Source organism: Dermacentor silvarum, chromosome 2, assembly GCF_013339745.2.
Source record: "Dermacentor silvarum isolate Dsil-2018 chromosome 2, BIME_Dsil_1.4, whole genome shotgun sequence".
Lineage (NCBI taxonomy): Eukaryota > Metazoa > Arthropoda > Arachnida > Ixodida > Ixodidae > Dermacentor > Dermacentor silvarum.
Genome location: NC_051155.1, coordinates 136,874,356 through 137,018,534, shown reverse-complemented (window position 1 = coordinate 137,018,534; position 144,179 = coordinate 136,874,356). Strand labels below are relative to the sequence as shown.

Sequence of the window (144,179 nt, the reverse complement as noted above, 5' to 3'; positions counted from 1 at the left end):
TCAGCAGTCCTCTCATAGTTTACTTAAATTTTGTAAGCAGTTTATTCAACGAAGGGCGCGATCGAAGATCTTTGTTCATTTTGCGTTCTGTTCAGTTGCTGCAATGTCACAAAGTGGCAGTATGCAAAATTTGTGACAACGGGAAGGATAGAGCAGCCAATCATGCAAGCGGTGAACTGCCCGGACGACAGATGTCCCGAAAGTTCGTCGTTTTTGGTGATGTCAAAATGACTACACGCTCCTGTCAATCATTTTCATTACGAGCATGTCGTCTGCTAGGAGCAGAACGCAACGAGAGATGTCAAGTTCTAGCGGTCATCCGCTCGCTTCGAGACCGGCTTCGCATGGCACATCTGGTGCATTGGATTGAATCCAAATGGCAGCTGCGGCTACGGAATGGTTCACCGCTTGCCAATTGGCTGCTCTTCTCTCCCGTTTTCAATAAATTTTGCATACTGGCACTTCGTGACGTCGCTGCAATTGAACAGAGCGCGTTTCTAACAAATATCTCCAATCGCACCCCAACTGTGCTTGAATCTTAGACAAAAAAATATGCAGATCCCATGCACTGTGGGAATCGATGTAAACAAAGCTTTCTGTGCCGTTTGCATTCATTGACGGTATTTGGCGGTGATGTTGACAGCATACGCCAGTTGTGATGTTGAATGTTAGCTTGCCTGCAGCACTTTTGTTTGTCCATGTAGTATACACACTCAACAAAGAGAGACGCGTCATTAATTCACTCGTTCATTTACTGTAGAAAGCCCAAATGAGCAATGCTTTCCGACAATGAATTTTCTTTCTCCCGTGTCATGTTAGGTGAACTGCCACGAGTGCAGAGGGGCAAGGTTAATCACCTGTTCCCTAGCTACGTCAGTACGGGATCCGGTTGTACCCATTCCAGCTTCCTCTCTCTTACTTCTCCTTACCTCCTCCCTGGGCTGTCGGTGTTGCACATCAGCACGGAGGCTAGCGCGGCAGCTCCTGCAATGCTTTTGCGGGGGTCACCCCTAATTATGGCGTCCAGAGGGCATTGTGGCCTCTCTCTACTGAAACTTTGTTGACGTCGCCTATCTCTGCCATGAGCTCTTAACCACCCCCCAACACAGCGTGCAAGGCAGCAGCAGCAGTGGAAAAGTCGAAGGAAGATGCAAAGAAAGCTTCGCTTTAAAAATGACAGCTATTTAGCAATGCCTTTATGCAGTTAAAGGGTCCCTAAACCATCTATGATAATACAAGAAACAATCACATGCTCCTCTCCATCCTTTCCTAGTCTTTTTCTTTGCACATTGTGATGTGATGCATGCGACATCACCAGAATAAAAGCTGTCAGTTGGTCTATCTATGAGGGACATCAGGGACATCAGGCGCAAATGCTAGCGCCCCTTTGCCATGCAGTTTGTGGGGACGCTGGACTCTCTTGCACCCCCTTATGTTGTTTTCCCCGCATGGCTCTTGCATCTCCTGTATTCTGGCTTCCCCACATAGCCATACACTGCTAATGCAACCTAACAGCGGGATTACACAGGCACAAAAGGGAGTAAGTAGCCTCTTTCACTTTTGCTTGAAGTCAGCAGAGTGCGCAGATGTTTCACGCACGCGCGCCGGCAAATTTCGCGGGACAGTCCTGCAAGAGGATTCGGAGCAGGGCACCGAGCCACGATAAGCATGGAGTGCCGATAAGTGGAAGTTACATGTTTCCAAACAAGAGCGCCAATGTGACACTGACGTCTTGTCCATGTGTCTTCTAGAAAGGTAGATGGCGAGAAGAAGAAAGCGCCCATGGAGATGTTAGCGAAAGGTGATAAAGAGCACTCGCTTGCCTTCAAGCTGAGAGTGGTTTAGGGGCTATTTATAGAATCCCAACCTTTGACATGGTGGCATACCAAATAATGCACATTGCCCACCCACAGCATAGAAGTTTCTTTAAAGGCTGTGACAGCAGTACGATGACAGAGCAGAAGGCAACAATGAGGTAATCAGTCAAGTCTAGTTCCTCTGCAAAGCTATATTAATCTTGTGCAATCGAAGTGTCAAATAAGTATGAAAAGGTCAGTTAACACAATGACAATAACATAGGCAGCGGTAGGTGGTACCATGTGCACTCAAACATTATATATGCACTGTTATCACAAACGGTGTCTTTGGTGCTAGCGATCAGTGAGCATATCTAGAAAAATATGCCACTATTGAGGGAGTAAGAACATCAGTCTTGAGAAAATCATGCAGCTCAGAGAAAAAACTGTTACACAATCCTAGATTTTTTTTCCCCGAAAACTACAAACATCTTGTCTTGTCGGAACATTTTATTATGAGAAGCAACTACCGGGTGACTGTCACTGCACCGAATTATGACATGCCGGTAGATAAACTAATGAGTTCCTTGATCAACAATGTTAGAAAGCATGTCCTTCAGATTTACCTGTGTAACTACTTTGTGTACGCCTTCATCCTATTGTTAATCATAACACTGAGCGTACTTTACTATTGTGGGTGTACATTGGTCACAATGTAATACCTACGGGGAAAGGGCAGGTGAGTAATAAGAGATATTGTGCAACTGCACTTGCAATAGCTGATGGGTGTCATTATCCAACAGTTACGACCATGGCAGTAATATACATAACATGAAGCCACAGGGAGTCCCAACAAGGCTTCATCCTTAGATTTGCCCATTCTACTTAGTGTATCCTTCAAACAGCAGTCAACCGAACAACCACCAAAATAAGTTGGCAGAAATGCACCTTAGGATCTTGTTTCATGTGCACGCGTTTGGAGGGACAAACTAACGCCAGAGGCGTAATGAAGACACTGACCAGTTGTCGTCCGAGGATTCTGTCTCCTGGTACCCAACGGCAGCCATCTTGCGGGGGCTGTGGCTAGTCTTTCTTTTGCGACTTGCTTTTGAGAACTCGGGAAGATCACACTCAGTATCAGAGTCTTCAGAACTTAGTTCCTTGTTGCCAGGGGGTTGGGAATCTGCTGTCACAGTGTCTTGAAAGGGCATGTCACAATGCTTGTACACTGTCACAGTCTGGAGACGCTCAAGTTCAACGATTGGAACTCCTCTGCTCCGGACACCGAGGAGCACAGCCAGGCTGAAAAACAAATATATAGCTTCATTATTCTATGGCTTTCAGGAGATTTTGCTGGGCTAGCTTGTACATAGTCACTGGAATGAAAGAAGCACAAACAAGCTAGAAAAGAAACTGAGAAAGACTTGATGGCTCCCTTCTCGGGCTCAGTTAAACACTAGGCACAATAGTGCAACAACACTTATGCCTGTATCATTTCTTTCCTCAAGCATTTTTTCTAGGTGAACAGTGCAGCTGCTCTACTATAATTACTCTGAATGTTCTCTTCCTCCAACAACTTATAAATCGAACACTTCTTCATTGTTTGTAAACATCCAGCCATTTAGACCGAAATGTGCAATGAAAACGTGGATGGCCTGGATGGCGTGGTTATAGCTAGCTGCTCAAGTTATGAGAATGCTATATACATAAATTACTGCAAATATCTTAAGCAAATAAAAGAAATGACAGTTGAGAGCATACAGTACAGTGATCCTGCGTATCACAGCCCTAAGGAAACGCAATGGTAATAACAGTCCACCAAAGTTCTGTTCGAAGAAATGAATTCAAACTGATGTAAAAAATATACTGGAATCGCTAAGAGCGGCTGGTTTTGTTGCTTTTAGAGCACCTTAAGCTGGAGCATAAATAAATGTGGAAGACCATATGGTTCCCGACTAAATTGCAGACTGACAAACAAGCTAATAGTGCTAGTAGAGAACTAGCACTCTGTCCTGTGCCCTCTCCTTTTCCACTAACAAATTTTTCGCGCAAGACACTAGTAGCAGTAAAAGCAACAGCACCAACTAGCTCAACTCTCTTCTTTAGTTTTAAGCTGACGTTTCTCCTTACTTGGCACTTTTAACCGACGAGATCGCCGATTGGACTGATGACTGAGCTTCGTCTTCCCATAAAGACTTGTGCGAGTAGTACTGGCTAGTGCCGCTGAAGGAAGAGAAAAGTTACAGCAACTAAGTAAACAGAGTACCTAAAAAAAAGGAAGAAGGCTTTAAGAGAATTCACACAGAAATGTACCGGTTTATAGCTTCGGAAGATGATGCACTAATCAAATGCGAAGAAATATAAGCTTTGCATCAATACCACATGTACAGGTTGTCCAGAAAGTCTATACCTCTTATGTTTTTTGTACCTTCAAAGATTCTGTATATGCTGGAGTAAAACTTCACTATGAACAAAAGCACCTGAAAACTGTGATATACTGATGACAGACGACAACCCGGGGCAACAATATTATTTTAGGCAGACAGCAGACATCTGAAATAGTGCAACAGTTTGCCGAATGAAAAGGGATGGGGGCTGGCTTCCGAGCACAAAGTGCTGATCTGTGGCACCATGCCATTTTGAAAAAAGAACTTGTTGGACTATCTGGTTGAAGCTTGGGGAAGTCATTGTAGTGCAAACAAGAAAGAAAGAAAAAACAGGAGACGAAACAACATAGGACCTGAAATGCCTAGGACCACAGCACCTGTAATGTCCAGTCCACTATTCTCGGTCTTATATGCACTACTACCCCATGTCACTTTCTCTTGTGGGGCTGCATCAAGGAATAAGTATGTCAAAATAGGCAGCAGTCTCTAATAAATGAAGGCAATTTTACATGGATATTGTTGGGATAATTTGCAAGTGCTCGAGCACTAAACAGTGGGCCTTAGAATGTTTCAATCACTTTGACTGCAACCTAGAAATGAAGTCCCAAGTGACATCCTCGTACAGCCCCAAGGCAGATCAACTTGTTGCTTTTATTTCAGTCTCTTAAGTACAAGGATGCTTAGCGTATTAAGCACAGTTAGAAGTATGATTGAAACCTAGTGAGTCTCCCGAGAAGGGCTAAGCAGGGAAAGGTTTCACTCAGCCCATAAAAGCTTGGTCAACAGCAGTTGGGAGGTCAGGAGACATATTCGTAGAGACTTGACCTTGGGCATAACTTTCTTGCTTGAGGCTGCCTGTGAAACACCCAAAGACTAGGGGTGTGCGAATATTCGAAACTTTCGAATAACGAATCCCCTATTCGATTTGCCCCTCGAATCGAATAGCCGCTATTCGAAAACCCGAGTATTTTTCGAATAGTTGCAGAATATTTCACGCCGACTGAGCATGATTAAACATCAAATTGAATCAAAAATACAATAACTTTTATCCCCTGCATAGCGGAGATACTATACCAGAGCACGCTGTCGCTCAGGGAGCACGGGCTTTACCGGTAAAACGACGAAGAATCAAAAATAAAATTTTGTTTAGACATGACATTAGGCAGTGGGTATTGTTTGGATACTACATATAGGTGCAGCACGTGTGTCGCCCTGTCGTATTAAATATGAAAGCATTTCATTGCAACATATTTGATACAATAGTGGTACTATTGCCGAGATCATTTGAAATAGACAAAAAGGACTTTTTTTTTTTTTTTGCTCACTCTGCCATTGACACGACCCACATTTCTGGTTTGGGCGCAAAGGCATACATAAATCTTATTCGGGCCACATGGCTGCGTTTCTCGGCTTAATGTGATAATGCATGACCGCGTATGCTCAGAAGAGCGCCGAGTTGGAAAACAAACTTTTGAGTTATTCTTAAGGCTCCCTTTGTGCTTTTAAAATAGAGCATGCTTTTTAACATGCAGTGTAATTACAAATTTTCTAGTGTCACCAAAACCACGACATGAAAAGAAAATTGTATTATATTGCTGGTGAGAAGGCTGCATATTATTCGCAAGCTATTAGAAAAATATTCGATGTTCGCGTCGATTCGCTTCTGGTACTATTCAATTCATATTCAATTCAGTTTCAAGAACTACTATTCTCACACCCCTATCAATGCAGACGAAGTTAATCGTGTATGTATTTTATGCTTACAGTGTAAATGGATGCAAATACAGTACATCAATGTAAGGAACAAAGCGACTGCGAGTCTGCCGGTTGCGATTTGTTGAGCCAACTGGTCAAGATGGCGCTAGCGCAAGCCTTCCCCTCACGCGTTCTCTCCCCTTCGTCGTCTTCAGTTTTCATCACGCTCCCGCGGCCGCGTTGCACGTGTGCGCCTCCAGGAGGTAAAGCTACTGTATAGGACGTCGCACTTGCTGGCCGTTCAATAGTAGTATCAGGAAGGACTGCGCAATACCGTCTCTTCCTTGAAACGCCTTGACGACGCAGTCTATCTTCCATGCCATAGGCGGAGTGTTTATTCCCTCGACGAAGACAAGATAGTCGGGCTTTAAGTTCGATGGCGGCACAGGCTTGCTGTGGTGAGCAGCGCACACGAAAAGGTATTCCTTCTTCCACTGCTTCCAAAGCCTTCGAAGCAGCTGTTCCCGATGCCCAGCTCGTCGTCGAAAGTCAGGCACATCAGCCTTAAGAGCAGGGTTTTCTTGTTCTGTTGGCAAAATGACGAGACGCTTGCCGACAAAGTGTGAGGGCGTCCAAACTTCTGTGGATGTGACATTATCCTCCAAGTAGGTGAGCGGACGGCAGTTAACTGCCGCCTGAACTTCAGCAAGCACGGTGAGTAGCTCCTTGTAGCTCAAACTGCTCCGTCTCAGGCAACGCCTTAGTGCATCCTTAATTGTGCGGATTACAGAGTCCCAGAAGCCTCCCCACCACGGTGCCCATTCAAAAATAAAGTGCCATTGGATTCGGTGAGAGCTGGCTTAGTCTTTAACATTGTCTTCGAAAAGGGGGCACAAATGTTTGGCGCTGCAGCGGAATGTTTTCGCGTTGTCAGAGTGCACCATAGCAGGAATTCCACGATGTGCTGCAAAGCGTCTGAAGGCTAGCAAAAATGCTTGCGCTGTCAAATCTGGTCAGCTCCAGGTGTACTGCCCTCGTCACAGCACAAGAAGAAACAACGATGTTCACTTTGACAGTGGATGGTAATTCAGCACGACAATAGAGTGGCCCACAGAAGTCAATTCCCACCACTTCACACAGTGTTGCTTCACTAATTCTTTCCCTTGGCAAGGGTGCTACAGGGGCAGCTTCGGGAAGTAGGCGGCGGCGGCATGCTAAGCACGCTTTCAGAAAGCGCTTCACTGTGCAACGCCCTTTGAGGATACAAAAGCGATGACATCATTCATCATCAATGACATGACATACATTCTGTTCTTCTGCGGCTGGCACAAAGGTTCGGTAACTTTAAGCCTGGTACAGGAAAATAGTCTTGCAATTTCAGCGATTTGGTAGCCGCTTTCTTGCTCGGCAGCATGTCCGCAAAGAAATCGCGAGTGTACTCTTCCAAGACTTCTTTATTTGTATCCCACCAAGTGATTGAGTAACACCTATGCTCACTCTTCTAGTGCCCAGCGACGTTCATAAATACTACAGTTAAACCTGCTTATAACGAACCTCCATATAACGAATTCCTGGATATAACGAAGTTTTTCTATTCCCCGCTGTTACTCCATAGAAGCACATGTATTTGAGACCTCTACGTAACGAAGTGGCAGCGGGAGACCCCCTCGAAATAACGAATTTTCCCCGCCAACAACCTACAGATTTCGCCCCAAATTTTGTCATTTTTGCGCGAGCAGCAACCGGAAGCACCTTCTCCGCCGTGACGGAATGCGAAGCGAGCGCACGTGTGCGTGCGTGCAAGCGTGTGCAAGGCGGGCCTGCATCCCTCGACCCGGCGATCTTGCCGCTGCGGGCATGGCCTTTCCCCCTCCCTTCATTCAAACCTGATCCTGCCGCTTGCTGCAGCTGGCCTAGCCCGCCAAGTCGGCACTCTCCTTTTCCAGTTGATGTTGCCGACGCCCTGGCAGACGCTGTGACACATGACACTCAATGAGCGCGGACACGCGCTGTCAAACGCTGGCGGCGTGTGGAAGCGCGCTGGAGAAGCGAGCGAAGTGACCTTCGTGCTGTTGTCTATCGCTTCAACGCAAACTGAGCGCCGAGAACACACAGTACGCACAAAGCTACGAGCCGCCGACGCACCTACACTGCCTAGACTCTGCCCCAACGCAGATCGCTTTCAAGATACGACCCACGCGACCGCGCGCCGCAGCGCAGTACGCAGTTGATGCCAGAGTACAGTACGTACAACGCCGCCCTCGATCCCTCGCCGGTGCCTCGAGTGCAACGGAAGAAGGTGCGCTTCCTCCCTGCTTTTCTTTATTGCGCGCACGTGATTTAGGCGCAGTCGTCGGCTCCCCTCGCATGTTTTCACTCGTACATACAGCATACGGCGCGCGGCAACTACGTTATCGCCCTTGGACTTTATACGGAATATCTATGAGCCAAAACCAATTTTAGGGCCACAACGCGTCATAGACGCCATCTTTAGATAGCAAATACGGGTCTCAAGGGCCATACTTTTGCTGGCGGAAACCGAAAATACGTCATAGTTGTCGCCCCCGGCACGTTGGGCAGCCAATGCCACTGTCAAGCCACCAAACCAAGTGACATGAAAAGTAAAATGGCCGCTCGGGCCAGCGCGGGGTATGCAGTTCGGCAACGTATGATGCGGGAACGGTCCCACAGTTGCGACGCAACAGCGGGGTTATCAATGCATTGGGTTCTGTGGGAGCTGTGCCGGGACTGGCCGAAAACGACGTAACAGCGGGGTTCTACTGTTAACACTATACGATGCTACAACGCCATCAGGATGCTCGCTCTTCGTTTCCGATGCCTCGCGCTTGTGCGAAACGACACGCGTCCACGCATCCAGTACCTGGTGTGACATTCCAAGGATGAGTGCTTCGACGAAAACGGAAAACTGGGTGCGCGTTACAATCGAGGGCGCGTTAGAATTGAGTAAATACGGTAAGCATTTCTTTTTCGAATTTTCGTCCCGAACCTGCATATAACGAAATCTCTTTATAACGAAGTTTTTCGGGAATTTGTCAATTTCGTTATATCCAGGTTTAACTGTATAATAAAGTGGGGGCTGCCCATTGGATATGGAGCTGCCATCAATGAAACTGTGAAATCTACTGAATGTATCACAAGGTCAATGGCACTGCTATAACATGATGCCTGAAGAAGATTGGTTTTCTGTCATTTGCCACACACAGGTTCTCTGCATCCATTGTCTAAACAAGCTGCTTTCCCCGAGCTTCGACAATCTTGCCACCTCACAGTGAATGGCAGGAACTAAAAATTGCCGCAACAGACCTGAGAAGAGGGGCAGCGATTGCAGAAATTAAAAAAGGAAGAAGAATCTAATGTACAGTCGCTAGCAAAAATTTGGAGCTCTGCGGCCTTGAATTGGCTTAATATGTTGTATTGGTCAAACACGTGCACCTAGGCGTGGGCTCTTGATTTCAGCCAGAATGCCCAGGCTGCGAAGAAAAAAAAATAAAATCGTGGCACATTTGGTCCACAAGCTTTTGCTTGCGACACATTGACATCACATTAGGCCTCCTCCTGCTTGGTCGCACTTCCACAGTGACCCCTTCCACAGCAGGGGCAGCAAAGATACTGAACCAGCAGAAGAATATGTGGAATTTTATGCCAAATTGAAAGCACTAGAAAAAAACGGAATCCTCGGGTTTTTGTGACCAACGTAACCCGGGATAGAATAATTGTTCTGCAGACCGGCCTCGGAAAGGGTGGGAATGGGCACAGGGGTGCGGCGCAGGCAAACTCGACAGACAAAGATGAAGGCCGGCATACTTCTACAGAAAAAAAAGGTGTGCCAACCAACGACTTCACATTTAGAAATATGTTTGATCCAGCTACATGGCTTTTCTTACTAAGGTATATCCAAAATGATCAAGCACACTGTGAAGTGATATATTCTGCACATCAAAAAGCTTTCAAAAGCCATGTGTAGGGTTCAGAGTTTTCTGTTTAAAGAGAAAGAAAAAAAAAGACCTAAAAAGGTATGCAAAATTTATTTCTTTTTTTAAATTAGTTTTTAACAGAAAACAGTTAGTGAAAGCAAATTTACCAGAGAGCTAAGACATTGATCGACACAGAGCTGCAAGTACATGTACTTCGAATGTACTTCGATGAAAGGAGCCTAGCAAGGTCATGGTCATGCTCGATCCTGTAGCCCAAGCAATCAATCCTTTCTTTTTCTTTCAGTTTGCCTAATACTGAGACTGAAACGAGAAGCGGGAATCAGGAGGGAGTGGAGGTACACAAGAAGTTGGAGGAGCCCTGGCCCTGGCCCAGGTCCTTGCTGTCTTCACGCTGCAGCCACTGTAGCGGATAACTGGGCAAGTTCACTAATGGTAACGGAGTTGTATGTACCTCATAATTTTTTTTCTGTACTATTCGTTGGAGCTTGGTATACCCACACAAAATTACAAATAAAGTTTCATTTTATTCGTACTCAAACATCACATGCATTCTCTTAATGCTTGACCATGCTTGAAAGGAGCCTATTCTTTATCAAAGCTTTTGAAAAGGTTCCTCACGGTAAGGTAACACTAAAGCTTAGAAAAATTGGAATTTTTTAACTATTACTGTTTTGAATTGCAGTATACCTAGCTGCGAGCAATTTGTGGATGCAGGCGAGCAATGCTCGGACTGTCTTCTAGTGACATCTGGTGTTCCATATAGAATGTTTTAGGCTCTTCGCTGTTTTTATTATATGTTAATGATATTGTTAATGTAATCAAAACATTTGTTCAAGTAAGGTTGTTCGCCAATGATTGTGCCTTATTCATCAGATAACTTGTAGCGACCAGGATGACCTCAATACAAGTCGTAAGATTTTTTACTTTGGCAAACAATAGTGTCACGGAGCGGCATAGTTTCGAGTTTTTGAGTGCTTTTGACGCTGATTAGCGACACGCCGAATTACGGGCATCAAAAACGTGGGGTCCTCACTGTGCAGCGTATAATTTCGAGACATCGACACGCCGAACTACGGGCGTCAAAAGCGTCGTGGCCTCACGGGGTGGCATCTCGATTCGAGACGCGACACGCCGATTACGGACCCAGAAGTGTGCGTGTACGTTCAAGTGGTAGTGTCGGGCTCGACCTTGGCCCTTGACCTTGGCAGAGAGGGGAATCTACCGGCCCTCGTCCATGGTGAAAGGGGCGCGGCCAAGACCTTTGGGAGGAGTCGTGAATTAATTAGGTGAACTCTGCATACCGACAGTTCCCCTACATAGGGAACTAGGGAAAGAAGAGGCTATTTAAGCGCAGGTTTTGGGCTCTGCTGATTAGTCTAGAAGCTGAACCTATGCGCTGCTGAGAAGCCGTCGGGGAGCTAGTGCCGTCCAGTATTGCCTGGGCCGCCTGGCCACGTCGGAACTCCGAGGAACTAGTTGACGTACGAGATGACAAACCAACGTCTGCAACGAAGCTCACGGTAGTTCGCCTCAAGTTAGCTCAACCTGCTTGAGAGAAGACGTCAAATCTAGACTCCCGGGAAACCCAGCCCAGCAATTCGCATCCACCTCGACAAGATCGGACCACCAGCATTCTTCGGGAAAGCTTTATGCACCGACTTCACGGTTTATGGACTTGCTGCGGCTGCCCGGCCATGCGTATGACACCATTTGTTTTCTTTTGAACTTTGTTTTAGTGAAATAATGTTAAGTGTATTCTTGTGTATTTGATCCTCACACTGTTTCATTTTTATATCTACTGTTAATTGCTCGTATTTGCTTCATCATTGTGTTACACTAAGTTCAGGTGTGTTAGTCTGTCGTGTTTTTTTTATTTTATTTTATTAATTTGTGTGTATTTATCAGCCGATAAATATCTTGTTTTTTTTTTGTTTACTCCCGACTCTTCTCTGTGCTCGCTTGAGTACGGAACGACCAACCAGCTTGTCTACCCCGTCGACCGACTTCGCGCCGCCGACGAATCGAGGACAGCTGTGACAAATAGGCAATGAACATTGTGAAAAGAAAAAGTATATGCCTCCCTATTATCTCAGAAAAAGGGTGCACTTTCAAATAGTTCTAAATAAGTTGCACCTTGAATTTCTCCTACTACTAATTAACAAGAAACTACCCCCTCGACTCTTTCGTTAGCATAGCTGCGTATTTTGCCAAAGCTGACACATTCAAATCATACTCTTTTATTCCACGCACCACTAATGGTTGGAATTGCTTAGACTATGCATTATAGCATGTGAATGTGCTTTGGTTTCATTTCTTACAGGTTGCTGATAACTTTCTGTTAATGTGCCTTTTTTTGGGGGGGGATAAGTCCCCCACTTACACATGGAGTCTGCTGTATGTAACAAATGAAAATAAAGAAATGAGTCCTGTATAGTTGGATTGACGTGTTGCATTTGGCATTGTGCACTTGCTATACAATGCTTGTTGAAAACTATTACTCTATGCATTGAATGCAACTACAGTGTTGAACAGTGGGATGCACAGCCATGCAGCACATTTCAGCATTAACAAAATTGGTGAACCAGATTTTCAATGGGGCAAAATAAAAACATGCCAATGAAAGTTCATCCAGAAAAATATATTCACTGGAAAGAAAATGGGCATCAAAAAAACTATGCATAAGGAAAACAAAAAATGAATGCGCTGAGCCCTAGTCATGTGGTGCCAATTTCATGTGACTTTCCAGAATGTGGACAATTTTTATGCACTTAATAAAGGTCAACAGGAAGTAAACAAAATGTTGCTCTGCACACACAGCTGTGCTGCTCCCATGATGTGGAAAGTGCCTGTGAACAGCTACATAGAGCTAGACTTGTGTAATTTTGACTCAACATTAATGCCTTATGCAGAGCTTTACACTAATATATTGCCAGTCCAAATAGTCTTTTTTTTTTTTTATCAATGAGATCCAGTCAAAAAATCAGTTCCCCAATATAACATGAGCACCAGGGAGCTAAACGTCATAGGCTGATACATGTCGATTTGCTAAGGAGCAGGAAAATTATGCTATAACCACGGAGTAAGACAGGAGCACCGACTCCACTGCCCCTCAACACATTCGCTTGGGACAAACCATGAAACGCAAACGCCAGGCGTCTAGTTCACTTCACTGCTCTCTTTCTTCCCACCCCTTCCTAGCGTTTGCACATGCTTTCTTCTCTCCTTCCAAACCCGGCGGACTACTCTCCTTGTCTAGCGCTGTCTGCTAAGGTGCGTGGAAACCACTCAACAGCTTGCATCCATGTGTGCACACCCTAGTGGCGGAGACCGGCACCGGCAGTGTGGCGCGCGTAGAATGTGTCGTCCGCTGGAAACTCGAGCCCTCGGCACCTCGATTTGACAGCAATAAAACAAAATTATATGTGCACAAATAAAAAAGAAAGGCAAATGAACACATGCCCCTGCTTTTTCTGCACGTAAACAAAGAATTTGTGCACAGTTTCTAGAGAAAGCAGACAAAAAATTAAGCTGTACAAAAAAACACAACAGCAGTACATGTTTTTCTCGTTCGAATGTCAGTGCAGATGTGAAGTTTACGTGCTACATACTTTTCGTGTTCAGCGCTTTGTTTACTATGCGTGCATTATGTTTAATCATGCCCGACAGAACAAGGGGTTGGTACTCATGCTTGAAGAGGCGGAACAACAGAAAAGGAACTGATAAAGTGTTCTTGCCTAGCTTTAAATCTAGGTATAGCAAAGGACAGAAGTTTTCTCTCTTCGCAGCACCATTTGATCCACAATTGCTGCAGCAGTGGCGACAGAAAATTCCTGAAATAAGCAACCGCTTAAAGCAAAAGACAAAATAGGCGAGCGACATTTCGAGAAGCACCTGATTTTTCATAAGTACTGCTTATGAATGTCCTGCTAGATGAAAATTCCTCGATTTAGAAAGAGCCGTTCCTAAGATTTTCGAGGGAAGCCAGGCGCAATCCACCAACGCTGAATGCCAGGAACAAGCACAAGACACCGATGCGGAAAGGCGGAAGGAGAACAATTTGTCTACAACTGTGCACACTGTAGGTGGGTTCCTTTATCCAGGCATGTGGCATAATGGGAATTCTTAGCCTTGCAGCCTGGTGGCTACAGATTTCTGTTTAGAGAAGAGAATGGTTAGACTATTCCTTTCAACGAAGGGGGCCTTTGCTGAAGAAAGTGGCGCAAGCAGCTCCACAGCACGAAATGAAAACAGCAGAAACTCTACGAGCACAAGTCAAAATTCACTTTTGCAAAAGAGATTTCTGCTTCCGGAAAGAGTTGAGGTTCCGCCTTCATGGGGCCAGCACAAGGTACAGAGAAAGCTGGGCGATACGAAAAGTGTTGCAAGAAAAGAAGCAAGCGAACCACCTGTATATTTGAATGACGCTCAGATAAAAACGGTAATAAAAGGCACCTTCGCACTAAAAGCTTGTTTTCACTGTCTTCTGACAAAGCGCGAGACTGCATGGCATGCCATTGTGTCCTTCCTCACCAATGTTCTATTTTTTAAATTTTTGTTGTTGTCTTGCGTAGTCTGTTTTATTTTCTGCGTGTTTTTCATTCACAATTTCATGTAACCTCCCTTAATAAAGTGCCTGCATGGGGCCTGTGAGGTATATTATGAGTAAATGAAGTAAAATGAAATTAAATGTTTTGTCTGCTAACGTCTCTCTGCAAACAGCAAGAATTATATACGCTTCTGGCATCAGGGCATGCGCCGAGCAGACGACACAACGAATGTGCAAGCAGGCGTGGGAGCATGGCCAAGCATGGCTAGCATGGCCAAGCACGGCTATGCGCAGCCAGAGCGACCTGAGCTTGGTTCACTTAGCCCCCCCACCTCTATACATTTTTGTCCGATGTGTGGTGCCGTCTGGTGAATATGCTGTGAACCAGCAAACCGTGTTTCACGATCTTTTCCAGACAAGCGGAGTTGGTGCTCCTGTCTATCTTACTCAGTGGCTATAACGGAAAAAGAAGCGCTGGTGGTAGTGATGCCCTCAAAGAGAAAGAGGAAAAGCAGGTAGGTTAACCAGAAAGCAGTCCGGTTTGCTACCCTGAATGGAGAAGGGGAAATGAGGATGTAAAGGGAGAGGAAGAGAGATAAAGAGGAACATAAATCATACACGCAAATCATACGCAGCACACATCACACTATCTTGCGGGCCTGTCAAGCACAGAAACGAACTAGCACACCTGCAGCCTTTAGTGCAGACATTCGTTTCACTATCCTAGCATATCTTGTTCTGACAGATTAAAAAAAACTGAGGATGTTGGAAACTAGGTGAGGCGAAGCTTTAGTGAAACAATCCTACCGTGGCCACATGTGTGCTGTCATGCATATGTGCTACACAACGTGACACACGCACCAAACATCTGGGAAGGCTACTGGCACGTTGCCACACGAAACATACTATGTATGCATACAATTGTGGGCTAATGGTTCAAACACTCAGCTGTAATGCTGGAAGGCCAGTGTTCGATCCCACCATTGGACATGAAATTTTTTATTTTTCTGTGTGTGCATTATGGCAATACAGCAGAAGTACCCAAGGTCTGCAATATACAGGAGCATTCGCTTTAAAAAAAACTTCAGGCAGTGTACCCTAAACTCCATAGAGACAGTATCTTGCCACATGGCTGCTCTTAAGACTGAAATAATGGACATGTACAATTTTAGTACTATATTTACTGCCCCACAAGCTCACACTTTCTGAAGCATAGATGCAAATAACTGACCACAGGTATTGCTTAGAAAAAAAGATTTGACCATCAAAGGGTTTAAAAGAAGGTCAAATTGATCAATGCTGAATTAACAAAAGCCTAATCAGAAACGACATAATGACAACTGAGTAGAATAGAGGTTCATCTAGCACTTGGAAGTTCTCGCACCCCTGATTACATTTAGCTCAAAGAACAAAACCAATAAAGGCACGAGGCCTCCAATATTGTTTTTTACAGCTTAAACGGTGCTTCATCTGATTAGTTGTTGACTCCTCGTACAGACTATTTGGAACATGAAGACCGTATGACAAATTATGCAGATCGAATGCACATGCTGGAATATATGTGAAGCAAAGCCTTTCCAATTTAAAACGCACAGATCCAAGGCAATGTTGGAATCTAAATGATGTGAAGCTTGTTTGAGTGTGTGAGCTAGTAGGAGTCACAGATGACACAAGCACAGCCTTTCAAAACGGCACCCGGCCGGTTCCGATCACCTGCCACTTCGAAACTATGAGCGCATCTGCCACCATTTTTTTTTTCAAGAACTTGTCATATATTTTACTATCAGCAGGACATGACATGTGCATTCTGCATACGATATCATTCTAGTTGGCTGGAAGCGGAAATTACTGCAGCATGCTGGCATTTGGCAAGGGTCTTGCCATTACGGCTGTAGCATTGGCCACATGCGCTTTGAGAGCTGCGAAGTTACGTTTTCTACGAAGCTTCGGCTGAAAAAGTAAGCAGTTCGAAAGGTAGAATGCCATCATGAACCATTATCAACAACGACATAACCGAAGCATCAACGAACTGTAACCACCGACTCTTTGCAACTTGGCAGGACAGCGGCGTGTCACGACGCATTCACGACGTTCTCATTAACTCAGGTGAATATCAATGGCAATGCTTGGGCGGCCATCGTTCCAGATTACAGTGCACTAGAATATTGGGTAGTGTGCTCTCTGCCCTATGCAGGCGCATGCTTCCGGCTGAAGCTGCGCATGTCGCCGGAGCCGGAGGCCGCTAGGGGGGGCGCTGGAGCTAGTTCCACCTGAAGACCCGTGTCAGCGCGTGCGTTCCCGTCACTGCCATTCGCTTGCTGCAGCCTGCACACGAGGACGCCAATCGACTTGATTTTGATTGTTTTTGTGAAGTGCAACGTTCGTTTACTTGTCTCTGCAACGTCCTCGGATATCCTTCGTGCTCGTTCTACGGTGTGCCAAGCAACTATGCCTAGTCGCCGGCGCAATTACTGTTTTGCACCAGGGTGCCGGACAGACTCGCCGAAGGAGTCTCTTTTCAGCGTCCCACAAGACGAAGAAAGGAGACAACCACCGTGAAGACAAGAAGCTTGACCAAACATGTGTCGTGTGCGAATTGCACTTTGAGTCGCGTTACATAAGCAGGGACTTCGTTCACGTCGTTAACGGCAAAGAGTTTTTTTTTTTTTTTTCCGCCGTATTAGGCATGCTCTTAAAGTGCTTTGTATCTAGTGTGTGCTCTGTGAGAAAAAAAAAGGTTTGTTTTATTTTGTAAACATTGTTATTTTTGTAAAATGAAATATTTCCTGCATGCACTAACAGTGAAATTTGTAATATTTTTGGAATCTGTGCAGTTCTTTGAGTATTCTTCGGTTGGGCTGATTTTGCTTATTTTTTACTGCTGCAACAATATTGTAAATCGTTTTTGTTTCAATGCTGTTCCTAATAAAATGTACGAACTTGCAAAGTGCATTCGAAAATAAAAGCAATTTTATGCGCTCAAAAAACAATGCCGCCTGGCTCGCTGAAATCATTGCTCGAATTATTGTATACAATTAGAAATAAGCTTGTTCAATATGTTAAGGAAAATAATTTTTCATTAATATAGGCGCCGTATTTTTCTTTCCTGCATGTGTACCCACATGTCGTGTATATGCATTTACGACGCAAGAAAACTGTCCACAACTTGACCAAGTGTGGTCAGCTTGGGCAATGGTCCACTGCTAATGAGAGCGGCGCAAGCTCGACGCTGGCCTTAGTGGACCGCAGTGGACGATTGCACGGTGAGATCTGGTACTCGATGTATATAAAACAAATCATCGCGCTCACATTATCGTCACAGTAACTGCTACAAACTGCCGCAAGCTGCCCACTTCGGTGGCGAACCAGTGCCCAAATTCATGCACTCGCGAGGTCATCGATAACGCCTCCCGAGCCGTCGCCGTCACAATGGTAAAGTTTGTATATATATATATATATATATATATATATATATATATAGCACAAATTGCGAATTGACGCCTTTCCGGTAATACAGATAGCAAGAACTTCTTTAGATTTACGCTATGCAGTGAAATAACCCGCATAGCGTAGGCGCAAGACTGCAAAACGTTTCAGGTGAAAATGTTAGTAGCGCCATCTCTCGGAGGCGACTTCAAGGGCCTCAAGCGGAGCCCTTATCTGAGCCCACTACCCCTATTCTAGTACACTATAGTCCAGATCTACCAAACAGCAGCATACATAGCCTAGTGCACATGATGCTACATGAAGAACTGCGCGAAAATGAGTGCCACCGCCGTAGCATTCACGATTGCACGTGGTGCCACCAAGGTGCCACATGGAAAATTGCAGCCCTTGAGATCAGAACCCACAGCCGCCATTCGTTGTACTGCTTTGCTCTGAAGTATACTAGAGACATTCCTTGAAAGCATGGTTACCCTAGCATGGTTGAAAGTGAGCGACTTTCTACGTGGCCGCTAGCTCTTCTTATTTCTCTTATTATTTCGTCATCGTTTAGTTCGGCACACAACACCGCGCTGTCGACGTCTGCAAAGTCTTCAAATGTAATGGCGGTAGGAATCTGCACATCGCAGCCTAGCAGGTCATCAATGATGTCCGCATGTGAGCTCACTATGGTAGGCGGCAGTTCAGGCTCTTCAGTTGCGGAGTCGGGGTCATTTGGATTGCAACTCAAGACTCATTCAGAGTCAGACTGCGAGGGGATTCATGGTGCCATTTGACGCGGCTTGTCGATAACTTCAAGAGAAAGACTTCTTCGAGCCAACAGAGCACTGTCTGGAATGCCAACTAAACAAACAAAATGTCGAGAGCGGGCCATGCGCTGGGATGCCAAAATAGAATGCAATGATCGTGATGCTGATGCGACCTCACAATTCCAACAAAGCCTCCAAAATCAGCATTTGTAATTTAATCTGAGGCGTAGTGCTGCGACCAAGACAAGGCCTCAGGGATTACCGTTTTATGTTTGATCTATGAGGCCATGGGCTTCGATTTTCCACTTGTGGCTACCCGCGGGCTGCCAGAGCCAGCCAGTGCCCCTTCGTTTTTTCTCGGGTTGCTCCGCCGACCGTGTGATGCACTTCCGCCGCACGTTCGTTTTACTCGGGCTGGACGCTTCTGGCTACCCGCGGGCTGCCAGAACCTGCCAGAACGATTTTGTTCTGGCTGCTCTCTGGAAGTTCACTGGCTAGCAGACGACAAAAAGAGGCGATGCGCGCTCGCCGCCATCTTTGTGGGGACTTGACGGATTGCAGCGCGGGCACTTGAGGACTTTTACCTCGCTCAGCCAACTGGCTTGCGGCGACGCTAGCGCGCCGCCCCGGCTGTTGTGGTTTTGGACTTCGTCTCGCGTACTCGTCGGCGCGGTGCGTGGATCGCTGATTGCATTGCTTCTAGCGTTATCTTCTAAGGTTCTAACGCACCGTTCCGCCTTGCAAGGCGGTGCCATACGAACGGCGGCGAACCATTTGAAGCTTCCTTTTGTGTGTGTGTGTGTGTATGCCGTGAATGCTTCTTCCTCGCCGTATACAGCGCGTGCGGCGTCACCGTGGGCGCTGTCGATTATGCTTGCATGGTATTTTTATCGTGTTCTGCGCAAGTTGTTTGCCAAGTTGTAGACGCTCAATTCCCCACATCGCGGTGCCTTTTCGGTCCATCTTTCTCTAGTGGTATTCCTTTTCACATCACTCGCGTATATGCGGCGATATCTTTTTTCTGCAGTTATATAGCGAAGGCGTCGTAGCTAGCCGTGTTCGCTCCGTCTCTCCGTCGTATGCTTGGGTGGCAGCTCGAAACCGCCGTTGATGTTAAAGGAATGCACTGGTTGAGATGAATAGTGGCCACACGGTTAATTATTGCTCTCGACCAATACTAACATCTACCAATACTATTTTTCGTGTAAAGCTTTTCGCTGGTCACAGGTGATGTGCATTTTCATGCGACAGCCGCAGCGCCAGCTCCTTCAGCACAGGAGCAGAATTGAAAGGAGCACTATCAACCGAAACAAATTTTCTCAAATCGAATTCAAGCATTTCGATCGGCACGAAATTTTATGTGTGGTGACGTGCCCGCTTTTTCGTGTCTTGTCAAATGACTTCAAATGTCGCCGGTGGCCGACCTCCTCGAGCGATCGCTTTTTCGCGATTACAGTCGCCGACCGATAATTCGGACTTCGCGGGGATCGCGAAACAGTCCGAACTATCGAATGTCCGAAAAAACGAATTCGGCAAGAAAACACTATTTATTTACTAGTTACAGCACCTGAGGCTGAAAAAACTGTTCAATGCTTTGTTGAACAATATTCCGCTTGCGCAGAACCAAATCTGCTTGAATTTGGCCAAGCGTCACGTCCTCGCTGAAGCACGACGAAAGCACCGCGAGGGCTTGCGCAAGGTCTCCATTCGTTGGCCCCGCAGCACACGCTGCGTTTTCCTCAGAGTCGGAGTCTTCTTCCACGGGCGCGAGCACTTCATTAACGATTTCCTCGTCAGTGAGCTAGGCACAGGACACTGTGGCACTGTCTACATTAGCGAAGTTTCCGAAGTTCACTGTGGCCGGAATGGGCACGCCACTGCTTCGCAGGTCTTCTATCAACTCGTCTCCGCTCACGTCCGGCACAGTAGCCGGCAGTTCAGGTGCAGGGTCCTGCGTTGCAGCGTCCGATTCAACGCCGGCAACAAATCCTGCGTGGCGGAAACAGCGGTGGATTGTGCCTGCTGTCAGTGCCTTCCAGGCATCGGCAACAATGTGAACAGCTGACAACAAATCCACGCTGTAAATTTTGCCACTGTCGATGCACAGCACCATGCGACGTAGCAGGCGTGACCGGTAAAACACCTTTAGGTTCTTGATGCCCTGATCCATGGGTTGGAGGACGCTCGTGGTATTTGGTGGCAAAAATTCGATTTGAATTGCCTTCAAATTATTGATCAGGCCATGGGCACCGCAGTTATCAACAAAAAGCAGCACGTTGCGCTTTTGTGCCTCAAATTTTCTATCGAGCCTGCGCACGTAGCCTTCAAATAACTGCTGCGTAATCCAGGCTTTCGTGTTGGCTTCATACAACACGGGCAAACTTCTAATGCCTTTAAAGCATCTCGGGTTTTTAGACTTTCCGATAACCAAAAGCGGTAGCTTTTCACTTCCGGACATGTTTGCGCCTAAAAGAACAGTAACCCGTTCCTTACTGTGCTTCCCACCATGGCAAGGATCTCCGGAAACAGCAAGCGTCTTCTCTGGCAGAAGCTTATAAAATAGTCCGGTCTCGTCACAGTTAAAGACATCGTCCTGCGAGTATCGGCTGAGCAAGGTCTGCAGCTTGTCAGTGCGGTAATTCGCGACCAACGTGTTGTCCACAGCACCACTTTCGCCGCACATTTTCTTAAAGACGAGGTCGTATCGCTTCTTGAAGTTGCGGAGCCAGCCGTCGCTGAACTTGCAGCCTACGATTCCCATCCGTAGCGCAAGGGTGTCGGCCTTTTGTTTCAGTAGGTCACCAGATATGGGAATGCGCTGCGCAACCATGGTGCCTAACCAGATATTTAGAGCCTCTTCAAGTTTGGGGTATGTGCCTTGACGGAGGTTTTTCTTCTCGGCCGTAGCACATTTCTCGGTCGCTCCAAGAATCTTGGCTTTATTCTTGACGTAGCCCGAGATAGTTTGCTTCGAAATGCCGAATTCCCGGGCTACCTCAACCTGTGACCGGCCGTTCTGTATGAGCTGTACGACAGCAGCTTTCTGCGCCATTGTCATTGTCTTGTACTTGCAGCGCTTCGTCACCGGCGCTAGCTGCGAAAGTGGAGTTGGTGCCACGCTCCGCTTCTTGTAGATGAACGATACTACCTACTGTTGAAGTACTGCAGGGACAACCTCGTGGTCAAAACGTAGTTATCACGGGCGTTACTACGCAGCACGCTCAACGAACACGGAATGGCGACTGAGGCAACGTTCAACACAACAAAGCACAAAAAAAAAAAAAAACAGCAACGGAACCGGAAAACGATGGTGATGGCGATGCGAATGACCTACTAGCCTCAGAGATTTTGGGCCTGTATGAGAATCTCTGAGGTTCTACTTCACTTCACAGTTTGGTGGCAGTGCTGGCGTCAGTTGGCAACAGCGACAATAACAAAGTTTTTCGTGGACCGCGCGGACGGAGTCCTAAATATCGAACGGAGAGCCCTAGTTTGTCCGAAATTTCGGTCGTTGTTATGCATGGCGTCTATCGCGGGAACGGCGGTGCCGCAAAAAAGTACGAATTACCAAGCAGGTCCGAATTTTCGGTGTCCGAATTTTCGGTCGTTGACTGTATTTACGTGCGGTTTTCCGTCTTGGCATCGGACGCGTCGCAGGCCGTTTGTTACGCGGTGCCAGTCATGCAAAATCTCGCAAAAGTGATCGTTTTCCCGAATACAGCTGATTATTTTCAAGGTGGCAACGCAGAAATGGGACGACTACGCGCCGCGCGCGCCGCCCACGCCGGTCGCTGCCATGCTGGTAGCATGTTTACATTTATCCCGCGGCCAGCACTGTCCCGGCGTTCGATTTTGCAAACTTCGGGCCAGCTCCGGGTTATCTTGGGATCCCAGCCCACGTGACTTCCTATCAGAACCGGAACTAGCAGGCTGCCGTCTGGCTGCCAGAACTCCGAAAATCGAAGAAGCCCCATACTTCATGTCTCGCATCTCTGAGGCCATACTGCATGTCTCATCGGGGTTGCCAGAGGAGATAATGGCGGGAGAATTCGCGTACGCTACAATCACGGACAGAGACCGGATAATCGAATGTAGAGCTGGCGGCTGTTCGAAATATCGGTCGTCTTTACACATTAAGTCTACGGGGCCATTGGCGGTGCCACGAAGCTGTTTGAATTACCAAGCATGTCCGGCTTATTGGTGTCCGATTTATCGGTCAGCGACTGTATATCCACAAATGTATCCGGTGAGAAAACGTTAACGAATGCCGAACCCCGGAGAAGACACAATAAAAGCTTCGCTTTAACCGAGCATTACCGAGCATGTCCGGATTATTGGTGTCCGATTTATCGGTCGGCGACTGTATATCCACAAATGTATCCGGTGAGAAAACGTTAACGAATGCCGAACCCCGGAGAAGACACTATAAAAGCTTCGATTTAAAGCAAACAAGTCTCGGCGTTGTTTGAAAATAGTCGTAACTCACTTTTCCTTGGCCGATCCCGTTTTCTGTGTTGCATTGCTCTTAGGTCCTGTCCACAACCTCATGTGTGGGTATTTCCGAGAGCCTTTATCACTGAAACAGACACGTTTGCTCGGTGTGTCGGGGCAGGGTCGCCTAAAAGATAATTGTAGAACAAGTTGAATCCTTAACCAGAAACGAAATTATGCAGTTAGAGAAAATAAAAAAGGTTAGCATGATTAGCAGGACCAGAGGCTTGGCAAGTAAGAAACAATGCAAAACTTTATGTGATGCCATACTGAAATTTCCATGAGAGCTTACTATGATATAATGTATTTTGACAGTGCCTATTTGTGACTGGCTGAATGTTTTCCAGAAAAGAAAGATTACAGACTTCCATAACTTTTTCTTATTTCCCTTGTTATTTTGACCAAGATGACAGGTAGACCATGTTTAAGGGTCTTCCTGTGGCACTTTTCAAACATGGTAGCTAAAACCACCTATCTGCTAGAAAATGATGTCACGAACACCTGAACGAAATACAGTAACCTGCATATTTATTGCGGTCTAAAAATGCACATACTGCTGCTTCATAAGCCCTCAAGTTTCACTACAGGATAGCACTTTTTCGTCTATATCATTCAATATAACACTTGAAATCAGTGCCTGCTTGGTTAGTTCAAAAAAAAATTGGGGCTATAATGTATATCTAAGTACACAAGTATTTTCCCATTTCGCCCCTATCGAAATGCAGCCAGGACCAAACCCGTGACCTCGAGCTCAGCAGCACAACATCATAACTAAGGTTCCGTGTTTTCGGTATATGTATCTATAAACACCGAAAATTAATCCCCAAGGCGGTTTCCTCTGAATTGGTGAAAATTGAAAATCCCTGAATTTCCTTCAAATTCCATGCCCCATTTTCTTCTTTTATCTTTACCAGCGTGACAATTTCCAAGTATTAAGGCCACGCATAAATTTTCTGGAACAATAAAAAAAAAGAGGTCATGGGAGTACCCAGGACAAGCTCCCCCCCACAGAGCCCTCTACTCTTTCCGCTTGAGCAGAGCGACCGGAGAAGAGGAGGCAAGTTCCTCCTCGCCCTTCAACATTTTCCAAGCCCCAATAAACAAATTTCTGTCCGGCATTGGTGTTAACTAACAGAGTTAATTAAGGCACTTGGACCCACAACCTTTGGTGGGAGTCGAACCGTTGACCTTAGACGGTTCGCAATGCTTTCGCATTCATCAACGTATAAATAACTAAGTGGCCCTTAAATTTTTTTTTATACAACTACTCCACCATTTTGAAAGATATATCCAACAATTTAGCATTTTTAACATAAACTAAAGAAGTGCAAGCCAGCAACGCAGCCTACCGCGATTGGCAAATGTCGCCGAAATAAATGTGCAGCTTGCCACAGTAAAAATGCATGAAATGCTTGCCAGCAATTCAAACTTGCCCGCCAATAGAAGCACTTCCTGTGTGGAAATGGCAGCAGGAAGGAATCAAGACAAATATGGCGCAGCAGCTATCTGAAGATCTGATCTTTCATCTTTACAGTGGCTTTAAGATGGCATCACTGCCTCAGTGAAAAGCCATGCTACGGTGGCTAGTAGCTGTGCAATCCAAGGTACGATGGTACCTCTCAAGGCCGATCTTTTACTCAATTTTTGTTATGAGCACACTAGAAAAGTGAAATTTTCTCGACTTCTACTTCCACATTTCTTTTTAATATTTCCCTACATGTCGGAGGAACCCCTGGGGATAGCAGGAAAAAAAAAGTATAAAACTTTTGGCCGAATCGGCTGTTCTAATGAAGAGTCCCTCCTCAAAGCAGTAGGCAGTCAACTGGAGCTGTAGGCCGCCCACCATGGGAGGGAAGCCTGGCATGATTTCTCTAGATGTCATGTGTAAGTGTTGCCTCTGGCATGGTGAAAACATATCGATGAGCACACACCTTGAAGGACCAGGTGACAGCTTTCTTTTGGGAATTTTTCGTGCTGGCTGCCCACTTGGGTTATCCCCACTTTGTCGCAGTCCGTATGTAACAGCGACAGGCAGCTTTTCGACGAGGACTATTGGCCTCCTGCATATATAAAAAATGTCACGAGAATAAAAGCCTGTTTCCAGGAAACTGCACAGAGTATCCAGCAGTAGTTTGTAAATAGCTAACACAGATGAAAAATATCGCAACAACCAATGTTATGCTAATTTAAACACACTCTTACTGTTAGACGTAAACTATCTAGCATGACTCCCCCCCCCCCCTTTTTTTTGCTATGATCACTTACACAACAAAGGTCAACTGCAATTTTCAGGCCAACAAAAAGAGGTTCAAAAAATTACACCGAAACTCATCTCAACAATAACTGTCGACAGCAATGCAAATCGCAATTGAGCAATGTAGCGACAGACCACATTTCTGAAGTCCCATTTATATGACACGTTAGTCGTAATTCTGAGACTTTTGTTGCTTCGGCTATATGCTACATACTCCGATATCATCCCCCTTTGCTACAGCAATTGCTAACGTCGCCCATAAGCATGGATGGGTTGACGACGACTGTATTGCGCCGACACAGTGATGATGGAATGACGAAGAAGGAATGACATCGTTCCAATTACATAGGCGTATAATGACGATAGCATGATGACAATGAGATCTCGATTCTTAAATTATGATGATGGTATAACGACGACTATGACAACGATGGTGTGATGACGATGCTATGATGACAACCGGATGAAAAAGCAGGAATCGCGATGATGGCACGACCAAGAGGGCCTGACGACAGCAGTATTACAATGGCTGCACGGTAGCATCTGTTTCACAATTAAATGATGACAGCATGATTATGATAGAATAACATCGTTGGATCTACAAAGGTTGTAAGACAATGAGGCGTGACAAGAATGGGATGATGATGGTGGCATAACGACAACGGTATGATGAGGGTCGGATGTCGAAGTTACAATGATGACAACATAACAACCACGACAGCATCCTGATGACGGTATGACAACCAATGCATGACGACGACTGTATGACAACTATGCAGCGACAACAATAGTATGACAACGGCCTGAGGACAATGGGATGAAGACGACTGTATGATGACAATGGCATGATGAGAGTTGGATGACAAAGCTTGAGTGACGATGATGGCATGACTAAGACCGCATTATGACAATGGACTGACAATGGAGGCATGATAGAGGTCTGGAGACAATGGAGGTCTGACAACGGAATGACAAGGGCGGCATAATCATTATAGAATGACGACAGTATGATTACAAAGCAATGACAAAGAAAGATTGACGTTAGAATGACGACAGTATGATTACAAAGCAATGACAAAGAAAGATTGACGTCGATGAAACTATGGCATGACGACGAGATAACGCTACTGAAGTTATTAGAATGATAAAGCAAGAGCGCGATGATGACAACATGACGACGACTATGTGATGGCAACGGTCTAACAATGGAGGCGTGATAGAGATCTGGAGATAATGGAGGTCTGACGATCACGGAATGACAAGGGCACGACGATGATAACATGACGCCGACTGTGATGGCATGATAATGGAATGATGAGAGTCTGGTGACAAATGTGGAATGACAACGATGCAACAATCACGATGGCATCACGACTCTGAACACATGCCTAGTGGCCCAAGCTATTAGATAACTTGGACCCTGGGTCGGAGTAGAACGCGTGATGGTGACAGCATGACGAGAGTTAGATCAGGAAGCTGGAATGACAACAACTGAACAACCGCGATGGCATTACTATGGTGGTGTGAGAACTAATGCACGACTATATGATGGCGATGCAATGACCCCAACGGCATCACTACTATGAGTCCATACCTACTGGCCTACGCTATAAGACAGCTTGGGTCACTGGGTTGAGGGAGAAAGCGTGATGACGACATGACAAGAGTGATACCACGAAGCTGGAATGATGACAATGGAACAACCATGATGGCATCCTGACCAGGTAGACCACTTGGGCGACTGGGTCGGCGTAAGAGGCTAAATCATGGGTACTCAAAGTGGCAGAACCCCGCCGCGGGGTTCTGCGAGCCACTGATAAATTTTCCCTGGTTCCGCGCTCGCGAAGTCGCTAAGATCAGTCACAAGATGACGAGAATAGCACTAAAGCAGCTTCCGCACTGCTTTTGTGCAAAATAGAAACAGGATTCACCGATTCAGTAAATAAAAGCGTGTTGATGTAGTATTTGTTTATTGTTTTCTTGATACCCTCGATAATTCGACATTCAGCTAATTCGGAGATTTTTTTTTCAGTCCCATGAAATCTGAATTAATGAGGTTTTACTGTACTCAAAGTAGAGCTGGCACTAATTCTAAGGCCTCTTATGATGAAATCTTTATAAGTGTCCCCGTGCGATACGCACTGAAAACTCATTCTTTCTCGGCAAGCCTGGGCCGCTATTTTTTAGCGATGCCTTTAAAGTAATGTCTTCTCGCGCTTATCACGCTTTGTCAGTGGTCAGAGCGACGGTCCGCTCACGATATCAACGTTGATAACGCGAGCGGACCGTCGCTCTGACCACTGACAAAGCGCGATAAGCGCGAAAAGGCATTATTACTTTAAAGGCATCGCTACACAATACCGGCCCTGGGTAGCGATGCTGTCTTGTCTTGGCTCATGAGCCCAGCACCCAGTTTGCACCACGTGAGTTGCATGTCGCCATCAAAATAGCTTGTCTGCTACCACTGTTGGCCCCAAACGTGTTGTGCACTAAGCCTAGCCTCAGTACTAGGGGGAGGGGGGTTCCTTGGCACTTCATGGAGTAGCAAGGTTACCTGTGACCAACATGCTCAAGAACCTCTGGGCTAGATAGATAGAGAGATAGGCTCAAAACGACTGAAGTAGGCAAAGAATGCTATTCGCATTAAAACAAGCTATTTTGCCAAGTGAGAGGGAGGAATAATCCAAAAGTTCCAGGAAACAGGCTGCCCAGCCCTAAACACCGAGTGCTACATCGTACCACCGCTAGACAGCGCCTCTTGCCAGTAATGAGCTATTTGTGAAGCTTTTGCAGCTCAGAATAATAGCGATCATTCAAATTGCACACTTTTGTAATGGTATGTTGATGCTATTTTGCATTGGCCGTAGTGCATGGCTTGAACCAACAAACAATACGTGTAGGAAAGTCAGTAGTGGAGGCACACCAGTACTAAAATGAGCAATGGTAGACGAAGCCATGAGCCATAGCCAAAATTAGGAATGCGTGTAGCTGAAGTGCCACGGTCATGAGCACTGAAGCCAGCTCACCTTGGAGTATGCACTAAAGAAGAGCACAAGGTTCTTAAAATAAAAGGTTTCATTTCCAAGCCATACGCACTCCACAACTGGTAACTGCAGACTCCTAGATCTGCCATCATCCACTGTTCGAATTAATGTGTAATAGAAGAAAGAGGTGAAGTAATGCCTGACACCAGCAGGACCAAACCCTCGCTACCAATACTAAAGGTGTCCACAGGTACCTTCGGTTACTACATTCCACGAGACTTGGCAGCAATAGCAGACACCGTTGTAATGGTGGCACACCTGGCAGTGTGACACAGCAATGAAGCACTTGCGCTATCAAAGTTAGCCGAGATTTCGAGGGTAGCTCGACACCTTCGTGTTGCTGGTTAGCAACAAAAAAATTGAAAGGCTGCCGAAAGCCTCCTTTTTCGATAATGGGCAAGAGACACTGAAGACAGATTTGCGGGAGTAAGGCAAAGAACTTGAAGAAAGGCATAGTGCATACTGTGTCTTGCGCGCAGGCAGAGAGTGCTGCATGTGTAAAGCTCACTAGGAGCATATATGCTCTAGTTAGGCGGTCTGCTTTTAACATTTCTGCTCCTTTGTAGATCAGGATAGCAGCTCATCTAACGCAATAATCCCTGCCCCTTAGCTCACCCTTTCTTTTAAAAAGTGTATGTGAATTAGGTAGGAATGGCATCCATAATAAAGCATTACCTCTAAGTGAACAGTAGTGAACAATGTTATTTTTCAGTTGGGTCTTGTGAGAACTGCTCAGAATGTTGGTGCTGTGTTATGCCAGACCGCTAGCCTAGGGCAAGTCTAGAACACACACAACCATCTTACGTTATTCACACCGCATAGCCCACCCACCATGCACACAACTTGCGTACCTGAAAACTAAAAGGTGTTTGTCGCATGTTACCCTTACCTCCACAAAGATTTATAAACATACACTATTAAATGCTTCGGTTCTTACTGGAAAATTTGTATCAATATGTTAGGAACAGACTACCTTCTCTCACTGAGTATGTAGTAGCTTTCCTGGTGTATTTGCGTTTTTTGCGATTGCTCTACCCATAGGTTGACAAACTCTCTCATGAGTCAACTCACTCAGATTCGGACTGACACGCAAGCCCGAGTAAGCTCAAGCAGGTGCTAGGGGTGCGAGTTTGAGCGAGCACGGCAGAGTAGAATTTTGGTGAGTCTAAGTCCAACTGTGCCCTAAGATAAATATGTAATGTGTTAGTGAGCCTGAGTGAGTTCCATTTATTTTGCAAACCTATTCCACACCCAGAAACACCTAACATTACCCAATTTATTCAATGCACTCACCAAAATGTACAGCATATCCCTACGAAGGTTGAACTGGATATGCTTAGCAGTTCGCAAACAGCAAATATTTCATTACGACAGCAAGCACCAAGACCATCAATTGGCACAAAATTTATATTTTCTTGCAGTGGCTGCAAAGCACCTACAACACTGAAATTCCTCCGCCTTGTTTCACCAAAGACGCACAATATTCACACCAAATTTCAACTTCATTTACCTTATATAGTTTTGAAACGACACAATGTTAAGAACTACATATGCTACAAAGATCTTGGTACATATGCTACAAGTATTTCAGCAAATTCACAAGACGTGCCCAATTACCCCACACACTTCTACTTTTCCACACAAATCACACTTGACACACCCAAACCAATATTTCCTATATTTCATTCTGGAAGATTTTTTTATAAATTTTTGCCCACACCTGCAGCGGACATTCTTCACCACATCTGCTACCTGCTTTCCTGCAAAATGCATAGAGGGCTGTACTAAATAAACAAAAGTGATTGTTCATATGCAAGTCAGCCGTGTTGCAGCACTGCAGAGGTCGACTTTCTCAGCCCAGGCCTGTTTTTACGTTGGGCTGCCCGCCCGAGCCCGACCAAAAATTTCATGGCGAGACCCAGGCGCGGCCCGGAAATAATCTACGTTACCCGCCTGGCCCGCCACCCCTTTACCTCAGGTCCATGCCCGGCTTGAAACCAGCCCGAACCCAGCCCGAGACCGAAAAAGACATGTTTTTCAGAGTCGAGACGCGCGAGGATATCTTGCTGCACGTTACATGCACACCACCTGAAAGTCCGAGCCCGGCCCAGGCCCGCGTCAAAAAAGCCCGAGCCTGGCCCGGGTCAAAAAGTTGTCGCAGTTTCACCTGAAAGGCGAAGCATCAATTGCGATAGCAAAATTGTAGAGAGCTATACGGAGTAATGATATTAGCTTTATCAGCTGTATAAACTTGGACATGCAGCAGCACCGGCAACACGCAGAACTGTTGTCGACGCCGTCGGCGTTTTGCCCGCGTTCGCTCAAAATGCGTGCGGCGTTGGTGACTGTTGCCGGAGCCTCCGATATAAATAGGCACTTAGTGCCGCAGCTAAACGTCGCCTCCCTTCTCTCCCCCCCCTCCCTCCCTCTCTCCCTCCCTCCCCCACGGCCTCTTGCGCGTCGGAAGAAGGCGCGTTTGCTCTACATATATGGTGATTGTAAAGGAGGAAAGAGACGCCTACTTCTGCAGCCCTTAAGCGAGCACGGCGCAGAACGCGCGTTTGTTCTCCGCCGTGCGTTCACTCCCCGTGAAAGCGCGCGCCCCTCGCGCCCTTTCACTCACACATACAGCGTTCGGCGCGCGGCGACGATTTCATCTCCATTGACGTCATACGGAACCTCACGGCGACGCCGACGGCAGAAATCAGCTTTTGAGTGTCCATATAATTGCTATCGCAATAAAAGCACATGCCGTGCTCCAAGCCGTGTACCCTTCAAGAAAGTTCCCTGATGCCCAAGGCCAACGTTTCCCCCACAGCTGCCCCAGTGCACACCAATTTTCCCCAAAGCTTCGGTCAGATTAGCAGCACATACTACCACACAGTCTCTACGCAGACTGGCACCAAGTGGAAAGCGCAGCCAAAGTAAACAGCAAACTATAAAATCACTGCTCTTGGCGTCGTTATCGAGACTTTCTTTCTCTCTTATCTTTCTTTGCACCGCTTGCAGTATGTGCATTTCCAAGCCATTGTTCATTGTCAAAATCACTGTGTTTGTGCCTCCGCATGCAAAAAGCAGTAGCTTTCTTTTGGCACTCTAATGGGCAAGCATGCCTTGAACATTTGTTTTTTTACGTTTGTGTTGTCTGTGCATACAGCGAACAGCCTCCCAAGCAATGCAGCGTAGTAACAATAATGACACTTGCTCTCTCTGTATCTGTGGTATCTGTCTTATGGTTTTTTTCACTGGTCGATCTAGAGCGGCCGCCGAAATCCTGAGCGAGTGCTCGCATTTCACCAATACTAATCTGCCAGCGGAGAGCGAAAATGCTCCGTGATGGATTGTACCGGAAGTCTGTACGCACACGTCACAAAAATCGACTTCTGCTCTGTAGGTTTCCATCGCCGTCGTCCCCCAGCGAACAGAACTGACGTATGCTTCTCATCCTATTTCTGCCCAAATCCGCGCCTCGGCAGCAGAGAAAGTGAGAGCGATCCGGCGCAGAGCGAGTTGATCCGAAACGACCAGTGGAAAGCGCAAACCCGCTCCGGCTCAACCAGTGAAATTTGGATTTGCCGCCGTGGAGCAAAAAATCCTGCTCCAGATCGACCAGTGAAAAACACCATTAAGCAAAACGGTGACACCCCAACCCAAGGCGTGTTGACGTCTGCATTTGGGCTTCATGGTCCCTCGCTCATGCACCAAGTGTGTAGGTGTTGCATTCGCACGTCGGGCACCATTTTGAGCACTGTCTCCACTGTGTCTTTTTTTGCTTCATGAAGCCTTTCAGGAATGGGTCGGCAAACTAGTTCACGAGTCGACTCACTCAAACTCTGACCAATGCATGAGTTTGAGTAAGCCTGGCAGAGTAGAACTTTGATGAACCTGAGTGAGCCCTAAGCAAGAAATATAGTTTCTGAGTTCCATTTATTCCACCAACCTATGGCTCCACCTAATGTGCTACATATTGTAAGCAGGAAAATCTGGCTACTAAATTTACATTATCCACTCATTGCACAGAACAACATTAAACAGGTCGAGAGCAGTACACCGATAGAAAAGCAGCCTCTCAATGTGCATAGCTAAGCACTGTGAAACACTGATGACTTGCACAATATGGTTGCTACCTTTCAGACCTTGAAGTGAATGCTACTGAAGTTTTCATGGCATAAAAACGGGCCATATATGTTTTGTAGAAATGAGGCATTAAGTGCCTGTTTTAGATGCTTATAACAAATTTTTTAATGCTTAAAAATCTGGTGTTTAGTTGCTGCCCGATGGGCAACACAATGGGACTCGGAAGTACTTCTGCTTGTGCAAGTTGGTGCAAAAAATGTTAAATCATGTGAGAAACCAAAAACAGTAGGAGTACTTGCACCCAGGACCAGTGCTGGCCTTATATGTATGTGTGCCTATTCCCCCTTTGCCTTTTGACTCTGTTTAACTTTCAGGATGCAGCAAAATGCTGCAGTTTTAAAGCGCACCTATAAGGTTCAATTTAAAGTAGGGTAAATGTGGCTAAAGAAGAAAGTAGGCCTAGTCGGAGGTGTTGCCTTAGGGCCCATTCACAGGCAGGCAGGCAGGCAAAGAACTTTATTATTATCCGGAGGCGGTGCTCGACCCCCGTTAGGGGGTGACACCAGTGGGCCACTCCCACGACGGGGAGGTTAAACTCCACGGCCATGTCGCGGGCCCTCTGGATGGCCCTAAGCTGATCTCTTTTTTGTCTTGGCTAATGAGAAGACAGTTCCAGTCCACCTCCGTAGAGGGAGACTCGCTGCTCTCGCGCAACGAAGGGCATTGCCACAGCATGTGTTGTAAGGTACATTTGGGGTGGCCACAGCGCGGGCACCCCGGCTCTATGCCATCCATGTATTTAGAACATTTTAGAGGCAATGCATACGCCTCCGTCTGTAACAGACGTAGAATGATAGACTGAGCTCTGTTTAAGTGTGGGTGCGGGAGTGGGTACTTCCGCCACTCCAACTGGTAATGTTTGCAGATTTCATTAAAGGTTAACAACGGATTTCTGAAGTACCTAGTAACGTCCTCAGCCTCCGAGTGATTCTCCCCGGCGTGGAATGTGAGACCTCGCACACTTGTGACTAGGCGAGGTCACGCGACCGATTGCGACTGGCGACCAGAAAGCTACTCAAGAGGAACGATGTTCACACTGACAAATGCGACCGACGAGTCGCTAAACCAAAATGTCTTGTGATATGCCGTTCACGTCTGCTTGAAATGTAATCGCCGCGTAAAATAAGCATCGGCGTATACAGACGTCCTGTTCCTTCGCATCTGATTGGTTCAGCTGTTCTGCGACTGCGGTTGCGCGACTGAAAAATCAAGCAGCGAGTGACTGGCCTGAAACGGTCGGCTTTTGAGACAAGCGTCCATTTGCGACTAACTTGGTCACGCGACCTCACCTAGTCGCAAGTGTGAATGGGCCCTTAGCCGATACATTCTACCTAGCACAGAAAACTAATGGAGAAAACTAAGATGAACACCATAGAGCACCTTATGTTGTCCATTTTTTTTTTTTTTTCGTTTGTTTCTGTGCTAGGTAGAACATTTCACTATGTGAGCCTCAAGTTCAGAAATATAGAAGTCCACAACTTGCTGAAGTGCTGTGACCATTAGGCTACCACTGCAAATCAAATGTGGCCAGTAAAAAGGCATATCTACATACTGAACCTATTTAAATAGGTACTAACATGTGACAGCAGTCTAGGCATAATGTGTGTCACCTACCGAATGACTTGCTTGCATAAAATAAGCACAGTAATGAATTTGAATAGCTTAAAGCGAGAATGCTATGGAGGCCAGTTCTGACCACGAATGCGTCATATTGATTGTTCACCGCAGGTATTAAAGCACAGTATATTCAAGTTCCTTACAGACTGTTAGGTGTGCAAGAAACTCCTGTAATGAAGAGCAAAGGCTACAATTCGTGAATATAGGTGAAGGAAGACTAATAATTCTGTTGCGCACACCGTCACTGTTTGCAAAGTGCTCTGAATGCACAGGCAAGAAATGCCTTTAAACGGTTACTCAGGCTGTTCTGTTCGTGCATTAATATAATGCATGAAGGCTGACAGCGCGACGTGTAAAACCTTCTGTCTTGCGTACACCACATATGACTGAATACTTCACTTCAGTCTACATGGAAGTTAAAAGTTCCAACAGTACCTTTTGGCGATGGGAATCCGCTGAAGCCCATGCTCGAACGCCCGTTGTGAATCGGCGTTGATTCGCTCCAAGAGAACGTAAGGCGTTTTGTCCATGCTGCAAACCAAAGGCAAGTAGAAAGAAATTGGTGTTACAATGTATTTTGTTAACGTGTCACTTATTGTGTGAAAACGCGAGACAGCAGGGGCGCCTATCTGTTGCGGAAAACGAAGGGTCAGAGTGAATGTACTGAGCAGAGACGGCAACAACTGCAGCTGGTGTCCAGCGAGACGGTTCGCTTTTACAAAACGCTCGGCACCGCAATCTTCACCGAATTGGACCTGACAAAAGCGGGAGCGCGCAGTAAACTTTATCAATTCTTGACCTAGAACGGAAACTCAACGGTTCGAGGTCACGACAAAACTGCTTTACACCAACGTTAGAAAACTAAGAACAAAGAGCAACAGAAAAACGGAAAGCGAAGCGGCCACCTCGACGCCGGCGGAACCCTAGTTAGCGCTGCCCCGAATACAAAAGTCGGCTCAAATTCTCTTGAACAGGCTTTTGAACTCAAATGCAATGAACATGTCAACAAATCTAAACTAAGACAGGAAGCTTACCTAAAGTGAGATGCTGGTGACACTTGTCCCGATTACAGCTGCTCGGATAATATCATGGCCACACACACTGATGTTGATGGTTTGAAGCTGCACCTGCTGTGCGTCTGCCCAATGCCTCCTAAATCTCTCGCCGACTGTCTGGGCCGGTGGAGCCAATCAACGCCTCCTATAAAGGCGTTGAGCCAATGGAGGCATTGGTGGAGCTTGTCCCTAGATTTTCTGCACACGGCACAACGGAAGACGTGATTAGTGACTGGAAAGGGCGAGTCGAAGGCGCGCGTTTCAAAAGGAGACATTGTTCAAATGTTGGCGCTAGCCCGTACACGGATGCCAATGCGCGTCCTGTTGATAATAAACAATAGCTCACTGTGGCTGTCAGTAAATTGACTCCGACACTTATGTTCACACACCAAAGTGGACCGCGCTACCATTACTTGCGTTTCACCGCCTCTTCGAGCTTCTGATCTCTCCCACTTAGGGTCGGAATGATTAATGGTTTAATCGATTAAATGTATCCCGCAGACTGATTAATCTTCATCGATGATCACTTTTCATTTATTCGACTTAATCGATTAGGCCTGTTCGATTAATCGTTTTCGAGAGTTTTCGACCCTGGACCAGGCCCGGCGAGCCGCCGCGGCCAGTGGGGCTCTACAACAGGGCTCCACCCGAGATTAACCGCACCACTTTATTCATTCATTCATTCTCGCGCTCTCTCTCTTGCACATTTCAGTTGGATTTCACCTTTCACTTTTGCCATTTTTCTCATTTCTTTAACGGTACTGTACAGAGATTCACTAGTGCCATGTACCTTATTTCATTCTGCACCAAGGGCGATTTTATATAATATGTTGTTTATCTTTTCAAAACCCACTACTGCCAAGTATAGTCAGTCTTTAACAATTTAAAGATTATCTTTATCAAACGTTTATACACTTAATTGTATTTCAATCTTGGTTCCACCTCTAGAACACTAAAGGGACACTAAAGCAAAAAAATAAATCAACTTAGACTGATAAAGTATTCTTCGAAAACTCTGCTGTCGTTAATTACACTTCAATCGGTCAATTATTAGAAGAGAAAATGAAGCTCAAAGCTATTTTTTTTTTAATTTCGCGCGCATACTCCAACGTCCGCACTAAAGTCCCTATGTAACGACTTCTAAAGTAATTTTTCGTATTTTGGCCAAGGTGAATCGACCTTGTTTTGGCCACGTTGGCTCAATAAAAGTTCGCGAAACTTGCCACATTCAATCTTGGGCTCCGTTAGCGCACAATGTAGTCAATCTTCACCACTAAAGAATAAACTGATACCTAGAAGACGCTGTCACAATCCATGACGTCACGGTGAGCTGGTGCGGGAACTTCAAGGTGGCATCGCCACTGGCCTTCTGTGTTTTTCGTTTCTTTCTGGCTTACCAAGCGGCTTCTCGCGGTAAGAGTGGTGTTTTCCGTGTTGTGGAAGGGTAATTCAGCAAGTTGTGGACTTCTATATTTCTGACACAGAAGAATTCATTTTCCCCTTTAGTGCCCCTTCAGAATAGGGTCCTACAAAAGTAGATAACTGAGTTTCATCCTTTTCAAAAGTGCCTGGCGAAAATTGAAAAACCCTGCATGAGGAATGATTTTAAAAATCAAAACGTTAATCGACAACTCCTACTCCGCTGCTCATCTCTCCAATTTTTTCTCGCTGAACGCCATGTCCAGTGCATGGCGTACAAAGTATTTCTCGAGTGGGGAGAGCAAACTGCAAACCATATCTGAGACACCCTCTCTCTCCATATATATATATTATAATGAAGAAGAACGCCTGGACTGATATAGGCAGCAGGATTGCCAACAGCATCTCGTGCCGCAGAAGCTCGAGCTTAGAGATTGTGCTCGGTGGAACGCTCGACCCGTCCTCGGCCTTTCGTTCAATAAACCTCCTTTATAATATATATATGACCGTGACATGAGTCATTATGATGTGAGGTGCCTCCGAGACTCCCACGTCCACTTCGCCAGCCGCTCGACAGATGGCAGCACCTGTCTGGCGTTCTCCCCTGCTACAGTGCCGCTTCTTTGACGCAGTCAGCGTCGCATCCAAGAGGTGGCGCCACTGGCAACTTCAATGGAAGCTTTGCTTGCAGAAGCTTTGATTTTCCTTGCGTTTTTGTCGGTTTCAGTTCGAAGCAGTTCACACTCTTATTTGTTTTTAATTTTGGCATACTTGACAGTCTTTACATATCTTTAGCAAGCACTATATTTGTTTAGGCCACATGATATTTGCCATAATAGTACCTTGTGGAAAAGGAAGACGGCAACTTTTGGGCAATTTGCTGCCTATCCTAACTCAGACCTTTTGTGCAAAGAGGTCGTCGCTGATGGATGTTGCTTATGCGGAAGGGGCCTTCGAATTTTCCGATTTATCGGGCAATCGTAAAAAAAAATTGAAAACGGTTTTATGCCGTGTCGACCTAATGTCAAATTTTGTCAGACAGAAAACAGTGCGTGCATATATACTTCCCAGCTGGGCTCAAGAAAAAAAAAAAAAAATCAGGCATGCTAACCAGGTTTGTGCCTTTGCTTAGCCAAAATGAATATGTATATATGGCTTAAATATTTCATTGTACCACTTTAGTTGTTCCATGCTTCCCAGTAGCCTTCTGCGTTTATTGTTAACCATCATTACGCCGGCACACATTTGTTAAATCAAATCAGGTTTGTTTTTTTTCCATAAAGAAATGGAGGGAGGCCTGAAAAAAAAAAGTGAAAACTAGTTCACTTGACAAAGGCTCCGGCCTATGCTTATGTACGGTTATATAGGGTAAGCAAAGAAGTTAACAGGGCTGTTGCTGACACAAAGCTTTTATTTGTAAGAAGTACAGCAAGCCATTGTTTCATGCACTTCAACTCATGTGCAACTGCTCAACTTCAGCTGCTTGGCCCTCTGCCGCTTTCCTGCCTTGTCACAGTTAATTCCTTTCACATAAAAATGCAGACGTGTGACAATGTAAAAAGTAATTATTTTAGCTGTGCACAGGCTAAGAGCGTGCACATTGCAGCCAACTTCGAAGGAAAGCTTACTCTTAGCAACTTCCAGCATATCCATAACGCTGTCAGAGTGTACCTCACTCTGAGAGAAGCATTCTGTGAAAAGATCCTCTAGAATTTTCACAAAGCCGTACAGCTGACTGGAGGGATAAAGGAGGCCTCCTCGGTCCAGAAGTTTGTTAGCCGGGCAAGTTGAAAACTTTCGCCTGGTGCATGGCGTCATAGTGAGCAGCTTTATGCATTCTTGGCATTTTGTGCTGGAATTGACAATACCAATAACATAGCCCGCAATGTGGTAAGTGAGCCTCGAGTCGCTTCTGTCCACGTGCTGGTTATGGTCGTTTGAAACCCACAGGCCCGTGCAATGCTGGAGTACCACGTTTTTGTGGCCTCTGTGGCAGTAGCGCTAGCAGCAGTTTGACGGCACTCATTTCTGTCACCTGATGCTTCGAGAGAGTCAACTTCCAGTAAGGAGGCCAGTGTATATTCCTCGCAGTTTCCTTCGCTAACTGACCTAACTAGACCATAAAAAGAAAAACAATTCACAGTGATCAGGAACTGCGTTCGAGTTGAGCACAAAACGTGGCTCGAAATGGAGCTCGCATACTGCGCTCGTGTCGTCCAGGGGAGGTTCTATGGAGGTTCTTTTCCCACTCTTTCCGCCTATTTTTATCCTTCGGGACGCCAAACAAGGAGAACTTCGGCCCATCCTTCACATAAACATAGCCTGTTTGGCAACCAGGCGCCTAACAGTGGTTTTGTCGATGCCGCAGCATGGCTCAGTTACTGCAAGGCATGCGAATCTCTTGCAGGCTATGTGCAAAAAAAAAAAAAAAAAAAAAAACACTGAAGGAAAAAAAAAAAAAAAAACACGCGACGACGTCCACAGAAAAAACAACGCAGCTCAGCAACTTCAACTAATATGATCGGGCTACGGTGTCTAGCTAATCGGGCACTGGGCGGGCACTGGGCAGCTGCGCCGTCGCACCCACGTTCCATTGAAACCGACGCCAGCGCCGCCGCTCGGGCTATCGGAGAAGCTCATATTTGCGACATTCGTGGAGCCGCCGCATCGCATAGCCTCCGCCGGAGAGTAAGCCCACTGCCCCCTTCTAGTACACTGTACCCCTGCTTTCCCACCTTTAGATTGGATACAGTAGCTTCATAGACTTGAAGCTAAACATTTCGACAGAATTACCTGTCTGGTTGGGAACGCGACGACACACTCGACGAGAGAACCCCCTTGAGTGTAGACGAGATCTGCCGCCTTCTCGAGCTATGCCTATCAAATACCTACTTCACCTTCCGAGGCAGCTCTACAAGCAGGTGAAAGGAACTCCCATGGGGGCCTCAATTTCCGTCACCATGGCTAACCTAACTATGGAAAATATCGAAGACAGAGCTCTGAGTACTTTTTCCCCGAAGCCAAAAGTTTTCCTCAGGTACATGGATGATTGCTTCTGTATCGTGAAGGAGTCGCAAGTCGAAAACCTGCAGAGCCATTTAAATTCCATAGACCCGGATATACAGTTCACGTCGGAGCGCGAACAAAACGGATCATTACCATTCCTAGATGTACAAGTTACACAAACCAACGGCAATCTAAAATTCTCAGTCTACCGAAAACCAACCCACACAGGCCGCTACCTACACTTCGCATCCAACCATCCGGCAAACCACAAGGCATCGGTCGTAAATTCTTTATTGAAAAGAGTCGAAACTCATTGCACATTGGAATCAGATCAACAGGAAGAAAGGAGAACGGTTCTCAACGAACTCAAAAGGAACGACTATACAACGGAATTCATTCGAAAAACAACCCGACAACAAAAAAGAAAAAACAAACTATGAGACCTCCAACCGTTGACTCCCCCTCGACCACAGAAACGAGTGTCCATCCCATAGGTCAAAGGTACCAGCGAAGCTCTCAGCCGAATATTGAAAAAAGAAGGCCTCAAAGTCGCGCATAAACCAATGAACATGCACTTTGAATATCCTCATTCCTAAACCAAAAGACCGTCCACCAAAAGAAAAAGCTCAAGGCGTCGTCTATAAAATCAGCTGTGCCGACTGTCCGGCGTCGTACATCGGGGAAACCAAAAATCTAAAAGAAAGAATCATACAACGTGAAAACGACGTCAGAACATTCAACCGAATACGCAGTGCCGTCGCCGAACATTCCGAAGACGCCGACCACAAGATTTCTTTCCAAGAAACCCAAATCCTTCAAACAGAGACAAACTGGCGAAAAAGGCTACTACTCGAGTCTTGGCACATTCAGAACACGGCAGGTAATATTGTGAGGGCGATGCTGGGGTGAGATGCTTGAGGCTTGGTAGGAAGGCAGTAACGTCGACGCAGGTCGACGGCTTTATTAAAGTAGTTGGTAAGGCATATGAAACAATGCCGATCCAAGCATAGTGCAGGATGTAGAAGTGTTAGGTAAGGTTAAGTGCAGTGACCATAGGTTAGTGAGGTCTAGGATTTCTCTCAATTTGAAGAGAGAGAGAGTGAAATTAGTCAAGAGGAAACAGGCCAACCTAGAGGCAGTCAGGGTAAAAGCAGACCAATTCAGGCTGGTGCTCACAAACAAATATGCAGCTTTAGAACAGGAAGATGAAGATAACATAGAGCTAATGAATGAAACCGTAACTAGGCTGATCTCAGAAGCAGCAATTGAAGTGGGAGGTAAGGCACCAAAGCAACCTGTAGGGAAGCTCTCCCAAGAAACAAAGGACCTAATAAAGAAACGGCAAAACATGAAAGTGTCCAACTCAAGAGATCAGATAGAATTCGCTGAACTGTCAAAACTGATCAACAAGAAGAAAGTAAGGGATATTCGAAATTATAACGTGGGAAAAATTGAGGAAGCCGTAAAATATGGACGCAGCATGAAATCAGTAAGAAGAAAACTAGGCATAGGACAAGGCAAGATGTATGCACTGAAAGATAAGCATGGTAATATCATCAGCAATTTCGATGACATAGTAAAAGCAGCAGAAGAATTCTATACTGACCTGTACAGTAGCCAAAACAGCCAAGCTTCTTCCATTCGAAATAGTGATGAACCGGATACAGAAGCTCCTTCTATAACTAGCGATGAAGTTAGAAGGGCCTTGAAAGATATGACCAGGGGAAAAGCGCCTGGAGAAGATGGAATAACAGTAGATTTAATCAAAGATGGAGGAGATATCATGCTTGAAAAGCTTGCGGCCCTGTATACGCAATGCCTCACCACTTCAAGTGTACCAGAGAGCTGGAAGAACGCCAACATTATACTTATCCATAAGAAGGGAGACGTTAAAGAATTGAAGAATTACAGACCCATTAGCTTGCTTTCAGTATTGTATAAAATATTCACCAAGATAATTTCCAATAAAATCAGGACAACACTTGACTTCAGTCAACCAAGAGAACAGGCTGGCTTCAGGAAGGGGTATTCTACGATGAACCATATCCATGCCATCAATCAGGTAATCGAGAAATCTGCGGAGTACAATCAACCTCTCTATATGGCTTTCATAGATTATGAAAAGGCATTCGATTCAGTAGAGATATCAGCAGTCATAGAGGCATTGCGTAATCAAGGAGTGGAGGAGGCATACGTGAATATCTTGGCAAATATCTACAAGGATTCCACAGCTACCTTGGTTCTCCACAAGAAAAGTAGAAAGATACCTATCAAGAAAGGGGTCAGGCAAGGAGACACAATCTCTCCAATGCTATTCACTGCATGCTTAGAAGAAGTATTCAAGCTCTTAGACTGGGAAGGATTAGGAGTGAGGATCGATGGCGAATATCTCAGCAACCTTCGGTTTGCAGATGACATTGTCCTATTGAGCAACAATGGAGAGGAATTACAACAAATGATTGAGGACCTTCATCGAGAAAGTGCAAGAATTGGGTTGAAGATGAATATGCAGAAGACAAAGATAATGTTCAATAGCCTGGCAAGGGAACAAGAATTCAGGATCGCCCGTCAGCCTCTAGAATCTGTAAAGGAATATGTTTATCTAGGTCAATTACTCACAGGGGACCCTGATCATGAGAAAGAAATTTACAGAAGAATAAAATTGGGTTGGAGTGTATACGGCAGGCATTGCCAAATCCTGACTGGGAGCTTACCACTGTCGTTGAAAAGAAAAGTGTACAATCATTGCATTCTACCGGTGCTGACATACGGGGCAGAAACTTGGAGGTTAACAAAGAAGCTCGAGAACAAGTTAAGGACCGCACAAAGAGCAATGGAACGAAAAATCTTAGGAGTAACGTTAAGAGACAGGAAGAGAGCGGTGTGGATCAGAGAACAAATGGGGGTAGACGATATTCTAGTTGACATTAAGCGGAAGAAATGGAGCTGGGCAGGCCATGTAATACGTAGGATGGATAACCGGTGGACCATTAGGGTTACAGAATGGATACCAAGAGAAGGGAAGCGCAGTCGAGGACGGCAGAAAGTCAGGTGGGATGATGAGGTTAGGAAATTCGCAGGCGCAAGTTGGAATACGCTAGCGCAAGACAGGGGTAATTGGAGATCGCAGGGAGAGGCCTTCGTCCTGCAGTGGACATAAATATAGGCTGATGATGATGATGATGATGATGATGATGATGAAACAATACAGGGGCTAGCGCGCGCCAGCGCGACTCAACACAACAGTCCTACATGGCAGCGGGGCAGAGACTGTCTCAGCTCTCCTTTCCAAGCTAAAGGCGGGAAAGCAGGGGAGAATGCCAGACAGGTGCTGCCATCTGTCCGGCGGCTGGCGAAGTGGACGTGGGAGTCTCGGAGGCACCTCACATCCGGCCCCACTTTTATGATCAAAGTCCTCTTTGATTACAAGTGTCAACTAAGGCTAGGCAAAAGGGAGAAAACACTAGACATGGACAAAAGGCAATGTATAGCAATACTAGGCATGAATGGCGAGGCAGGAAAACAGAGGCATATGACAGGCAAATAGCAACAGACAAGGCAAGGCAATAAATGTTCTACATGGATTAAAGTCAAAATTGCGATGACAAACCCTAAAGGCAAAGACAAACTCTAAAGAAATTGCAATAGGCACAAGCACAGCACTTTCAAAAGTCCACTTCATAGTCCTGAAGATGGGTGGGCAGTCTGCGCTCTCTGACTGGGTGCTGATCGTTCAGCGGCAAAGCAGATGCAGTTTCTGAGCCAGTTGATTGCTGCAAAATGGGCGGTTGCCACTGCAGAAAGCATGAAGGCGAATCTTGTTCAGAGGACGAAGACAAAGTTGACGCTGTATCTTCCAGGCACTTCACAGGCAGTGGCGGCACATAACATTTCAGTTGTGAAACATGCACTATTCTTGGCTGAGCAGAGTGCCTGGTGGATGGACTTGAAACCTGGATGGCCCTAAATGTGGCAGGCGTAAGACGTTCTGCTAGGCGGTAGATGTCTCTGAAGCGAGGGGACAGTTTCTCAAGCCCTTGAAGCACAGGTTGTTGGCGACGGACCCACACAAAATCACCCACACCGAGTGTATGCGGACGGTGTGTTCTGTCATAGATGTGCTTCCTACGATCTTGAGCTTCGCAGTTAGCCATAGCTTCAGTACGATCTGCTTGGAGATCCAGAAGACAATCTGTGAGTGAGGAGTTGCTCACTGGCCGGTAGCATTCCGCTGGTAGCCTTGGGATGTACCCGTAGAGTAACTCAAATGGACTGAAGCCATTGCTTGTATTGAGTGTAGTGTTTACAGCGAATGCTGCTTCCTCTAACTTAGTTACGCATGACTGATTTTCTGGGGAGGCCTTGCTGCTTACACAACTGGAGAAGAAAAAGTACAGCACTAGCAATGCAAAAATATAGGCAAGTCTACATGGACTTCGGCTGTACAGCACGGCATCGGGCACTAAGTTTATGCAATGTTCCACACCTTTGAAATGGCCCATGTCATTCTCATCACGGGCAAATGTGAGATGATCTGAAAGGGTCGTAGATAGAGCTACTTGCTGCATCTCTGATAAGTCCTTTGCCACAAAAGCGGGAGGACGATCAGGATGAATTGTTATGGCTACTGTACCTTCTGGAGCAACAGTGGCTTGTTCTGGCAGGCTTTTGCACAAAGGCTTCCAAAGGGGCTCTATTCCTGGGAGAGGTGCTTCGTGGAGACCGTCTGAACATTGCAATTCAGTACATTGTGCTAGGAAAGACTGCCGAGGAATTACTGCGCATGAGGCACGTGGATACAGCTTCTGGTGCGCCTGTATGACTGTGCCAGAGGCCAGATGGTGGATTTCGGCTGGATTTGGAGGCTCGAACACAAGTCTTGTATTGCTGGCACGAAACCAATCTTCACCTAGTATCACTGGCAAGACATTATTGCTGATTACAGCAGCTTCCACTAGAGCTGTTATGGGGCCCACTGTAATCTTCAGGCAGACCGTGCCTTCGGGATGCACACTTGATCCACCAACAACCGTTAGGGGCTCGCGTGTCCAGGGCATCAGTGGAAGATTCTTGATGGCGAACTTGGTCACTATAGTTATCTTGGACCCTGTGTCCGGGAAGGCGTCATAGGGGCCCAAGAGTGCAATGTCAGCTGTAAAGAAGGAACACTCCAGATGGGAGCCATGGACGTCGTCCAAAGGGCTTGTGTGCAATGCAGGGGCTGCTGCATGAAGTGATGTTGAAGCTGTGGCCTGCTGTGTGACAGTCTCTTGCTTTGTTGGGCACTTTGATGCTAGGTGGCCCTTTTCGTGACACTTGAAGCAAACAGCTTCGCTCAATGACTGTCCTGGGCGAAACGCAGGGACACCATAACGCTGTGACAGAGCTGAGTACCGAATAGAGATGGGCAAAACGGCTCACTTCGATCAGTGAGCGGCTCGGAACGGCTCGGTTCACTGAAATGAACTGGTTCATTTGAACGGCTCACCGGTTCACTTAAACGTGTAACCTGTGTTATGCATATTCTATAGATATGTGTCTTTGAAAAAAACGATATATGCATAATTTAATAACCGTGTTATTGGTATTTTGCTATGTTTAGAGAATATTTTTACATATATTAATAGCGTGAATTTTTAGTTGTAATGAAGCTTTCTTTTCTGATATTGGGAATAAAATGCTTATGATATTGTGACACGCAGAATCCGACGTACTTTTTTCTGAAAAAAAAAAATATGTAACTTCATCGTCATTACAGAAGCTTGTCCGTTTGTGTGGTACTTTAAAATCAACTTTTGTTAAACTAACAACACAAAATGATTGACCATTATGTTTCAACTTTATTCATTTATTCACATACGTACGTTCACTATAATATGAGTAAGCTGTAACGCCATACAAAATGAATGTAGAAATCATTTCTTGAAGTACAATACAAAAATCATACGAACGATCCACAAAACTGCGGCACGTACCTTTCGTTTTTTTTTTTTTTTTTTTTTTCTCTTTAGTGCACGCGCGTTACTGGCGATCATGCCATCATACACCAGGACAAAAAATAAATAAATAAATAAATAAATGGAGTTCTATTACAACACAACAGATCATTGGCCTCGTTTTATTGACGTGCTAATGATACACGCTCAGAAAATGCACTGAAGTGGATGTCATGGGCGACATTTTCATGAGTACACTAATTAGCACAAATGAAGACCAGGACGTAAACTGTACGTAACTTCACCTTTTGTCGTTAAAGGGCCCCTAAACCACCCAGAGGTCGAAATTTAGTTATGGTGTTGCAGTTGTGCACGAGACTACAACGAACACGTAGCCGCGAGAATTTTTCGAAATGCTGCCGTAATAGCGGAGTTACACGCGTTTGATGACCGAAGAACGGCCCTCGCTCGTTTCGCTCTTTCCTTCGCTACTCTCCACATCGGCTGGTCTCCCCTCCTCGCCGAGTGCTGCTCGAAAGGCCACGTGACATATGTCATCGCCAACGCGCTTCTCAAAACACTGCGTACTTCCGGTCTCGTCCACGCTAGCGGACGGCGAACCGTCCGCCGTAGAACGTCTGCCCCGCGAGAGGTGTCCAAAGTAGACGGCAGTTTGGCCGGCGCCCCACCCGCTGCACCATCAATGGCCCAATCGACGACCGCGAACCTGCGCGCCTCCGCCACCGGCAACCGAAAACATCAGCTGCAGCCGGGGCCCGGGAGACGACGGGCTCGGCTGTGCTCGCATCGGAGCAGACGGCGCCGCTAATATCAGCGTATTTTTCTTCTTTGTGTACAAGTATTGCGAAGAGCGATAACAACAATAAGAAAATATTGCCGCTTGTGAGCGTCGGTATTTCATTTCAAAGCGCCGTCCGTTTTAGCTTTGAAGGGAACCACAAAAGGCCTAGCGACGATATCGGCGCCGTCGAGCGATCAGCGGCGGTGAATCTGCCGCACAAATGAGTCCCGGTCTCATCCTCTCTACGTACGGCAAGGAAATGTCGCCGTTCGCGAGCAAGAACCGCTGTTGAACGGCGGCCCGCGAATGGCAAACGGCGTGCGATGAGTTACCGTGCCGGTAACGTGACTCAGCGCTTCTCGGCTACTCGCTGTTGGTGCGGTGCCAGCCAGCCGTGTTATGCGAAGCGTACCGCCATAGACGCTGTGTTGCGCGCACGTCTGGAAAGGCCAACACTGTCGCACTCTAGCTGTTCGCGCAGCTAATCAGACCGCTAAGCAGGACTGTGTTGGAACGCGAGCGATTTGGCACTTGCGTTGCGAGCTGTAATTACCGATTCGCAAAGGCGCACAAACGAGCAACACGACGAGGAAGAGCAGAAAGTGCGCATACCTGCTAGCAGACTAACTGGAAGTCGTAGTTTCTTGTTCAACCAATGGACATCGTGCCGTTGTCAGATGGGAAGGGGACTTGGCACCCGTAGGTACCATGCCCCAGAGCGTTCATGTACTGAACAACCCAGCATCATTCGGTACATTGACCCCGGCACGCCCCCCTACCCGGGCTGACTGGGTGGGGGGTTTTGGTTTGGGCCAACGGTCCTTCCCGGACAAGGGGGCCGCTGTGGAGCGGCACACACCGTGCTATTTCACGCTTCACACAAACAGCCATGTCGTTTCCGCAGTTGACATCACCAGATTCCCCCTGCTGACATCGTGACGACCGCTGGGGATACCGGAAAGGCGAGGGGAGGAGAACGGCATTGTTTTTTCTTTCTTTCTTTTTTTTTTTTTTGGCGCTCCCGCAGCGTTTGGCATCGTTGATCGTGACGGCATTCTGAACTCGATGCGCGTTTACTTGAAATGTTCAAAAAATATCTGAGGTGGTTTAGGGGCCCTTTAAAGACACGGAAGACCATCTTCGAAGTGGTATTGGACCAGCGCACGATGTGCGATCGGTGAGAGTCGTGCGACATCGTTCGAACAGCAGCAGGCAACGAACGGTACCATCCTTTGCCAATTAAGACTTCTTTACTTCTCCCCTCGGTGGCATCGGGTGCCACACCATAAGACGCACAAAAACCCAAGGGGACTGCTGCGCACACCACACACTGCGAGCGAGTACCAGTAGCGCGAGTCGGCCCACACCGGCCACCATTCGTCGGTCAGAAATCGAAAAACATCAAAACCCACTAGAAGACTCAGCTCTGACGGAATGGTTCGGCACGTCTCATTCAAGGACAGAGAACCAGCTTCCTCACTCCGAAAGAACCGCCGCTCACTTACTGAACCACGGCTCCCTCGGTCTTCAAAAGAGCGGCCCGCTCCTGAGCGCTCAGGAGCGAGCCGGGTCTTTTGAAGAGCGAGGGAGCCGAGGCGAAAAGAGCGGCTGGCTCCTGAGCGCTCAGGAGCGAGCCGGATCTTCTGAGCCGCTCTTTTGAAGAGCGAGGGAGCGGTGGTTCAGTAAGTGAGCGGCGGTTCTTTCGTTCTTTAGCCGAAGGCGAGGGAGTGAAGGCGACTCTTGCGAGCAAGGGTGGGAGGGCAGTTGCTTTCTCGTTCCGCTAATAGCTCATTCGCTGCGGAATCGATGCTACCGGGTCAAGAGACGACCTGATTCAACGTTTGACAGCGTGCCTGGAGGAAGCTCGTGCAGCGATTCCGAAAGGACCACCCAGACCGGCCTCAGCGCCAGTTTCCTCGACCAGCGTGCAGTTACCGGCCTCGCACCTTACTCCGACGGTTTGTCAAGCAATTCCAGGTGCAACCTCGCAAGTCTATGCGCCCGCCTCGTACGTCCCACCGCCACCGTGGTCCTACCCCACGCCGCCGCTCGTTTGCGACGCCGCAGCCGTGCGCATGAAGTTTTTTCGCCGCCACAGGAACCTCAGCCGTTTGTAACAACACCCAGCTTTGCAACGGCTCCACGGTACCCCCAGCCACCATTTGGAGTGCCATTTTCGCCAATGTCGCCGCAGTACCAGGCCCCTTCCTTGCCACAGCTGCAAGTGACAACCATGCCCGACGTATCGTCTACCCTGCCATTGTTCGAGAACTGCCACAAGCAAAGTGCGCGTTTGTGGATTCAGGAGATTCAACGAACGCAGCAGCTAACTTCGTGGTCGCCAGAAACAACCCGCCTCATCGCCGCAAGCAAGTTGAGAGGCACTGCGAAAAACTGGCATCTGACTCTTGGCGGGCAGTTCCCGACTTGGGATACGTGGCGTAAAGCTTTCCTGGACGCATTCGCCGACGAGCTGACTCTACTGCAATGGCAGCCGCAAATTATGTCCCATGTACAGTCCAGCTTTCAGTCACTTCGCGACTATGCCTATGCAAAGCATCGCGTAATCGAGAAATGTCCAGCGCCACTGACGGAGCCTCAGAAGGTGGAATATCTCCTGCACGGCATTCAGTGCGCGGGAACCGCAACAAGCATAGCAGCGCAACGCCCATCGTCAGTAACCAGCTTCATTGATATATGCACCCAGCTTGACAGAGCTATGCAACATATGCAGACTGCAAGCAACCTGGCTGATCGTCCTGAGCAGACTCTTCGCAGTCAAAATAACGGGACTACGCCTTCCAGACAAGTCTCTTCTACGTCGTTAATGCCTTCAACGGCACCTGCAACAGTTGTCAGTTTCAAGCACAGCCGTGTGCCCCCGTCCCGCCCTGCCAGTCCTCCACATAGCCGTCGCATAGCAGATCTACCGCCTGCCGAGAAGGAAGCTCGGTACTCGGCTCTGTCACAGCGTTATGGTGTCCCTGCGTTTCGCCCAGGACAGTCATTGAGCGAAGCTGTTTGCTTCAAGTGTCACGAAAAGGGCCACCTAGCATCGAAGTGCCCAACAAAGCAAGAGAATGTCACACAGCAGCCAGCCACAGCTTTAACATCACTTCATGCAGCAGCACCTGCGCTGCACACAAGTCCTTTATAAGACGTCCATGGCTCCCATCTGGAGAGTTCATTATTTCCAGCTGACATTGCACTCTTGGGCTCCTACAACGCGTTCCCGGACACAGGGTCCAAGATAACTATAGTGACCAAGTCTGCCATCAAGAATCTTCCACTGAAGCCCTGGACACGCGAGCCCCTAACTGTTGTTGTTGGATCAAGTGTGCATCCCGAAGGCACGGTCTGCCTGAAAATTACAGTGGGCCCCATAACAGCTCTAGTGGAAGCCGCTGTGATCAGCAATAATGTCTTGCCAGTGATACTGGGTGAAGATTGGTTTCGTGCCAGCAATACAAGACTTGTATTCGAGCCTCCAAATCCAGCCGAAATCCATCATCTGGCCTCTGGTACAGTCACACAGGCGCACCAGAAACTGTATCCACCTGCCTCTTGCACAGTAATTCTTCGACAGTCTTTCCTAGCTCAATGTATTGAAGTGCCATGTTCAGGCGGTCTCCAAGAAGCACCTCTCCCAGGAATGGAGCCCCTTTGGAAGCCTTTGTGCAAAAGCCTGCCAGAACAAGCCACTGTTGCTCCAGAAGGTACAGTAGCCATAACAATTCATCCTGATCGCCCTCCCGCTTTTGTGTCAAAGGACTTATCAGAGATGCAGCAAGTAGCTCTGGCCTCAGCCCTTTCAGATCATCATCTCAGATTTGCTCGTGAGGAGGATGACATGGGCCATCTCAAAGGTGTGGAATATTGCATAAACTTAGTGCCTGATGCCGTGCCGTACAGCCGAAGTCCATGTAGACTTGCCTCTATTTTTGCATTGCTAGTGCTGTACTTTTTCTTCTCCAGCTGTGTAAGCAGCAAGGGCTCCCCAGAAAATCAGTCGCGCATAACTGAGTTAGAGGAAGCAGCATTTGCTGTAAACACTACACTCAATGCAAACACTGGCTGCAGTCCATTTGAGCTACTCTACGGGTACATCCCAAGGCTACCAGCGGAGCGCTACCAGCCAGTGAGCAACTCCTTGCTCACAGATCATCTTCTGGATGTCCAAGCACATCGTACTGAAGCCATGGCTAACTGCGAAGCTCAAGATCGCAGGAAGCTCATCTATGACAGAACGCATCGTCCGCATACATTCAGTGTTGGTGATTTTGTGTGGATTCATCGCCAACAACCTGTGCTTCAAGGGCTTGAGAAACTGTCCCCTCTCTTCAGAGGCATCTACCGCCTAGCAGAACATCTTACGCCTGCCGCATTTAGGGCCATCCAGGTTTCAAGTCTGTCCACCAGGCACTCTGCTCAGCCAAGAACAGTGCACATTTCACAACTGAAACGTTATGTGCCGCCACTGCCTGTGAAGTGCCTGGAAGGCACAGCGTCAACTTTGTCTTCGTCCTCTGAACAAGATTCGCCTTCGTGTCCTCAGCAGTGCGAACCGCCCAGCCTGCAGCAATCAACCGGCAGTGTGTCACGTAGCTCAGAAACTGCATCTGCTTTGCCGCTGAACGATCAGCGACCAGTCAGAGCGCAGACTGCCCACCCATCTTCAGGACTATGAAGTGGACTTTTGAAAGTGCTGTGTTTGTGCCCTTGCAATTTCTTTAAAGTTTGCCTTTAGAGTTTGTCTTTGCCTGATTTTGACTTTAATCCATGTAGAACATTTATTGCCTTGCCTCGTCTGTTGCTATTTACCTGTCATATGCCTCTGTTTTACTGCCTCGCCATTCATGCCTAGTATTGCCATACATTGCCTGTTGTTCATGTCTTGTGTTTTCTCCTCTTTGCCTAGCTTTAGTTGACACTTGTAATCAAATAGGACTTTGATCATAAAAGTGGGGCCGGATGTGAGGTGCCTCCGAGACTCCCACATCCACTTCGTCAGCCGCCCGACAGATTGCAGCACCTGTCTGGCGTTCTCCCCTGCTTTCCCGCCTTTAGCTTGGAGAGGAAAGCGGAGTGAGTGTCTGCCCCGCTGCCATAGGACTGTCGTGTTGAGTCGCGCTGGCGCGCGTCAGCCCTTGTATTGTTCAGTATGCTTAGCCAACATTAATAAAGACGTCGACCTGCGTCGACTTACTGCCTTCGTGTCAAGCCTCAAGCATCTCGCCCCAGCCTCGCCTTCACAATAGACGTGTTGACATTCATGACGACACTAAACCTGTGCGCGCCTGTGGTCATAATAAGCTACCCACGATTTACGAGCTTGTTTTCACAGCCTTGTTGTATTCCCTGTTTTCTTTTTCTTTTTAATAATGCCACTCTGTGCACGCGCGAGTTTCCATTCACGTGTTTGTTCTATTCCTTTTTTTACTTTGTATTTTTTTTTGTCTCTTTCTTTCACTCTTACGACGAAAATGTATAAATTGAGCTCTGTGTGCTTGCAATCGCACGAGAATGTCACACAGCATATATATATATATATATATATATATATATATATATATATATATATATATATATATATATAGTTCAAAATAGAAGCACGTAGGAAAAACATAACAGGACATATATATATAGGAACTGGTAGGTTGAGGACGCACGTACGAAGAAAACGATACTTTATTTACAACGTTTCGGCCGGGGTCCGGCCTTCGTCAGGGAATACATGAAATGGTAAGGCGGTGTACATGGTATTGGGGGGGTCCTCACGACACATTGTTGCTGTAAGGTACCCGTGTCGAATCAGCATTGCACATGTCAAACGTGATTAGAAAAAGAGGAGAAAAATAATAATAATAAAAAATATAAAGATGAAACAAAAAATTTACGTCAGGGCATGGTTGTAAGAAAAGGGTTGTACAACAAAGTCCGCAGAGCAGCCGATGTCACCAAGTGTATACACAAGAAGATCAGGGTTTAGAACAAGATGACACATCAAACAACCTTGACAGGGAACGACAAACAACCTTCACACATACTGTCGCTGTAAGGTACCCGTGTCGAATCGGCATTGTACGTGTCAAACGTGATTAGAAAAAAAATGAGAAAAAATATAAATAATAATAAAATATAAAAATGAAAGCTTTTTTTACGCCACAGCATGATTGTAAGAGCAGGTTTGTACAACAAAGTCCGCAGAGCAGCCAATGTCACCAAGCAGTGTTGGGAGCTGGGAGTCGTGGCCTGTCCGAGTTCCGACGTCGAACTGCGGGTCGCTCTCTAGCCTACACCGTCGCTGCTACCAGTTGTTGGAGTTGGAGTCGGGCATACCTAAAGGGAACTGGTAGCTGACCCATGCCGTCGTCCAACTCATCCACGCTGACGCTGAAGACGTTGTTGAAGGGAGGAACAGGTTCTCATCGAGAACGAAGAGTACTGGGTTTATTTACATTATTTACAAGGGAAGTAGGAGAACGAGACGTCTCCTCAGTCTAACGTGACTGGATCGAAGCACTGGCTACATCTCGGGGCAGATCGGAGAGCACTCTCGATGGCCCCCAAAGTTCTCTTAAAACCCCTCTGTCCAAGCTGCGGTCCCACCATCCTCCAATCGGAGCGTCGAGAGTCACCGATGGTCTGCGTTGAGGGCGAGGGTACGCATAATCCCCCGGCGCCATTGTTTCCCGACCGCATTCGGAGAAGTGCCCTCGGGCACACACTGCTCACTTCCCCACATAAAGGAGGGGACACTCGTAGACAGGTGGCTTCGCGCCTGACTTGAAATGACGCGTCTGTTGTTCCTGGAATGGGCCAGTCATCGATGGGTTTGAAGAGCGGTCTTGGTGGCCAGCATGGTCTGTCGAGTGACCGTGAGAAAGCGTCTACTTTTCCAAGAGTATCCTCTTCCTATAGTGTCGAGACACGTACTCTTTGTAAGGTGTAGGGACATGATGTCGCCGCTGATCTTTCCCGGCGGGACGGCTTTTCAGCCTCCCGAAGCGATTCGTTGCAGGTAAACGGGAGATACTTCCAAGATCGCTGCCCCCGCTGGTCGCCGAATGTAACAGCATATATGCAAGAAGTTCAGGGTCTACAGCAAGATGACACATCAAACAACCTTGACAGAGACAGCTTTTTGCTGTAGGGTACTTGCACCATGACGAATCATCACTCAAACATGCTAAGAGAGCACCACGGGATGATTGCAGCGACAGGTTCGTAGAGCAACGAATGCAACCAAGGAAGGGTTTACAAAAGAGCTTAGCAAGAAAGGTGTGTACACAAGTTCTAACAAAAATGAGACAGCAATAAATCGTTAATATCACTCATCCTAGGTTACACATCAACTAGAAAGTTGTTTCGGGCGAAGCTTGCGCATGTGTGTCGGGTGTGCGAACAGCTGTTGTGGCGATGTGGCATAAACGATGCGACGATACATGAGCTGTTTCTTCTGAGGACAATAGGAATATGAATCTATTATCGCGGACAAAAAGGTTAATGTGCCCGGGTTTTCGTTAATCCCAGAGGCCACGGCACGAAATTTATGGATTAGAAATGATTTGCGAACCTCCCTTTCTTTCGTGGTGCGATTTGAAACTAGATTCAAGTATGGTGGCCGTTAGCTTGTCAAAAGAGTGGCCCGGGATAGAGACATGCTTGGATAGCGGAAGTTTCGGAAGTCTCACGGCATGCGATCTATGATTGTTAAAACGCAATCTAATGGCTGTTTCCGTTTGTCCAATGTACTGTAGCTTGCACGTTGAGCATTAAAGTAAATAGACAACATTGGCTGTGTCGCAGTCTAAGTCACCTTTGATCTTGAGGATAAAATTTGAAGCGGTGCTCATAACACTTTGCAAAGTCGTCATGTGAGCGCAAACCTTGCACCGTGACTTGTTGCAAGGATGACAGACTATGCGAATTGGTTTTGTTATCTTAGAAGACGTTAGCATATCGCGTAAATTTTTTGATCGTCGGTAAACTGCGCGTGGCGGCTCCGGAAACACGTCTCTGAGGCGATTACTCTGCATGAGTATGTACGTCAGTAGTGAAGTCTTCTTGCGCACACAATCGACATGGACACCGTGAAGGGGGGACACACGAGCGCTTACTCACAACTGTTTATTTTCGGAAAGATACAAAACACACACACACACACACACACACACACACACACACACACACACACACACACACACACACACACACACACACACACTACACACACACTACACACATATATATATATATATATATATGTCCGTGTCGATTATGTGCGCAAAAAGATTTCACTATGAATTCGTACCAACTCGCCCAACTATCAGTTCTGCTACGTCAGTAGGTTTCTAAAGAAGTGTGGTGGTTAGTCTGTTTCTGCGCAGGCAGTGACACAGGGATACTGTGACGTCCAGAAAACAGATAGATAAGTGTGAGCATAGAGTTTCTCACTATATGTTATAGTGAGAAACTCTATGAGTGTGAGTATGATTGCGAAAACGAAATGGATGGATGATCGAACCACTTTTGGCAGCAGCGGTTGCGGTCGCGAGCAAGTTGCTAATCTACTCTTACTTCTGCCACAGCATATGCGGAACAATCTACGATTTGAAGCAAGGAAAGGCTGTCACCTCTACACGTGCAGTGCCCAGCTGACCACTTCGTCACGACAGTGACTGATTAGGGTGCCTCGATTCCCAGCGCCGCCGTCCAGGGTGGAGACAACCCCGCTGGCGCCGCCATATTGAGTCACACGAGCTGAGACTCAGCTACACTTGCGTTCATAAATAGTGTTACTCGCGGCGCACTTCCAAGTGCTTTGCCTTGATGAGGGTTTTTTTTTTTTATCGGTATCGCATCTGCACATCTTTATAACCAATAGCCGTTAACTCACGCTGAGCCGTGCTCCCTCAAGGGCTGCAGAAGATAGCGCCAACATTTCCCTTTCCACACGAACCACTTACTACTACTGCCTAGACGAGGATTTTTTTATCTGTGTCACATCTGCACATCTTTATAACCAATAGCCATTAACTCGTCGAAGGTCCAAGACGTAAATGTATGGCGCCGGGAACATGCCCCAAGTTGCCTAATTCAATTTACATTTAACATGCCGTGTGTATGTTTGAAATACGCACTATTTTGTTTATTTTTTTTTTTGCGCTTCGATGCTTGGTATATAAGGTTTGCGACCCCCTGTGTGTGGAAGTTTTTCTTTTTCGCTGTTGTAGTTTGGTTTCACGTCACGCCTCCTTTACCGTAGCCAGTGATGATAAGTGGTTCTTGAGGAAAAGGGAAAGGTTGGCGCTATCTTCTGCAGCCCTTGAGGGAGCACGGCTCAGCGCCAATCACTCGCGCACGGCGGTTAGTTTCCCTTGCGTTGCGCGTGCTCTTCGCGTTCGTTGCAATTATTTGACGATATCTACGCGCAATTTTGCTTTTATTGCGATAGCAATTATATGGACACTTCAACCGGATTTCTGCCGTCGCCGTCGCCGTGAGGTTCCCTATAGATAAATCGCCGCGCGCCGTATGCCCGAGCGGAAGCGTGCGGGGACGCGCGCTGTCACGGAGAGCGAACGCACTGAATCTCCCACGCGCAAGCAAGGAAGCGGGAATTCGCCAGCGCCGGAGGGAGCGGAGGGGGGGGGGGGGGGGGGGGCGCACTTCCTCTCAGCCAACAACCGCGCTCGTCGCTCGCTCGCACCGTCGCTTATCTCCACACGGCTCTGACCTTTATGGGCCGTGCATTCGCCGCTCAGTTTCCGTTGAAGCGATAGACCGCACGTACCTTCGCCCGTTGGTGCGGCGTATGCGCTTGCTGCCAGCGTTTTGACAGTCGTTGTCTGCAGTGATTCAGTGTGATCTATCATGTTTGTTTGTGCGCGCTCACACCACGCTTGTTCAATTAGTAATAGTCGGGCCACATTTTCCAACGCACGCTTCACATGCAATCATGCAATGCTGCCCGGGTCGGCAGTGCAGCGCTACAGGTGTGTCCCTTCGCACGCGCTGCCCACGGGAAGCGCCTCTCATCAACACCACCGTTTCACACGCGCCTTCTCGTGGTCATCGAGTCTCTCTTCATGTCGGTCCACTTACGCCGCAGCACACCTGCTTACTTAATCAGCTCATGTTTATTACAATTCATATTGCTACCAAAGCCGCTCACCTTACTTCGTATGACATTGCTGTGTTGCTATCGCATTCATTGCTTCGTCCTTAGGGCGAAACTGTGCCTCCCTTTTTTTTTTTTTGCCCACAAAACTGTGTGCTGACAGGATTAAGCTGGTGTAAAATTAACTGCGATGTGAAAATAAGGTTTAGGTAGTGCTGTAGAGAAACATGTAACGTAACTTGTCTGTGTCAATCTTGCGTAGTACACACAAGAAACCAAACGATGCACAAAATACATTTACTTATAATGTCTAGTACAATCAATCATGAAAGAGATATGTACATGAAAAATTATATGTACTGTGTGGCGCCTGAAGGTTATGTTGAAAGACGAGATAAAAAAAAAATTCGCAAGGTAGGCTCGACACACAATTCGGGATAGTGATAGTTTTTTTTAATTATTTGTTCATTACATGGGGGGGGGGGTTCAAGTGAGTACATCAACCTTATTACACAGAATATAAATCGAAAACAAGAATGCAAACAAGAAAACGCAACCGCGGGTAATATTAATCAAGATATCCAGCTAGAATACATCAGCTACCATCGAATACGTCGCATCAGCCAAACACATCGATGGCGAGTACAGAACATTTTCTAAATAACCATTGGAACAGTGATAACTACATTGAAAAAATAAACAACACTGCATACATATCGCGTACAAAAACTGAACATAAAACTAAGACAGTCAAATACAGATTAGCAATGTTTTTCACTTCGAAAATATAGTCCATGATGATGTAAGGCTGTTGACTTTAACAGACGGCGCCCATCCTGTAGATTTCCCTCGTACTGGTCCTCTTCAAAGTGTTTCTAACTTGTACAACAACAAAAGTGATTATTGATATGAAAAGTTGCCTTGTAAATACAGAGAACCCATTACAGTGCTTAAAAATAAATTTTCGCAGAAGTAATGCTGTATTACCTCGCTTCACACGTTTCGAAGAAATGCACAGGCTACAACAGACACCATGCCAGAAAGCACCGAAACATTTTGGTCCCATGATGCCCCTTAACTCTACTACACCTGGGCATACCGTGAACAGGCATTTAAAGACCGTCACAGTACCCACTACGATCGGGAATGAGCACGAATGACCATCGGCTTACGAGCACCACGCTACAAATATATTCGTCTAAAAAAATCAGCTATATAACGTAACAACCTGAGATCCGCAAGATATCTGCTGAGAATAGAGAAAATCACAATGCTTCGCTTGCCACGTACACAACAGCCGCTCTCCCCAGAAGAAGCACTGCGTTCTTTAGTCCCAAATAACCAGTAGCGAAAAAAGAAACTGAGGGAAAAAAAAAAAAGAAACAAGAGACACACGATGTGTGCTTCCCGTGAAAAAGTAAAATAGGTGGTTTACATGACGATTTGTAGCTAATGTAAGGCTATTTCGCGGCGAAGCATTTTCGTCAGTTCTTAAAATAAGGGTACTACTCGCATAGACTGCGCTGATCAAAACGGCAAAAGCCTATGCGACGCGCGCTCGCAAACCATAGGCTACTCAGCATCGGTGCAGTGCTTAGTTCGTGAGCGAACGTAGATACGTGAGCGAGGATCAGAGAATTACTTTCTCATTTATGAAAAACACGATGCGATAGTCTGAACTTTCTTGACACTTACCTCGCAAATGTAGGAGCTATACGTTGCCTTCCAGTGATACCGCTTTACTTGGGCTTCCCATCTCTTCCTTCGCTCTGGGTCCCGGGGGAAGCGTAAACAACGAAGCCCTATACGCGTCGATCCGGTGCACTTGGGAACACAACAGCCCGTCATGTCGACTCGACGCACTTGACAAGCTTGTCATTCATGCGGCTGAACACTGTCCAGCAAGTAGAAGCGTCAGCGAAGCATCCGCGCGCACTGTGTCTTGAACTAAGCACCGGCACCACGCACTCGCAACCGCTCGCTGTGACTCAAGATGGCGTCGTAGCGAGAAAGCGGCGGCGCGGGTGCGGTCAAAGGATGGCACCACCCTGAACGGCGGCGCTGGCATCGAGGCACCCTATGACTGATCTGCTGCGTTTGCCCTCTACCGGACAAGTTCCACCATATAAGCAAGTGTCGTTGGCGCTCTCCCTCACTTTTGGCAGCAGCGGTTGCGGTCGCGAGCAAGTTGCTAATCTACTCCTACTTTTGCCACAGAATATGCGGAACAATCTACGATTTGAAGCAAGGAAAGGCTGTCACCTCTACACGCGCAGTGCCCAGCTGACCACTTCGTCACCAAAGTGACTGGTCTGCTGCGTCTGCCCTCTACCGGACAAGTTTCACCATATAAGCAAGCATCGTAGGCGCTGTCCCTCACTTTTGGCAGCAGCGGTTGCGGTCGCGAGCAAGTTGCTAATCTACTCCTACTTTTGCCACAGGTTGGTCCCTTTTTTTCCCCCAACCGTATTTTTACTGTGTGTACCGCTGCCGCTGCTGCCAAACTGCGTGCTGCCAAACTTCGTGCTGTTCGCACAAGGCCGACCAATGCTGAGTTGTTAAAAGAAATGGACACTTTAAGTGATGAGGCTGCTGCGATGCGTGACAGCCTTAACATGTTCAATGAACTTTTCGAGACTGTTAAGAAGCAGAATACCGACCTTGCTGTTGAAAACTCGGCTCTGAAAGATGAAAATGGCCACTTCGCACGCAGAGTTTCTGAACTGGAACAGTACTCCCAACTAAATAACGTAGAAATAAAAGGTGTCCCTGCAACCAAATGTGAAAGCTGTCTTGCGGTTGTTCAGTCTATGGGTGATGCTATAGGATGCAAAATCGCACCTGAGGATGTCGATACTGCGCATCGTGTACAAGCCAAAAAAGAGACAAATATTATTGCACGCTTCTGCTCCCGAGAAAAAAAAAATCTGAGTTCGTGAAAAAGGCACGCAAGGCTCGCTTAACCACTACGACCCTTGGGTTTGCACAAAAGGATCAGAAGCCCTTATATGTAAACGATCATCTCACACAAGAAAGGAAACAGCTGTTCGCACAAGCTCTCGAACTGAAAAAAGCAAAAGGCTAGCTGGAAACACCTCTGGACAGACCACTGCGTAATCAAGGCCAGAAGGACAGATGACAGCCGTGTCTACCGTATCTCTAGTGCGGGTGATCTTGCTGTTTTCACCTAGCTTTCTAGTGTTTGTGGCTGCGTATATTAACATTCGCAAGCATGTTTTCTTGTCTGGATCTTAAAAAATATTTCAGTGATGAAAGTCCCAAGTTTTCGCTGATACATTTTAATATTCGTAGTCTACGAAAAAAACTATGACAGCCTCATTGCATTTCTTTCGGTAATTAATCATAACTTCTCTTTTATCTGTCTATTTGAGACATGGTTGTCACTGGACGATAGAAATTTATATGGGCTTCCAGAGTACAATACAGAATACTGCTATCGTGCTACGCCACGTGGCGGCGGATCTGCAATATTTATTAAATTGTCATTGCCATACAAACGCCGCAATTATCTTGCGTTTTCTAATTGGCTCTGCGAGTCTATAAGGTTAGAATTGGATCGGTGTTTTTTTTTCAATTTATGGCTCAAATACAGTGTTAGCATGCATTTATCACTCACCATCATCGTTATACTCTGAGTTTTGTCGACAGTTTGAAAAGTTGTTGCACACTGTTACGAACGAAAACAAAAATGTCATTATCTGCGGAGACATCAACATAAACATTATCGACCCTAATATTCCATCATGTTCTGATTATCTCGGGTGTTTTCTTAGCTACGGCCTTGCTTCTTTAATTACTTCTCCAACTAGATGTGACATGGCAGGATCTAATACGTTAATTGATCTCATATTAACCAACTTTTGTACAGATTTTACAGCAGGATCGAGTCATCGAGCACAGCATAACCGACCGCTACCCTATATTCCTGACTTTAGGTGCAGAAAACTCTAAATCGACTGAAAAGAAGGAGAAAGTGTATTTTGACTCCCAAAAATTTATTTCCATGATACAGTCAAATGACTGGACCGTCCTATTATGTGAATCATGCGCTGAAAAGGCTTATCAGTTGTTTTTGGCTGAAGTTACTCGCTGCATTCACGAATGCACTACTACATTTACCATAACTCGCTTCTTTAGTTCCCCTCGAAAACCTTGGGTCACGAGGGCGCTACTTCGATGTATCTTGAAGAAAAATCGGCTCCACAAAAGGGTAATTTGTGAGCCATTTAACGGTGAACTTAAATCTCGTTTCAAGAAATATTCTAACACACTTGCAGCCACACTTAAATGTGCCAAACGAGATTACTTTCAGAACAAGATCTTGGAACATGGCAATAATACGAGGCGCAACTGGCAGGTTATCAACGAATCCTTAAATAATAAATGTCGTGAGCATTTAAGTAAAATAAAAACTGACACGCACATACTGTCATCCAGCTGATATCGCGAATGCCTTCGGTGAGTATTTCAGTAGAAGCTGCGATTATCAAGCAGATCCCCCGTTACCGACATTGCCTCGTCATCTTCATTCTTTCTACTTGCGACCTACGAGTGCAAAGGAAGTTCTTCATGTTATATCTTCGCTTAGGCCTACTGGACCTGGCCTAGACTCTGTTCACCCATCTCGTATCAAGTTAGTTTCTAATGAACTGTCTCCTATTATAGCAGATATTGTTAACAAAATGTTTAAAGTAGGCATATTCCCCAATTCTCTGAAAGTTGGTAAAAGAACACCTGTCTACAAAAAAGGCGATCGCGAACTTTTGAATAACTACAGGCCTACTGGTATTCTTTCATTTTTTAGTAAAATAATTGAACGACTAGTTCATACACGTTCATCATCCTATCTAGCAACATTTAATCTTCTATCACCTATGGCTTTCGGCAGGGTTGCTCAACCGAGCTTGTGCTTCTAACCTTCACCGATAAAGTCAAGAAGGCAATCGACCAAGGCTTGCTGGTTGGAAGTGTATTTATAGATTTAACAAAAGCTTTTGACAACATTAATCACCAAATTCTTATACATAAACTTGAATCTTATGGCATAACTGGCCCGCCACTTCAGTTTATTTCTAGCTACCTAACCAATCGTACTCAAGTTGTTCAGATACGGCAAACTCTCATCTGCTAAGAACATAAATCAAGGCGTTCCTCAGGGCTCGATCCTAGGCCCGCTACTGTTTCTACTATTTATTAACGACCTACCTAACGTTCTGACCACTACCGACTATATATTATATGCAGACGACATGACTATTTTTACTTGCGCTAATAATGTCGACGAGCTACAGTGAAATGTTAACGTTGATCTGCATAACATAATTTCCTGGTGTCGAAAGAACATGTTGTGCATCAATCCGCTAAAAACGGTTTTTATGGTTTTTCATTCCTTCCCGACACTAATTTCGAAAGCTATATCTGTATGTCTCGACAACAACCTAAAACCAATATCTGATAGCACAAAGTTTCTAGGCGTAGTTTTAGACAGGCACCTGAAATTCAATCTTCATGCGCAGTCGCTTGTCCGTAAGATTTCTTTTGGAATACGCGCCATAATCAAAACCCGCTCATATTTTCAGCCACACATTATCCATTCCCTTTATCATGCACACATTCACAGCCAATTATCTTACTGCATATCAGCGTGGGGTAACACGTACTTCGCACACCTCAGCCAACTTCAATGCCTGCAAAATCAGGCACTTCGTCTCATGACTTTCAGCCCATTCCTATCCAATGCAACGCCACTTTATTGCAGTTTAAACATTCATCCTCTTTATCAGCTCTTTCAGTTTAATTAACAAACGTGATATATACGTTATTTCGTAATATTGCACATATAGATGGCTGTGTCATTGAAACTTTTGTAAATACTAACGCTACTAGGTTCTCTGAACTCGATAACCGCCTTTTACCTAAAGTATGCACAAACTATGGTAAGTTAATTACCACATTTGCGGGAACCAAACTGTGGAATTCTATTCAACATACCATTAAATCATCACCCACAGAACATATATTCAAGAATCAAGTTAAGAAATATTTTATACAACAACTCTCTTCATCCTAACAACAGACTTTTGTGATTGTAATACTAATAATTGACGTAGCTATAATACTACATGGTATATCACTCCCATTTTTATTGTATTGTAAACTTGCATTGCTTGTTTATTACAGAAGTTTTCTTTGCCATTTTTTGTCTTACTAAACAGCCTTATCTTCTTGTTTTTTGCAATATTCCTTATTTTTTCAAATTGTTTGTAAAATCACCGTAACCAATGCTTGATCTATATCTCGTTTTTTTTTTTTCATTTTGTTCATGTATGGGAGTCCCCCTGACAGTTTCTAACTTTGGGACTCCCTTTGTATGTACTAGTTATGTAGGCACTTCTCTGTAAAACTGGCATCATTGATGAATAAACTTGAAACTATTAAAGTCAGCAATGAAAGCCAGAAGTTTCCCCTCCCCGTGGTGCCAGATGAGAAAGATGTCATCAATATAGCGTTTATAGTAGTGGGGCTTTAGTTCACGTGTTGAAAGAAATTCACTTTCCAGTTGTCCCATAAATATATTAGCGTAATTGGAACCTATTTTGGTCCCCATTGAAGTGCCACTCACTTGTACAAAGTGTACGCCGTCAAATTCAAAAATGTTAAGATGCAAGATAAGTTTTAGCAAGGTAGCTAAAGTAGAGCTATCAACAGATTTGTCAAGAGAAGAATCATCGTAAGCGTTAATGACTGATCGGATGCCGTCGTCATGGGGAATGTTAGTATAAAGAGAGGCAACATCCAATGTAACTAGCAACGAGCCATAGGGGATGTCAAGGTTAATTATATCTGCTAAGAGGTGGGATATGTCCTTTAGATAGAACAAGTAGAAGGAATCCCATTAATTAGGCTATCGACATAGCTTGAAAGTAGCTCGGTGACAGTTACAACGCCTGACACAATAGGGCGACCGGGGTTATTAGTCTTGTGTATCTTGGGTAGTAAATAAAATCTTCCTGGTACCGGATTGAGAGGCATTAACGAGTGCATTGCTTTGTCGGCGAGTTTACCATCTCTTATTAGATCCCTGATGGTGTTAGATACAATACTTTTAAAATTGTCAATTGGATCATCATCAAGCCGCTTGTAGAATGTCTCATCAGTTAATTGCCTCTGAGCCTCCTTGACGTAGTCAGTCATGTTCAGTACTACTATAGCTCCTCCTTTATCGGCGGGCTTTATAACAATCTGAGCATCTCTGCAATCCTTCAATTGCTTTTCGTTCGGGAAGGGGAAGGTTTTGTTTGAATGAAATGCGTCTACCATAGGCCTGCAGAATGTCACGTTGCACCGCAGAAATATACAAGTCGAGAAATTTATCCCGTTGAGTCGGCGGGGTCCAGTGTTGGCGGGAAGATATGGCATTGGAGGGGGCTCGCTCATGAAAAAACTCCTTCAGCCTCATATTTCTCATGAAGTCATCTAAATCTTTAGCTAGCTGAAATTCGTTAAAGCCGCCGGTAGCCGGGCAGAAATTTAAACCTCGAGAAAGCACAGCCATTTCCGAGTCAGATAAGGCCACGGTTTACTTCCTGAAACTACATAAAATTTCAAGATTATGCAGGAATTACCATAAGCAATGATCAAGTACCCCACGTACAGAGGTCCCCGATCCCGCCAAGTAGCAGCAAAATAAACAAAAAGTTGTACTTGGTGTTTAAGTCTACAGCACAGATGTACGGCTATTTCACGTAATAGTATTGCCAAGGTTATACATAGCAAAGCACAATAAACATAATAAATGACTTGCCATATTCACAAGAAAGACAGCAGATGTGTGCGACCTTGGAGATTTACAACCAAATTTCCAGCGAAGCTGTTTCTTTCGAGCAGTTGCAATAAATGTTTTAAGTTCCCTGTAATTATATCGCATACTTTAAAAGTTGCCTGTACATGACTGTTCCGCTTGAAACCTTGCCCGCATGAAATGCGTTGAAGCTCTTCTTGCTGGGAATTTTTAAAAAGCCGGTGATTTATCAACACACATGTTACTTCGCCAGAGCTTACCGTGGTGTCCTCCATTTCCCTCCACTGCCCCCATCCCGCACCCAGTTTTCGCTAGATCTGATATATCGGTACAGTTCACAGTTCTCCCAGGGCAGCGGTTTAAATTCTGCTTTTTTCGTAAAATATATTCATAAAGCTACGGATCGCTTGCATGCGTAATGTACTGCAAATGTTATAATTAGTTCCCTGACTTTGGCATTTGCCTACATATTGCCCATAGCGCCCCCTTTATTTTCGTCAAATATAAACAAAGTTCCCTGTTTATAGTTCACCGAAGAGATCGACAAAACCAACTATAGAAAGTCTAATGACTCATGAAAATAGGGGAAAGAAACGACGGCTCAACAATTATTTGCAACGCTCCTAACTGGACCAAGAACGCAACTTTGTCAGTATCCCCCCCCCCCCCCCCCCCCACACACACACACACAATTCCTTTCCACGAAATATAAACCTGTTGTAACATACAGCTATGTCCGGACACAGCGGTAAGCATAGCTGATAGCTGCCATGTCGCACTTGAGTAAGAATTTTTTTCAAAGACTGTGTTTGGTCGAACCGCATTTCACTGCACACAGAGAATTTCCATATAGAGTATACCACCAACTTTCGCTAAATTTGGTTTTGGTGGCGTTTATAGTTCTGCCATGGCAGCAGGCTCACATGATCATCCTATCCTGCTCGTTAACAGGATTGGAGGGGCAGGCCCACACCATGTGGTATAACCGACCACAGGTATTGCTTAGAAAAAAAGATTTGACCATCAAAGGGTTTAAAAGAAGGTCAAATTGATCAATGCTGAATTAACAAAAGCCTAATCAGAAACGACATAATGACAACTGAGTAGAATAGAGGTTCATCTAGCACTTGGAAGTTCTTACACCCCTGATTACATTTAGCTCAAAGAACAAAACCAATAAAGGCACGAGGCCATCAATATTGTTTTTTACAGCTTAAACGGTGCTTCATCTGATTAGTTGTTGACTCCTCGTACAGACTATTAGGAACATGAAGACCGTATGACAAATTATGCAGATCGAATGCACATGCTGGAATATATGTGAAGCAAAGCCTTTCCAATTTAAAACGCACAGATCCAAGGCAATGTTGGAATCTAAATGATGTGAAGCTTGGGCATGAGCTAGTATGAGTCACAGATGACACAAGCACAGCCTTTCAAAACGGCACCCCGCCGGTTCCGATCACCTGCCACTTCGAAACTATGAGCGCATCTGCCACCATTTTTTTTTCAAGAACTTGTCATATATTTTACTATCAGCAGGACATGACATGTGCATTCTGCACACGATATCGTTCTAGTTGGCTGGAAGCGGAAATTACTGCAGCATGCCGGCATTTGGCAAGGGTCTTGCCATTGCGGCTGTAGCATCGGCCACATGCACTTTGAGAGCCGCGAAGTTACGTTTTCTACGTAGCTTCGGCTGAAAAAAGTAAGCAGTTCGAAAGGTAGAACGCCATCATGAACCATTATCAACGACGTAGACGAGGCATCAACGAACTGTAACCACCGACTCTTTGCAACTTGGCATGACAGCTGCACGTCGTGACGCATTCACGACGTTCACATTAGCTCAGGTGAATATCAATGGCAATGCTTGGTTGACCATTGGTCCAGATCTACCAAACAGCAGCATAGATAGCCTAGTGCACATGATGCCACATGGAGAACTGCGCAAAAATCAGTGCCACCGTCGTAGCATTCACGATTGCATGTGGTGCCACCAAGGTGCCGCACGGAAAATTGCAGCCCTCGAGATCAGAACCCACGGCCGCCATACGCTGTACGGCCTTGCCCTGAAGCATACTAGAGACATGCCTTGAAAGCATGCATGTTACCCTAGCATGGTTGAAAGTGAGCGACTTTCCACGCGGCTTCTGAAATATGTACGCGGCCGCTAGCTCTTAATTTCTTAGCGGTCGTATTTTCGTTACGGTTGGAGCGTGGGACATGCTGCCGTGTGCCCAGTTTGGTTGCGCATCCATGCTTCAGAACTTCGTGTGCGCCCTTCTTTCACCGTGAACGGGCTTGAAATGTTCTTTGTAACAGAACAGCACCTTTGAAGATGTTCGTTGTATCTAGACGCAGTTTCATTATGCAGGGTCATGAAATCGGAAATGTCATTATAACTGATAAATCATATCTGGGATCGTTATAACTGGGTTCGACTATACAGTCGACGACCGATAATTCGGACTTCATGGTGAACGTGAAAATAAGTTCGAACTATCGAATGTCTGACAAAAACGAATATGCCTATAAATATTATATTTACGTTTTAATGCCCCTGTGCACGAAAGAAGTGGTCGATTCGTTGCGGCACACACTTCCGCTTACGTGCAACTAAGTACGCCTATATTTCTGCCGGTTTTCCTGTTGTCACTGTACGCTGATGCAAGGACTGCAAAGGCTCGAGTCAGATCTGCACGGCACATCATCATCCGAGTTAGAATCGCTGTTTGATGGTGGGAGAAGAGAGAGAAAGAAACGTTTATTGTTGAAACAGTGTCCCGAGCAAGGCCCGGTATCACCCTGAGGTGGGAAGGTTCCTTAGTCCAGGAACCCTCTGGCTTCGACTGCCCTCTTGGCCCTGGCGACGAGTTGTTAGTCTTCCAGGTCCCCGAGGGCGAGCTTGGCCTCCCGCGTTTCGACTAGGTGGTCTTCGTTTGCTTGTGGTGCTCGGTTCGCGTCCATTTCCGGCTGCGTTTCGCTGTCTTCATGCCACGGGCATTCCAGGAGCAAGTGTGCCAGGGTGTCGGGAACGTTGCAGAGTGGGCAGAGGTAGCCGTGGAGCAGGGGCGTAGCCGGGGGGGGGGGGGTGGTGTCAACCCCCCCCCCCGATTTTTTTTCGCCCCCCCCCCTCCTCCCCCGCCCACTTACCCACCCTTTGTTCTCGCCGCTTCGCGCTGACATAATTCAAGAAACCGGTGCTACTATCACAATTTCATTCCTGGGCGCTTCCGTTCGGGTTGGTAATTTACAGCGAATCAAGTCTGCATATGGAAAAAAGTGACACGGTGTTTCACAAGGCTTTGACACGCTGTGAGGTTTTGGGCGAGAATGTGGCGGCCGCATTCTGAAGCAACAGATGTAGCAACAAATGCGGCAGCCGCATTTTAGATGAAGGCGAAAATGCTCGAGGCCACTTTACTTAGATTTAGGTGCACGTTAAAGACCCCAGGTGGTCGAAATTTCCGGTATACATTTCCGCCGCTTCCCTTCAGGTGCCGGTTAGTCTGCGCGCGAAACGTCTCTTGTTTGCGATTGCGCCCCTACGGAAGGCTGGTAGTTACTGTTGTGTTGTTGAATCCCAAACCAGCAATTACGGAAGGCTGGTAGTTGCTGTTGTGTTGTGGAATCCCAAACCAGCAATGTACACACGCAGGGGTTGATGCCAGCACTGAAATTCCACCGACTCAACAGAATGCATGGAACAGACAGCCGACAAGCATGGATTACTGCTGTGCGCAGTACAGCGTAAGTAAACTCTTGTTACAGGCGCTGACAGTTCTCGTCGGAGTTCACGCGTCGTGAGAAATTGTTTATGTGCACTATACACTGAACAAGACCGGAGTTCATTCATGCATCACTAGTACACCAATCATTCGAGATTCGGTGAGGTACAAGGCCGCTTTCTGTTTGCACCGGTGTAAGTGAAGCAGAAATGAGTTGCACGCACTACTTAAAATGCGTACACATGCCATATCTATGCTGTGCGGTGAAATATTCTGTACAATTCCGAATCTGTTGACGTAAAGGCAAATGACGGCTGCACGCTCGCACACAGCGGAAGACACAGCGGCCCATGCACTTGTCGCAGGAAATGCAACCCTCTCGTATGAGGGAGCAGGGCTACGAAAGCTTCGAAAAAAAAAAAAACCCTTACGCGTTTTTGCGCGTGTTTAAGTTTTCTAGCGCAAAGACGCAGCGAACAAGCTATTGCTATGGGAGTAGGTATAGCCTGGTCACACGTGCATTTTCACGTGTATAGCCGTCCTTGACTTGTGAAACGCACTTCGCCCCGACGAGGACGACGCTATCTACGCTTAACGGAGATTAACAATTAATGATGTCTTCTCCGATCGGGCGGGTCGTCATGCGTTTTCGAAGATTCGTCCATTCAGTGGCGCGATGATAGACCATTGCTCCAAACGCCCACTGTACCTGTCGTACTTACTGTATTTTATTGAGCTTGCTTTACTTTTTACTTTATTTCCCCACAAGCACACGCGAGCGGAGGGGGGGGGGGGGGGATTACGGAACCAGTAATTAAAAGGGTTGCTGCGGGCGAGAACGTCAATGACATACAGGGTGTCCCAGCTATCACGCAGCACGATTTTTAAAAAAAGGAGGAACGGCGTTACGCGAAGCAAACCTAGTGCGTATTGTTTCGAGTACAGTGGAGTAGCCGCCTGTAATTTTTACGTTACTGAGATTTAATTAGGTAACTGGTCCCATGTCTGTGATATACCTGCATAGAGTCTGCTTAAACTACCGATATTTATTATCGATCACGTCACGTAGAGGAAAGCAGACGCTCGCCCCCCCCCCCCCCCCCCCCCCCCCCTCGGTCGGGCCGGTGAACCCCCCTGAAAAAAATTTCTGGCTACGCCCCTGCCGTGGAGCGTTGGGTAGAAGCGGTGCATTATAGTTCCGTGAGTGTACATGTTGCTTTGTAGGCGTCTGAGGACCATGCTTTCTTCTTTGATGAGGTTTGGGTGCGGTGGAAGGTACACGCGGCGCTCGAGCCTGTAGTGTTGCAATATCGCCGAATAGTTGTTGGGTACGGCTTCCGCCTCTTCTGCCGCTGGTCGGAGAGCATGTGGGGCGAGGGGAGCCCGGATGCGTATTTCTATTTGCGCCCCCGTACAGCGCTCGACCGCTGGCGCCACGCTGCGAGATGGTTGCTTTCGCCGAGGGCGCTCGAACGCAATCATATGGTTCGCATGCTTGCAGTGCTTGCAAGTGTGGCTGTATGGCTGAGTGGATTGTATAATGATTTATGTGATATTGTTCTCCCGATTCCATTGTACCGGACTCATTTCTCGGGAGGAAAGTGGCGCAAAGTGCTGAAACGTGTAAAAAGGATAAGGGATTCTTCGTTCCGTGGGGTGACCACTGTTTCTTGTGCCGGAAACCTGAAACGATTGAACATGTGTTCCTGGAATGCTGGGATGGCGTGTTCTTCTGGGATGTCCTGCAAAGGACCTTAAAGAAGGATTTCCCTTTGGATGCACAGGGAATAAGGTACCTAATGGTTGATAACGAGGATGGTTTTCCATATGATATTACTATGTTAATGGCTCTGCATAGTATTTGGACGTCACGCATGGCTGTTCGCCATGCAGACGTTGATGCTCGCCCTGCAATAGAGTACTTTCGCGAGTCTCTCATTTCATTCCTCGAAATGGAAAAATGGAAAAAGTGTGTACCCGATTGGGTGCCCCGTATGGAATGCTTGTTACACATGAAGCAGTTCTAAAATTATGAATTTGTCACTACGTGGTTGACTGTTATACCAATTTTTTAGGAGGCATTGGTTATACCAATGCAATAAAGAAAAAAAAGGCTGTATGGCTGAGTGGTTACGGCGCTCGCTTCGGGATTATGCGTACGCGGTTTCAAATCCCGCCCTGGCTAAATTTTTTTTCTTCGTATCACGCTTTTTCTTTTGTTTTCCTGTCTGTTTGCCAGCGCGGTCGTATGAGCCCCGGCGCCACGGCGGAAGCCGTGGTGCCGGGCGCCGACGCGAAGCGGCGGTCGTTGGGGTGTTGCTCCAGTCAGGTAGACTGCTCCCTCCCTGATAGTGAGATTATATTTGGATCATCAAAACAGTGATACGTTTATTTAGGAATACCACCGATCCCCTAACAGCAGGCTAGTCACCCCCAACCCAGCGTGTTATCCGTCAACGCCTCCTCCGTTCCAACGGCGGCGGCTAGAAACATGGTACGCGCGAGCGGCGCAGCGCGGCGCCAGCGGTCGAGCGCTGTACCCATGGAGGAAGGAAAAAAACCTCCATGGCTGTACCATAGAGAAAGGAATTCAACAAGAGGGGACACTCCCATAGGGCCCAGCAGCCGAATTGACTGCAGCGTGCCAAGCGGTCGGTGTCAATCACTTACATCACTTCCGGTTTCGGTTTTGGGCGCGCGTATTTTGAACGCAAGCTAGCACGCCGGCTGCGCCCCCCCCCCCCCTTTTTTTTCTTTTTTTTTTGCTCTTCGTGCAGAATCGGTTTACTATTTAGTAAAAATGATTGCCAACGATCTCGTAAAGTCCCATCGAATCTGTGCCACGTGCAATTTCACAAAGTAGACGAAAGACCTTTTGTGCAATGAGGAAATAATTATTTTGCTCTTGATAAAAACTCGTTCCGCGCTTTTTGTGCGTTCATCCAACGTTGTGACACCAGCAGGTGGTAAGGCAGTAGTTCCTGTATGAAGCTCCACCGGACGGCACCAGCTGAAAAAAAAGTAAATTACAAGCATGTTACATTTGCAAGCACGTAACAGCATGTTATAAGCATGAGTCATTTTGGTATTTAGACATAGGAATACTGCGTGTAGAGGCGAAACGTGCGAAAGCGGTGAATGGGCGGCATTACAAACAAAAGCAATTCGCTTTTACATACATGGCGTAGAAAATACCCGACTCCTCCCAAACATATATGAAAACATCTGATTTCCAAGCGTTCCCCCATTTCCGGGCATTATGTCCTGCACTTTGGCAGCACAAATACACGAGCGACTTCGCATTTCCAAAACTTGGCCTCGGGCGACGCGACGGTACGCTACATACATAGAGACGGACTCAACAGGCACTCAAGACAAATGCGTGGGTGCAATGCCTTTTTTCAGTCCTTTAGAAGACGTAATTTTCGAATTACAAGCTTCTGATATGTTCGTCGTTCGCGCGTTCTGCCGGCGCCAGCAGCACACCCCATGTTATCACTCGTGGCAATCGCTCATCGCGTTTTCAACAGGCGTGATAGGCGTACCACAAGGCTCTATAATTGGACCGCTTCTATTTCAAATTTCCAATAACAATATAACTAACTGTCTTTAAAACTCCATACCATTTCGTTACGCAGATGACACAACAATAGTAGCAATAAATGAATCGATTATTTCCTTAACTACAAAGCTTAGTAATGACTTTAAGAATTTACCAGAATGGTGCGAACTCAACTCTCTCCAGGTTAATCTATCTAAAACTACGGTTATGATCTTTAACTCTACCTCTAACACTTCCACCTACCCTCCAGAAATTACGTTTCAACCACTGAAATCAAATGCTGCTAAGCGATGCTCCGTCCTATAGGCGCTATTTTCGACTCCAACCGAAACTATTCTAAACCCATTTTGCACCTAAATCGAGAAAATGTCCTGTGGAATAAGAAATGTACTTTAGCCGTCAGAAAAGAGGTTATCGAAAAAGAGGCTTATTGGACGGCGGCCGTGGATCCAGAAAGGTCTGCAGCGAAGAGCACTGGTTCAGGTCGAGGACTGTTTCGCGCACTGCGTTAGCGATCCTGCTTACGCCTGGACTGTCCTCCTCTGTATTACACTATGATTGAACTATGACTCATTCACAGACATTTCACTTAGTAAATTAAATTATTGGGTTTTACGTACCAAAACCGCGATCTGATTATGGGGCACGCCGTAGTGGGGGACTCCAGAAATTTGGACCACCTGGGGTTCTTTAACGTGCACCTAAATTTAAGTACACGGGGGTTTTCGCATTTCGCCCCCATCGAAATGCGGCCTCCGTGGCCAGGATTCGATCCCGCGACCTCATTTCACTTACTGTATATCAACTTGACGTAATACGTATCCCGCGCATTTACTCCCATTACAACATTCACAGAACCAAGCTATCCGACTTATCACCTTCAGCCTTTTCCGCGCCAACGACCTTGCACTCCTTCTGGAATACAATATCCTCCTATTAACGCGTATGGTTAGCTATCACCTAGTCATCACGCTATTCAAGACTATAGCTAAGCAAACAACCTCATTCCCACTAATGTATTTGACAAGGTGTGCCCCCCTTTCAAGGTTTGCCTTGAATAAGAATGTTTTGCTACCAAAAGTATGCAGTATACAACTAAGGAAAACTCACAGCCCAATTTGCAGCTGTAGCATTTTGGAATAATTGCCTAACGATTTAAACAAGGCGTATCCTTTGTTACACTTAAGGAAAAAAAAACTAATCCTGTTTCTAATAAAATGTTGATTTGATACTCCTCATGTTTACTACTAACATTACCATATTGTTGTATGCAAATAATGTTTAATAGTTGTGCTCACTAGTTGCTGCTAATGTGTAATCACCGTTGCTCACTCACTTCTCTCCATGTACTTCAAAACAGGAGGTCCCCTTGCAGCCTTGAGCTACAGGACCTCCTTCTGTATATCCGACCCACCTCTGTAAATAATAAACATATTCTTTTGATTGATTGATTGATTGATTATTTGGATCTTGTTTGCTGAAGTGTGGTTGTATTGCTACGACAACATTTCCTGTGTTTTATGTTCGCGTCTCCCATTTTTCTACGAGTTTTTACGGAGGTCGATAGCCAGAAAAAACAAAACAAAAAAGGTCAATCAGTCGCGAAACAATACTAAGCAGTGTCCAGAGACGGCAAAATCTGGACACACGCGAGCCCCAGTTTGGAATTCCTTTTCTTTCTTTCTGAACACCGTTCCAACGGTGGACTTTCTTTTGCCAGCGGCAGCGTTCGCTCTTCTAGCTATGATTCGCGCCTCGAGCATCAAGGTGGCTCGCTAGCTGTGTCACGTGGGCTTATAGATACGCTTCCCGGTGTCACTCTCTGTGCTCGTGTTGTACTCGCGGAGATTTTACGCGCCCATTACAAACTCGCACTGCTTATCAGCGCAGGGAGGGAGGGAAGCGTTTCCCGTAGACGGAGCAGGCGTTTGTTTTATGTCTTCCACGTTAAGCCTGCCCTCTCCGCCATGGCAGTCGTAACCACGCAGCCGCTTGCTGAGGTCAGTCGCCGAATTGCGCGGAAGCGAGATGTAGCAGCTGCAGTGCATTTCGCCGAAGCATCGCCGTAGCGAGATTCCCCCGCATACAAGGCTACCACTGAATACGCGGGAAAGACATTGGACAGCACAGGATCATGGCCATTGTGTCAGGGTAAGAAACCTTGAGCACCGGCCGGAAGGTGCTGTTGGTCGTCGACACTCGATTGGAATTGTGCGCGCTTTATACAATGTGACAGCAATAGACGGAAAGGAAACAACCAGTTTGTCCGATGGTAATCAGAAGCGCCATAAACGTCCGATGGCGCCCTTAGATGCACATATACAGTCAAACGCACTATGACGAAGCGCTTGTGACCTTGAAAATCCTTTGTTAAACAGGTCGCTCCTTGTAGAGAACGCTCACTGCACCACTCGCGCGGTATATAGAACAGGCTAAGCACGTTCAGAAAAATAAAATTTTCATTTAAGGGGCCGTGCAACACCTTTTCCTCAACACTGAGAACATACGATAGGAAGAGTATATATGATACCTTTTAATGAATATATTCCCGCAGGGATTCTTAAGGAGATCCTTAATAACGAGGATATAAAGGGTTCAATGTTTACTATTTTACCCCTCCTCAACACAACATTTTATCTCAGCTGGGGCAGCGCGGATGGCTACTTTCTTTCATTCCGCGGTGGGCACTTATATGCGGTATAACTTTATAAGGTATGGCAGCATTATGCCAGCGTGATCGAGCTTTCGCTTGGTAGTAACTATATAATCCTCATGGACAATCGCCCATTGGCTGGCGTCTATGGGGGGACGCGTGGTTCTATGACGTCATAGGCGGGATATAACAGAGCGGGCTCGAAAGCTGCTGGTGAAAGAGCGATTTTTCACGGAAGCTTTTACGGACTCCCTGCTACGCGCAGCGGAATAACATTTGGCTCGCATGTTCACAGAAGTATTCTCCATGAGCACGAGAAGGTTTGGGGCAAACAGGAATGAACGTTTTCTTACTGTGTTCAAAAAAAGCGTTTTAACCCTTCATGCCCGAGCTGTGCTCGTCCTACGAATCTGTACCAATATCGCTAAGGGCGAGTGCTATACTCGTCCACGCTACAGTTCCCATTGCTATTCACAGTGAACGAGTCGCGCGTGTCTGCTCATCCCAGCGCTTATATCGGGTGTTTCAGCGAACACTTTCAAAAATTTTTAAAGGTTGCCTGTGGCAGATAGCACAATTCTAGTTCATGAGCTGATGTACTCGAAGAGGCGAGCATTACTTGCACAAAAAATTGAAGTGCCTAAAAAACTTTACTAATGAAGTTTTTAACTAATTACCCTCCATATTGCAATTTACGAATTCTAGCCGTGGAGTTCGCAAGGCGGATCATCCCACTTGGAACGAATTCTCAGGATGACGCCATTTTTTAGATATTAATTCCCGAACTTTGCGGAGAAATACATTGGCGTTCCAGTTATTTTTGTGCTTCGATGCATAAAGCGACGTTTTTTTTTAAGAAAGTAACTGGAACGCCAATGCATTTCTCTGAAAAGTTTGGGAATGAATATCTCGAAACTGGTATTATCCGAGTATTCGTTCCAAGTGGATCCGCCTTGCGAACTCCACGGCTAGAATTGGTAAATAGCAATATGGGCCATAAGGTAATTAGTTAAAAACATAATTTTGTTTATATAAATAATTTTTGTTAGCTAGTCGATTGTGCATTTCAATACTTTGTGCAAGTAATGTCCGCCTCTTCGAGCAGACCAGCTCATGCACTTGAATTGTGGCATCCGCCACAGGCAACCTCTAAAATTTTTTGAAATTGTTCGCTGATACACCCAGTATATACTGCGGAGTTTGGGCGCTCGTGCATATTATTTCGTAGTTTAGATTCGTATTGCTGGCGCGCGTTGAGAGAATATTATTAAAGACTTCTACACTTACATTGCTTCTCTTCACGATGGTACCCCCAAACCCGACTGGGGGCGTTGAAGTCACCCACAATCAAGAAGGGCTCCCTACGCGCAATTTTTAGCCCGCGGCTAAAGAGGTCCGAGAATGAAACATTCGGTAGCTTTGGAGCGCAGTATACGTTAAGGATATGTAACGGTGGATATGATTTGCGGATGGGAAGGAGAGTCACTATTACATATGAGTATTCAAGTTGGAGCTCGAGGTCGACCATGGTGGCAGTATAGTTCTTCTGGACGCAAAGACAAGACGAGGGGTCCTGTTGGAACGTCTTATAATTTGTTAAGGTGGCGCCCTTTCCTGGCTCCTGAAAGGCCACCTCGGCGGGCATTTGCTCAAAGGTTGAAAAGTACAATCGGAGATCAGCCCGCTTAGCACGGGACCGGAGAACCCGACAGTTCCATTGCGTTATTAGGGTGGCGGAAGCCAATTTGGATTTGAGGGATCGCCTATACACGGAGGGTGTCCCGCCATTCTCAGTCTCGGGAATTACAATTCAGAAGGTTGTAGCTCCGGAGCCAGCTCCCCGGGCCTGTACCTCCGTCCCCGGGGAAATAGCTACTGTCCTAATCGTCGTCGAGGATGATCATGCGACGGGAAAATTTGCTTGGGCGGCCACATACATCCTTCAGGCTACCGTTGCGCGCAGCGCGGGCGAGCATGTTGGGCAGAGCCTCCGCTACTTGAGCGTTGACCTGAGCATTAAATTGATTGGTAATTTGAGCCATGATTTGTCGCTGCCAATGTTTTCATCAGGGTGATAAATTTGGTTTCGAGGCGGGTCACAAGGGCGGTAATGGAGGATTCCAGAGTCGCTGGCGCCGCCGCCGTGCTCCCCATGGCTTGACGAAAGCTTCGCTTCCCACATGTGCGCTGGATCTGAACAATTTTTTCCCCCACTTATGCAGTTCTACGCAGCATATATATATAGCGTATCTATGATGCGTTCTCTCTGCGCTCCCAAGGGCACAGCCTTCACCAGGTGGCCACGCTATATAATTGCCGCTGCTGTATCGCACTTGCGTACATTTTGCGCACATTTATATAAGCCATTTTTTTAATTTTACGATTCTCGCTCTTCGGCTCTTGTCCGAGAGAGCTCGCACAGGTTGCGCTGTTTACAACCCGGACGTAAATCAAGAGCGAAGTCCACTGCGTGCACACGTGCAAGCAAGCGCTGGCTCATAGGCTATGGCATATACAGTTAAAACAAACCTATCAGATCACTGGGAGAACCTATCTCGATCGGGAGGCTCGAGCGTAATCCAAAGAACGTGAGTTGAGAAATGCATATATAGCAAAGCCTAAAGCGTATATACTTTTGCACTGTATAGAGGAAGGTGAGATGCACGCGGCGTTTTTACAGGATTTCAATGAGGAACTCGCGTGGTGGCATGTCATGAATACTTGCTATTCAGCTCGCCGACTAAGCTTGTCTTCAGTTCTCGCAGTGCATCACTGCATGTGCATGCGTGTGCCTCTATAGTGGTGAACGCGTCACCGCAATAGTGGTCTTAATGAAGATAGATTAAATCCTAGGACTCAACGTGCCAAAACCATGATCTCATCATGAGGCACACCGTATAGTGAGAGACTCCGAAACGCACTCGTGCTAAAGCTTTAGCTCGTGCCCCTGCTCCCGCGTTCGTCGTCGTCGTCTTCTTCCACAGCTGGTTCTGTTGCCGCTCATCATTCCAGCGTAGAATTTCACTTCTCTTCTGTCGTCGTAATGGGTATAGGCCGCGTTTACACAGGTATGAGCCATTGCTTAAGAGGGTATGAGCCAATCATTGTCTTACGTGAGGGACAGGTCTAATGTCGAAGCAATTTAATTTTGAAGAATCGCAAGCGGCAATGCAACAACGGCGGACTGCGGGCATACCGTCAGTGACGTCGTTTTCTCCATCGCAGCTGAACGTGTGTGCAACCTCGATAAGAAATACAAAGACGTAACGAACAATTGAGAAAGTCTTTATTGTACCGTCGGGATTAACCCAGTGATCAACATCGGGACCGGACGTTTCAGCTTCGCTGGTTAACAATCCGAACGGAGTGCTTGGGTGGTGATCTTTTTATGCTTGGCCTTATTTGGAATGGCGAAATTCTTCTGTCAATGAGCCCGACACTATAGAGTGCATATATCGGAGTAGGCACGAGATGACGAAATGTTCGCGTCAGTTATCGCGGAATTCCCTCGACATGTATACCGCGGAACCAGATGAAAACCTTACCCTTGTTACAACAATTTCGTTTTTTTTTTTGTATCAAAGGTACTTCAACAGGTGGTATTCAAAATGAAAAGTGCTACGATAGAAACGGCCACGTGCGCCATCTTTTCTCGGCGTAGTTTCGAGGCTGCTATATTTTGGCGCTGATATGTTGACAGACTCAGAAATCGTCGCCGTGCAGGTATCCGGGCATCAGAAATTCAATAATCGCCTTCATCTTCCATCGAGTAATGAACGGTAAACTTCACCGTGGCGTCACGAATCAACGAAGCCATGTGAACAGCTTTTTGCGCCCTTATGGGGCTGACGGGCGGGATGGATTTTTGAACGCACTGTGGCGGGACCTGGTGGCGGACAACGAAGTTGGCTGGGTAGTAGAAAGGACTCCGCCCCGGGTCTCGCTCGTTTTGCGCGTTGTTTTGCGTTTTGTGCGCAGTTCTCGCACTCGAAAAGTGCTTGAAACGTACGTACGACGTTGTGCGTCACCACCTGTAGCACATGTAGGTCATGGAAACTGGGCGCTCTTTGTCCGACCAGACAATTAAACGTTACCGAAAGCGCAGGGGCCCATCGACTACGCCAAACATACGCCGAGCAGCGCGCGGTCCTCAGGAGTCGTCCCCGCCGTTATTGTTGTGTGGTGAATTGTCATGAGGGTCATGGGCCTGATACGCTGGAGCACGGTGTAAGATATATACTCATACACCGTGCGCTGGAGTATTTAAACACCCAGTGGCGTACCAACTATTTCTCGAGTGGGGGGTCTGACCGCAAACGATCTGACTCTCCCCCCTTCTCTCTCTCTCTCTCTCTCTCTCTCTCTCTCTCTATATATATATATATATATATATATATATATATATATATATCGAAGGATGGCAGAAAACTAGGTGGGGTGATGAAGTTAGGAAATTCGCAGGCGCAAGTTGGAATCAGCTAGCGCAAGACAGGGGTAATTGGAGATCACAGGGAGAGGCCTTCGTCCTGCAGTGGACATATATATAGGCTGATGATGATGATGATGATGATTATGATGATGATGATGATATATTTCGAATTACTATTACAATAAGTGAAAAAGCCTGGAAATGCGTGTCAATTAATTGTTTTTTATATTTAACAGACATAGATCGATCTGTTTATGAATCACACATGGTGAACCATGGGGGCCCAAAAATTATTACTTGAATTTACATTTATTTTTTGCAACTATATAAAATCTCAAGATGATGAAGGGGCAAAAGGCTAGTGAGTGCCAGAGCTCGTCGATCCCGCCCAGTAGCTGCAGTGCAGCGCACATAAAAAAAAATGCATATTTGCTTGAAAATTTAAATAGAAATAAGAATCGTACTTGGTAGTATGGTAGTAGGCATGTAGACTTAAATAAGTCTACATCACGAATGTATCGCTATAGTTAAAGTAATAGTATTGTCGAGGTTATACATAACGAAGTACAATCAACATAAATGACTTGCAATATTTACAACAAACGAAAAGACAGCAAATGTGGGCGACCTTGGATAATTACAACCGAATTACCAGTCAAGCTGTTTATTTCGAAGTGTTTCAATAAAAGTTTCAGTTTCCTGTAATTATATCGCATAGTTTAAAAAGTAGCCCTATTCCGTTTGAATCCTTGCCCGCATGTAATGCTTGAAGCACTTCATGGAACGTTTTAGAAAAAGCCAGTAATTCAATAACACACATGTTGCTTCGCCGTAACATTTACCAAGACGGTTTGATCCAACCTTATTTAACTTCGTACAGAAGTTTTCATGGCATACCAGTAATTTTCGCTAAATTTGGCCTTGGTCGCGTTTGTAGTTTTGTCAGAGCAGTGGGCTCAATTCTGCCCAGCTCATTAGACAGGTTCATAACACTCTAGAATGCTTCCGTACGTAATTTATTACGAAAGCCCCAATCACTCATCTATTTTGAACTTTACCGACACATCACACATTACCTGGTCCCAAGAGTCACAAAACATGAAGCTCTTTCCTTTAGTTCAGTGAGGACACCAGGCGAACCCAATATATCACGCATGAAAATGTAAAAGAAAAATAATTATCGAGGGTTCAATAATTACTTGTAACGCTTCTAATTAAGCCAGGAACGTTAAAACATCGCGGTACATAGTACCTAACCCTTTCAGGCCCAAATTAATTATGTTCAATATTAAAAAAAATGGTCTTTACAATTTGAGATGTGCATGATTGTGGTAGTTAAAATTTTTTTTAATATGTGCTCACACTTTTTAATAAAAATTATTTAATGATTCCAAATGGAATCAGTGGGACTTGGTGGACTTGAATTGCGTCGTTTCAAGCAATACGTGAAAAGTCTATTTTAGATGAAACTCTTTCAAGCAATTCTTTTCTTTGTTGAGGCGGAAGTGTGTGCCACTCGGCTCGTACCGAATGCGGGAGTAAGAGCACATTCTTCGCTATTTTTTTCTAGTTTGCGCGATGACTTCTTTTTCATCGGACGAATCAATGTCACCTCGAGGAATCAGCACAAGCTTCGGGACTTCTTTCTTTTTCCCATAAAACTCGCATGTGCTGATTGTCGCCACCTGTTCCGAAAGGAAATGTTCCCGTATTACGGAAGGATTTCACAAAAAAGTTTATCTACACGACATGAGCTCATGTCAACAGCATAAAATCACAAAAAGCAGAGCAAGGATCCACCAACAATACAGGCTCCTGACGCGATAATGATCCATCAGGTAACACGCGCCCAAAGCATGGCCAAGTACGGCATGAAAACGCCGTTCGAGTGCGAACAAACACGCGATTTAGTCAGGGAGGTAACGTCAATCGAAAATATATCGCGTGAGTAGTCGGGGCCGCTACGTCCCAATGATTCCATTTGGAATCATCATGATTCGCAAAGTTCTCCGGTACCCACAAATACTATTCGCCGAATAAATTTACTGCGAAGGGTTAGCATAACACCTAATAGTCAATGACCCAATGTTCGAGACAAAAATAAAATAATTGTCTTACCTCTGCACGGTGAAAAGAAGAGGGGATCTCAGCGAATGACGGGAACAGTGCAATCGATTCTTTTATTTTTTTCGTTCAAAGGTGGCAGCACTACCTTGAGTCTATCAGCTTGCCAGCATATGTAGAACAAGGGCTAAATATTAGTTGTAGCGTAAGAACCTCTTTTTTTTTTTAACCGGGGGTTGTCCACTGAGCTACAAAATTGATAATTCCACTTGGAATCACTGGGCCTTAAAGGGTTAAAATGCTGGCTGTTCCGCAAAAGTATAAAATATCTGAAACGCAGAGTTCTCTCGGGACATTGGGAAACTAGCAAATAACAGCAGCGTGATACTTTCGAATACTGCTGACAGTTCTTTAAAGCTGTACTTGATGAACACGCATTTACCATCGCACATAAACTTGACGTATTATTCCCCCTATGTTCGCAAAATTTGACCTTAGTCGTGACAACGCAGCCTTCTATTCTATTGGAAAAGGCGAATTTAACCTACTCATTTAAAACATTGCCTACATATTGCCCATACCATGCTCCTAATTATATCCAGATATAAACAAGTAGCCATGTTTAGCTCACCAAGGACACCGAAGAAGCAAACTACGCATCTCGTATGATGCACGAAAAAACACGGAAAACGAGGGTTTAGTAATTATATGTAACAATTGCATTTTAAGCAGGAAATAAAAGTTTCGCATCGCATTGCGCTTAAAATTCTGCTTATTTTCACGGAATTCCATGTCCGTATATCGTGCAGTTGTTTTAGGAGTCTGGGAAACATTTCGACTAGCGGCAGTATGACACCCTGAGACACTTCAAATGAGTAACTTTCTAAAAGGCTGTAATAAACCTACACAGAATAAACATATATCGCTCATCACTTCGAACATTGCTTCGTACTCCGAATAAATATAAACACCATACCACGCATAGTTTACGGGGAATACCGGGGGGAACAACTAAATTCCGTGTATAATGCATAAAAATTGCGAGAAAGCGAGTATTCAGTAACTGATTTCCGAGCACATAAGTTGCTTATGTGCTCGGAAGTCAGTTACTGAATACTCGCTACACAGTTCAAGTTTTCGGTCCACGTCACCAAAATGTGGCCTTCATTTCTTGAAAACATGAAATATCTGCTGTTCTCGCTCCTTCCGGGAAACAAGTAATAGTGCAGCTTTAATGTAGAAACGACCTGAAAATGAAATCAACAAAATTAGAAGTGACACATGCCTTCTGAAAAAATTCAGTTCAGTGCTCTATTGTTATCGATATAGCTCTGCACCTTCGACCAAGGTCATTTTCAGGAACGGTAAGTCGTGATTAGATATTGAAATTCTAGTTAGAGCTGTAAGTGGTTCGATTAGATTTTTTATTGTGATAAGATACCGAAATTGCAATGCTCTGCAGGCTATCTCTGGACGGAGATTCAATAGTTCCGGCATTTCATAATTCAGCGACTTCATGCCGTAAGTCGCTGTTGGCCTTAGCTTGCCAATACCATCTAAACAGCACTAATTTCAATTTCTTCACGGAAAATTGTCAAAATATGCGCTTTTTGCGCAAGTTTGCGAGTGTGCAAACGATTGCGCGTCTTACATCTTAGTTGCAGTACTCAAAAAAGGGGGGTTAACTCAGCCTCAGGGGGGGGGGGGGGGGTTACAACCCCCGAATTCCAGAGAGTGGACATCCCCGTAATTCCACTCCTTTTAATGCCTCGGATTGGTGAGAGTTGGGCGATTACCACACGCGGAGTGTCCGAGCTGGCTCATTCCATCCGTCGCATTCCAGTAAAGGAAACGTTTTTTCCCCCTACTTGTTCCCTATTAGCGCTTGCATGCATGGCGAAAAATTAAAAAAGAAGCATTTTAGAGTCTTAACAACGTAATAATTAATGCTGCGTGCTAGTTTTTCGCACAAGAACAAACACGCTTTGTGGCTTCTCATCTCTTCAGGGCGTTGCTATATATATATATATATATATATATATATATATATATATATATATATATATATATATACCGGTAATCTCTAATTTTCTCGAATGATGATTAATTATAAAGTACAAAGGAATCTTATACCGAGTCCCCCGTAGTAGACAAACGCTATTATTTGAGGAAAAAACAAGTAAGCAAGGTTAAGATGGCTGTCTTCAAGGAGAATGTTGCTGTCGCATTAAATGAGTTTACCACCCAGGGAATCACTGAAGCCAGAGGCCTAATTCTATTGGTGGTGGTGGTGGTGGTGGTGGTGAATTGTAGCAACAGGCGGGTTTAGCCTGGCGATCAAGGCCGGCAGTTGCTCCGCCTGAGCGTCTCTTACAATATCGCTGAATGGTTTCACCTTATGTCCATCAAACCAGTCTCTCTTAAGAATTTCATAAGGAGACGTGAAGTTTCATGTGCGGGCTATAACTGATTCCTCGGGAAATACAAGGTGTTGCAGGCACGCATGCGGAAGGTCCTTTTTTGTAGATTCTCCAGGAGAGCGTCCCTTTCAACTTGGAATTGCTGGCATGACCACAGAAAGTGTTCAATATCTCCTGTCTCGTCACATGCCGTACAGTTCGGAGAATTGATTCGTCCCGTCTTTAATAACCAGGCCGGTGTACTAGCAGATCCTGTCCTGATTCGATATAAAAGTGATGCTTCCTCTCGATGAAATCTCTTGGTCTATTCTCCCATCTACTGGCATACTATGTCGGGCACCATCTTTCAGCACACCCTCGCTGACCACCTGTTATCGCACATTCTGGATATTCGGCAGTATGCGAAAACACACAGCATGTTTTTGAAATTACTGCAGACTCGCACAAGGTACAACCGTTTGCGACGTGGCTCTCTTTGGCCAGCATCCATTTGTCGTAGGTCAAGCACTGTTCTTGCTAAATGAATAATTCTTGACAACTTAACTTCTTAACTAAATGTTAAGAAGTTCACTGCAACTAAGGAATAAAGTATCATAACTCCATAACTAAAAGTTGGAGTTAAGTGTAACTAAGAGTTGCTGTCATTAAATACACTTCAACGTTGTAACAAATAAAGTTTTCCATGTCATCGGAAGTGTACAATGCGTTGAGTATCGTGTTGTTTATAATTACCGTGGCAGAGCTGGTCTCCTTTAGGTGGATACTGAAAGAGCGGTATATTCAGTAAAACGTGAGAAATATAAAATATGGGCCAAGTCTACTTCAAGTCTAATTGGCAAATTTACCAATTTTGTAGTCTCGCTTAAAATAAACACTTAGCGCTCCAGGACAATGCGTCCATTTTATTCCAGCTACATTCTGGAATCTCGGGATTTCATACCATTCTCACTCCATTCTAGGTTTTTGAAATATGGAATGATTGCGGAATAATTCCAACTCTGGAGTTGCCACTCCGCAACTCTGCTACAGACACTCAATCGCGCTATTTACCGATGGCCATATGGGGTCTGTAGATGAGCTTATACGGCAGAAGCATGCATGGTGGCCGGCAGTCTCAGCGTCAACAAGTATCAGACCCGGTCAAGCTTAGCCACGGTGCTAACGCCAGCAGCTTACTGATTGCTATATTAGTTTGTTTAGTTATTAGTTCATTGTGCAGCGGCGATGACTCGGCGACGGCTCGTTAAACGAATAAACACGCATTGCAACAGTCTTCTGTTGAAGGTTGACATCACGTGACTTGAGCGGTCGAAAGCGACAGCGCAGCGAAACTGCGTCTGCGACTTCTCGTGCGGTGCAGCTAGTGGACGCATTCGGCACAGAAGTTTGCTTTTTCGGCGATGGGAGGCTGCGCGAAATTCTCCAAAATTCCCGCCCCAGAGAAGCTCAGACGAGCAGATACACCGCTGCGGGCTTCGCGTTTTGTACTACTTGTAACTGAGCAGCGCGGCATAGAGGGCGCTGTCGGCCGGCGCTTTCGCAGCGCCGCCTGGGTAGTCCGATACGCCTATAAGCGTATTCTGGCTTTGAAACCGAAACCAACGCTTAGCCTCCTTTCGCAGTGATGTGCGCTTCTGAATTGAGCTATGTGCCCTGAAAAAATTGCGAATTCGCTCCCGAATGCACGTGTCAAGCTTCTAAAAAAATTGCACTATAACGTCTCACATTCGTTGTACCCGCAAGAAGACGCGCCATAAGTCTGTCGGAATTGAAGACCTGGTACTATACAGCGTTCTCATCAAAACTGTTAATAAGGTTTCATGCACGAGGATAATTATCACTACGACTGATCTGTTTGCGTTGGGTTTTCGCTTCGCGAGTGTGTGAACTGAAATTGTGCACCGGCATGCAATGCGCTGCGAAGACGGAGGACAAAGCTTATCGGCGACCTGAAGGTCAGTACTCGATTCCTAGTGTCGCTTTTTTTATTCGTTCGCAGCGAAGCAGGGGTCAAGCGTGTGCACAACGGGTCGCAAAACTACTCTGTTTTCTCGCCATGCGAATGCACCATGCAAATGCACCATGCAAATGCGCCATCTGTGCGCTGGGCGTGTTTTCACTCGCTCACGTTCCTGTTCACTGTACTGCTAGTGTGCTTCCTGGGGCCGTATTCTGAAACGTTCGCTTAGGCGAAATTTCTTTTTTCGCTTTCAGGCGTGCGCCGATTGGCTGTTTTAGCAAAATTGGATGAGCTGATTGGGTGGTTGAGCCCGACGTCATTCAATTTGCTCAACCAGCCAATCAGCGCGCATGCTGATTTCGCCTAGGCGAACGTTTCAGAATACGGCCCCTGGGTAAGTACAGAGGACTTCATTGTTTACAGACGCTCTGGCTGGAAAGCACTGTACAGGGACCCTCCAAAAGCGGTGCGTCTGATTATCACAGCCGAGTTATAAGTAAAAACCTGAAGAAAGTGCGGGAAACAGAAGCACATGAGATTCAAGGACACGATGCGTTGTGAAACGGCGACAGCTTATTGGCGAGAGAGCGCGCGCGGGACCTGCTGCGTTTATCTATACTGCCAATGCGCTGATGCGTGTATGGGTGGAACATTCCTAGGGGGAAAATGCGTCCTTTGGGGCTTATCTTGTTTCCAAGTCATCGTGGCACAGCGTCCTTGAGAGGAAAGTAGTGAGCGCCGAGTGTTAGAAAAGGAAACGCAAACAAGACGAGTGACGATTATTCTTTGCACACAAGATAAGCCCCAAAGCGTGTGATTTACCACAAAGTATAATATTGTTACGGATGATCGATGTTTATTCACAGGTGAAGACTAGGATGGATGAAAGGTCGCCACGATGTCACCACCGAAATGTAGCCGTGGCTGCTGCTGAGTTCTTCGTTCTCCTCCTCTTCTATCTCCTCTTTTCCACGTTACAATCCCCCTTTCGCAGACGAAGCCCACAGGGAGAGTCACTGCTCTTCGGCGGGGTAGCAGCGCTTAAGGCGTGTAACATGAGCAAGCTGGGTTTTCTTGGAACGCCTATCTGTAGAAAAAACCCGTGCAACCACGTAACTAAGGTCGCTTAGGCGATCTAAAACAACGAACGGGCCCAGATAATGTGACAAGAGCTTGCTGCACAAGCCACGCTTGCATTGTGGGGTCCATAGCAGCACTAGGTCACATTTTTCAAAATAAATAGCTTGATGGGATATATCGTACCGATCCTTCGAGCGGTTTTGCGATGCCAATGTGCGGACGCGGGCTATTCGGCGGGCTTCCTCGGCGAGGCAAAGTGTCTTGGCGACGGAATCCTCAGCGTCCAGAGAAAACGGCAGAATCGTGTCGAGGAAGCTCCGCGGCGATCGAGCATAAAGCAGATAGAAAGGGCTATAATTCGTTGTCTCATGCTTCGCAGTGTTATAGGCGTATGTTATGAATGGCAACACATCATCCCAGTTCTTGTGGTTAGAGGACACATACATGGATAGCATGTTCGTCAAAGTTCGATTCGTGCGTTCGACAAGACCGTTGGTTTGCGGACGGTACGGCGTTGAGTGACGAAATTGTGTTCCACATAGCCGAAGCAGCTCTTCAACAGCGTCGGCCACGAATTGACGACCGCGATCACTTATGATCACGTGAGGTGGGCCATGGCGTAGGACGACATAATGCAACAAGAAAGCAGCGACGCAAACAGCGGTAGACGACGGCACTGCTGCGGTCTCTGTGTAGCGTGTAAGGTGGTCTACACAAACGATGATCCATCGATTGTTATTCGATAACCATGGGAATGGGCCCAGGAGGTCCACGCCAACTTGCTCAAAAGGTGCGTGAGGGAGAATCAACGGCTGCAGAAGACCTGGTGTGGCGGTTGAAGGTCGTTTCGGCCGTTGGCATTGGTCACAACTAGCCACATATTGCTTTGTTGTTTGACGCATGTGAGGCCAGTAAAATCGCTCTTGTACACGCTGTAGCGTACGGGCGAATCCAAGATGACCTGATGTTGGATCATCATGCATGGCATGTAGCACAGCACTACGGAGACTCTCCGGGACTACAAGAAGAAAGCGGGCGCCACTTGCAGAGTGGTTGGTTTTATATAACAAGCTGTCAAGTATGGAAAAACCACCACTGGCTTTCGGATTCAGGGCCATCACAAAAAGAGGTTCCAGATTGACGTCGTTGCGTTGAACCTCCTGGAAGATGGTCGCGTCCGGAAATTCAGGTGCAATAGCGGCCAGACAGTCATCGAAAGTGTCTTCTTCAGACTTTGCCGTTGGAAGTGGTAAGCGAGAAAGACAGTCGGCGTCAGCATGCCGGCGGCCGCTTCTGTATTTCACGACAAAGTCGTACTCTTGTAGACGCAGTGCCCACCGTGCTAGACGACCAGACGGATCCCGAAGGCTGAACAGCCAGCATAATGAATGGTGATCAGTGACTATGCTGAATGGGCTACCATAGATGTAACAGCGAAACTTTTGAACAGCAAGAACAGCTGCAAGGCATTCCTGCTCAGTGACTGTGTAGTTTCGCTCAGCATTGCTTAAGCAACGACTGGCATAGGCAACAACGTGTTCGGCGTCGTTTCGCCGTTGAACAAGTACCGCTCCAATGCCTATTCCGCTGGCGTCAGTATGAACTTCGGTAGGGGAACACGGATCAAAATGACGCAGGATGGGGTCTGACGTAAGTAATAATTTAAGCTGACGGAACGATGACTCACATTCTGGTGTCCAGTCGAACGATACATCCTTTTGCGGACGGTACGGCGTTGAGTGAGGAAATTGTGTTCCACATAGCCGAAGCATCTCTTCAACAGCGTCGGCCACGAATTGACGACCGCGATCACACCCGTTGACGCGTCAACGGGTGCACAACGTCGGCGAATTTTGGGACAAAACGACGGAAATAAGAACAGAGTCCCAGGAAACTGCGCAGTTCCCGCGCTGACTGCGGAGGCTGGAAGGCACTGACCGCTTCAATCTTGCGGGGGTCAGGTCTGACTCCATCTTTGTCGACTAGATGACCGAGAACCAATGTCTGTCGCTCCCCAAACCTACACTTTCCAGAGTTGAGAATCAAATCTGCTTTCTCCATGCATTTCAGAACCAGGCTAAGGCGCTCGTTATGCTCCTCAAAAGTGCGGCCGAAAATAACAACATCATCCAGGTAGCAAAGACATATTTCCCACTTTAGACCGCGGAGAGTTGTGTCCATGAATCTCGAACGTTGCGGGCGCATTGCAGAGCCCGAACGGCATAACGTTAAATTCGAATAAACCGTCCGGCGTAACAAAGGCGGTCTTCTCTTTGTCGACGGGATCCATAGGTATCTGCCAATAGCCTGAACGCAGATCGAGGGACGAAAAGTAGGAGGCAGAATGTAGGCAGTCTATTACGTCGTCAATTCGCGGTAGTGGGTACACATCCTTCTTGGTAATTGCATTCAGTGGCCTATAATCAACACAAAATCTCCACGAGCCATCTTTTTTCTTTACCAGGATGACAGGTGCGGCCCACGGGCTTGATGATTCTTGAATCACATTTTTCTTCAGCATCTCTTGTACCTGGTCCGCAATAATCTTGCGCTCTGATGAAGACACTAGGTAGGGCGTTTGCCGAAGAGGATGTACCGATCCTTTGTCAATGCGATGACGAGCACGCGAGGATGGTATTGTTGTACGGTGCTCATCTTGAGAGAAGTCGAACACGGAAGCATACTGGGCTAGCAGTTGTACTAAGGTGTCCCGTTCACGTGAAGACAAAGACTTGCTGACCATGCGTAGAATTTTCTGCTCGTAAGGGCAAGTGGCTCGTCCTTCAGTGGAATCCTCGTCCCTGGCGACCATCGATGAACAGCACGTGACGTCGTCGAATACAGCAATCTTCATGTGTTCGGGAACACGTACAGGGACGGCAGAACAATTTAATGTCCACAAAAACGTGCTACCATTGTTCACAGATACAATACTATTGGGTACCAGTAGGTTTTTCTTCCCACCAGAGTCGCCAAAGGGTTGTACCACGGCGTCAAATGAAGCGTCTGTACAAGATGCGATGACGGATACCGGTGCTAAAGACCACGGAGGCAGCGTCACTCCCTCAGCAACGGCAAACGTTTTTTGTCCAGCGGGTTGTTGAGTCACAAGGTCTGATAATGACGGATCCTGACAAGCAGCGACCGCAGGTTTTCCGCTATTTATCGAAAGCTCGCCGGCACCACAATTGACTGAAGCCCCGCAGGTTTGCAGAAAGTCTATCCCTAATATAACGTCGTGCGTGCAGCGTTCCAAAGTCACAAACTTGGTTAAATAACACTTGTCCGCCAATAACACATTCACAGCAAAAACACCAAGGGGACGCAATATTTCACCGCTTAATTACACCGCGGAATTTAGCATGCGTGTCGAGGGAAAACATCACTTTGCGTCGAAGCCGGTTCTTGAAAGAAAGGCTCATAACAGACCTCACAGCCCTGGTGTCCACCAATGCCATTGTACATATACCATCAATTGTCACTTCCACTTTGTTTCTCAGCATTGTAACCGGTGGAGGTATCACTGTCGTGTCGAGTCTGGCGACCTCACCTCCATCGGCCGCGCAGTCTAGTTTCCCGACGGCGGTGGTGAGAATGAACGTCGCCTCGGTGAAGGAGAGCGACGTTGACGTGAAGAAGGTGGAGTGAGACTGCGGTCTGAAACGGGCGAGTCGCTGCGGTGATTCCGTCGAGGACTGTTGATGGGGAATGTCGTCGACGAAGTAAAGGAGCGTGGAGGCCAGGAATTGTCGACGTTAGGACGTTCAGTGCCATAGGACGTTGGCTGTACGTGACTCGTACCACGTCGGTGCCCAACGACGCTGACGACAGAATCGAGAGATGTGTACTGTGACACTGTAGGTATAACACACGGGAGGCTCGCGGCTAACGTTCGGGTAGGATGCATGGGTATGTCCGTGGCTCCGAGTAGGCCGCTGCTGAACAACGGGCATATACCTCAGCACGCTCGTTGCCGGTTTCCCGGTGATAGTTCTGTGGCGTTCTCATTAGCCTTCTCGAGCGGTACTCCTCGACAGTCGTTGCAGCGATGGAAAGGGGAGCTGGTGGAGGATTGTACAGATGTTGACTATCACGGACCTCATTGTTCAATTCCGTGCAACGACGTAGCTCCTATCTAACAATCTGTCTAATGGTCGTCGCGAGATCGACTGATGAGATGTCGTCTTCAATGCTTGCAGTTGCAACAGTTGTTACGTTTGCTAGCCGGCCAAACTTCGGGATTATGCGGCGCAGTTTGAGAGCCTCAAAGGTACGGCAATGACGTATTAAGTCGGCGACTGAGCCTAGATTCTCTTTACCAATGAGAAAGTTGTAAACGTCCTCTGCGATTCCCTTCAACAAATGGCCAACTTTGCCCTCCTCTGACGTACGAGGATTGGCCGTCCTGCATAGCTTGAGCACGTTTTCGATGTAGGTCGTGCACGTCTCGCCCGGAACTTGAGCTCTTTGAAGGAGCGTTTGCTCGGCCTGCTTCTTCTTTGCGATTGAATCGCCGAAACGCTCCTTGATTTCGGACGTGAAACGATCCCACGTTGTCAGAGTTTCCTCGTGGTTATCGAACCACACGAGCGCCGTGTCCATCAGAAAGAAGACTACGTTGGAGAGTCGCGTTACGCTGTCCCAACGATAGTGCTTGCTCACCCGTTCGTAGTGGTTAAGCCATTCTTCGACGTCCTCGCCGGCCTTCCCTCCGAATGTGCGAGGCTCTACCAGATGTTGGCGCTGCCACGGACTAGCCATCGTTTGGGTCGAAGATGCCGCTGGTTCCGTGCGAGTGTTGGCTTGGGTGATTTTTATCCAGACTGTAAAAAAAGGGGGCTCACATATGTGGCGCAAAAACTTGCGAGTTCTTTATTTCTTTGTGTTGCACTCGTAAAACATATTCTTTTAAGCGCGACAATGGAAGGCTTTCATGCTTTTGTGTGATGATGAAAGGAAAAGTGAAGGCTTCAAACTACGTTGGCACAATAGATCAGTACCTCAACAATATATATATATATATATATATATATATATATATATATATATATATATATATATATAAACAGTACATGCACACACACATGGTCGTATAATAAAATGACTTTTATCAGAAGAGTTTTCATACGGAAGAGCGCAAATTACAAACGAAGCTGACGTGGTGTAAGATAATGGAATGGAAAAACTTTATTGATGTCCTCATTGAGATAATGCAGCAAGAATATTTCAGAGGTCTGTTATACACGTCGCTGTTAACAACCAGACTCGATATATATATATATATATATATATACTATAGACATATAGATTCCAACTATATACATTGTGTTCGATATATATAAATTATGGATGACGATGTGATCAGAAAGTCTCAGAGCTTCGGTGGGGGGCAGTAGGCAAAGGGCTCGTTTGTTTAGATTAAGATAAGAGACACAGTACAAACCCCAACGAAGAACCCAAATGCCACGGTGAATTTTTATCGCGCCTCTCCAATTTGTGTGTTCTGGGGCTGCTTTCAACTTTGGAAAAGTGCGTGCCTATACTTCATTCGTTGCCTCAGACAAATATTTCTAAACAGGCAGTCACTGATTGACGGCAGTTCGGTCTGTCTTGAAATCAATTCTGGTTCAGTGCGGGTGGCACGCACGCACGCACGCACGCACGCACGCACGCACGCACGCACGCACGCACGCACGCACGCACAGCACGCACGCACGCACGCACAGCACGCACACACACACACACACACACACACACACACACACACACACACACACACACACACACACACACACACATATATATATATATATATATATATATATATATATATATATATATAGTGCATGCACACACACACATGGTCGTATATTAAAATGATCTTTATCAGAAGAGTTTTCGTACGGAAGAGCTTAAATTAAAAACGAAGCTGACGTGATGTAAGATAATGGAGGAGACCAGAAATGAAATGCTGCTTTTAGATGATAAGAATTGCACCCAGTACGCAACGTCGACTACTGTTTCGCACATGGGTTCGGTTTTTATCCCCTCATTTTCGCTGAAAAATATTGACCGAACTTGTTGCCAGCGTTAACACGGATCCTTTAATTTGCTTATGGCAGCACACAGCAGTGGCACAACGTGAGTGAACAAACGAGAATGCACCAGCTATATCTGTAGCTATGCTGTCCAGCCAACACTTTCATTGTGCCGTGCCATGTAGACAAGATGGCGCATGGCGCTTTGCTGCAAAGTCGATAGATAGCGTTTGACATTTTGAATATCTAGGGATATTTTTTTTGTAGCATCTTTAGAGAGGAATGCTTCCGGGAAGGCATAGAGTTTCTAAAGAAAGTACACCATATTGTAATGCAGTTACGCTAACCTGCAAACGCCTATAGGCTATTGCCAATGATACGACAGTAGATGTCCGGAAGGGTCAGTGCCAGGGTTAGTCGTTGCCACCACTCCTCTTCGTTACATACATGATAAATAATGCTCGAGGCAAATGGGGTTGGCTATAATATGCTGAAGCAAGATGTCGAGGTGGGCGAGTTCAACTGGAATGGCCAACACACGTTAAATTGGTCATAGTATTTCGTATAAACGAGATGCTGCGGCGGTGTAGCGGCGTATTGCGGGTTTAATGAACGTGGATGACATTGTTTTGTTTGCAGATATATAGTCAGCCTCTTGGAAATATATGTGGAAAGGACGGCAAAGTTTGGGGATTCAACTTTAATGTAAAGAAATCGGGCTTCCTGGTGCCTAATGATATGCAACTGATCAGCTGGGCGCACTACAGGTAAATGAGATAACACAAGTGCACGACTGAGCGAAATCAAAGCGAAAGGCAAGAGAAACGAGACTACAATGAAGTGTAAGTCGCTGTGCGGGTTCAACATATGCAAAGGTAAAGGTGTAATGGTGAAAAAAATTTGAATCAATTAAATTCTGGTGTTTTAACGTGTCCAACCCAATATGATTATGAGGCACACCGTGTATAGTGTGGATGGACTCTGGATTAATTTTGACCACTTTTGGTTTTTTAACGTGCTACTAAATCTGAATACACGAGCGTTAATTCTTGCATTTCGCCCCCATCTAAATGCAGGCCGCCGAGGTCGGGATCGAATCCTCGACCTGCAGCTCAGCAAGCCTACGCCATATAGACCATGGGTTACCGGGGCGGTGGGGTAATGGTTCCCGGGCTTACCTTTGCTTATGCTTGCTTGAAATGCTATGCTTGAAATCTGAAGGGCAGCCGGGACTGGAAATTAATCAAGGCTTAGGAGGCCACAACTAGGCGCGCAAGTGTAAAAAACTACGAATCAAGCAGCACAAATATAGACATGGGCTGAACATCCTTCGAAGTGCGGGAGAATGAGTGCAAAATCTGCTTCGAAATACGACTGTGGGAAATGAATAAAAAAATTCACTAGCCTTTCCCCTGTCGAGAAAATGGGGGTAAGCGAAGCTTGTCGTGTGTGTATGTGACACTTCGTCAGGGTAACGTAAAGTTCACGACATGTCACGGTAATAAAACATAACCGTTTATTAAATGTATACATCGAGGGAAGCAACGGAAGGAAAAGTTGCACGAAAGGGAAACAAAAGTAGAAGGAAAGGGAACGAAAAGTAGTAGAAAAGGGAAGGGAAAGTAGTAGGTCAAGTACACAGACGACAATCTTTGCTTACCCCCCTTTTCTTGACAGGGGAAGGGCTGGTGATTTTCTATCTTTCTCTCGCTCTATTTCTCTCTCCTTCTCTTTCTTTCTTTCTCTCTCATTCTCTCTCTTTCCCTCTCTCTATCTTTTTTGTCCCTGGTATGTGTCATTGGTCTTTGACCCTTTCTGCACTATCAGCAGGATCGGCCCACATGACAGGGGTATGTGCCATTGAGCTTGGACCCTTTCTGCACTATCGCCAGGATCGGCCCACTTTTCAGCGTGACACCACCACCACCGCCGACACTTGTGAGCCTATAAAGCTTCACTTAAAAAAAAAGTTAGGTGGCTAGGTCATTTAGGTACTGCATAGAAAGAAATGTTGAGTCGCAGCGGACGAAGAAAAAATAACAACAACAACAGGAAAACTCGGCCACTAAATATTACATTTGCGGTGGACAGCGGCAGAGAAAAGCGTGCTAAATGTCAGATATACAGAGACAGTGTCTACTGGATAGGAGAACTGTAGATGAAGCCAGTTATGGCACAATATCGAACAGCAGTAAAATGAAATCAGAAACGATCGACAGTGTTGTGATAACTCAAAGCGCAGACCCCTATACTTTACGAAGCTAGGTCATAATTTCTGGGAAAGCGCAACCAATTGAAAGTATTTTTAATGACTCGTGAATTTAATTGAGTTGAATTCTGGGGCTTTACGTGCCAAAACCACGATTTGATTATATGAGGCACACCGTATAGCGGGGGACTCCGGATTAATTTTGACCACCAGGGGATCTTTAACGTGCCCCCAATGCACGGGAACACTAGCGTTATTGCATTTCGCCCCCATTTCGCCGCAGCCGGGATTGGATCCCGCGACCTCGTGCTTAGCAATAACTCATGCTTTAAGATGACTCGGGAAAACGGTACAGAAACGCCGAATGACTGAATGGCGGTCATTCAAAGCGATACCTGGCTACCGGGTCGTAACACGGACAAAAGAAAAGAGACGAGAAAAGATAGGACGGCAGAGCGCTGGGGTTCAACTTTAACGTAAAGAAATCGGGCTTCGTGGTGCTCCATGATATGCAACTGATCAGCTGGTCGCAATACAGGGAGATTTCAAGAAAAATAAGCATGCTGTCTCGTCTATTTTCTCAGTCTCTCTTCTTTTGTCAGTCTTACGTTGCGCTGCTGCAGGCAAAGCTACGAATGAGGAGAAGCGATTGGGCATTCTGGTAGAAATTCAGAGCATCTAGCTAACGATAAAAGTGGCAGTAGTCGGCTTGACTGAAGCGTTAAATTACAAGGTGCGACTGCGTGATAAACATAAGTGTGAACATGGCGGTGGATACTAACAATAAACGGTTGCAAGACCAGCGGCACAATTAGGAAGGGGAAACATGTAATCGAGCGAACTTCATGTTGCGAATAACGCAACTTTGTGTACAAATGTATTTGAAAATTTAGACGCACCGGAAAGTTTTGAAAGGGCCCTGAACGACATTTCTTTGAAGCCTAAAAAAAAAAAAAGCGCATTTGAACGAGTATGTCACTTCCCAGAATATATTACCGAGATAATTTTTTTCAGGTATTTACGGTCGTACTAGTAAATACTTCGAGTGCGATATTTACATTTCCATTTCACATTCAACGTCACCCATTCCAAAGTAGTGGAGGAACGCAGGTGGAATGGCGCTGCCCCGCCTAAAGCCCCTCCACACTATTACCGCTGTTTAGGGGGCTTTCGCCCCGCCTACGGCGTTACGGCGACTCGTTGCGCACTTTGTAGCACCTCAATCAGAAGCTGAATGCGAAGCACGTCTATCCAGAAGAGGACGGGAGTGAGAGCACACTGGCGTGAGTCCCTTGTATGTGTGGCGTGGTGTTCGTGTGGTGTGGTGTGGTGTTTCGTGTGGTGTGGGCTTAAGTTTCGGCGTGGTATTCGAGGCTAGTTGAGTGTTCAAGACTAATCGAAATTAGCGAGACCCGACGGCTATACGACACCGATAACCAGTGCGGCCAAAGTTTCATTCCTAAACGTCAGCGCGCGCGGCCGAGCGTGAGCTTCTTGAATGATGTGCTATTGGCCAATATCAGCCGTGTATATGGGAATCTGCTATATGACGAAATATGGCAGCCGCCGGCAGCCCCTAAAAGGGTAAGGAGAAGGCTTCCGTTGAAAAGAGAGTGTATGAAAAAAAAAAAAAGGTGGATCCACGACGTAGCCTACGACACAGTCGCGGTACGCCGAAATATAAATTTTGTTGTTCTGGCTCTATATAGCAGTTTCTTGACTTCTTGCGTGTTTATGTTGCGAAGTAAAATTACTTGAAGGTGTTTTTTTCGTGACCTGTAAACGAGTCAAAGGTCCCGTGAAGGCTCAATGTTTGACAGCCACTAACCTATATATTGCTTCCTGCAGGGTGCCGAATTAAGCGATTGTTTTCCAGCGCAGCCTGTGTTGCTATTCGCCGAATGCCATCGCGTGACCCGAAACAACGTCAGGCGTTTCGCCCCGCTTGGGAGAAGCGGAGCCGACGGTTGCGACGCCAACCCGCTTGCTTTGACGTCATGGACAATGGCAATCCTCTCATAAGTGTTGCTTCATTTCTAACAAATCAGCTTCCATTTGAACACTGAGTTCGCCTTTCTTACCATTATTTGGTTTGTATACGTACGCACGTAGTTCCTTGTGATATATTCTCTTTTGTACTCTCCTGCTATCATGCCTGTCATTAGGCGCTGCAGGTAATTTGCGTAAATAAATTTTCCATTAAAATATCCGCGTTTTCTATATGGAGCTTCTTGTGAGCGTCCCTTCACATCGGCAGCGGTAGCGCGCAGCGGGTAGTGGCGTTCTTCCCTTGCATCGTGCAGTGGGGTCAACAGATTCCCGTCATTGCTATGCGGTGACATAACTGCATGAGCCGCACCGAGAGTGGCATAAGTCCTCCTGCACCGCGCCATGCGGACGCAGACGGTCGGCTGCGCGCAGTGACAGTCACACAGCTGTCTCAATAACAGTTTTTTTTTTCAACTAGGCAATGCAACGCGCGTTGGTAGAGGTTAGTAGCGCGGCCCACGGAATGCATGAGTACACATACTTAATTACTCGCGCAAGTCATTCGTGTCGGCCATCTTGCCTTGTGAAGCACGATGAAATTGGGCAGGCTGCGTTCGCGGAGTTCGTTTTCCAAGTTCTTAAGAATACTAACACACGTATATATGACGATCAAAGTATCTCTCTCTCCCCCCCCCTCCCCTACCGTTATGAATAGCATTTCCAAAACACTGCGCTCATCGCGGTAAGGTTCAAACAATCGTCATACACGAACATATTGTAAGAGCATTTGTACTCATAATTATGCGCATACAAATTACGAGCAGAAAAAGTCCCTGGCACATGGTCGAGCACGACTAGCAGCCTGAAAGATAAAGAAAGAAAGAGAGAGAGAAACGTTTATTGATATGAAAGGCAGGGAGGTCTTCCTCAAGTGCATTTCTCGGGCCATCTACTCTGCGCTGAGGAAAGGAAAGTAGGGAAATAAAGAGGAGCATGATGGGTGACAATTACGACAGAGGGAAGATGCAAAACACATAACGGCCAAGTCTACTTGAAACCTAAAGTTCAGTCCTGTACTTTCCAAAAGTCAATTAAGGCCTAGATGGCCTGAAACCTAGGTCTGCGGCCACGCCGAGGGCGCAATATTACTTTCCTGCGACAGCGGTTGGATGTCGAGGCGGACAACATCATTAATCAACCTCTGTCACTCTTCCACGTACTAAGGGCAGTCACATGGTACATGCTTTATAGACTCATGCACATTGTACTGCTCACAGTCTGGAGATTCAGCGTATCTGATTAAGTGTACGTAACCACGCGTAATCACGGCTCGCAGCTTACGTCAGTGCAGAAAATTGGCACTGCTGCGCTGAATTTTTGGTGGTATCCTAAATGCTATGTTAGGGTGTAGTGTCTGGAGGCAATTGTGGCTATTTTCCGGATGGTCCGTGTGCTTTTCTGTCACTTTTCGTACAAGACTTGCGAGTAGGCAGTCGGCGTCTGTTCTTGTAATGAAATCATAAGCAGTGATCGAGTCTTCGAGAGCCTTCTTCGCTTCGGTATCGGCCAGTTCCTTGCTATGTGGATCACGGTGACCAGGAGTTCATTGAAATGTAACGTGATGGCCGTTCTCTTCCGCTAGAGTGTGCAGCTTGGCAGTGAAGAGCCGACACTCTGTAGGGGCTTTCTTTACTACATCTCTAAGTAGAATTCCTCTTTCTCTGTCTTCTTTATATTCCCCTTTCCCTTCCCCCAGTGTAGGGTAGCCAACCAGACACTCTATTGGTTAACATCCCTGCCTTCTCGCTTTCTTGTCTCTCTCCCCTCTCTCTCTCTCTCTCTCTCTCCAAATAGCTGCAGAAGCAATTTCGCAGCTTAAAAGGAACATAGAACAACTGCATACGCTGTTTGCGCCGCACAGAGCGGCGATCTTGCGCGAACAAGCAGTGACCTTACGGCATGCCTTTGAAGCGCAAGATGGCGGACGTAATTGGCGCAAATATGCCGCCCTGAAGGATCACATACAAAAACACTAATCGCGCCTCAGCAGAAAACAGCAAGAAGGAAGTAGCAGGCCATAAAAATTACACGCCGTCACACCGGAGATGGCAGGCTAAATTGCGGAAGCTGTGCAGGTGCGCTTTTGCTGTAATTGTTTTCGTTCTGAAGACGTCGTGAGGTGCCACACGGCTCACGTATTTGTTTCGTTTTGCACGTGAACAGCACGCTTTCTCGACAGTTGGCGCCGGTGTGATCTGCATCCACCCGCCTTTTTTTTTTTTTCTTTTTTATCCTTACGCTGAGATAACGTGCGACTGCCGTCGCACTCGCAAGAAGAGAAAAAGAGACAGAAAGAAAGCCTTTTAGACTGCGAGACACTTTCGCTGATCTAAGCAAAGAGGGCGGAAATACCATTCCCGAAGTGACAGCCAAGGGAGGACGTTCCAACTTTAGCTGACAGTACACCTGGAATTCCGTTGACTTTTTATTCGAATGTTAAGTTGCACGACCGTATAATGACACAAGGCGCAGAAGGCCCGAGGCATTGGTAGTGCTTAGCGGGTTGGGAAATAGTCTGTTCAAGCCCAAATATGCGCAAATCATTTGGAAATAGGTGAGAGGGAAGATGGATAGGGCAGGCCGCCGACCCCTCGAAACAATATGTCTTCTGAAATAGTTTAGAAAACAAATATGGCTCTTTGCATGAAGGGGACGTGGAAATGGTGACGATGTGTTATCACGTCAGTGCATTTAGCCCGAACGCACCTTCACGATTATGTAAAGGACTACGCGCTTTGGGAATTGACGTCAGGCGAGGAGGCCGAGATACTGTACATTTCTATAGGTGGACGCCATTGACGCTTAGGGCTGCCGTTTCCACTTTGTTTTAGTGTTTTTTTCCTCTTTTTTTCTGTTGTCGTTAGCATGGTTTTCAGTGGGAGTGTCGTCCTTTCAAAGTGATGTCACAATCAGAGTGGGAAGGCCTGGCATCTGTACAGGTGGTATTGATTTGGAGGCGAGTCGCGCAGACCTGTTTCGCGCTATATATACGAGTGACCTGACTTAGCGACATCGCCTGCAAGAATAAATAAATGATTGTATAGCTGGTCAGAGTTTTTCCAACGTGGCGGCGCCCGTCGAATGAAAATAAAGTGGTCGTTACACCTGCTTAGCTTTGTATATTCGCATTATTGGCCCAGCAAATTCAGTTCTTTGTCCGGCAAACATGCCTGCACGACTTCTTGATGTTCATACGTAGTATTCTCGATAAGACCGTGGGAAAACTCCAGTCAGATTTTGTCTTAACGGACGAAAAGAGAGACGATCGAAGCTAACCAGAACGGAAAATTTGAATTGCTAGCCTACACTGTGAAACGGGAGAGGTGAAGACACAAAGGTAAAAAGAGCGAGAGACAGAGTACTGACACTCGATTACAGCCGCTCGCACTATCACTGCACAGGATCACGTGCCGCAAAAATTAGGATAAAGCCGTTTTCTTTTAATGTTTATACACGCAGCTGCCAGAAGACTTTCGGTTAAGGCCTCTGGAAAACGCAAACTACATTAGTCTATAAACATACACCGAGTATTTCTCTACAGATAGAATGTTTGACAAACACATTTTACTGCTATGTATAACATGAAAGCTGCATATATGGGCTGGACGCAAGTCCTTATATTTGAACACATCAAGAACATGAACCTATAGTAACTATAGGACAAAGTACTTAGTTTTCCGTGGCTAACTTGGCAGTCAAAAATGCATGACCGGAAGTTTCTGGGGCCACGGAAACACTGCTGCCACAGCACGGGTAAAATGGTCTACATGTTTGTCGTCCCGTGGTCGTCCTTAAAAACTGTAGGTGTGCCTTTGTCGCCTTCCACTGCGATGGCTTGTAACGGGCCTAAATGGCGGCACATTGCGTATATTGCATGCCCTACCGCCTTTCCATGCCACCACACTGGGTGCCCTGTAGTACGGTCAAAGTTATTCCTATATTTCCTTCAGAAGCACTGTGAACTCCAGAATGGCAATACAGATTGGAGTCGGTGACGTCGCACTGCGGGACACCTGACGACGTCGTCACTACCGTCAGCCGAAGGATCGCAGCTGCGGTGAAAAGACGCCTCTATCTAATCCGCTTAACGCCAGTATACCTTCGTGGCGACCGCGACGTCACGTGATAGCAATATTGAGGGGAGGCGGAGAGAACACGTGGAGATTTGTCAACGCGTGCAGGTGTCTGTCTCGCTCATTGTTGCGTTGGACGACGTGCAGGAAGCTGGGCGCCTCGCTGACAGGCAAAGCGACGCCACGCTCGTCCTCGCGACGGTCGGGCCACGTGGCGAGTGCCGACGAGGGTGGCCTACATCGCAGCGGCAACGGCGACGACGAGGGTTTCGCTGAGCACGGGACGAGCACCTATCGCAAGCGCCTCATGACCTTCGACATTGACGACCCGCTGCACAGGAACTTCCTGAAGGCTGTCCAGGACCGTGAGCCTACCGTCGTTGTAGGTTAGTGATCTCTGCGCGTTGCGTACAACATAGGTGGGTTGTCAGTGCAACGGAACGGGATACCGCAGTAACCTCAGTCGGAGGCGGCGATTCGAAAGATCGCTGTTTCAGATGAATTTTTCTTCATGTGCCCATTCTGTGACTCAGTTCTGCGCCGTGTCGGCGAACAAGGTACAGTAACAGACCCTCATTAACGTACCCTCGTGAGCAGTTCGTGCAGCGCACAACAAAGCACCTTCTCCTGTCTTCTAGACTCATAAGGCACTGCCCTCTAAGTTACGCAATATGGCGGAAGGATGCTGCTCTGAGCCCGTCCTTCTCCTCTTCTCCTTTCGCCAAAGACCGAAAACAGTATTAGCCTGAGGCAGCGGCCGCCGCATGAACTAGGCCCGTGGGTCATGGTTCGAGCAAGCACTCAGTACGATCGCCCCTGATCAGTCAAACTGTTCGGGTCAGCGTGTACACTGCAACGAGTGTGTATTGTATACCGTATGTACTGATAGCGGCCGTGTAGTAAAACTGCTCTTTTCTATCGAAGGGCAGCGTGCGCCGCAATACGCCCAAGCCCCATTACGGACAATTTCGTACGTAAGGAAGCTTTCGATTACAGAAAACTATGAAATGACAACCTTTACAAACAGATTTGAGGCCCCGCTTGCAAGGCACCACACTAGTATTTTGCCTCGACTTCTGCAGGAATCAGCGCCATTTTCTATCTTTCGCCTTTCCCAGTAATCCTGCTTGTCATTCTTTGCTGCTTTTTTTTTTTTTTCGGAAGCAATAATGCACATGGTCTGGGACCGGGCTAGTTGGAGAAATAATGCTCAGTTGGAACTCAAAACTTGTCTTGTTTCTGTTCTTACTGTGCTTGTTTAGTTTATGCGCTGCGAATTTGCAGCAACGTACTATCGCGCTCTGTATGAGCTTCAACGCGTGAGCACGTATAGCCACGCGCTTTCGCGTTGTAGCCACTTTCATTCTGGAGCAAACGACGCCGCCTTTCTGGCACAGTGACAAAACTGCCTGTGATTCGTGAACCTACCCCGATCTGCAGGCAGGAGTGAGGGAAATGTTCATCGGCACTTTCACAAGAGCACGTATACTATAGCGTAAGCTCATGCTGGACCTGGTCTGTACGTACAGGATGGGGCTACGCAGATTCATTTGCTGTTGCTGTCGATAACCACGAGGTTTAGATGAAAGTGCTTGTGCTTTTTAGCAGAGCTGCAGCGGTGGCCAAGTGATTATGGCGTTCTGCTGCTAAGAACAATGTGGCGGATGTTATCCCAAACCGGGGCCACCGCATTCCAATGATGGAGGCGTAATGTGAAGACACTCATTTTACGCGCTTTCGGTGCACGTTGAAGAGCCCCGAATCGGACAAAATTAATCTGTATAGCCCTCCAAAACGGCGCAACTCGTAAGTGCTGTGTTACTTAAGGACGTTAAGCCCCATAAATCTATCGAAGCTTATTATCTGGCAACCTATTTATTTATGATAGTATATGCAATCACCACCAAAAAACAGATGAACTCACAGTAAAGCCCCACATCGAAAGCAGGCCAAAGAGGTCCTGAATACGGAGGCCTTCAGTAATGAAAGTAGAAGGAGCTTTGAAATTTTGACCCCAACGTTTCGATAGGAACACTCGTCTTTGCAAAGCTAACAGCGGTCGTATTTATAGCTGGTTGCTATGTGTTTTTTTTCCCCCGACGGCAAGAACCCAGACAGCCGTTGCAGGGAGAAAGAGAGAGATACAGAGAAATAGAAGAAAGGAAAGGACAAGGAGGTTGACCAGATGCCCGTCCGGTTTGCTACCCTGCTCCGGGGAAGGAGGATAGGGATGAGAAGAGAGAGAGAAAGGAGGCAGAAAGAGCTCAGTTTCATGCACATTTGAAGTTTCGCACCAAGTCTATGCACACGGTCGCCAAGACCTGTCGACTTCAGTTACTGCAACAACTCTTTCGTGGCTTTCTGTGCCATGGACGCGTACAGCCGTTACAGCACTTTCCGTCTTTCTGCTGAGGAGGGGAAGGCGTGACGTATCGCGTGAACCGCAAAATTCTACGGCTCTACCCTCCCCAAGGAAAGTATGACCGCTTTTGCCTTGACGAAGAAGGAACCCTCCCACCCGAAGGCTTACACAGGACCATGCAGGGCCTTATATACACTCTTCTTTAGTTCTTACAAAACTGCACACGAAGAGAAGCATTCGACGCATTTATTATCAGCAAATAGTAGCTTCAAATATTCGCAGAAGCCTGCGCTTCCTTCCGAACCCAGCTATGCAGCGTTCCAGAAATCTAAGGCATGCGCACCTGATGTGAGCATAGCCGGCCTGTGCACGGGCTTTCTATCAGTCGTTGCCATGGGAAGCCCAGATAAGTCGCCGTCAAAGAGCGAGCAAGGGACCTGCGCAATCTGGGACTCTGCCGACGGTTATATACACACACGTGTATATTTAATTTCGTCACTCAGTGCCTGAGCCAGGTAATTTGGGGACTGGCCCACGATGACGTATACGACTGCGTGAAACGACATGTTTCGCAAGTGTACGTGCGCTCGTAAAAAGATGCAATATAAGTCGTCTGGCATCTATTGTATGCACAAAGCTGTATTTAGTGCCTGCTATAAAAGAGTAAGCAACGTGTTTGCACCAAGCTGCTAACGCTGATAACATTGTCATTGCAAAAGGGAAAAACGAGGTTATACATTATGGATCGAAGGCTCAGTAAGGCATGATAAGGACATGTGACGGAATGGAAAGGGTACACGGGTATAGAATCGACACTTTACAGCCGATAGTCTGCATAAGAATGGGGAGCAAATGTGCCTGTTGAACACGGGGGCTCAAATTGGGTTGTCTACGCCGCTCGAGTGGTACCTTGCAAATCAATCAAAGAAGACTTCATTCGACAGCCTCCCCGCGCGCGTACCCGCGTGGCTACCTGTGCACGAACATCATCTCTCAAACTAAGCAACTACGTTAATCTATCGCTTCCTTTTCTTCTGAGCACGTCGTTAGGGTGCTCTTGATGGAAGTCGTAGACGTCTGTACGCCTTCATTGCCACAGACTTGAACATTAAAGGGCATAGCTGCACTGATGTTTATGTGCCGCCTTTATCGAGTCTTAAACAATAAAATATTTTCTGGCTGAACAAGACGCATTGAGACGGCGAGGCGCGCGGCCAGGCAGTATTGGCACTTGCTGTGACATCGTTATACTAACGCGAACAAGACTAACGGGAATGAAAGGTGGGTCAGGACAGAGCGCTAGCGCTCTGCCGTACAAACCCTAGCGCTCTGTCCTGCCCACTTTTTTTTTGTTAGTCTTGTTTGCGCTAGTAACTATGTCACAGCAACTGCATCAACACCAACTAGCCCAACTTTCTTCGTTAATTACTCAGCATTGGCAGTCCGCGTTGGCTGCCGTCGGGCACGAGGATGTGACCTCGATCGTCCGCAACGCGTTGACGTTGCGCCGAGGAGTCCGTTGTGCAAGTTCATCCATGGCACCGAGGAGTGTCACAAAATGCTGCCGATGTGCAAGAAAAAAAGGACAATAGGAGTATTGCCGAATCGGTGGGAGACAAAGCCGCCGAAAGTACGCTGAGGATGCTGTGGCCGGAAACAGGAAAACGGATGTTGTACATTGCGCGAATGCACGGCCTGTTCGGACGTTCGTCGACACCTAAACTCCGCACTGCGCGCTTCGAGCGACGGCCTCGAAGACTTTCGACGGGGGATAACAGGCTACACTGACTTGACTTCAAGAATATGACCGGTACTTATTTGCAGTGTGTCAGCGGGTTATTTTTTCATTGAGAGAATAAAGAAAGACGAAGAAAAAGACAGATTCAAGAGCAGAAATAAGCTCGGCATGTTTACAGCCTTTTGAAATCTTAACGGTATACTGTTCAAAATGCGCGGCTTTCTCACTTCTAAGTAAAGACGATTACAACTTAACGCGCTTTCATCATTCGGCGTAAAGCTTTTGCCGCCGAATAGCGAACTTTTTCAAAATAACAGTTGATGTAGTGTCAGCTGGCCTACCGCTATAGTGCTTTCTTGCGGTGCTTTGTGCTTGGAAAATTATCTAGATTTGCTGAATGTGCTGCACGAAGAGCCAGATGCCACATTTGCTAACGTCGGTGCAGTACAATTACTTGGGTACTTTTCAATAATAGAGCTTCAGCAAATTTCTATGGGATAATTGAATTAAGCCTTCTGTTTAGCCGTTTTACAGGCAGGTGAAGACAATGTTCTGAAACGATACATTGCATGATGATGATGTTCGTACAGGGGCGCTTACCTGGTAGTCGAGGCCCACATACAATTGCTCCGCCTGTAGCGAAGTCTTCCAGGATATATAAACTGTCATCACACGTCTGAAAGTCCACTGTCTCGAAGAAATACAAGCAGAATTAAGGCGCAATATTTCTCTTCGGATGATCTGGTGACCCTTCGGAAACAGGAGACGTTGTACACAATTGTGCAGAAATCGTCTTCTCCAAATGGCATCAAGTAATTCGCTCCGCTAACGCCGGCAGAAAAATATAAGACGATCTGCCAAACTTGATGGCCTACGGGCGAATTGGCTTCTTGATCGCACAGGACTCACGCAGCAGCATTCAAAGCTTTCGAACATGACAGCGAATAGCCTCCTTTATTAGTCGCTACATTTTAGTTAATTTCATTTACGGGGTGGGGTCTTGATAGCTCTACACGTACGATGGAGTCAACTTTTACGTTTCCGGAAGGACCTACATGTGAAGGTATCCACTGAATGTTATCTCGTAAGTTCTTTGCTTTCGAGGTCTTTCAAAAGGTATAGCAATTGCCGAGAAAATTGGTTTCACGGCAGACGAAGCGATAACTGGCGTGCACTTTGAGTCTACAGGAAGGACCCCATCCATTTTCGGTAGGACATCTCTTCAATTTCCTCAGCGTTGCAGTTATAATGGCACCCTCTGATAACGTCGAAGAAACTAAGCTGTCTATCCATCCAGCGCAGCTAGAGCCGGGGGACGGAATTCAGAATTCAGCAGCACAATTATCTGCATCTATGCAGACCGACCCATCCGTAAACACTCGCAGGTGGTACTGGTATGTTGCTTCCAAATGTTCCATTACCGAGGAGTCGACCTAGCCTCCTCAGTGAAGTTACAGATCGTTTAGAAAGTAGCCTTGGAACAGTGAGGTCGCACATAATTGCATTCAAGCATACAGGATGGTGCGACTTGTCGGCTCCGCTTAACCTGTTAAAAGCCAAGAACACTGATTCGGGACTGAACAAAAATTTGAGCGAGGGCGAGCACATATTCTTCGAAGTAAGGCTCTTCCATAAGCCACTGCCCATGTGTACACGCGTCGCATACTCAGGCGGAACGCTGATTCGAGCCCAGAGATTCCTGTCGGTGTCGTCATCGCTCTCTGGAGCACAACATCTGCACACGCTGTAAACAAATGTGACGGTGTATATGTGCGCAGGCCCGAAATAAGCCCAGTAAGATAAGATAAGCTGAATGTTTGTAAACAAAAAAAAAAGGCGCTGCGTCGCATGATGCAATGTAGTTGGTCAGTATAGCGTATAGGAAAGCGCCCCGGTCGTATCGCGCCATGAGATTGTACTTCGAAGGATCGCGCGTGCAGACCTCACGCCAGCGCCGATATATTTATGGCCTCCAGTCTTATATATCTGCCATTCCAATACAGTTACTCGGTCGCTCTGGCCGATCTCTCGTATATATCCTCATATAAGTCCATGGACTTGCAACGAGCTATAGCTCCTCATGAAGGCGACATTTTCCTGCCTGATAAATACGTGCACCTGGGCCGCCTCCTAGTCTAGAGGTCATCCCATAGACAGGACGCTAACAACCTGTTTATGTCTAATTAAAACACGCATGTCCCGATTTTTGTCGTAAGAGCTTCTCAATAAAAAAAAATCACTGGCCATCTAGGTGTTAATGCGAGATAAATGCATTAGCATTACGTCGCACTTCTTTAAGGTCCCGTTACATATACATATACGCTCTCCTAAGCTCTACCATCCCACCTCTACCTCTACCACGTCACTGGTTTCCCACACTTCGCACACTTCGCACACAAATACTTTGATACTACTAATGCTAACCCATTAAAAGAAAGAGACGCCTGTAGCTCGGTATATAACAGATATGTAGGCGAAGGGTGCAGACAAATGCACTGACTCTCCTCATCCTTCTTGGCACACCCGCAGCTTCGAAGGCGTTTACTAAACGCTTGTGTATCGTATTTTGGCCTCTCGCTAAAGAACCTAACGTGTTCTAAAATAATGCGAAGCCCACCACCCCGACGCGTAAATCCCATTAATTTTGCTTTGGGTTGTTAAGCCCTACAATTTAGTTTCAATGCGTTCTCCGGACAATAATCTTCGGCAGGAATAAAATGAGGACTTGCCCTTGATTGTCAGTGCTGTCTTAAGAGAAAATCCACGCTACCAAAGTTTGTCGCAATTGCTCTAATCCCACCCACGAGCGCACGGGAGGTCACGCGTATGAGGTACACCATAGCAGGTGATTCTTTAATTCCCTCTGTCGTCACTTTCTGCGCTGTTTTACCGTCAAAAGTCGATGGAGATTGCTTGCCCCAAGAATGACAGTAACGCCGCCGCCTTTTCGTCGTGGAATGCCTCTACAGCATATATATATATATATATATATATATATATATATATATATATATTAACACGATTTTTTTCTTTTATTTATTTATTTATTCATTTATTTATTTATTTAAGAAAATACTGCCAGTCTGAATGCCAGACTTTAGGCAGGAGTGAGCAATACATTGAAAATATCACGACACAGAAAATACAGAAGGAAAAAAAGTGAAATGCAGAGCCGATCCTACTGCAGTAAAATAAAAAGGTATAAGTCCTATAGAATGAAAGCCCACGCAAATCAAAACAGTTATGTAATATTACAACATAACTAACACGACATTAGCACCACAGCAGAAGCAATTACCACTTATATAACGCAGTGAAAAAGGCTGGAGCAGATACATACGCCGCTCAAAAACCTAACGTCTAACAAGTAAACAACTTCGGCAGTTATGCTCGGAAACAAAACGACGACAGATGTCACACACAATACAAATAATGCCATAAGCAATGGTCTAAGTACAGACGAACATGTTTAAATAGAACACGTCAACCAAGTTAAATAGCAATAAAGTAGTCACTCTGACTGCATGGGGGGTCAGAACAAAGCACACTGTAAAAAATAAATCAAATAAAATTGTCAGTAAGACAGTGCAGACAACGCGCGAACGAACGATTTCAGATCGGCGCTTTTGAGAACCTCGGGTGGCAAATTATTCCAGTCGTTAATCGAACGAGGAAAAAAAAAGAGTACCTGTATATATTGGTATGGCATAGGTGTTCAGTAACTTTTTTAGGGTGAGATGAGCGTGTTTCGCGGCGCAAGATTGGTTGGACGCATTTACTTTTCTCTATTGCTAGCTTGTCATTATATATAAGATAAAATAGCTTCATTCTTTCACGATACCGTCTCAATTCCAAAGTTTCGAATCTTGCGCTTTCCAAGAGAGCTGTTGGAGATGTGTCATATTGGTAGGCATTAAATATAAATCTTACAGCTTTCCCCTGTACTGATTCTAGTTTATCTATGTTATTCCTTTCCTTTTTTTCTTGCGACAGCCGTCATGGCCATGATGCCAGGGCAGGTTTAGCGTGTCTGCATTGTATATTTGACAGGAGCTGCAGTGCTTTTTCACTCAGAGAGGCTTGACCTTCCGCGAAAGAGTGCAGCTGTAAGAATGCAGAGCCTTAATGATGTCCAGGCATACAATAGGGAGAGGGCGAAAAAAAAAGGAGAATGTTATTACGTTTCATATCCGCTAGCCAGCCAATTGTGTATCCGCTCTCGCACTGGTCCGAGAAAGGAGTTGCACAGTGCGTCTCGTCATAGCCAATAAATAAATGCAAACGTTGTGAGCGCTCGGAACGGTCGTTGGTAAAAGCGGTGGGCGGCACGGCACCGTTCCAACTCAGATGGGCAACCGCGCCGCGCTCTGCAGATCGCGTCATCATCGCTAAAGGCTGGGTGAAACGTCTGAAAGGTTCACCGCACAATTGAGCCGTGACAGTCGAAGTTCTTCCCCTTCCTGTCTATTGTATATATATTCAATCCGGTATTGCCAATTCTTTTTTTTTTCTTGTTCATCGAAAACATATATGGGTGTTCCGTCTACTCAAGTTCACCTGCCGTTTTACTACGGTCGCATCGAGACAAAATCGAGTAAGTCACCTGAATGCATTAGCGCATCACTGAGCTCTTTGCTATGAACCGAAAGTACAACTTACTTCATCTTCCGCCGCTGTGACATTGCCGAGCTCTTTGAAATTTATTTCTCCGAGCCCTACGAGCTCTAAGGCGTGGCATCTTATTGCACGTACATGCGACAATCGAGTGGCAGGTTATCAGCGTTTTTTTTTTAGTTTTTTTCTTTTTTTTTTTTTTCTAGAATCCTGCCTCTACACGCGACGCCGGCGTTGACTCTTACGTATATAGGGTAAGATGGTTCCGGCAGGTGAAAAAACGCGAGCACAAATAAAAAGGAAGCAGGCGGTAAATGGTGTACCGTCTCTATCCTCTTACATATGGTCGCGTTTTTTCACCTGCCGGAACCATTTTACCCTTACCATGCACAAACTAGCCCATCAAACCACCCTACTTAATACATGTGTAGATTTTAATGGTCTAACGGCGCAGATGTCGCAATGCTTGACGTGCAGTGTTTTTATCAAAAGTGTATAGGACTCCAATACACTATTTAGTACAGCTTGCCGCTATCAAAACGATAGCACTGATAAAAATGGCTGGTACAAAATGACTGGTACAAAATTGCTAGTAAGGTATATCCTACAAAGCAGAAGCGAAGGGTGGCACATCACACACCACGTCCGCTTCTCGTGACAACGCGAATGGATCACTGGCAAGGTGCATTTCTTTCTTGGCCATCACCGTAACGATCGACTGTTTACTGCTGATACCTTCTCCGTAGATGTGGGTCAGCACGGATATCTCTACAGGGTGAGCACACTCTCAGACGACCTGCATTCACCTGGTGGTGCTGATCATGAACTATACGCATTGCACGTCGTAATTACGTGCACAACAAACTCACCGCATACAGTGCACCTCCACGATGAAAATGATTCACGAAACGAGAACAAGCTGGACATCTTGCACGTCCTCCGCCAGGGAGTTTCCTGCTACGAAGCACACCGCAAGCAAGAGCCACCTGCTTTAGGAGGACCTCGTGGCTATCTTTCATTAGGGGCAAGGATTGATGACCGCTTTCATCACCCTTTACCCCAACCACTGACTCTGGCAAGCTCGGGCACTGAAAATGTGGTCCTACGAAATACGTAAACGTTTTTGCCTTCTGCAACAGGAGGACAGCTTTCCACGCACGACCGCAGTTTTACATCTCTGTGAGGGTAGATGAGCTTTAGGACTTGCCTCGAGCGGTTTGTGATTGGTTCTAGTCGTTGTGGCTTCAGGCCACGTTTTAATCCCTATACCACGCTATTTCTATATAGCGCGCGAGTAATGAAGCTGATTAGAAAGTCGCGGGACGGCTGTCGCGCTGGTTTAACCATAAAAAACTGCGCGTATATTACGGGGGAAAGGTATGCATGCTGGTTGTTTTGCAAGAACGAAGCAATATATGTGCGGTTCAGATTTGACCGGCTGCTAGCTAGATTTGAGGGGGGGGCGACGGATGCACAATTTAACACGTCCTATTGGGCAACCGCCGACGTATAGCGCCCCAAGTTTGTAAAATGAGTTTGAGTATACTGTGTGTCCTAGCTAACGTTAGCCAAGCTGTTGAAAGAACGAAACAAAAATATTTTTAAAATTCGTCGGCCCTTCCACTCCGTGAAGATGGTTAACCAGCGAAGCTTAAACGTGCGGCCCCGGCGTTCATCGCTGGGTTGATCCCGAGGGTTCATTAAAATATTTCTCAATTATTGGTCATGTCCTTGTGTTTCTTAATGAGGTTACACGCACGTTCTGCTGCGACGGAGAGAACGATGTCACTGACGGTATGCCCGCAGTCCGGCCGTTATCGCTAGCGTTCGATGTCTAGAGTTTGCTCGGCGGCGTGGTTAGCAGCATTCACCTGCCATTGCCGCTTGTGATTCTTCGAAATTAAATTGCTTCAAAATTAAATCTGTCCGTCACGTAAGACAATGAATAGCTCATACGCCCGTGTTGGACTGCTATATAAGCACGAGGTCGCGGGATCGAATGCCGGTCACGGCGGCCGCATTTCGATGGAGGCGAAATGCAAAAACACCCGTGTACTTCGATTTAGGTGCAGGTTAAAGAACCCCAGGTGGTCCAAATTTCCAGAGTCCCTCCCCCACTACGGCGTGCCTCATGTCTCGACACGTAAGAAGTCCTAATTTTTACAGAACAAATAATTGCTTTGTGAGAATGTTGACCTTGCCCAAGTATTGCTCTCATAGCCAGCAGAACCGCAGCCTGTACAGACAGTCACGTGATCTTCATGATGTCTGGACAGCGTATAGACCGCACACTGCCCGTGCACTGACATTGCATAATAGGACACGTACATAATGCCAGCCCGTGCGTGGTATGCGGCCTTGAAAATTGAGCGGCAGCTCGTGCGCCGCCTAACAGTCTCCGCATGCGCGCCGGCTAGGACTTGACAATGGAGAAGGCCGTTCGACACACCAGCGCGGCTACGCGCGCCAGCTGCGCTGTCACCCGACATGTATGTCAAACTGCCCGCAAGAATGTGACAGCATGGTGAGCTACGCTCTAAGAATGCGTAGTGCAGGGTTGGTTTAAGGGGGCTTGCACATCCTGGTTCAGCTGCACTGCAGGTCCGCCATTCCAGTTGCGAGCCGCAACAATTTCCGTCCACACCAGGGCCTGCGTGGCGGCATTTGTTCCTGGACGAAGGATAGCGGCGCTTACGGACATTACGATGCTGTACCAGGTGATCGACGAGCGCAAGCTGGCCGGCGATAGAAAACGCTGGGCATTTACTTGCATGCGTGACTGGAGCTTTTCCATCGCCACTTTTCCTCGGAAGGAAGAATGTGAGTGGCTGTTTTACTGTCGTCGATACGGTGCTTTAGTAATGGTGTTACGCATCTACTTCTTCAATCAGCGGTTGTCAGCTCGTAGCTGAGCCGGCGAGGCGGGGAAGTTCCGAATCTCTTACGCGTGTCACGTACAGTACAAATTCAGTGGAGGCCACTTTGGTCATCTGTGCAGTATTATTCGAGGATGAGCACTAGTACAGCACTGCCGGCAGCGTAGGATGGAACCGTTGAAATGCTAGCCACGTGATCTGTCCAAGCTAATTCCTTAGTGCGGGGCAAATGTTTTCCCAAATTCTATCTTCTGCATACGAGTGGCTCCGCTTCATCATATATTACGCCTCAAGCTACAGAACGACAGAATGTGCTTGCTGTCCAATAACATGCAAGTACAGACCAACAAAGTCTTATTGCAGCTGTTCCTATCGCACATCGAAGCGAAGCCGGCTGCCAGAGCGGTCAATGACACCAGCTAAATGGGCGGAGCACGGCCTCAGGAATCCTGCTTTTCGATAGACGCCCACCATGTCACTGAAGGAATAGATCAAAACACATGAGATTAACTAAAAAAAAAAAAGATATAGCGCTCACACGTGCTTGTCGTTGCACTATAAACTGTAGAGAAAATCAGACGAAACAAAACACTGAGCTATGTTATGCTCGTGCGGAGTCCTATATGCGGTCGTTGACGTTTATATCAATCCCGCTTACATTCCAACTTATTTGCGTTTTCTACTGCTTGATAACGTCTGGGTTTGGGCTCACTCATTTGTATTAGATTGGCTGGTTCCACTGGCGCAGCCGTTCATGAACTAATTCTGGCCCCTCATTTTCTCAGGATCGTGCATCAGTGCGTTTGTTAAGGTTTAAATCAATTGCGTTTACATATCGATTTATATATTTCTTCATTTTCTTCGCTAACGTATCCTTTTGGTCTGGTCAAGTTGTATTATATTGGCTGGATGTGATAATGGGCATCGACTATCCTATACAGCATTAACGCTGCCGTTCATGTCGACGCATCAGTGAAATCGCTGACCATTGCGTTACTTCCGTCTAGATCCAGATCCACTTGTGCTTGCTTAATTATACGCGTCTGCTTTTGGTTTGGTTCGATTATATTCGATTAAATGACGTGGACTGTATTTGTTATTTTTGTGTCTAAGAGGGCGAACCTTTTTATATAACGTATCGGTAGATGCGTCGGACCAGTAACGTGTCTTCTTGTTAAAGAACCAACGTCAACCTATCAGCAAATATCCGAGGAGGCAATTGCGGGTGTCTTTAACTTGGGTGTATGGATCACAGCGAAGTACAGCGTTTAACGGCTTGCTTTTCAGGTGTGATTCTCGGGGAGTATAAATAAGATGAGCCTCGGAAGAAGCATTGTACAAACATCCACGTGTGGGTAGCAGGGATTAGCTGGTTCGGTTAAAGTCTACCAGCTTTACCCTACGATAACCGTAGTCGACACGAAAGGTAGTCGAAGCCCAAAGACATTCAACTGATTACCGTCAGATATTCCTCTAACTTATTTTGATGTGCACCTGATGAAACGTATGCTTCAGGGTCAGCCACGACCAGTAGACCGGTGACTATACGTTAAGGGAAGACGCCCTCCGGTTGGGGAAATAACCTGCTTTTATCCATAGCGTTGAGGTTCCGTAATGGTCGACCATCTGGCCGGAAACGCAATTGTGCCTATTTTACTGGTAGGTACCCGCCGGCAGCTCTAGTCTGCTTCTCACAGCCACAGCGGATGCTCTACGCAAGGCCATTTGTGGTTCGACAAGGGACGCCCAGAAACTACGCCTAGCACTCTATGATAACCCCTCTCGAGATGAGTACCCGCACAAGCAGCCGAGCACCAGGCCGGGGGTCATCTCTCCTCATTAGAAAAACCGGTGGGATTCCGGCGGCTCCGGGATTTGAGCCCAGTACCTACCGCATATGACCACTCACCACTAGACCACCGCTGCGGTTATTGATTGATTGATTGATTGATGATTGATTGATTGATTGATTGATTGATTGATTGAGCGAGCGAGCGAGTGAGTGAATGACATATAGAACTCACTCGCATCCTTTACTACATGCAGTGGAGCCGGTACAAGTCGTGGCAAACGGCAAGTTGCCGTCCAGCCAGCAAAACGGCGCCACCGTCACACACCTGGATCCAGGGCTGTACACAGATGAATCAGTGAAAGAAGCGGGGGAGTCCGACGTGCGGGGCAGCACTTGGTCTGACTGCTGCGACCCCAGCTCGGTGTGCCTGCCGTCGAGAAGGCGCCGCAATGCCAGCTTCTTTGGCAGCACCGAAGAGCTCAACCGTGAGCGCAGCCGCCAGGAGTCGTCGGGCCACTGCGTCATACACCCCTGCAGCATCTTCAGGTGCGCTCAGGCACAGCGTGGATAACGTGCTATAGCCACCCGCTGTCGTATTGTGTGCTTGCGTCTTTGCATGTAGTTGTGTATGTTGTGTGCGTGGTTGCTATGTACGAGTGGGCCATTTTGTCACCTGGAGAGTCGTGTTAGGCGTATTGCCAGGCAGACTCCGGCATCCTTTAAGAATGTATATCTTTTCCTCGCTCTTCCTCTCTTGCTGTCGTGATACCACAGCAGATGATCTTACGTTTGGCATCGAGCAGTTACGACAACTCTACGAAACGTTGCATACTTATGAGTGTATTAATATGGTAGTTTAAACCTCTATTGAGTATGTCATCCTGATAAATCAGATAGGTTCAATCACACGGTAGCTTTAACGGTTGCGAAATGGCCTTACAGCTTTTTATCTGCTGGTAACCATTGGAACGACGTCCAAGAGACTATCGTTGCCTAAGTGAATCTCACCAGCGATAAATTATATTGCAATCGAAGCTAATGACCACTACAGCAAGCAGATATAGAAATGTAAAAAGAAGACTGAGCGAAAATGTTCATACGCGTACTTGATGGCTAACTTGCCCATACATTTGCCACTGTAACCTAAATGGGCCTATTTCTCTCTTGTTGAGTGTGACAGCGCAAACGACGACTAAGAAACATTCTAAAGCTGTCTTAGTAAATATGAAAAAAAAAATGAAAGCAGGGAAAAATATTAATATTACACACATATCTCTCCCGAATCCTCGTCGACAATCTCTCATGGAATGTGGGATAATTTACTAATTGAAACGGCAAATTTACAACAAAACATACGTATATAAAACACACAACGTCTGAGCGTTGGCACATACGTTGCTCGAGAACTGTCTACGGACGCCAGATCGTCAGATAATACTTTCACATGGTTAGTGAGCTCGTCCCTTGAATTTGGTATTGAGGCGCAGATGCACGACACAAATGTAGCTGGTTTCACTTTGGATAATAGCTGGTGTTTCCAGCTTCCGTAATTAGGAATCGTGTCTCTATGAAAATTGTAACTTTCTGGGTTAATTTAACAGCGATTCCATCTATATAAAATGACCTTTTTTTTTCGCGTTGCATAGCGCTGACTTTGTAACAGGGCACCGAGGGCTTTTAGAACTGCGCCGCCGCATGCTTTTACCTCACAGTCCTCCATTTGTTGCAAATGGACTCAATGAATCAATGAATGAATGAATCATTCATATGCATGAATGAATCCCGCACATGCAGGATTTATTGGGACCTGTGCCTGACAGTGCTGCTGGTGGCCAACCTAGTGCTCATTCCTGTGGACGTGGCCTTCTTCGCCGACCCCGGCGATCTCTACTGGATGGCCTTCCACCTGACGTCAGACGCGATATTCTTCGTGGACATCGTCTTCAACTTTCGCACCGGTACGCGCAATGCTCAAGTATACTGCACTTCTCAAATACAAGGGGTGAACGTTTAGAACCAACCAAGTGTGAACCGTGTGCCAGTGGTGCACCGACGGGAGAGGGGAGGGGGTTCGGGTGATGTAACCCCCCCCCCCCCCCCCCAAGCGTCCAGCCCCACCAGTCCAACGTGTACCTTCAGTGCTTTGTTCACATTGTCATTACAATTCAGAAGGTGGCTTGAGGTCGATTTTTCCTGATTAACAAAAACACTCTATCACTGTCTTGTATTTATTCATTCACTCTTAAATTACTTTGAGTAAAACGCTGGAGAAACAAAGATCGTCATCATCCTTGGTGTCAATATTATTATAATTATCAGGCATTTTATTGTCTGTTGGATTCCTCTGTCTATAAAGCAAGGAAATTGCATATTATGCAAAGTGCTTGCTCCCCCCCCCCCCACCACCACCACAAAAATTCAACCCCTTCCCCCCTCCCTTGGCAGAGATCCTATGTGCACTACTGCCGTGTGCAGTATGGTTGGATATGCGGGTATAGTGCTGCATATGAAGAAACCGCACAATTGATTTCTTACCGCAGTGACCTAGTCCCAACATAGGATTGCGGAAATGCTAGCATATTGATGTTTCAACTCACATGAAAGAACAATGACCAAAGTTAATTCATAGCCTATATCAGCATAAACCCTCCGTACAGACATATAGACGAGCCCCTTCGGCGTCCCTCATAGCTCAGTTGTAGCAGGGTCCTGGTTGTAGCTTTAAGACCAAATCGTAGTCGGACGGTTGTCACTCACGACAACATTGACGAAGGCTCGCTGGCGCAGGCGTGATCACAACCGAAGGTGTGGAGCGAGTGAACCTGGACCCGAAGTACATCGCGCGTCACTACCTTCGGACCTGGTTCCTCCTAGACTTCCTAAGCACGGTGCCTTTCGACTACATCTGCGTGCTGGTGGAGAGCGCTTTCAAAAGCCTGCGGCAGCCGGGCGCCCTGTCCGCCATCCGGCTGCTGCACCTCGCCAAGCTGCTGTGCTTGCTCAAGCTGCTCAGGCTGTCCAGGCTATGCAGGTACCTCAGCAGCCTCCAAGAGCACACGGTACGTATAAGAGATGCCTTTAGGCCTATCCACACAAAGTACGCGTTTCTCCCTCTGAGCACGTCAGTGCGCGATCAGATAAGCGGAAAATTCTAAAGGTATGGCTGTAGCTTTGGCGTCACGGGCTGCCTTTTATTCATAATATGTCGGAGTATTTAAGGGTATAATGTCATTTAACATACGATACGATGTTATGGTGAAATAGCAAGCCAAATGGACTTTAAATATTACTCCATCTCCCGCTAAAGGGAACCATGTGTGGATGCGAAGCAGCGGGGAGATGGTTAGCTTGAGCGGGAGATGTTTTCGCGGCAGCGGCCCGAGCGCTCATCGCTGCACAGGAGAGAGAATGAGGCGCGCGCGCTCCGTCATTTTCATACTGCGGAACTACCGTGGCGCCCCCAGCGGAGTATGCAGCTGTCGCACCACCTGTCGTGCGCGCCGCTCGATTCCTAGAGGAGAGAAAGGGGGAGCGTAGGAGAGCAGAGAGGGGGAGGCGACGCGCATGCGCTGTGGGGGTGTGGAACGCGGGCGCCGCTCCGTAGAGGATTCCTAGAGGAGAGAAAGGGGGAGCGTAGGAGAGGAGAGAGGGGGAGCGGACGCGCAAGCGCTGTGAGGGTGTGGGACGCTGCGGGACGGAGGGACGGACAAAGCCCCCGCCATAGGCTGCTTCGCATCTAAAATGCATTTACAGTCTAACTGCTGCTGAGAATTCACGATCCATTGATTCCATCAGAATGTTTACTGAATTGCAGTGCTGGCTTTGCAACACCATGCAGTGTTTGTATGCCAGTAAGCCAGACTAAAGGAATACTTCCACGTTTTACTTCATATATAGGCCATCCGTAGATCCTTGTTTTGTTGCATCGATCGTGGCTTGCGGTTAAATGAACACATAATTGATTCAGGTCAATAGACGAGCGCTGATGATGAATCAGATCATTTCTTGCTTGGTAATTATGCGTCCCGCCGTAACCACATCCACGTGTGTGCCTGAATGCGCAGTTTGCATACTGCTCAACGGTATACCTGAGCCTGGCAAACATGGTAGGCCTGATGCTGCTCATTGCCCACTGGAATGGCTGCCTGCAGTTCTTCGTAGCCATGATGCAGGGATTTCCCGAGGGCAGCTGGGTACAGAGAGACGGCATCCAGGTACGTATTTTGGGGAGCACTGCAGCGGTCCTGCTCAGTTGATAACGCTCGCCTATAACAGGGCTTGAAATTATTAGGACGTGAGATAGTTATGGAGCATATTGATTTGAACAGCACCAAAAGTTACGAAGAAAGGAGAGAAAAGGGCGCACTCGGGGCTGACTTTCAGCACTCTTATTTCGAAACGAGCATGTTTCGAAATAAAAGATCAGATAAATCCATTATATCAAGATAATTAACATGCAAATGTGGTCGCTTCGAAATAAAGTGTAGCTGCAAGTAAGAAGTAAGCATTGAGCGACTCTTTTTCTTTGAGGTCTATGTCTTGGTTAGTACTGTTCAAGTCACAACAGAACTGTCCAGCACAAACCTTTCGGCAAAAACGTTAGAAATGACGACAAAGTAGAAAATAGGGCAGGTGCCCTGTGTTCCAACCCCTCCCTCCTGGCTACGCTATGAACTGTCTGCTGCCTATCCTCCTGTCCAGGACACCACCTGAATGTAAGGATCACAGATAGACTGGAAGGTGATAGGTGAGCCTTCCTTTATTTAACACACGCAGCCAGTGCTTCCACCTAGCCTGCCGAGTAAACGCGTCGCTATCGATTCAATTTATGGAGCTATTGAGATGGATATAGCTTATCCCGTGCTTCAAATGGCTAAACTTCCTTGCTACACGCTCATTCACAACCATGAAGTAACCTACGCTTCATGTGACACTCTACCTCACTGTGTGTAATTCCTCTGCAGACTGTCCATTTTAAGACTTATCTGTAACTGCTTAGAACGAAGTACAAACTAATATGCGCGTTTACATTTGCTTTGCAGCACCGACCTCTATTTGAGCAGTATTCCTGGTCCATGTTCAACGCACTGTCTCAAATGCTGTCCATCGGGTACGGACAGAATGCACCGGCCACAGTCGTCGATATGTGGCTCGTCACTCTTGGCATGGTCACTGGTGCCACTGGCTACGCGCTTCTTATTGGCCACGCCACAACGCTCATCCAGAGCCTGGACTACACCAAGCGGTTGCACCGTGAGAAGGTGCGACCACGCTTACTATATGCGGGCATAAACGCGACAGCTCCGGTTGCGTGGTTGAGTTGCGTGATTCAGTTGCTTCAGTTCAGCAAAGCCATCGAGACTATGTAGTTTATCTTTAACCATGTATCATTTGGTGCGTTCCAATTCAGGCCAGCGCTGAAGACAGTCTACTTTGACTGCTAAGAATACAGCTTTGAGCCAAATTTATAGAACACATTTGAAAGACGTTTCTGGGACTTGACGTAACCTGGAAGAAAGAGAACACATTATTGTTGTATTTAATGTTTGCACGTGCAAAAATATGAAAAAAGTCGCGAACTATTGATTGCGCTAGAAAATTATTAGGCAGCTATATGCAAAGTAAGGGTAGTAGTTTTATCGGTTATATAAACTTGTAAACATTCGGTTACTAACTAAATTACCGAGCATGGTGTCATGTGCGCACAGGCAAGCATGAACACTTCTCACTCAATGACCGCGTACACTCGCCGTCAAAACGCTGGCGTAAGGAAGAACGGCTGCAGCAGCGAGCGAATTGCCCTTCATGCTGCCTCTTGCTTCAACGCGAACAAAGCGGCGAGAACACAGCGCACACGAAACTATCAGCCCTCGGTGCGCCTAGACTCAGTACCCACAGCAGATCGCTTTCAAGATAAGCCGCCGCGCTCAGCCACGCCATGCGCAACCGCCGCCCGTGTAGGACGCCCCCCTCCCCCCTTCCGGTGTCTTCCGCGCGATGGAAGACGGCGCGCTTCGTCCTCGCCTTCCTCCCTTGAGCGCGCGAGATCGAGCCACCATCCCCACCCAGCTCGCCCTCGCACGTTTTCACTTGCACCCACAGCATACGGCACGCGATCGCGATGTTATCGCACTTGGAATTTATGCGGAACATTACGGCGACACCGACTACGACGGCACAAATGCGCCTGTGGTGTCCATATAATTTATATCGCAATAAAACAAAACGTGGCTTACATTAAGTGCATACGAAAGCGCGAATACCTTTTGTTGGCGCAGCCGACCGTGCCGTAGAGTTTCCAAGCATTCTGCTCGACCACACTCGGAAAGAAGTTTACACCCTTTGGGTTGTATCTTGTCCCCAAACAATTATCGCCATCTGTCTTGTCCGCATTTTCTTGCTTTAACGCTGCGAGAATGGTACTTCGTATAGTCATGAAAGGCTTGCGCTTTATCAGCCTGACACAGCATCCTCGGCAGGAAAGTAGCGAGCGCTGAATTTTCAGGTAAGGAAACGCAAGCAAGGCAGATGACGATTATTGTTTGGCGACAAGATACAACCCAAAGGGTGTAAACTTTTTTTTCTGGAGTGCACCGGCTTGGTTAGATCGCAAAGTCTGCATCGTTTTTTTTTTTTTTTTACTTTCATTCTGTCTTCACAAAGCTGTATTTTTTTCGTTTCAAAATTGGACTTAAAACGGTCGCTGTCCGCTTGGCTGTCCATTAGAGACCTACAGCGAGCATTGAAAAACAGCCATTGACTCGACTGCGTGCACAATAAGGCATCGACAAAGCCACTTCGCTGCTTCAAAGGATACCAAATGAGACGTAAACAGTTGCAAGTAGGCATTTTTCAAAGCATCGATTCTCTCAAGGAGCTAATGTCTGTATACGCATGCTTGACTGAAGTTATGACAGTCTTGCGACAAGTCAAAGGCCAAATGCGCTTTAGAGCTGCAATAGTCAATTTTTTTTTTTTTTTGATGTCGATGCATCCCTAGGCTTAGAGAGATGCACATGTAAGCGGACGACGTAGCGAGACATTGTTTTTTCATACATTACCGCACTTGCTATACCGGTAATTAAGACAAGAGTATTTGAGCCCTTGTTTAGTTCTGTCAAGTTTTATAATGTGTGTGTAAAAGGAAAAGGATGGGAAAGTGGTGGAATGCAAATGATCTAAAAAGATATGCCTGTTGGCTTGCATGACATTTCGAATTTTGTGTGCAGATGTGGTGATGTGGATAGCACGTTAAAGGATATGACAGGGATGATAACTTTGGCATCAGTGTCCTTCATCAGAGACATCGTGTTCTTCTGTTTCCACGCAGATGGAGCGCGTGGAAGAGTACATGCAGTACCGACGCATGCCCAAGGAGCTTCGGTTCCGCTTGCGCAATTACTTCGAGCATCGGCACGAAGGAAAGGCTTTCGACGAAGATGCCATACTGGCCGAACTTTCACAGCCCCTCAAGAGGTGAGCACTGCTTCACCAGTACACTGTTTGTGCACATTTTTCCCATTGAGTACAAGAGCTCAAATAAATAAGAGGTAGACGGGCTTTATGTTTTACACGGAACGTCAAAGGTCTCATCGTCTGATAATTTTCAGCGAAACTATTCCTGCTGCACCAAGACTTTGCCCCTATACTTCCCCGCAAATATTTTGCCAGTGTCGCTTTTGTTTTCTCCGTCTCCCCACTGCTACAATCGCTTGCTTCGCCCCTCGCCTTTGGAGAGTAGGAGAGTAACAGTTCGTATAGCGGCTGCAGTTGTCTTGCGCACGAAATAGAATAATAGCTGGTTGCAATGCGCAAAAAAAAAGAAAAAAAAACGTACTGCGAATGCACACTGTGTGACCGCCATTGCATGACGCAAGTCTCGTGCTATTCTAAAAAGCATCTTTTGTGACTTCACTATGTGGGGAAGGTTTGCACCCTTCAATTGGCATCACTTTTACGTGACGTCATGTTCTGCTGCCTTATACGTCATAAAAATACATCTGATGTCTCGCAGCGTTCTGTAGGGCTAGAAAGCTGAAAGCGATTCAGGGCAAATGAATTCTCTGGTCGGATGATCGCTGCGCTGTTCACATTCGTACTCATATATACGGCACGACCCTCCGTGGCGCAGGACGTGATGAAGCACAACTGCCGGGCCACGCTTCGAGCGGTGCCATTCCTGTCGCACGTGGACCCGGGCTTCGTGAGTGACCTGGTGACCAGGCTGCGCTACGAGTTCTTCCAACCTGGTGACGTCATCATACAGCAGGGGTCTGTGGGCCGCAAGATGTACTTCATCCAGTCGGGCACCGTCAAGCTGCTTCTCGACGGCTCACAGTTCCTCGGCACACTGTCCGAGGGCAGCTACTTCGGAGGTGCGTGTAAACGCATCCTGTAAGACGCGCGCGTGGTTATACGGCATGCACGTATCTGCTGTCAGTGCACCCGAAACCGAGTTCTCAAGTCGGAAAACTCTCTTTTACTTTGACAGCAATCCTGCTCTTTGCACGGGTCGCTAGAGCGTGTAAAAAATAGCACACAGTGAACAGTGTGCTACGTGGTTACCTTCATTTGTGATGCGCATACGTATACTGTCTACGTTGTAGAGCAATGTCACACGTTAATTATCATTCCACGCATGTTTTGCATACCCTTCTTACTGTACGGTCTGTCCAATTGTGTGAAATTTATTAGCGGCTCCGCCTAGTTTCAAAGTTCTCGGCGAACACGAGGACCTTAACGGTGGCGTAAATTAAATTTTAATCATTGACACAAGAGTGCGCTACAATTTTTGGCTTGAAAAGTTTGAAGCGGCGGTGTATTCGAGCAGGGCACAAACAATAAATCATGCCTGTCACTGAGGTAGTACTTTGTGTTTCTGAAACTGCGAAACTACATACCAACGTCGTTTTTCGCGGAGAGTTCAACATCGAAGTACTTATTCGTGTGACTTAACGGGCGTATGATGACTATTCGCACAAGGCCTATGTTGGAAAGCTCGCCAGGACACCAAGCATGTAACTGCGTAAATCACCATGAGAGTTACAAAAATGTTACACGGATGAGACCATTTCGTATAACCGATGTTTTTCCACGTGTACTTTTACTCATGGCAGCTAATGTACCTGCTTTGGCCTCTTTAAACACTACTTCGATCCCCCCCCCCCCCCTCCTTCCCATAATATTTTCGCAATCAGAGTATTAAGGCAATGAACGAACGAATGGATGACTGAAATTGTATTTGAAACAAACTTGGTTAATTCAAATTTTTTACGTATTCACGCCGTCTAGATGGTGGCTGATCCAGTCGTAAATCGAGTCGCTTTAAGAATCCTATGCCGCCTGTGCAAGGCATACAACAAAACCTCGAAGCATATAACACACATCCACTTTTTACAGCAATAGTGTACCAGCCACATATACCTGAAAATCCCAATTTCATGAAGCGGGTACACAACGTTTCACGTGGTGCGCACTTCACGTTGGAAGTTACAAACCACTATAGTATTAGCTATTTCACAAACGCAAAGTTCACGGAAGAGCATCTTAAGTACATGTCGACCATCGAAATCGATTTGTGTCCTCAGACGCGGGCGGTGATTTACTGTATTTGGATCCCCCCGTTGTCGGCATGCCTTGTCTGAGCGCCGCATGCGCGACATTTGCAGCAAAGGAGCAGTTCATTAGAATTAAAAATAATCACTTTATCGGAACGACTTGCCATAGACGAAGTGCAGACGTAAGGTGATCAACCTCCGGATGCTATACGCACCATGGTGTTGTAGCTTATTTATTTATTTTCTGACTCTACAATTCTCACTTCCTTCGTCCGTCCGCGCAGAGATCTGCCTGCTGACCAAGACTACAAGGAACGCGAGCGTCATAGCGGACACCTACTGCGACCTCTTCTCTCTGTCCGTGGAGAACTTCAACGAGGTGCTGCTCCAGTACCCGCTGATGCGCAGCTCGCTCGAGGCCACCGCGGCTCAGCGCATCGCGCACAACTCAGCATTCCGCGCGTGCGACAGCGAACATTTATGAAGGTCGTCCGTCGCCCGCACAAGTCACAAGCTGTCACATTTGTTAACGCGGCAGCAGCGAGAAACTGTGTGCTCAGTGCCAAAGAGGGACCAGTATACGAAAAGCGAGGCAAGGTCTGGTCATTGTTGTCTTGCGGTTGCGACAAAGGTTGCGCCCGACAACAGTTGTTCTTACCGAGCGAGTTGGTGCAGGGGGCTGATTACGGCATAGCGCCTAGAACTAATGACAATACAAGGAGGGGGGGGGGGGGGGGGGGGCAGGAGACGACGTACGGATGTCGATTGTGCGGCTAAAGTGTCGTTTTCCTTCCTGTGTCTTGCCATTGGACCTAGGCTGTGAGATGTAACTTGCGATCAACCTTTGCTCATATCTGGTCCTTTGTACTACTGTTGGTTCGGTTTAATTATCTTGTGTATTATATTGCGTCATTCTTGCCCCTTTTATTTTGTACCGATCTCGATCGAAGGAGGAGAGCACGTCTTTCATCTCGTCGCCAATTTCACGCAAGTTCCAGCGGTGGTTCATAGCCCTTTTCTTTTTGGTCATTTTTCACGAGACGATGTTTCAAGGTCTTGACAAAGAGACAAAAACTAGTCATTGACAAGTGGTTACAATATGTCGAGCGAAGTGGCCTCAGTGATCTTGCAGTACAAAATCAGGCCAGTGCACGCAAAGGAACACAAAGCAAAAGTCTAGCTAGCACTGCGCTCGTCCGAGCCTCGCATGCCGCAAAAATGTGTAAGTCATAAAGCACTGCACGCAACTAAGCTCGTATGGGACCTCTCCTTGAACAGGACACCCTTTCATACAGTCTTTGTCCTCGTGAATTTTCCTTGCTTTTCGCGATTCCAAAATTGGAGTACGAAGAGGACCACAAGTGTTTCGACTGAGGTCGTAATACGGTCAGTGATGCGTCGCCGCTGTTTGATGGTGCATTATTGTAAGATATTTGCACGAATATTACGTAAATTCCTTATTATTTTTCAGAATTTCAGAGAATGAACTTCACCTAAGTTCAGAGCTATGCTTCGAAAATACCAGCGAGGTTACTTTTGCCCTCCAAATATTACCTCTCAAGGCTGAGATAAACTCTGCCAATAAGTGACTGAGCCTTGCTGGAAAGCTCACAACACACAATGATGCAAAGTACAGGTATCCAAACGGCGACCGGTGAACTCAGGCGTAATGCAAAGGAACGAGGTCGATGGCACGCATTGGTCTGGCTACAGTAAGAAAGGGTGTCCGGAAGTGCAGCTCTAATGGCCCGATCTACAACAGCGACAAACGCCCACCCAGCCTCCTCACGACATCTTCTATATTTGTAATCACGTGATATTCGTGAAAATTATGACCAATTAAGCTCTTCCTGCAAATTCTATGCAACCCTAAATTGTGTTGAAAGATGCAGCACTCTGTGATGGCTAAATGTTCATTGTCGTGATCGCAGAATCCACGTTCGCGACATTAGGATACACGTGCAACCGTGTAGACACAAGATTCGTTACGTGTGTGTAAATTGTACATATGTCGGAGAATGCCCTGCATACATGCTAAGTGTCCGGGTACAATTCATTCCTGCTTCACTACTGCCAAGTGCAAACCACTCTGCGGACTTTGGTGCTCAATATTTCAATGTGCCTTAGACTGGCGTGTCGATGTACAAACAGTTGCACTGACGTCACGTGCATAAAAGAAAATCGGTGAGGTTAAATCAAACATCGTCGCATTTGACTGGTAGGACATATAGCATAATGAGGAAGCAAATAATGTGTCGTGGTGAAACAGCCTACCAGACATAACGAGGAAGGGATGACATTAAACTGGGCATTTACCGGGGCAAATTGTTCGTTTTATCAATAACGTGGCAGACGCTCTTCGTTTTTAGTTTTCAGTTCACTACATTGCGGTATTGTAAATGGCGTCCGTCAGCGAGGTTGTTCGCTTCAGTTTCACTGCAGTGTCTATTCTTTCATCAAGTTGTCATCACTGTGCGGCAGGTTTAGATAATTGCAGACGGTTTGTCGAAAAAATGATTTCTTGGAGATTGGTCAAACTGCCATCAGCCTAGCATTTATACCAACACCAATGTAACCTTCGCTGCTTACTGCTGCGATATACTCGTAAGGTTCGGCGAAGCGCACATACGCTCGGTCTTCGTTAAATGTTTCGAAGCAATTTCGCGAGTGACGATCTGCCGCTCAACGCCGTTGCGAGGCTGCCGGAGCACGCCCGGCCAGCCTTACCCGCTAAACTCGGGAGTGTGAGCAGCACTGCCCATCTCAATTTCGAGAGTTTTGGGACTAGAAAGTCTTGCAAGGGCTCCGGTCCACAACCCAATGACAGCTGTGTGGTCACACGAGCCCATGCTTCGAACTTTTTGACAAAAGACTAGTTATGCATCCTCTAAAATCTTGAAACGAGACAATCGTATGGCGCACACGTTACTGTGAATTCACGGGAGGGAACGCGTCCGCAAGAAACGTGGAGTGTCAGACAGATGTTTTCTTTTCATGCAAAAACGCGCTTGCATCGACAGTCATCTATGTTCATGGATTTCACTGATTTCACCATTTCTCACTATATACATCCAGAAAATGCCAATGAAAGCGGAAATCATATGCATGTCTCTCACGTCTCATCTGTTGTGATCGCTGCATAGAACTGTATTTGTCATTCTCAAGTACGTGTAATAAATGTCACGAAGTAAATGTCGGCAACTTGTGTAATTATTTGTGCCTTGTCACTTTCCAGGTACACTCCAAACAACAAATCTCACAGAAATATACCAATGCATTTCTTCTTTTGTTTTTCTCTTCGTCTTACTTGAAATATTTCATTTTGATGTTTACTGCAAAATTCGGTTGGCAGGCTCCAGTTCGTTGCGTTTTACCGAACTACCGCGATAGTAGACTAAATCCCACTCTACACGGCATCGTTTCAGGGCATTTCAGCAGTTTCAGCGCCTTGCATTGTGCAGAAGAAATACGGAGTATACTGTGCAAACACACCGTACCGGATGGGCCCAAGTGGGCTTTATCTATACACACACGCGTCAGTACCTTCCCATCGGCATGACGTCTCGTGACATAATCACCATTTTCGTATTTATGGTTATTATCAAGTTTCAAGGCCATGCATGGCGCTACTGAACTTTTTAAAAAGTACGGGCCTGGACTGTAGACTTTGAGCATGCCAAAGTGCTTGCCATATGTTTCACATGCTCCTTCTCTCATCATCGTCACCCATCATGCGCCTCTTTCTTCCCTCTTTCTTTCCCTCTTCCCCTTCCCCCAACGCAGAGTAGCTGGCTAGAGGAATTTACCTCAGGCCGACCTCTCTGCATTTCGCATCATTAAACTTATCTCTCTCTCTCATGGCAACGAATGCATGGAAGATCCAGAAACACGTGATCGTCGGTCATGACAATGGCGATGACATCTCCGGCAACGTCAATTCGAGTACCTGTAATCATTCTAGGTCAAATTCGATGAAAGAAACGGTAAACACTGTTTTCTATTAACTTGGTGGTTCCCGCTTACATATTTAAATCGCGACCCCGTACGCACATTACCAAGGGGCTTTAAATCGTATAAATTTGCAACTCACATATGAAACAATGAGTGTGCGGATGTATGTATCTATACCGGACGCAGTTATTGTTAATGACTTGTGGATGATTGAGCTTGCTCTGAAACACCACGACAAAATTATAGAAACTTGTAAACGTTAATTGCTCAAAGGGCGTAAATCCGCAACTGGGCTATACAACTTCATAAACAGGAGCAATTTCGATGAGTTTAGTTTCGACGTGCAACATTTCTTTACAAACTATGATGTTATAGCACTGAAAAATGTGAAGTTACTCTAATGTTGTTGATAAAAACCATGAATTAGTTTTGCGTTGAAGGCGTCGCTGTCGACTTGTAACGGAAAAACCTTGCATACCAGGCCGTGCAGAATATGGAAGTGGTGCATATACGTTTCCAAGATATTTCTTGGCTGTTGTTTATTTAGAATCTCCAGCTGCAGCTCCTTTTCTACAAACAAATAATTACCATATGCATAAGCATAGAGAAATGTACTACCAGCCTAAACTGAAGAGCTAACAACATACCTAGCACGCTCTCGAATTGGACATGCAGTGTGCACAGCATTGGTGAACTTCAAGCTTGCGCACAATGTTCTGGAAATGTAGATGCATTAGCGACACCGATTAGGCGTTACACATCAGTGATTGCGTGTGAGATATTTTCTCTACCGATTTTTTTTTTTTTCATCGGCGTTTCAGTTTATGCTGGCGGTATATAAAATACCTCCTAAGATTGCGCGCGTGATGCCAAATTCGAAGGGTTGCGTCATTGACTAATATACTCACAAGCACTCCAGTAACATAAAGATGTTAATTAAAATTAGGCAATTACAAGACAATCACTTCAATTAGGTAAGCGCTATAAACACTATCGGATGAATCGAGGTTATACGGTCCACGACATCCATCTTTTATATACATCTTGATGAAAGACGATCACCAGCGCGGTCATCACAGTCGAGCCTTTTACTACAGATTGATCGATTGCGACACCCGTTTACGGAAAGCTTGCGAAAGGCCAGCAACGCGACACTGGTCGCGCTTGAAGGTCTAAAGGTCGCAGCACAGCAGCTCGACCACACGCGTGAGAAAAAAAAAAGAGAAAGAACATTTGAGGAGTCGCACAACAAACACTTTTTGCCTCTTCTAAAGCTATCTTGAAGGGTGGTTAAGAGTGCTCTCTATAGGGCATCCGCGTTTTCAACCTCCTGACGACGCCTCCTCGTCCCTGTGACCACCGGCTGCAGAGGCGGCTTTCGCTGGTCTAGCGCCACGGCGGCGCACAGCGCGTCCGAAAATCGGCGGTGCTGCAGTTGCTTCGTCTTGGCCGTCGACGAGAAGGTAATACGGTACGCGCTTCGCACCTGCGGTCTTATTCTTGACTGGCACGGCTGCTACCGGAGAGGCGGGAGGCCATCCTGTGAAGGGACTGAGGAAGACTAGCAACACGAAGAAGACCATAAGGCCCATCACCACGTACATGGCTAGGCACGCCATGGCCGTAAACCAACTTCGCGACGTGCCGCCGCCAGCGGTGATTCCTTCCTCCACTTACGCCTCACAAGGCTGCGTCTTCTGCTTGGTTGTCGGGCCGTTAAGGCTGTGGGGTTCGCGCAGTCTTCGCTGTCGCTTCGCACAAGATTTCCGTGACACTGATGATTATCGTTATTCTTATGGTGATGATGATACTCCCAAACACTGACACATGCCCACAACTGGGAATCCGCCAAGAAGCAGGCGGTAGAACAAAAAAAGAAAAGAAAATGTGGTAGTTAGGGATGGGAACAGCAACAGCTTTATTATTATTATTATTATTATTATTATTATTATTATTATTATTATTATTATTATTATTATTATTATTATTATTATTGCGATCGACGAACATTATGTGCATACTTCTGGTATTTTGTATCTATCTATCTATCTATCTATCTATCTATCTATCTATCTATCCTCTTATACCGGCTCAGGGCCCAAGTTTTCAACCAACTGGTCGTTCCAATGTCGTCATTCGAGCTTCATCACATGACTCGTCACGCCTTCTACTCCGATCCAGTGGCCAAAGTTGTTTAATAGCTTGATCCACTGTACGATATGCACTCGGGGTCGTGATACCACCGTGGTCTTTGCGTCGTCGTCATTCCAGCTTAATTCGTCGTCCGACTCGACTCTCGTCATGCAGTCGTCATGCATTCATTGTCATACCGTCGTCATGACGACGTCGTGGTCGTTCCACCGTCGTGACGTCAGCATCTTTGTCATTCGATGCTTGTCGCCCCGCCATCGTCGTCATAGTCTTTTGGTACAGTCGTCGCGCCATGCATCCGTTGTGACACCGTCGTGCATCGTCGTCGTCAAACCACCGTCGTCACACAGTCGTCTTCCTTCCATTGTCGTAACGCCATCGGAGATGACGCTGTCGTCTTACAATCGTAATTTGTCGCGTCCGTCCCTTGGCGGCTGCACACGCGAAGAACCGACGCAGCAGTACCTGCCCACTCCAACTTCAGGAGGTCGCGCGACCATGTGCAACTGGCGACCAAAAAGGCAAAAAAGCTACTGAAGGCGACCGATGCTCACACTAGATAGTGCGACCAGCCAGTCGCCATGTGGTAAAAATTGCATCGCCACGTAAAATAAGTATTCAGTGTATACCATGCAGGAAGGAAACCCAGGAGAGGCCCCCGCGGCCAGCACGGACGCGTTGGAGAAAATGTCGCGGAAGTCGCGTGCTGTTTTTTCGCAAATGAGCACTGGGACGGGTGGTACCCCAAATGTCAACGTTGCCATAGCAACCGCGCTCCTGAAACTTTCGCTGCTGCTCCGCCGGCGTCTTTCTCGCAGTACCTTTTGTTCGCGAGAAAAGCTGACTTTGGAGTGTGGTGTGCAAGCTTGAAAGTTGTGTTTTGGGTCTGTGAGTGTGAGTGTCAGCCCGCAACAGATACACTCAAGCAATCACGGCGCGGTATTCGTCGTGTTCGACAGAGCGGGTCTTCGATAAAGCGTGTCTGCTTCACTAAAACTGCTACAGAAGTTTCGTAGGCTTTGTTTTGACGCGCGTCGGCAGCACACACTTCCGGGGGCTCATAACAATGCAAGTTCAAAGTTCGCGCCCATCTGCTCCGGCAAGCTTCAGAACCCCTCATTGGAGGCGCAAAGGGAGATGGAACACCAACATGGCTGCACTTCCGGCTTCAAAAACGTGACGTCAGGGCCTCTCCTGTTTTGTTTCTTTCCTCCATGGTGCATACAGACGTCCTGTTCCTGCACGTCTGATAGGTTCAGGAGTTTTACGACTGTGGTCGCGCGACTGAAAAATCAAGCAGTGAGCGAATGTCCCAAACATGTTCGCTTTGCTCGAAAAGCTACCATTTGCAATCATTTGCGAATGGTCGCTTTGCGACCAACTTGGCCGCGCGACCGCTGTCAGTCGCCGATGTGAATTAGCCTTTATTCATGTCAGTACAATATACGTATACACAGCGGTTATCGGGACGACAGCACCGCAGGCACTAGCATACACAACGACCGATATACTATAATGCCGTCATGAGAGTACGTCATCACTTGCGACTTGCAAACGCTGGTAGCACAGTCGTGCTACCAGCGTTATTTTCGTTACGTTATGTCATTGTTCGTTTTGCCGGCGTCGTCATACTGCCCTTCGTCATTCCTTCGACGTCGTTATTTCTTCGACAGAAAGGTATGCAAACTTTACTCAAAGTAAGGCTCGTAATTTTACTGCAAGTGTAAATTACAGGATTAAACAAGCAAGGTGTCAGGCGCGAAAAAACGCACACGCACACGAATTAACACTTGATGACTGCAAGCACTCGCGGTCCCAACGCTGGCGCGAGGAGGGCCGCCGGGCAGCTAGTCTGGCCGGCCAGCTAGTCATGGAACTCAGGCCCGTAGCCCGACAGCTCTCAGTTCTGCCCACGGGCGCAGACGCTCACAGGCCTCGGGCAGCAGTTCCCGAACGGATGGAGTATTGACGCCCAGGAATGGGTTGGCAGGAGGCCACGGCCGGGTGAAGTCCTGGTGGCTCGAGTTCGGAACCCGACGGCCGTCTTCAACCCCCGAATCGGTGGCCGACCTTCTTCTGGTGCCGCTTCTGAGACTCCTCCTCTATTAGGCCTGCGTGCATCGTTTTTCTGCCCTCTGGTCTGTGTGTTACTTTTGGATTGATTATCTTCTGGCTCCGTGGGCATCGGTCATTGGCCCCCGTGAGCGCCGTGGCCCTTTCCAATTGCAACTCGTGTTGCAATTGCAATGAACCAGTGTTCAATTGCAATTGTTCAATTGCAATTGCAATTGCAATTGCAATGAACCAGTGTTGCAATGAACCAACTAGCCCAGCAAGCTGCTATCCTTTCCAATTGGATGGCGCTTGGTTTGTTTTCTTTTCTTTGTGCCGCGGCACCTCGTGCTTGACGCGCTTGACGCTTGACAATTCACTAAACTTTGTCTTCGCGCACTACCACACACCACACACCCTTGCACTCCCAGCAGAACACGTGACCTCCTATGCGCGAGCCGCGCAGGCGCTGTCCCACCCAGGGCAGCACGGCGGCGGCGGCGACGGCTACCCCAACACGCCTCATGTGTCCGTTGGACTGCCTTCATATACTGACTCCTCGGGCCAATGCCGCCACTATCCTTGTCTGTATTTGTTGTCGTGGCGAAATGTCTGATTGACTTGAAACGCTTTCAAGACTATATACGATGGTGATATACGCGCACTATTTCGCACTATATGTGAACCATGTCGTGATATATGCGCACTATAAAGGCGCATAATATGTGAAATATTTCCCGATATATGCGCACTTATATATTATACCAGCAGCATCAGCCTATTTCTATGTCCTCTGGAGGTTGACTGGCGACCATGAATTCTTATTCCCTTGCCAGGCTACTCAACATTACTTTTGTGTTCTGCATATTAATATTCAGCCCCACTCTTTCACTTTCTCGTTCAAGGTCCTCAATCATTTGTTGTAATTTGTCCCCATTGTTGCTGAATAGGACAATGTCATCTGCAAACCGAAGGTTGCAGAGATATTCGAGGTTGATCCTCACTACTAAGCCGAAACGTATTCAGTCTAAGAGCCTGAATACGTTTTCTAAGCATGCAGTGAATAGCATTGGAGAGATTGTGTCTCCCTGCCTGACCCCTTTCTTGATAGCTAACTTTCAACTTTTTTTGTGTGGAGAACCAATGTAGCTGTGGAATCTTTGTAGATATTTCTCAAGATATTCACGTATGCCTCCTGTACTCCTTGATTATGCAATGTCTCTATGACTGCTGGTACCTCTACTGAATCAAATGCCTTTTCATAATCTATGAAAGCCATATAGAGACGTTTATTGTACTCCGCCGATTTGTCGATTACCTGATTGATGACATGGATGTGATTCATTGTAGAATATCTCTCCCTGAAGCCAGCCTGTTCTTTGGTTGATTGAAGTCACGCGTTGCTCTGATTCTATTGGAAATTATCTTGGTGAATATTTTATACAGTACTGAAACCAAGCTAATGGGCCTATAATTTTTCAGTTCTCTAACGCCTCCCTTCTTATATATTAGTATAATGTTGGCATTCTTCCAGTTCTCTGGTACACTTGAAGTCGTAAGGCATTGAGTATAAAGGGCCGCAAGCTTTTCAAGCATGATATGTCCTCCGTCTTTTAACGCGATAGCGCTAAGGGCCCCGTGTCGCAGAAAATCCGGCGTCGGCATTGGCGCCCGCGGCCGAGAAAATCGTCCCCAACCACGCAGGCCCTCCAAATATATTTAGGTATGCCACACCATTCTATCATTAATGTTGCTCATACCTTGTCTTGTATTTTGGCAAAGCTATTCCTGGGAATTTTGAGAATGACAATCCACAAACAAATGCCATGAAACAAAACACCCACAGCGCATGCCTTTTATGTTAAATCTTCTCAGACTGAAATATTAAAAGTACGAAACAAAAACGGAAACCTGAAAATTATACTTTTTTTTTTTTGGCGCGGCCGTGTAATATCTCCGGGATCGCCCACGCAAGAGGCCGCGTTTCTACTAGAAAGCTCGCCTTCGTGCATAGCGTTCGCCGCCAGTGTTTCCCGGTAACCATTACGGTTGTCGGGACGCGTGAGAAGCAGTCAGGGATCTTTGAATGCTATCGCGTTCCACTCTTAAAAGCGAAGCTTAAGCGTCCTCCCAATTTTTATTAAATCGACTGTGATTTCATCTTCTCCAGCAGCTTTTTCCCGGGTCATGTCTTGCAAGGCCCCTCTAACTTCATCACTAGTTATAGAAGGAGCCTCTGTATCCTGTTCACCACTACTTCGAATGAAAGTAGCTTGGCTGTTCTGGGTACTGTACAGGTTAGTATAGAATTCTTCCGCTTCTTTTACTATGTCATCGAAATTGCTGATGTTAATTATTATCCTGCTTATATTTCAGTGCATACATTTTGCCTTGTCCTGTACCAAGTTTTATTGTCACTGATTTCATGGTGCGTCCACATTTTACTGCTTCCTCAATGTTTTCAAACGTTATAATTTCGAATATCTCTTTTTTCTTGTTGATCAGTTTTGACAGTTCAGCGAATTCTATCTGACCTCTTGAGTTTGACACTTTCATGTTTTGTCGTTTCAGTATTAGGTCCTTTGTTACTTCGAAAAGCTTAACTACCGGTTGCCTAGGTGCCTTACCTCCCACTTCAAGTGCTACTTCTGAGATCAACCTATATATAGTTACGGTTTCATTCATTATCTCTATATTATCTTCATCTTTCTGTTCCAAAGCTGCATATTTATTTGCAAGCACCAGCCTGAATTGGTCTGCTTTTACACTTACTGCGTCTAGGTCGACCTGCTTCTTCCTGACTAAAATTTTACCCTTTATTTTTTGAAGTTGAGAGAAGTCCTAGACCTCACTAACCTATGGTCTGGTCCCTGCACTTTACCCTACCTAACACTTCTACATCCTGCACTATGCTGGGATCGGCAGAGAGAATGAAATCTATTTCATTTGTTGTTTCTCCATTAGGGCCTTTCCAGGTCCACTTACTGTTGGTACGCTTCCTGAAGAAGGTATTCATTATTCGGAGCCGATTACTTTCCGTGAATTCTACCAATATCTCACCTCTAGTTTTCCTAGAATCGATACCGTAGTTGCTAATTGCTTGCCCACCATTCTGCTTTCTCCCCACTTTTGCATTGAAGTCGCCCATTACTACACTATACTGAGTCTGCACTTTTCTCATCGCTAATTCAACATGTTCATAAAACTGCTTGTCCTATTTCTTCATCATCCTGACTGGAGGTTGGGGCGTAGGCTTGTACCACCTTTATTCCTTACCTCCTATTCAGCTTTATTACCATGACTACTACCATCTCATTAATGCTGTAGAATTTATCAATGTTGCCCGCTATGTCCTTATGGATAAGAAATCCTACCCCGTATTATCTCTTATCGAGAAGACCTCTGTAGCAGAGAACGTGGCCGTTAGTCAGCACTGTATAAGCCTCACCAGTTCTAACCTCACTAAGGCCAATAATATCCCATGCAATACCTTATAATTCTTCAAATAGCCCTGCTGTAAGCTAGCCTCACTGGGGTGCGCGTATTGAACGTTGCCAGCTTCAGTTTCCATTGGCGGCCTGTCCGGACCCAGAGATTCTTAGCACCCTCTGCCGCGTCGCAGGTGTGACCGCCGCCGCGGTCAGGTGCTCGGCGGCCGCTGGGGACTGAGGGCCATAGGTTAGTTGCAGGAGTCATGAACAGTACGTCACATACTGTCCTAAATCGAAGGCAGGAGGTTTTCTTCGGCTTCCCTTAATCAGAAATCGGTTCCCTACAACGCAATTTGTTCTCTCGCCTAGCAACATTATTTTCCAGTACGACAACCGCGGCGGCTCTAGGTTTGTGGCCGCTGCGCACTCGCAGGGTTGATGCGAAGAAAGCGCCGCGCGACAGAAACCGAAGGACCCGCCACATCTCGTCGCGTACATTTGAGATCATGGATCTACGCGATGGTCGTCCCGGCGCCTTAACGTACGCTCTTGCATTCCTGATGTTTAGTCACGCTGGTGGACCTATTCAGCAGTAGTTAGTTCGAGTGAAACTGTGTTCCTTCCTTTATGTTACTTTAAGGCGCCAGCACGATAGGGAAGCAGTTGGCCTACATTACCTACAATCTCCCGTTAAAGGTGCTGTTGGTGGCCCCATAAACAACTGAACCCTGTTCGCCAACAGTTAATTCCCCCCCCCCCCCCCCAACAACACGTCGCCATACCTAATAAGATGCGTCAGTTGCTATTCCGCCGTTTCCTGGGATGCGTCCAAAAATAAGAACTACATGGACAAAAGAAAGAAAGCGATGCATGCGACATGGAACACGTCCGACGTTTATTTCACTCTTGTTTCGCTGCCCAAGCTGTTGTACCGGCATGGTTTCAGCCGTTTTGTGTGAAATGTTGGTCGTTTATGTAAAGCAGATAGCTTAACATAAAAATTCTGACCAATAAATTGAACAAGAGTCGTAAACGAACAAACAAACAAAAATTTGTGTAGCTTGCACCAGTGGCGCAAAGCTAAAGAAACAGCGGAGCTGAACGGCACCTAGCTCGTCCTGGCCTTAAGGGTTATGGTTTTCCGGAATTTATTGATTATATTAGATTTATTATTGATTACCTATTGATTGGCTATCGCAAGGTATTGCCCACGTATTTGGGCTAGGCTAAGCACTACCAAGTCATCCACAGCATTTTCCGGAATTTATTTACTATTGATCGATTATCGATTAGTTATTGATTGGCTATGGCAAGGTGAAGCGATTCTCAGCTGTGCGCAGTGACGTCATCGCTAGGCGAGTTTTTGCGAACGCTACGCGGGGAAACCAAAAGCCTTAGCAGGTACGCTGTTAAAATTCGTCGGCCCTTCCACTCCGTGAAGATGGTTAACCAGCGAAGCTGAAACGTGCGGCCCCGGTGTTTATTACTAGGTTAATCCCGAGGGTTCATTAAAGCATTTCTCAATTATAAGGTTACACACACGTTCGGCGGCGATAGAAAGAACGACGTCACTGCCCGCAGTCCGCCGTTGTCGCTTGCGTTCGATGTCTCGAGTTTGCTCGGCGGCGTGGTTAGCAGCATTCGCCCGCCATTGCCACTTGCAATTCTTCGAAATTAAATTGCTTCAAAAGTAAATCTGTCCGTTAGGTACGACAATGAATGGCTCATACCCCCTTAAGCAATGGCTCATACCGCCGCAAACGCGGCCTCCCATTACGACGACAGAAGAGATGTGAAATTCTTCACTGGATCGAATGATGAGCGGCAACGCAGCCAGCTGTGGCAGAAGACGACGGCGCGCTCGAGCCAATGCTGATAATTTTTCTGTGCACAACAAATTTCGCCAATTCATATACGATTTCCCCTAGACATATAAAGCTTCGTTTTAAAAAGACAAAAATAAAGCTTGAGTGGCGATTTGGCCGTATATGCGAAAGAAATGCGTTAACATTACGTCGCACATCCTTGAGGTCCCGGATCCACAATTTAAATCGCGTTCACCACATTGCAAAATGCTGTTAGGAGATCACTCGACACACGTCCTGGGTGTTCGAGGACGCTGTTCGGGAGCAGACTACCGTCAGCTGCACTATACATTATACACACATTGACGCTCTTCTAAGCTTTCCCACCCCTTCTCTACGACGTCACCGGCTTCCCACACTTCACACGCATGCGCTTTGTTCCCCTTTGACACTCCTAGTGCTAACGCATTAATACTCTCCGAGTGTCCGAGCCGGTGTTGCAGCGTGATTGAGGCCCGTACAGCTGCTGAAATCCTTCTCGTGAATTGTGTTGCGCCCTCCCCTTCGATTAGTATTTCGGAACATATACCTACGGTCCTACAAGCCGGAAGGAGTGTGTAGTTATTGAGCAACGCATACTATTGAATGCTTCAAGCCTACGGTGAAAGGCGGAATTCGAAGTGCTGGTGACAGTACACTTGTTCGAATGGAAGCATGTCTATACAGTACAGTTGTGAGCAATCAAATCCAGCAGCCTCCTCAACTGTCCTGGTTCACACAAGATGTGCTGGCAAGATGAATGATCAAATGACAAATGCGCCTCCTGAATTGAAAGTCAACAACTCTGTAAAAAGAAGCAACAAAGTTGGTTCGGAATTATTTCTTCAGCAAGTTACTTTAAAGAAGAAGAAACATCACATAAATCGACTTCGCCAAACGAGGTCCCCTTTGTCAACAATACCACTAACAGGATAGGCGTCTTTAGGAAGCGTCAGTAGTGTCTCCATAAAGGCGTTGGCCTTCGATCAATAATGGTAGGACACCAGTAAGACAACACGAAGCCCGTGGCCACAATGGAGAAGGCCATGACGGTTAGGGATGACATCCAACCCACGATGATCGCGAACTCGGCCTCGGGGTCGTCAGCGAGGCCACAACAGGATCACTGTCGCCAACAGCCCTGCGTGTAACCAATAAGAACCGCAGTATACAGTTTTCCAGCAGCAGCTCGAGCTGCTGCTGCTGCTGCGGCTGAGGCAAAGAACGCTTCGCTTTAAAACAGCGCAAACTAATCTGGAGTTAGTTTAGGCTGTTTTCGTTCTAAATGTCATGACCGCAGCTCTTCGATTTCTTTTTCTCCGGTGCAGTTCAAACCTAAGTGGTTGAAGTAACGTGGTGACATCTCGTGTTATTTGTTGTCTATTGACCAGCGTACTCCATTGCCATCTACATTGTCACAACCTGTGACGACTCCCCAGACGACCGGGTGCATCTCATCCGAGATTGGGCGGCACGCGCAGGCTTGCGGTGCGCTCCGTCCAATCGCAGAGGCTATTGTTAGCTTTCACGTGACATCATGGACCCAGCTTGTCACCGTACCGGTGCACCAACATGGCAGCTACGATGACGTCAGTACAAGCCATCTATACCAGGAGCATGGGGATTCATAGACTAAGATCACTAGAGCAAAATCTGGTGCCGCAGTAGTTCAACCACCATGATAGTCCTCAACCACCAACGGTAATGATGAGGACTGTATTTTTCTCCGCCTTGGCATGGCTTCCTCGAGAAAGTACACTGCGACTTCTTTTACTGTCACTTGTGATTCAGCTATCCTGCGTGATAGCCACCTAACACTTATTGTATTTGTTAGCACAGTCCAGCATTTTAAGTTCACAACTAATTCATTCTACAACTTACATTCGAGTGCGAAAATACGTGACACGCTCAGTATAGATGGCATTCGGGTAGCAACTCAATATTAATTGGTAACTATTCCTTATTTGTAAAATTTTAAAAGTAAGCTTTATTTGTAATGTTCCGAAAACAATAAGATAATAATTGAAATTAGAAGCTAAATTAGTGTTAACATGGTCATATAGCAAGTCTGCGATTATAAATTAGGTTAAAAATAAAAAGATTTGCGCGAGCTAAAAGGGGCGATGTTTAAACAAATCCATCGTTTCCACGCTTGACAAAGCGCTGTACTGGCAACTCACGCAGACACTAGCGCCAAATTTACCCCTAGTATTCATAGTTTAAAACTATGCGGCCCCTAGCACACGAGAAAGGCCCGTGTTTGTGAGCAACACGGCTATTCAGGGAATCCAGTTGTATATGTCTGGCAGCGCCTTACCCTCGGTTGCCGAACGTATCAGCGCGCACGAAAACGGTTTTCCTGACAGCACCTAATAAACATATGCGCAGATCCTGCTCTATTGTACACGCAACCTTACACAAGCGGAACTAACGTGTTGTGACTCAAGCATGGTGTGACGAAAGCTACGACGGCGCAACGCGAAACCCCTGCTGCTTGCACAATGTCACTTGTATGACTTCATAAATTAGCATTCGAAGGCCACGCCTTACCTAGATGGTGTTGGTCTTTCAGGTCTACAACGCAATGATCTTGTTACATCACATGGCTGTCGATAGTGCTATACCGTTCAAGGATTTCAGATGCCACAATTTCAACACTTTAGGTGTTGTAATTCATGACTTTAAATTCTGTAAGCATGGTCATAAGTAGACGATTACTGATTTCGCGAACAATATTCCAGGAATAATTATTGCTTCTGCAATCAATACCCGATGACAGACTGGTCCTCCGATGAATTCGCTTTTCCTTCGGTCCTAATGCAGGCTCCAAAATGGCATCCACGACATATTGTCCAACACATGGAGGCGAGGGGAAAAAATGTCACAGTTACGCCCTAAGGGCGAAGCAATGAATGCGATAGCAACACAGCAATGTCATACGAAGTAAGGTGAGCGGCTTTGGTAGCAATATGAATTGTAGTAAACATGAGCTGATTAAGTAAGCAGGTGTGCTGCGGCGTAAGTAGACCGACATGAAGAGAGACTCGATGACCACGAGAAGGCGCGTGTGAAACGGTGGTGTTGATGAGAAGCGTTTCCCGTGGGCAGCGCGCGTGCGAAGGAACACACCTGTAGCGCTGCACTGCCAATCCGGGCAGCATTACATGTGTAGCGTGCGTTGGAAAATGTGGCCCGACTGTTACTAACTGAATGAACAAGCGTGGTGTGAGCGCGCACAAACAAACATGAATAGATCACACTGAATGACTGCAGACAACGACTGTCAAAACGCTGGCAGCAAGCCCATACGCTGCAGCGGGCGAAGTTAAACAGAAACTGAGCGGCGAATGCACAGTGCATAAAGGTCAGAGCCGTGTGGAGATAAGAGACGGTGCGGCGAGCGACGAGCACGGTTGTTGGCAGAGTAGAAGTGCCCCCCCCCCCCCGCTCCCTCCGGCGCTGGCTTCCCGCTTCCTTGCTTGCGCGTAGGAGAGATGAGACGATGCGGTCGAGCGACGAGCGCGGTTGTTGGCAGAGTAGAAGTGCCCCCCCCCCCCGCTCCCTCCGGCGCTGGCTTCCCGCTTCATTGCTTGCGCGTGGGAGATTGAGTGCGTTCGCTCTCCGTGACAGCGCGCGTCCCCGCACGCTTCCGCTCGGGCATACGGCGCGCGGTGAAGATTTTATCTATACGGAACCTCACGGCGACGCCGACGGCAGAAATCCGGTTGAAGTGTCCATATAATTGCTATCGCAATAAAATAAAAAACTAGAAGGGAGCACGACGTTCGGCAGCTAGCCTCAAGCAGCAAGCCTATAGCTCCCCTGACGCCGCCCTTCCTCCTGATCGGGGTCCATCTGCGCGTTCACTCTTGCGATGTAGGCCCTAGCTGCTTGGCTGCCGGGCCCTCGAAGACTTGCTCCGCGGCAACCTTAGTTTTTTTTTAGCATTTTCCTTAGCTTTTCCCGATCGACCCTCGCCGTTTGCTCTCGCCTCTGCTTTCCCACGGTGCTTTCCAAGTGCTCGGCGGCTAGAAAGTGCCGCTTGCGTATCCCGTGGTGAGGATGTATTTTCCGTGATCTTTTCTTTTATATTTTTCTATGACTATAGAGAATATAGAAGGCCCACTAAGCTTCAACAAAGTCACTCTCTCACCAGAAAAGGAATTGACCTCCCTGGTGCAACATTCGGCCACTACCTCCCTCATCACTCCTACAATTAACCCATGGCCCACAGTCCGCAGCGGCTACGGAGCACCTGACCAAGGCGGCGGTCAGACCTGCGACGCGGCAGAGGGTGCTAAGAATCTCTGGGTCTGGACAGGGCGCCACTGGAAACTGAACCTGGCAACGCTCAACACGCGCACCCGAGTGAGGCTAGCTTATAGCAGGGCTATTTGAAGAATAATAAGGTATTGCCTGGGATATTATTGGCGTTAGTGAAGTTAGAACTGGTGAGGCTTATACAGTGCTGACTAACGGCCACGCTCTGTGCTACAGAGGTCTTCCCGATAAGAGAGAATTCGGGGTAGGATTTCTAGTCCATAAGGACATAGCGGGCAACATTGATGAATTCTACAGTATTAATGAGAGGGTAGCTTTCTAATTGACATTAAGAGGAAAATATGGAGCTGGGCAGGCCAAGTAATGTGTAGGAAGGATAACCGGTGTACCATTAGAGTTACAGAATGGATACCAGAGAAGGGAAGCGCAGTCGAGGACGGAAGAAAACTAGGTGGGGCGATGAAGATAGGCAATTTGCAGGCGCAAGTTGGAATCAGCTAGCGCAAGATAGGGGTAATTGGAGATCGCAGGGAGAGGCCTTCGTCCTGCAGTGGACATGAATATAGGCTGATGATGACGATAATGATGATGATAAAGAATATTCACATGGTATCGCCCATACGCCATTTTGTTCACTGCATCCACTGTCCTGCTGGAGATAAGCTGAACTATAGACAACGCGCAGCATTTCACTGAGCTGGATGTACTACAATATGTGGCGACCTCGATGAAATCAGTGCATTACCCCTTACATGTTTCTGGACTGTTATGTGAAACCCCCTTTCAGTCTTTTTCCTTCCTCCACGGTCCAACATCCGCACAAATATTGGTACGATGCGGAAGTCACATAGAAAGATGTATTTACAGTATTTACAAGAGAGACAACGATACATAAACAAGATGGCTGTCTAGACCGAGTCCACCTATGTACCGTGAACCTGCTGCTGTGCTGAAAAATACGTGCTGTGCTGCCAGCTGGACCCCTTCACCCCATCGATGTGCCCTCAGAGCCAGTCTTTCGCGTTGGTCTCGATCTTCTCGGCTCTTTTCCAACGTCGAAATCTTGGCAATAAGCGGGTCGTTGTCGTGGCTGATTACACGACCCGGTACGCGATCACGCGAGCTTTACCCACAAGCTGTGCAACTAAGGTGGCGGATTTCCTTTTACATGATGTCATCCTCCCTCACGGCGCACCCCGGCAGCTCCTCCCTGATCGCGACCGCACCTTCTTGTCCCGAGTTGCTGAAGACCTCCTTCTCTTCTGTTCTGCTGAGCACTCCACTCCACTGCATACCACCCGCAGACAAACGGACTCTCGGAGCGGCTCAATCGCACGTTGACAGAAATGCTGTCTATGTACGTTTCTGACGACCACAGTGACTGGGACAGCACATTACCCTTCGTGACCTTCACCTATAATTCGTCCCGCCACGAGACCAATGGATGTTTACCATTTTATTCTGTTCGGCCACCATCCTAGTCTGCCCGCTGACACCCCCCACTGCTTCCTTCCTCAACGAACACTCCCACTGAATATGCCCAAGACGTGGCTCACACGGCGCGCCAAATTGCCGGATCCCGGCTCACTGAATCTCAAGCCGCGCAGAAGATCCGCTACGACAGCCGACATCGGGACGTTCGATTTCCACCTGGATCCGTTGTCCTCCTAAGGACACCATGTCGCCGCATTGGTTTGTCTGCAAAGCTGATGCCGCGCTACACAGGGCCCTAGACGATTTGCGTCAGCTTGTCGACGTGAACTACGAGATCGCTTCGCTAGACTCGCGTGACCCCACTGATGTTGTGCATGTGTCACGGCTGAAGCCTTGCTTTGCCGCGAGTTCTCGTGCCTTATAGTTAGCGTGCTTATAGTTATAGACGGCGCCTTTACTGTCAGGGGTTATGTTATACGGTGCAGCCAAAAGTGGCGCCAGTAAGAAGACAATTTGACGTATACAGGTGGACTTGGTCTCAACAGCCATCTTGTTTATGTATCGTTGTCTCATGTGGGTAACCCGCATCTGCCCCAATTTGTTACGATGCGGAAATCACATATAAAGATATACATAGTTTTCACGGACGTCACAACCGGAGCGTATGGGATAGGTGGCCTCCATTACGGAGAACTATAGTGCCATGGTGCCGGCCTTTCCTGCGTGTGCCGGGTGCGATACTTTCGCGTTGTGCATGTTCTAATACGGTACAGCGTTGCAATGCCGATGTGTGCCATGATCGGCTGCCGTGCGAGAAGCAAGTCTGCCGCACAGAAAACGAACATGGAGCCAGGATCCAGGCTGCACTGCCTGCCGAAAGTGATAACTCGACAATTCGAGCGCACGAAAGTGTTGTCGGTGGAGCGTCGGCGTCTCATGCTCGCTCGCATAAACAGGAAAGATGTAAAGAACCTACTTTTTACGCCTACATTTAACCAGAGTCACAGAAGGCCGTATTTAGGTATGCGAATAGCGAAATAAGGTATGTTGCGTCGTACACAGTGCCTGGCAGCGTCGAACATTTGGAGCAGTGAGCAGCGGACGGTGCCGTAATGAACAGCTAACGAACGAGTTCATGCATATGGGTACCGTGTTAACCGCGTTATTCCAGCGGTACGGATTTACAACTATATATATTTTTTAAATGTTTGTAAGCTTACCTCGCTCAACACGATGACGCGCTTGGAGGGAGCCGCATTGCTGTCATGCCGCTTACCCGGTCACTTGTGAAGTAGTTGCGAGCCTCAAGAGACTTGTATGATTTCATTTCAGCAAGCGATACGTGGTTCGCCGACAGCACCAAATAATTTACAATGTCAGCATGCGTCGTAACCGGTAGCAGGTTGATGTCCGTCGTCGTGTCGGTCCCGCCGCACAACGTGTACGGATCAACACCGTCGCACATACGCGTGTTGATTTTGCTTCGCAACGAGCATGCGTCGGACCCATCAGCTCGGCAAAATATGATGGGCAGAATTCCTTCCAC

At 46.7% G+C, this 144,179-nt stretch overlaps 1 protein-coding gene and 1 pseudogene across 1 annotated transcript; one reads left to right on the top strand and one right to left on the bottom strand.

Annotated features, from left to right (window-relative positions):
- Positions 1-35,271, bottom strand: part of LOC119440419 (DNA (cytosine-5)-methyltransferase PliMCI-like) — a 232,638-nt pseudogene extending 197,367 nt beyond the window's left edge.
- Positions 35,272-73,600: 38,329 nt separating this feature from the next.
- Positions 73,601-126,685, top strand: LOC119440418 (potassium/sodium hyperpolarization-activated cyclic nucleotide-gated channel 2). The gene is made up of 11 exons (XM_049662914.1): positions 73,601-73,726; positions 100,698-100,936; positions 114,187-114,478; positions 115,727-115,890; positions 116,720-116,991; positions 117,997-118,146; positions 118,975-119,193; positions 121,263-121,408; positions 121,674-121,677; positions 122,064-122,307; positions 123,774-126,685. Exons 1-11 carry the CDS (start codon positions 73,710-73,712, stop codon positions 123,971-123,973), a joined length of 1,947 nt encoding a protein of 648 aa, XP_049518871.1. The 5' UTR covers positions 73,601-73,709; the 3' UTR covers positions 123,974-126,685.
- The last annotated feature ends 17,494 nt before the right edge of the window (positions 126,686-144,179 follow it).

What these genes read in the sequence shown, in the direction of transcription:
- LOC119440418 (XM_049662914.1), top strand. An exon ending in TGAGCCTACCGTCGTTGTAG is followed by an intron (nt 100,937 to 114,186) that starts GTTAGTGATCTC and finishes TACTACATGCAG; the next exon opens with TGGAGCCGGTACAAGTCGTG. An exon ending in AGCGGTTGCACCGTGAGAAG is followed by an intron (nt 119,194 to 121,262) that starts GTGCGACCACGC and finishes GTTTCCACGCAG; the next exon opens with ATGGAGCGCGTGGAAGAGTA.